This window comes from Eleutherodactylus coqui, chromosome 5 (genome assembly GCF_035609145.1).
Source record: "Eleutherodactylus coqui strain aEleCoq1 chromosome 5, aEleCoq1.hap1, whole genome shotgun sequence".
NCBI lineage: Eukaryota > Metazoa > Chordata > Amphibia > Anura > Eleutherodactylidae > Eleutherodactylus > Eleutherodactylus coqui.
Window position 1 is genome coordinate 38,583,191 of NC_089841.1, and position 121,505 is coordinate 38,704,695.

A 121,505-nucleotide genomic window follows, 5' to 3' on the forward strand; every position below is an offset into this window, starting at 1 on the left:
ACTTCTACTTTGTTCCTTCTTGTCGCCTGACTGCATGAGAGATGTGAAGAAGTATGTAATCTCTTGTGAGATATGTGCTCAGAACAAGATGACACAAGATCGCCCTCTGGGGTTGCTATAGCCCCTTCCAGTACTATTCAGACACTGGGGATCTATATCGATGGATTTTATAGTGGATCTGCCCCCTTCAAAAGGCATTAATACTGTCCTGGTCGTCGTGGATCGACTTACGAAGATGGCCCATTTCATCCCCATTGAGAAGATTCCCACCACCAAGCACACTGTGGAATTGACGATCTGGAAAGTTTTCAGATTACACGGAATTCCAGATGATGTGGTCTCTGACAGAGGCATCCAGTTCAACTTAAAGTTCTGGAGACATTTCTGCATGGCTCTGGGTATTACTGTAAATCTCTCCTCTGCCTTCTTAACCTCAGTTTGGGCCAGACAGAACAAATCAGAATCTGGAGCAATATCTCTGCTGCTTTATCTCTCATCTACAGGATGACTGGGTGGATTTTTTTGTCAACAGCAGAGTTCACCTATAACAATGCTCAACACAGTTCAACTGCCCAGAGCCTGTTTTATTCCAAATACGGTACACATCCTGTCTTTATTCCTGGCCTTCCCTATTAACACCCCAGTCCAACCGGTTAACCACAGACTGACAGCGTTGGCATAAATGCAGAAGCACCTAAAAGAAACCTTACAGGAAGCCCAGAATACCTATAAGAAGACATCTGACTGTCATGGCCAAGCAGCTTCTACCTTCCAGGTTGGAGAAAAGGTGTGGTTAGCTTCTAAGAACCTGAAGGTGCATGTGCCCTCTCCCAAGCTTGGGCAAAGATTCTTAGGACCTCTCCCAATTGCAGCAAGGGTAAGCCAGGTGGCATTCTGACTGAAGCTCCCGAGCAGCCTGAGGATTCACCCCGTCTTTCACGTTTCCTTACTAAAGCCATTTTATGAGAATACCTTTATGGGAAGACATCAGCTGCCTCCCCCTCCTGTGAAAGTTCAGAGCCCGGACGAGTTCGTGGTAGAGAAGATTCTTGACTCCAGACTGGTAAAATACGGTACCTGGTGCAATGGAAGGAGTATGGGCCAGAGGATGATTCATGGGAGCCAGACCAGAATGTGCATGCACCAATACTCTCTAGGGAATTCCACAAGAGGTGCCCCCATAAGCCAGCCCCTGGTACTTCTGGGGGGGGGGGGGGGGGGGCTACTGTTAGGACTTGAACGAGGAACCTCTTGCACTGACCCTTCTTTTTGAGCTATACAGTTTATGAACACTTTCTCTGCATATGTCTCAGCCTTGTTCTCTGATCCCAGTTATCTAGCGCCTGCCTCTTGTTCCTGATCCCGCCTCTTACCTTGATTGCATCTCCTATAAAAGCCTAGCTTTGCCACTGCCTCAGTGTGGGACTATTGTGTTCCACCACCTTGATGAAGCTCCTGGTTCTCCTGCTCCCTTACTGCATGCTAAATCTGCTGATGACTTTTGGCTTCCATTGACTACGCTTTCGTCTCATCCTATTTGCACTGCATACCGTGACTTCCTTAAAACTACTCCCGGCTATTCTAACTGTTCTCCAGCAAACGACTCAGCTACAACACATTCGGCTCCAATCTAACTAATCTAATTGGTAAGACGTGACCGGTACATTCTATTATGGTGCAGCTGTACATACTATTATGGTGCAGGGTGGAGCGGTACATACTATGATGGGGCAGGCTGGAGCGGTACATACTATTATGGCGCAGGGTGGAGCGGTACATACTATTATGGGGCAGGGTGGAGGGGTACATACTATTATGGGGCAGGGTGGAGGGGTACATACTATTATGGGGCAGGGTGGAGGGGTACATACTATTATGGGGCAGGGTGGAGCCGTACATACTATTATGGGGCAGGGTGGAGCGGTACATACTATTATGGGGCAGGGTGGAGCGGTACATACTATTATGGGGCAGGGTGGAGCGGTACATACTATTATGGGGCAGGGTGGAGCGGTACATACTATTATGGGGCAGGGTGGAGCGGTACATACTATTATGGGGCAGGGTGGAGCGGTACATACTATTATGGGGGCAGGGTGGAGCGGTACATACTATTATGGGGCAGGGTGGAGCGGTACATACTATTATGGGGCAGGGTGGAGCGGTACATACTATTATGGGGCAGGGTGGAGCGGTACATACTATTATGGGGCAGGGTGGAGCGGTACATACTATTATGGGGCAGGGTGGAGCGGTACATACTATTATGGGGCAGGGTGAAGCGGTACATACTATTATGGGGCAGGGTGAAGCGGTACATACTATTATGGGGCAGGGTGGAGCGGTACATACTATTATGGGGCAGGGTGGAGCGGTACATACTATTATGGGGCAGGGTGGAGCGGTACATACTATTATGGGGCAGGGTGGAGCGGTACATACTATTATGGGGCAGGGTGGAGCGGTACATACTATTATGGGGCAGGGTGGAGCGGTACATACTATTATGGGGCAGGGTGGAGCGGTACATACTATTATGGGGCAGGGTGGAGCGGTACATACTATTATGGGGCAGGGTGGAGCGGTACATACTATTATGGGGCAGGGTGGAGCGGTACATACTATTATGGGGCAGGGTGGAGCGGTACATACTATTATGGGGCAGGGTGGAGCCGTACATACTAGTATGGGGCAGGGTGGAGGGGTACATACTATTATGGGGCAGGCAGGAGCGGTACATACTATTATGGAGCAGGGTGGAGCGGTACATACTATTATGGGGCAGGGGGGAGCGGGACATACTATTATGGGGCAGGGGGGAGCGGGACATACTATTATGGGGCAGGGTGGAGGGGTACATACTATTATGGGGCAGGGTGGAGCGGTACATACTATTATGGCGCAGGGTGGAGGGGTACATACTATTATGGTGCAGGGTGGAGCGGTACATACTATGATGGGGCAGGGGGGAGCGGGACATACTATGATGGGGCAGGGGGGAGCGGGGCATACTATTATGGGGCAGGGGGGAGCGGGACATACTATTATGGGGCAGGGTGGAGGGGTACATACTATTATGGTGCAGGCTGGAGCGGTACATACTATTATAGCGCATGGTGGAGTGTTAAAGGGGTTGTCCCACGGCCAAAATGAAAAAATTTTCACACCCCAGTCCCCCATGTTAAGCAAGCATCACAAACTACCCATGTAAATCATTTTTTTAGAGCGTTTCTACTCACCATGAAGTTATAAATATCTTCTTCCAAGATGGCCGCCGTCATTTCCCAAGGTGCACCGCTGGTCTTCTCCCATGGTGCACAGCGGGTCTTCTCCCATGGTGCACCGTGGATGTTCTTCTCCAGTCTGAGCTCCACTGCCGATTACAGCCACCTCATTGGCTGATCGGCACCAAGTGATGGGGGCGGAGCTACGCGATGACGCGGTGAAGAGGGAGGAGCCAGGACGCAGCTCGTAACCCCGGACCATCCAGAAGAGCAATCTTCAGTGCGCAAGCGCGACTGTTCGTGCGACCAGAGAAGAAGTTTGGTCGTCGCCATGGAGACGGGGACGCCAGCACCGGAGGGGGTAAGTGTATAACTTCTGTATGGCCAATATTTAATGCACGATGTATATTACAAAGTGCATTAATATGGCCCTACAGAAGTGTGTAACCCCACTTGCTGTTGCAGGACAACCCCTTTAAATACTATGACAGCATTGGGTGGACTGGTACAAAATGTTTTGGTACATATTATTATGGCGCTGGGTGGAGTAGTACACACTATTACGGCGCAGGGCGGAGTGGCACACACTATTACGGTTCAAACGCGCTTCATCCGGCGGTGCTCTAGATGTGCTGGATGGTTGTGGAGAAAGTGGTAAATTTCTGCAGGCTTTCTCCACTTTAAATTCATGCTTGGAACTTACAACCTTGAACTCCACCACGCCAAACAAGTCTACTTCACCTCTGGTCTCCTCACTGTCTCACAACCCTAAACAACTCTGACACATTTCACTCTTCTCTACCCTAAACTGCAGCCCTCCATGACGGATCTTGGTACTGAAGAGCTGGCTTCTTACTTAAAGGGGTTGTCTCGCGCCGAAACGGTTTTTTTTTTTTTTTCAATAGGCCCCCCCGTTCGGCGCGAGACAAACACAAGGGATGGGTTAAAAAAAAAAAAACAGTTTAGTACTTACCCGAATCCCCGCTCTGCGGCGACTTCTTTCTTACCTTAGCAAGATGGCCGCCGGGATCTTCACCCACGATGCACCGTGGGTCTTCTCCCATGGTGCACCGTGGGCTCTGTGCGGTCCATTGCCGATTCCAGCCTCCTGATTGGCTGGAATCGGCACATGTGACGGGGCGGAGCTACGAGGACCAGCTCTCCGGCACGAGCGGGCCCATTCACCAGGGAGAAGACCGGACTGCGCAAGCGCGTCTAATCGGGCGATTAGACGCTGAAATTAGACGGCACCATGGCGACGGGGACGCTAGCAACGGAGCAGGTAAGTGAATAACTTCTGTATGGCTCATAATTAATGCACAATGTACTTTACAAAGTGCATTAATATGGCCATACAGAAGTGTATACCCCCACTTTCTTTCGCGGGACAACCCCTTTAAAAGAAGAAAATCGATGACATCTGGCAAGAAATAACCTCCCAATCCCAGACTAGCCCCCTCAGTACTGAATCTAGCTTCTGCTCACTGTCTGTACTCAGACCAACCACAGAGGAAGAAGTCTCCAGACTGCTTTCCTCTGCTCGCCCCACCACCTGTCCTAGCAACCCTCTCCCCTAACACGTTTTCTGATCCGTCTCCCTGGTGGTTATCTCCCATCTCACCACTATATTTAATCTCTCTGACTGCTGGCTTTTTTACTTCCTCTTTCAAACGCGGTCATATCCTAACTGCTAAATAAACCGACTCCTGACTCGACCGATTCCTGCAACTACAGAACCATCTCAAATCTCCACTTCCTCTCCAAACTATGAGAATGTCTGGTTTACTCACGCCTTATAAGCTATCTATCAGAAAACTCTCTACTTACATGCTTCGCTCCATCTGCCTAAAAGATACTGCTCTCTCCTGGTTCTCCTTCTACCTATCTGGCCACTCATTCAGCGTATCCTTTGCTGGCTCTACCTCCCCTCCTCTTCCCCTTGCTTTTGGAGTCCCCAAGGGCTTGGTCCTCGGCCCCCTCCTTTTCTCCATCTACACAGCCTTTAGGCCTCCTTCCCACGAACGGATTTACGCCGCGTAAATTCGCGGCAAAAATCCGCTGCGTTGCCCCCTGCTATTAGGTTCTTTTGAACCTAACAGCTCAATGCTCACGATGCGGAATTCCACCGGAATTACGCACCGTGAAATCTCCCGTCCTCACCCGCGGCATGCTCTATTTGCCGCTGGTGTACGCACTGACGGCTTCCATTGCAGTCAATGGAAGCCGTCTGTTCACGCTATCTCCCGCTGTAACACAGCGGAAGATAGCGTGAAAACGCTTCCCCGCCTACCGCCGCCGCGTCATATGACGCGGCCAGTGCGTCACGTGACACGGCCGGCCGCGTCATGTGACGCGGTGGGCATGTCACATGACGCGACAGTGGTGGGCGGGGAAGCGTCTTCACGCTATCTTCCGCTGGTAAGTATGGGGTCTCTGGGGGGCGCCGTGACGGGCTTCACTGCGGAATATTCCGCAGCGGAGCCCGTCACGCTCGTGTGAAGCCGGCCTTATTGGACAACCCATTAGGAGATTTGGCTATCGGTACTATCTCTATGCTGATAACACCCAGTTATACACCTTTTCCCATGACCTCGCTGCAACATTCCTTCAGAATGCCACCGACTGTCCGCTGTCTCTAACACTATATCCTTTCTCCACCAAAAACTTTACCTCTCAAAAACTGACCTACTGGTGTTTCCGTCCTCTGCTAACCGACTTCATCCTGGTGGCTCCAGCATAACTTCCAGACAGCATGCTGCGTGTCTGGCAGCTATATTCGACTCTGATCTGTCCTTTACCCCCCCCCCCCCCCCCCCAATCTCGAATCTTCCTCCAGAATGTGTCACCTGAACCTCAGGAACACCAGAAGAACACACCCTTTTCTCACCATGGCCGTTCTAAAAATGTTCACTGTTGCCCTTATCAACTCTCGGCTCAATTATTGCAACTCGCTGCTGATTGGCCTTCCCTGCGCCAGACTCTCCCCTCTCCAATCTATCTTCAATGCATCAGCCAGGCTCATCTTCCTGTCCGGACGCTACTCGGACACCTCTGCCCTGTGCCGGTCACTGCACTGGCTGCCTGTAAAATACAGAATTCAATTCACACTCACTACCTTCATTGATAAACCTCTTCATAGCACCGCTCCACCCTACATTGCTTCCCTCAACTCAATCCACCACCCAGTCCATTCCCCCCACTCAGCTAATGAAATCAGCATAGTTGCCCCTTTAACTTGAACCTCTAATTCCCGCTTCTAAGACTTCTCCAGAGCAGCACCAATCCTCTGGAACACACTAACCAAAACTATCCGGGCAATCCCTGACACACACAACTTCAGGCAAACTCTACAAACGCACCTCTTCAGGGAGGCATACCACATGTCCTAAACCAAACCCCTCTGTACTCCGTCTGATAACATTCTCCCTGTCCTACTGTTTGCAATCCCTGCTAGCCGCAATCAACCGCCACCTGCAGTCACACCGATTCAGCCACCAGATACCTTATTTCTGAGCATTGTTTATGTGTATAGCATCCCTCACTCTCCACCTCGCCATACCGGGCACATCTCCAGCCCCTTTACCTTCTGTATCACCCCATTATTTGAAGCTTGCTGGAGCAGGACCCTCACCCCTACTGTTTCCATCAACTGTTTACTAGATGTAATTGTGGATTTTGTTTTTTGTATCTGTTCTCCCACTGTTTGGAAGCACTGCTGAATATGTTGGTGCTAGATTAATAAAGATTATTATTATTATTATTATTATTGCAGTGCAGGGTGGAGCGGTACATACTATTATGGGGCAGGGTGGAGCGGTACATACGATTATGGTGCAGGGTGGAGCGGTACATACGATTATGGTGCAGGGTGGAGCGGTACATACGATTATGGCGCAGGGTGGAGCGGTACATACTATTATGGGGCAGGGTGCAGTGGTACATACTATTATGGTGCAGGGTGGAGGGTACATACTATTATGGGGCAGGGTGGAGCGGTACATACTATTATGGTGCAGGGTGGAGTGGTACATACTATTATGGTGCAGGGTGGAGCGGTACATACTATTATGGCGCAGGGTGGAGCGGTACATACTATTATGGGGCAGGGTGGAGCGGTACATACTATTATGGGGCAGGGTGGAGCGGTACATACTATTATGGGGCAGGGTGGAGAGGTACATACTATTATGGGGCAGGGTGGAGCGGTACATACTATTATGGGGCAGAGTGGAGCGGTACATACTATTATGGGGCAGGGTGGAGGGGTACATAGTATTATGGGGCAGGGTGGAGCGGTACATGCTATTATGTTGCAGGGTGGAGTGGTACATACTATTATGGGGCAGGGTGGAGGGGTACATACTATTATGGGCCAGTGTGGAGCGGTACATACTATTATGGTGCAGGGTGGAGTGGTACATACTATTATGGGGCAGGGGTACATACTATTATGGGGCAGGGTGGAGCGGTACATACTATTATGGGGCAGGGTGGAGGGGTACATACTATTATGGGCCAGGGTGGAGCGTTACATACTATTATGGTGCAGGGTGGAGCAGTACATACTATTATGGGGCAGGGGGGAGGGGTACATACTATTATGGTGCAGGGTGGAGGGGTACATACTATTATGGGGCAGGGTGGAGGGGTACATACTATTATGGGGCAGGGTGGAACGGTACATACTATTATGGGGCAGGGTGGAACGGTACATACTATTATGGGGCAGGGTGGAGCGGTACATACTATTATGGGGCAGGGTGAAGCGGTACATACTATTATGGGGCAGAGTGGAGCGGTACATACTATTATGGGGCAGAGTGGAGCCGTACATACTATTATGGGGCAGAGTGGAGCCGTACATACTATTATGGGGCAGAGTGGAGCCGTACATACTATTATGGGGCAGAGTGGAGCCGTACATACTATTATGGGGCAGGGTGGAGGGGTACATACTATTATGGGGCAGGGTAGAGCGGTACATACTATTATGAGGCAGAGTGGAGCCGTACATACTATTATGGGGCAGAGTGGAGCCGTACATACTATTATGGGGCAGAGTGGAGCGGTACATACTATTATAGCACATGGTGGAGTGTTAAATACTATTACAGCATTGGGTGGACTAGTACATACTATTTTGGTAGATATTATGGCGCTGGGTGGAGTAGTACACCCTATTACGGCGCAGGGCAGAGTGGTACATAGTAATATGGTGCAGGGGGGAGTGGTACCCTATCACAGAGGTGACTTTTAAAAGAAAGATAAATTTATTAGGAATTTCTTTAAAAATAAAACGTATAAGGGCACAACAAATGACGAAAACGTTTAAAAATGTACTGTATGTCAGGACAAATATAACGCAGTTGCTCAGAAGTAGAAGGTCCACCGGCGCAAATGTTGTGGTCCTAAGACATTCTTGTGGAACCACAAGTCATAAAGCGTCGTGGCCTAGTATGAGAGCTTATTTGAATCCACTTTTGTCCTATCCTGGAAAAGTGATATCAGGATGGACCCAAAAATATATTATGGATCAAGCTTTTAAAAGAGAGAATCAATTCTTCAACTATAGATCAATCCTCAGGCTAATTACTGTTATGTAATAGCTCCGAGATTAACGAATACATGCAACTGTGTTTATTTATTGAGTTATAGGATTTTCTTGTGCTTAACCTCAATGCTAAGTCTCTGACCTGTAACCGAGCACCCCCAAAATTTATACGGGACTCGACAGGTTCTCCAAATTCATGAGAGTCGGCAGGATATAAGCACTAATTTCGTGGGTCTTAAGTGCTCAATATGATGCAGAGACCCAGAAAGCTCCAATCATATAGATTCAATATTTGCTTGTTTTTGCTCGAGACCCAAAAAAACTCCAATCGTTTTTACAATATCTGCTCGTTTTTGCTCAACGCGTTTCCGCACAACGTTGTGTGGATCATCAGGAGCATTGGAGAATAGGGGAAGTCCCAATCGACTCAAATGACAAGAAATTCAATGTCCTGGCGGTATATCAATAAGGAGGAAGTAACTGTTTCAGCAGACTTTTGCGAAAAGAGCGTAGCATAGTCAAAATCTCTACCGATGAATCTTTACTGCTGTCATAACCCAGAGCATACGGCTAGAGTGTCCCCTAAAGATAATGGTGGACTATTAAGCCGATGTCTTGGAAATATTGCTTTAGACAGAGCCTGGGATACAGAGAGATCTTGAGATAAGTGGGGATAATAACCCTACCTAAAGTATACAAAACTGCTCGCCCATTCCCAAGCTGCTTCTTAGAAATTTCCCAAAGGAAACATGCGTATAAGGTTATTCCATATCCAAGATGAGTGGATAGGACTTGGAGAAAATGCTCCAATATAACACTTATTAGCTACAAAAGGAGCTATGCTGTTTCTAAGATCCCTCTTTAGATAGTATCTGAGGATTCCCACTCAATCTACCCTTTTTCCCCCTTAGAGTGTCAAAAATGACAGAAGTGGATAGAAGATACAAGATAAAATAAAAAAGGTTTGGTGTCCGTAGCCCAGATGGTAGGCTAGGGAATGAGCACTGTGTGGATAGTGCTTGCCTTATAAAGGCAAAAAGCCCTCCCCATGAGGTGTGGTTAACTCCCTCAATCAATAGGAATAAAGTACGCCCATTTGTGTATTAGGCCATGTGTAATGAACTTACTCAATTTATGTCAAAGTCGGTTCAACCAGGGAGACTTTAATAGTGACTGCAAGTGTAGTCCTACGTCTCTCAACAGGATTCCCCAATGTCATCCCGATTATCCATTTGACATGTTACAGCGGGCCCGTATCCTCAGCCCAGCTGATGCGTGGGAGGAGTCCGACTTGGCTCCTCACGTCACAAGATCATGTGGACGACTGAGGGCCAATCCTGGTTGCGGGGTGTGGTGTATCGGAGCGTGCCTCCGTCCTGACGTCATCATGCTCCACCCTTTGCAATCAGCGTTCGCGCCCGCCCATAATGGCGGCCGTGGAACGCAGCTCAGGTCCCGGATCGTAATGTGAGCCGCATCACGTGAGCCGCGTCACTCGCCGTCGTGACGTCATGACGCATGGCTTCGGGATTACACGTCTGCTTGTAATCAAGGGCAGCGTACCTGTCAAGCGGCTTGTTGTTATGGTAACGCCGTGCGTGGCTTCAGGATCCTATGTGCAATATTAAACATAGAACACATCGTGCATGAAGCGGTATGTAGCGTCGTCACGTCACCGCTACCGGTGATGATGGGATTAAATATGTCCACACCATTGCTTCAATAAAGCAGAACCACACATAATAGATGAAAAAAGGGGGGGGAAGGGTGGTTTATATTTAGGGTTATGGGAGAAGGTGTAGAGAGGTGGGAGGGGGTTATCTTTATGTAAATTTTTAAACAGTTAGTCCTCATTATCAGATTGATAACATTATTATACTTTTGCCAATAGTATAGCCCCAATATTACGGGTAATTATTGATTATATGGATTACAATTGTAATCTGAGATAAACAGGTACGGATGACCTATCATTGTCGCAGGGCATTGGATATGGATCGTCACTTGTGATCCTAATGTTTTATTTTGATTGTGGTATACAGAGGCCATAAATCCAGGATTTACAGAGGGTAGCCTTCTTTATTCGCATAACTATGAAGAGGTCTGATTATAACAACCATTTACGGTTTAAATGAAACAATTGAATGACAATACTTCATTCAAGCCAGATGGTTGTGTGGTTTCACAGCGATATATCCAGCTCGCCTCTTTTCTAAGGAGTAGATTATCAAGATCGCCCCTTCTCCCATCTGGTCCTATTAGTTCTATCCCTTGGAACACAAGGCAGTCAGCATTTCCACCGTGTTGTTCCCACACATGAGTTGACACAGATGTGGCTTCTTTTCTCCCTATATTACTGACATGGCCCAATATTCTTCTCCGTAGTTGTTGTCGTGTCTTCCCAATATATTGTTTTTTACAATTGCACGTAATGAGATAAACTACATTCATAGTCAGGCAGTTTATGAAGTCGCGTATTTCGTACTTTCTGCCTGTTGATGTTGATTCAAAGCAATTACCCTTTTTAATGTACTTGCATGCCAGACACTTAGAGCACTTGAAAGTCCCGTTTGGTATCGAGCGAGAGAGCCAGTCATTACACCTATTTGTTGGTTTAAGGTAGCTTTTGACCACATGGTCCCGGATGTTGCGTCCTCGCCGGTATGTGATTTTAGGGAAGTCCGGAATATAAGATTTTATATCCTCATCTTTTTGGAGGACTTCCCAGTATGACCTCAAAATCTGGAGGATTTCCTTATAACCGGTGTCATACGTGCCAATGATCCTTATTTCTTTTTCATTTTCGTTCCGTTGTTTGGGGATTAGTAATGTGTTCCTATCACGTGTGCGGGCATATTCTTCTGCATGGTCCAATATTTCAGTCGGGTAATTGCGTTGTTGGAATCTCTTTTTGAGTTTACCACACTCGATGTTGAAATTAGTGTCTTCAGAGCAATTGCGGTACATACTATTATGGTGCAGGATGGAGCGGTACATACTATTATAGCGCATGGTGGAGCAGTACATACTATTATGGTGCAGGGTGGAGTGGTACATACTATTATGGTGCAGGAGGGAGTGGTATATTCTATTATGGTGCAGGGTGGAATGGTACATAGTATTATAGCGCAGGGTGGAGCAGTACATACTATTATGGTGCAGGATGGAGCGGTACATACTATTATTGCGCATGGTGGAGTGTTAAATACTATGACAGCATTGGGTGGACTGGTACATACTGTTTTGGTAAATATTATTGTGGCGCTGGGTGGAGTAGTACACACTATTACGGCGCAGGACGGAGTGGCACACACTATTACGGTTCAAACGCGCTTCATCCGGCGGTGCTCTAGATGTGCTTGATGGTTGTGGAGAAAGTGGTAAATTCCTGCAGGCTTTCTCCACTTTAAATTCATGCTTGGAACTTACAACCTTGAACTCCACCACGCCAAACAAGTCTACTTCACCTCTGGTCTCCTCACTGTCTCACAACCCTAAACAACTCTGACACATTTCACTCTTCTCTGCCCTAAACTGCAGCCCTCCATGACGGATCTTAGTACTGAAGAGCTGGCTTCTTACTTAAAAGAAGAAAATCGATGACATCTGGCAAGAAATAACCTCCCAATCCCAGACTAGCCCCCTCAGTACTGAATCTAGCTTCTGCTCACTGTCTGTACTCAGACCAACCACAGAGGAAGAAGTCTCCAGACTGCTTTCCTCTGCTCGCCCTACCACCTGTCCTAGCAACCCTCTCCCCTAACACGTTTTCTGATCCGTCTCCCTGGTGGTCCTCTCCCATCTCACCACTATATTTAATCTCTCTGACTGCTGGCTTTTTTACTTCCTCTTTCAGGCAGAAAAGAAGAACCAGGCAGCATTCATTAAAATCCTCTTCTTTATAAAGAGGATTTTAATGAATGCTGCCTGGTTCTTCTTTTCTGCATTGATGACCAACGGTGGACCCGGGGATTCGGGACCCTAACTAGGCTATTGCATAGTGCCTTGCACCAGCGGTGTGGCTGAACCCTTGGAGTGCTGCTGTGACTCTTTTTTTCTTCTTACTTCCTCTTTCAAACGCAGTCATATCGTAACTGCTAAATAAACCGACTCCTGACTCGACCGATTCTGCCAACTACAGAACCATCTCAAATCTCCACTTCCTCTCCAAACTATGAGAATGTCTGGTTTACTCACGCCTTATAAGCTATCTATCAGAAAACTCTACTTACATGCTTCGCTCCATCTGCCTAAAAGATACTGCTCTCTCCTGGTTCTCCTTCTACCTATCTGGCCACTCATTCAGCGTATCCTTTGCTGGCTCTACCTCCCCTCCTCTTCCCCTTGCTTTTGGAGTCCCCAAGGGCTTGGGCCTCGGCCCCCTCCTCTTCTCTATCTACACAGCCTTTATTGGACAAACCATCAGGAGATTTGGCTATCAGTACTATCTCTATGCTGATAACACCCAGTTATACACCTTTTCCCATGACCTCGCTGCAACATTCCTTCAGAATGCCACCGACTGTCCGCTGTCTCTAACACTATATTCTTTCTCTACCAAAAACTTTACCTCTCAAAAACTGACCTACTGGTGTTTCCGTCCTCTGCTAACCGACTTCATCCTGGTGGCTCCAGCATAACTTCCAGACAGCATGCTGCGTGTTTGGCAGCTATATTCGACTCTGATCTGTCCTTTACCCCCCCCCCCCCCCCCCAATATCAAATCTCCCGCCAGAATGTGTAACCTGCACTTCAAGAACACCGGAAGAACACACCCTTTTCTCACCATGGCCGTTCTAAAAATGTTCACTGTTGCCCTTATCAACTCTCGTCTCAATTATTGCAACTCGCTGCTGATTGGCCTTCCCTGCGCCAGACTCTCCCTTCTCCAATCTATCTTCAATGCATCAACCAGGCTCATCTTCCTGTCCGGACGCTACTCGGACGTCTCTGCCCTGTGCCAGTCACTGCACTGGCTGCCTGTAAAATACAGAATTCAATTCAAACTCACTACCTTCAGCCATAAACCTCTTCATAGCACCGCTCCACCCTACATTGCTTCCCTCATCTCAATCCACCACCCAGTCCATTCCCCCCACTCAGCTAATGAAATCAGCATAGTTGCCCCTTTAACTTGAACCTCTAATTCCCGCTTCTAAGACTTCTCCAGAGCAGCACCAATCCTCTGTAACACGCTACCCAAAACTATCCGGGCAATCCCTGACACACACAACTTCAGGCATGCTCTAAAAACGCACCTCTTCAGGGAGGCATACCACATGTCCTAAACCAAACTCTTCTGTACTCCGCCTGATAACATTCTCCCTGTCCTACTGTTTGCAATCCCTGCTAGCCGCAATCAACCGCCACCTGCAGTCATACCGATTCAGCCAGCACATAGCTTATTTCTGAGCATTGCCTATGCATATAGCATCCCTCACTCTCTACCTCATCATACCGGGCACATCTCCAGCCCTTTACCTTCTGTTTCACCCCATTATTTGTAGTATGTAAGCTCATTGGAGCAGGACCCGCACCCCTACTGTCTGCATCAACTGTTTACTAGATGTTATAGTGGATTTTGTTTTTTGTATCTGTTCTCCCACTGTTTTATAAGCACTGCTGAATATGTTGGTGCTAGATTAATAAAGATTATTATTATTATTATTGCAGTGCAGGGTGGAGTGGTATATACTATTATGGGGCAGGCTGGTGGGGTATATACTATTACTAGCTGATATACCCGGCTTCGCCTGAGTTAATTTGGTACTGGTGTTTAACTGGTGTTCACACGGAAAATCTTATGAAGTCGTGGTTACTTTAGAGATACCGGGAAAAAAATATGTTCACCATTTTGCATAGTTCTCTGCGTTACCCAGGAAATACCACGGGGAGGTAACCATGCGACGTTCCCTTTATATAAAATGACATTGGGAAGTAAGAAAATTAGATTACGTACGTAAAATTTGGACGCTAATTCTTTTGCACTTAGAATTGAATAATCGAGTTGGGACCCATTAGCTTTTCATATTTATGACACAATCAATGCCGTGCCAAATTTCAAGTTTCTATGACATCGAGAAGTGAGAGAATTAAATTTCGTACATAAAATGTGGATGCTAATTCTTTTGCGCTTAGAATTGAACAATCGAGGTGGGAAAATTAACTTTTCCTATTTATGACATATTCAATGCCCGTGCCAAATTTCACATTTCTATGACACCGGGATGTGAGAGAATTAGATTCCGTACGTAAAATTTGGACGCTAATTCTTTTGTGCTTAGAATTGAATAATCGAGTTGGGACCCATTAGCTTTTCCTATTTATGACATAATCAATGCCCGTGTCAAATTTCATGTTTCTCTGACACCGGGAAGTGAGAGAATTAGATTTCGTATGTAAAATGTGGACGCTAATTCTTTTGGCGCTTAGAATTGAACAATCGAGGTGGGACCCATTAACTGTTCCTAATTATGACATAATCAATGCTCCTGCCAAATTTCATGTTTCTATGACACCAAGAAGTGAGAGAATTAGATTCCGTACGTAAAATTTCGACGCTAATTCTTTTGCGCTAGAATTAAATAATCGAGTTGGGAACCAATTACTTTTCCTATTTTGGAGATAATCTATGCTTGTGCCAAAATTCATGTTTCTGCGACATCGGGAAGTTGGAGAACTTTTGGCCAGTCACTCAGTCAGTCAGTGAGTCAGTGAGGGCTATCGTCTTTATAGATAGATAGATAGATAGATAGATAGATAGATAGATAGATAGATAGATAGATAGATAGATAGATAGATAGATAGATAGATAGATAGATAGATAGATAGATAGATATAGATGGGGCAGACTGGAGGGGCGCATACTATTATGGGGCAGGCTGGAGGGGCACATACTATTATGGGGCAGGCTGGAGGGGCACATACTATTATGGGGCAGGCTGGAGGGGCACATACTACTATGGGGCAGGCTGGAGGGGCACATACTATTATGGGGCACGCTGGAGGGGTACATACTTTTATGGTGCCGGGTGGAGCGGTACATACTATTATTGCGCAGGGTGGAGCGGTACATACTATTATGGGGCGGGGTGGAGCGGTACATACTATTATGGGGCAGGGTGGAGGGGTACATACTATTATGGGGCAGGGTGGAGGGGTACATTCTATTATGGTGCAGGGTAGAGCGGTACATACTATTATGGGGCAGGGTGGAGCCGTACATACTATTATGGGGCAGGGTAGAGGGGTACATACTATTATGGCGCAGGCTGGAGGGGTACATACTATTATGGCGCAGGCTGGAGGGGTACATACTATTATGGCGCAGGCTGGAGTGGTACATACTATTATGAGGCAGGGTGGAGGGGTACCTACTATTATAGCGCAGGGAGGAGCGGTACATACTATTATGGGGCAGGGTGGAGCGGTACATACTATTATGGGGCAGGCTGGAGGGGTACATACTATTATGGCGCAGGGTGGAGCCGTACATACTATTATGGGGCAGGGTAGAGCGGTACATACTATTATGGCGCAGGGTGGAGCGGTACATACTATTATGGCGCAGGGTGGAGCGGTACATACTATTATGGGGCAGGGTGGAGCGGTACATACTATTATGGGGCAGGGTGGAGCGGTACATACTATTATGGGGCAGGGTGGAGTCGTACATACTATTATGGGGCAGGGTAGAGCGGTACATACTATTATGGCGCAGGGTGGAGCGGTACATACTATTATGGGGCAGGGTGGAGCGGTACATACTATTATGGGGCAGGGTGGGACGGTACATACTATTATGGGGCATGGGGGGTAAACATCTCAAAGTTTTTACGTTATCTTGAGTTTTATTGAAGTTTTTTACTTTTCTGTAGCTCTCACATTGGCTCATCTTTTTTTTTCTTCAGATCTCTTCACTGTACGAGCATCTTTTGATATCTTCTATGCAACAGAATTTTCCTGATTGCTCCATTAAGGATGGAGGAGGATGCAAACAAGATGGCAAAGAGTGTATTAAATCTCACCCTAGAGATACTCTTCCAGCTTTCTGGAGAGGTGAGAGATTCTGGTTCTTTTCTATGGTAATAACAGATGATGTCACTGAAGAGGGTGGAGATTCTGATGATGTCACATTACATCATCCTCATCTATGGTAATAGCAGATGAAGTCACTGGAGAGGTGATTGAATCTGGAAATGTCTGCAGTGATATTTATTGCTGTCTCCCCATATACAGGATTACACAGTAGTGAAGAAGACCTCTAGTGATGGCTGTCGGGCCCCTGTGTGTGATGGATGGGGAAGACCCCTGAGCCCAATCACAGGGCCCCCACCTCACCACCTGATACATGAGGATATCAATGTACAGAAGGATCTAGAACTCACCAACAAGATGATTGAGCTGCTGACTGGAGAGGTGATGCTGCAGGGAATGCTGGGACATTATACAGTAACAGCACTGGAGGCTTCTGGGTGATGACTGTATATTGTGTTGTCAGGTTTCTATAAGGTGTCAGGATATCGCTGTCTATTTCTCCATGGAAGAGTGGGAGTATTTAGAAGGACACAAGGATCTGTACAAGGACGCCATGATGGAGACCCGCCAGCCGCTCCCATCACCAGGTAATAGACAGGACTAAATACACGGGGACTTTATTATCTGTATGTAAAGAATGACTTCAGTGTCTGTCTGTGTTTCCTCCAGTTCCATCCAGTAAGAGAAGCCCACCAGAGAGATGTCCCCGTCCTCTTCTCCCACAGGACCATCAGGTAGATGGAGATGTCCCTCTGATCTGTAGAAGGCTGTGAAGCTCTTGTCTTCAGTCTTATTAGATGTCTTCTACTAGTGTGATGAGGCCGGTGGAGATGGCAGGATTACCGCTGACCAGAGACATTACATGTTGTCTGGATCTTCTCCCAGTTTTCTGGCGGTGGAGACTGCTGGTGGGAATAAGGAGCCAACAGGTTGGATTAATATCTATCTGCTCCTTTATGTCCCCCGAGACAAACAGCGGATGTGTCTGGTAGACGCTGATCTCCTCCACTGAGACTACGTGCAGCGTGTCTAGCCATGCCGGATATACATGTGTATGAGGTTCCTGAGGGGTCATTGAGCAGCCATCTAATATATGTGTACAGCCTGTAGATCTGCAGCCATGTGGCTCAGATAACTACTCCTGTCAGGTCATATTTGGTCATCATGATGATTACTGATCATTCCTGGTCAGGTAAAACCTTCCACACGACTTCTCCAACCGTCTGCTGACTTTTACAATATTTGTCTCACAGCTTCTGTATCAGGATGAAGATCTGACCGATATTAATACTACAGAGACAAATGTGAGGGGCGATCAGCGGGGTAAAGAGGAGATTCCTACAGGTAACCGTCCAGGTGAGTAGTAACCACTAAATACAGCAGAGAGGAGTCACAGATTCCCCTCAGTCAGCGGCTGCAGATATGTTATTCTGTGGTCTGTGGGATTATTGGGGATGACAGATCCTACAGTCCGGGCCCCGTCCTCCCAGCTGGTTCATCCTGTAAGCCTATTAGTGATAGTAGATATCTGACACTGGCAATGGTCGGCTGTGCTGCAGCTAGAAACGCCATAACAAGAGCAAAAACCACCCAAATGGCTGTTCATGTCGGTTATTTTCAGTATCTATAGACTGTATATTAATATCTGGTGTTTGGAAGCTGATAGTCTTGTAGTCACTTATCCTGCCTGTTATGGAAGTATGATATTACTGCAGTCACACATTCTCTCCCGGGTTCGTAAATATTTATTGGTTTTTTATGTCTAATCTAGAATGAGACGTTTATCCAATTATCCCCCTTTGCTGACCAGGTGCCCCCATTAGCATACTTTCCCTGTCACTACCCTGACTCCATGTCTGCAGATTACCCCAGGAGAGAAGAACTGTGGTAGAACAATGGGAGATTATTAACTCAGTGTGCTTTTACATGGGCCGATAAATCGTTCAGATTCCCGCGCTCATACTGCAGTGTAAGTGCACGCCCCGCTGAACAACATCCAAATGCATTCTCTTATCATTTGTCCTTTAGTTTGTGTGCATAAAAACTGAATGACAGTCACCCATGTGAACAGACAGTCATTTATCTATGAAGGACTGCCTGTTTACTGTAAGACTGTGTACTGGGTCACTACAGTTTCCCCCTACTTAAAAACAGGCTGACCCTCGCGCCTCCAAAGCAGAGTGCAAAATCTGGAGTCAGACCATTTTCAGTGTGTTACTTCCATTTTACTTGTGAGGCCTCTGCGCATTCATGCAGTGTGCAAGGCAAAACCTATAAACACAGCTCCCCCATCCACCTCCCGGTTACCTTTATGAAGGATTAACCCAATCTCAATGTACTCAGACTAATGAGTAGCGTCACTTTCTGAGTCTAGCTTTCTTAATTATGACAGCATGTAAAGAATATCACTTGCAAGTACATTTAGAATTTTCTACTAGGCTGAACGGAATTCAGGAACACTAGTATAGCTATGGAGTACATGCATAACTCTTCTCTCCACAGACAAAAGGAATGAGACAAGTTGAATGACCATCACTTTCTTTGTAAAGGACGGAAATACTCTTTGAATCATCTATAGTGATGACGGACGATGGTCTGCTACTGCCTGGCACCTCCACAACTGAGTCTTCCGAGGACCTGCTCCGCAGGATCTGACTGACTTCCTCGTCGATGGAGCAGAACTGGTGATGGAAGAAGCCTGCCCAAAGTCTCTCTCCTAAGAGGAAGTGTCCTGGACAGTAATCAGAGATGTGTCAGGTCTCCTCTGAGGTGGCTGCAAAGCCAGGTTGGGGACAACTTGCCTCCTCCAAGCGAAGTGGAAAGCAAAATGGGAGTTGACAAATTCAATGACGAAAGATCTTAAAAGTTCCGGGATATAGTCTCTCACCACAGAGTACCACCGATTTATGAGTATCAACGGAGGATATTCCGCTTGGGTGGTAACATTCTCTCCGGAAAATGTATAGAGGATGTGAAGATTCCACCATCTCTCCGGTAGCCACATCAGGTAGTGGAGAAGTAGAACAGCTAATAGATAAGCGTAAAAGTTCTGGATTCTCTTTCCAGTAGAAGGGTTGTTTTCTGGCAGACGGTCCGGCTGCAGCATCTGAAGTAGGACGTAGCCATAGGTGTCTGAGCACTGGATCCATCTCCCAGGTTAAGGTTATGGAAAGATTGCTGTAAGGCGTCTGCAGCCACAGGTAACTCCTCCTCTTAAGGGTTGACCTATAATGGATTCCTTTTGGCGCCAAACATCTGTCGGGAAAATTGTGGCGGAAGCAATTGAGAGAGATGAGAGTAATGGTGGTTGGGCGCCATTTTGAGCAAGTTTTGGCATGAAAAAGTGGTGCAGCCATTTTCAGATTACAGAGTTTTTCTACGATTTTCCAGATTTTTCTTCTTTCTTGTGTCTCTGCGGTTTCGCAGGCAGGATAATGGGGCATTAAGGATCCTATCCTGTTTGTGACGCCCAGAAGAAGTGGGGTACTGCAGTATCCTGTAGGGTGACCCTGGACATAGGGCGCACGTTGAGGAGTTGGAAGGGTAAGGTGCTGGTTTGTCACAGTGGCACTTACCACGCTCCCAGAGGGACGTAAATAGCCTCAGCAAGGGCGGCGCTCGGCCTCTTCCATACACCCCTCGGAAAGCGATGACCAATAAACATGGAAACAGGAATAGGGTTTGTCACGGGTGACGCCACTGTACAGATACCCATCGGAATGACCCTCGGTGGTAAATAAAGGAGCCGCAGACAAAAGTAATGTACCTCAGGACCCTGGGAATGATCAGAGCCTTGCAAAACTTTACTAGAAACAAGTTCTGGATGTAATGTACAATTTAAATAAAACGTAAGTGCAGGCAAAGAACAGACTTGAGAGTACCTCCACCCAGTGATCCCAGACTACAAGACAACTGGGCGTGCAAAATGAATTAGCGTACCTCTACGTGGTGATCCCTTAGACTAGCATCGCCGCGTAGGAAGAAACAAAGAGTACCTCTGCACTAGGCCTAAACATCTGCACCTTTCAAATTGCTCATGCTCTCACTCCTTAACAGGGACTCACTCTCTCTTCATCTGTGGGGTACGTGCCGATAAGGAACCTCTCTTCTTCCATCGTTCATCACATGGGAGTTGATGGTATCCCCCATGTGGCTGGCACTACCAGAAGAATCCTGAAGGGTGGACTACTCAGAACGGACTCCCACTTTCCTGCTCTCTCACACACACTTTTATAACCTCACTCATACCACATGGCGAGAAAGAAATTGTTACATTTTCCAAACAGTTATATCCCAGTCTCATGTTAACCCATCATTTGCTGCAGCTGTGCAATATATATAACAGAATGACTAGACAAATTGCACAGCGCACCAAGATAAGACATTATATGTAAGATATATATAGAGGGGGCCAGGAAAGTATGTACTTGGCCACTACAATAACACCTGAACAATCTTCGCAAGGATGACTAGTCAGGCATCTGGCCCAAACAGGTCGTCCCATATAAAAGCACCCTAAGGGCCAGCAGAGACCACGTATGGGTTGTGAGTGCGCAGTGTGACACTTTTTTTTTTTTTCAAATTCCCCGCTCTATTCATAGCAGGGGTGCATATGGAAACGCTGCCCATACACAATGCATACTAAGCATGTTTCAGCCCCACCAAGAAAACGGAATCTGGTAATTGAACCCAGATATGCAAATTGTCTATGATGGAGAGAAAACAGTGAAAAGACGTCTGAGGCAGCTCTATAGAGGACACTGTTATATGAGCGCCTCTAGTCAATTCTGAAGGGGAGTAGCTCAAAAACAGCAAACAAACAAAAAGAAAAGGTGTATAAAGTGCTGGTGAAGGATAAAGGCTAATGCCTACGGCCGGATTTCCACTGTGTTACACTGCATCTATTAGATTCTATTGAACCTAATAGCTGAATGTTCACGCTGCGGAATTCCACCGCTGTATTCTGCGAAATAACCCGCGGCATGTCCTATTTGTCGCAGGAATACGTGCGGCCGGTGGCTGACTGTAGTCAGTGGAAGCCAGCCGTCACGCTATACTTCCACTGTAGCACAACGGAAGTATAGCATGAATACGCGCCCTGCCCACCACCGGCCGCGTCATATGACACCACCGGCGTGTCATGCGGGACTCGGGCAAGCGGATCTGGAGGTCAGACACTGTGGTATGCCACTTGCGGAGCCCATCATGGCCGTGGGCATGAGCCCTAACAGTGTCACCTCTGCAGTAATATAGGGGCCAATGCCCACGGACAGATCATCACAGCGGAATCCGTGGCCAGACCTGCCGCGGACTCCGTTGCAATAGCCGTCCATAAACATGCTGTACTAAATGATTCTCCCATGTCCACGAGCGGAGATCAGCTGCGATTTTTTTTTTTATTTTTTTTATTTTTTTTTCCATTCGCGGGTGGAGAATCACAGCATGTTCTTTTTTCCGCAGAAAAATGCACAAACGGCTTCTATTGCAGTCAATGGAAGCTTTCTGTCTTGCGATACTTCCGATGTGAGCACGGCAGAAGTATCTTGGGAATACGCATGTGCGCCAGAAAAGCTGAGTATGGGGTCTCTGGGGTGCGCCATGCCAGACTCCGCTGCGATACTCCGCTGGCGGAATCCGACACAGCCGTGAGCATTTGGCCTAAAACCGAGAGACCGAACCAAAATGATCACTAGACAAATAATCCTCATGAAAAACTCTCCTGAAGACAATAAGAGAGGGTTCTTATCTTCTGTGATCATTAGTCTTGTGGTTTTACATTTCATGTCTCCACGCGGTTCCCATCTACTGGTTCATCAGGAGAAAACCCAAGATGCTGCTGACAGGTGTAAGACGAGCTCATATATATCCCTGCCAGACGGGGGCTGAACAATTGCAGAGGCTAGAAAAGACTGGAGTAGTATTGACTCATATAGCAAACTCCCTACTGCTAGGAAATGATGGATAAGTCCACAGCTGATGCCGGCAGCCATGGCTTAGGTGATGCTAGCCGCACTGACCCCACTCTAATGTATAAGATAACTAGTAGCCTCTGCTATACTGCTGCCCAGCTCCCCATACACCATAATGGTCTTGCAAGATAAGCCCTACAGACATGGGTGTAGCACAAGAGGGAAAGATGAAAATTCAGGAGAAGAATGGTAATGACAGCTGTAAGACGAGCTCATATCAAAGTGCTAAAGACCACTTGTCCGTCACTTTGTATGTGTGTGTGATGTGTGAGTTACATGTAGAGTCTGACAACACCTGTGATGTCCGTTACCGTCTTTTAGCTCTGCCCCCTGACCACATGATGGTGACATCATCACAGGTTATTTATCCTCCCTCTGCACTGAATGAGGAATTATGGGAAGACAACAACATCCACAAACCCCTGTGGCCTCAGTTGGTATGGATACAACAGTACTCAGTCTGGCAGTTTGTAGCTGGTTGTGAGACAGCTGGACCCCTGTGTGAAGACTCCAATAAATGATACCTCACAAATGTCCACATACATAGCTGGCAGTGCATACTGACCAATAACATTGAAGCATAGTCCTTCACCGCTATCTTCACATATCCTGAATGTGATATCATGTCATCTCAAGTGCTAGTGCAGCCAACACAAGTCCAGCCTTCATCTAATCGTCAACCGTTGTCCAGTGTTGATCCAAACTGTTGCTGTTGTGCAAACATGTCACCACAGAGGGTTCAATGCTGCAGTGAAGCTAATGCAGCTTACATGACCTAGCGACAAGCCGTGATATCACCTCAGCCACCAGCTGAAGTTTGTAAATTTCGTGCAGCAGATATGCAAAAGGTACGAGTGAATATTTCTCCTCAGTGAGATCCTGGAGTTTAGAAATTACATGGCGCTCTTATACAAAAGCAATGTAGCAGAGCTGTGCGTATGTGACGTCCATGTTGCACAGGTGTGTGTGTGTAACTCGTGCATGTAGCACAGCTGTATGTGTGACGTGCATGTAGCACAGTTGTATGTGTGACATGTATATGTAGCAGAGCTGTTTGTGTGTGACATGGACATGTAGCAGAGCTGTTTGTGTGTGACATGGACATGTAGCAGAGCTGTTTGTGTGATATGTACATGTAGCAGATCTGTTTGTGTGTGACATGTGGATGTAGCAGCTGTTTTTTGTGTGATGTGCATGTAGCGGAGCTGTTTGTGTGTGACGTACATGTAGCAGAGCTGTGTGTGAGACGTGCATGTAGCAGAGCTGTGGGTGTGAGACGTGCATGAAGCAGAGCTGTGGGTGTGAGACGTGCATGTAGCAGAGCTGTATGGTGCATTGCACCACCAGAAATACTGGTACTATAATTTCCTAATAAATACTAGTATATCAATGTCAGAAGCTCTAACAACATACTGCCAGTCCACCATCAGGGCTACTAGTGAATTTTTATTTTCTTCTTTCCCTCTTTTGCTGCATTTCTCTCTGTAGGCACTGTGACAGATCTACTAATGGGTCCACCTGAGCACATGGAGTGACATCACAAGAGCACATGGGCAATCAGTATGCCCCACAATGTGAACAAGACCTTGCTGCTGCTCCAAATCCCTGTCATCTGTCTAGTAGCCAGGCCTCATCCACTGGCAGTCCAGTCTTGTCATCATCACTGTCATCTAGTGCTTCTCCCTTCTCTGTCCTGGCAGTTATCCATACTGGCATCTATTGCCAACAAACAAACACTATGTGCCTAGTTATCTAGTAGTCGTCGGCTGAACTCTCACCAAATTGTTGCATCCCGTAGCTCCTGGGCTGAATATCTATATATATATATAAAGACGAAAGCCCTCACTGACTCACTCACTCACTGACTGACTCGCCAAAAGTTCTCCAACTTCCCGATGTCGTAGAAACATGACATTTGGCACAAGCATAGATTATCTCCAAAATAGGAAAAGTAATTGGGTCCCAACTCGATTATTCAATTCTAGCGCAAAAGAATTGGCGTCGAAATTTTACGTACATAATCTAAATCTGTCACTTCCCAATGTCATAGAAACTTAAAACTTGGCACGAGCATTGATTATGTCATAAATAGGAAAAGTTAATGGGTCCCAACTCGATTATTCAATAATATGTGCAAAAGAATTAGCGTGCAAATTTTACGTACGGAATCTAATTCTCTCACTTCCCGGTGTCATAGAAACTCGAAATTTGGCAGGAGCATTAATTATGTCAGAAATAGGAAAAGTTAATGGGTCCCAACTCAATTATTCAATAATATGTGCAAAAGAATTAGCGTGCAAATTTTACGTACGGAATCTAATTCTCTCACTTCCCGGTGTCATAGAAACTCGAAATTTGGCAGGAGCATTAATTATGTCAGAAATAGGAAAAGCTAATGGGTACCAACTTGATTATTCAATTCTATGCGCAAAAGAATTAGCGTCCAAATTTTACGTACGGAATCTAATTTTCTCACTTTCCGGTGTCATAGAAAAGTGAAATTTGGCACGAGCATTGATTATGTCATAAATAGGAAAAGCTAATGGGTCCCAACTCGAATATTCAATTCTAGCACAAAAGAATTGGCGTCCTAATTTTACGTGCGGAATGTTATTTTTTCACTTTCCGGTGTCATAGAAACGGGAAACTTGGCACGAGCATTGATTATGTCCTAAATAGGAAAAGCTAATGGGTCCCAACTAGAGATGAGCGAGCACCAAAATGCTCGGGTGCTCGTTACTCGGGACGAAATTATCGCGATGCTCGAGGGTTCGTTTCAAGTAACGAACCCCATTGAAGTCAATGGGCGACCCGAGCATTTTTGTATTTCGCCGATGCTCGCTAAGGTTTTCATGTGTGAAAATCTGGGCAATTCAAGAAAGTGATGGGAACGACACAGCAACAGATAGGGCAGGCGAGGGGCTACATGTTGGGCTGCATCTCAAGTTCACAGGTCCCACTATTAAGCCACAATAGCGGCAAGAGTGCCCCCCCCCTCCCAACAACTTTTACTTCTGAAAAGCCCTAATTAGCAATGGATACCTTAGCTAAGCACCACACTACCTCCAACAAAGCACAATCACTGCCTGCATGACACTCCGCTGCCACTTCTCCTGGGTTACATGCTGCCCAACCCCCCCTGCACGACCCAGTGTCCACAGCGCACACAAAAGTTTCCCTGCGCAGCCTTCAGCTGCCCTCATGCCACTCCACCCTCATGTCTATTTATAAGTGCGTCTGCCATGACGAGGAACGGCAGGCACACACTGCAGAGGGTTGGCATGGCTAGGCAGCGACCCTCTTTAAAAGGGGCGGGGCGATAGCCCACAATGCTGTACAGAAGCAATGAGAAATATAATCCTGTGCCACCGCCATCAGGAGCTGCACACGTGGGCATAGCAATGGGGAACCTACAGTTAGGGCCAGAAATATTTGCACAGTAACACAATTTTCGCGAGTTGGGCTCTGCATGCCACCGCATTGGATTTGAAATGAAGCCTCTACAACAGAATTCAAGTGCAGATTGTAACGTTTAATTTAAAGGGTTGAACAAAAATATCTGATATAAAATGTAGGAATTGTACACATTTCTTTACAAACACTCAACATTTTAGGAGCTCAAAAGTAATTGGACAAATAAACATAACCCAAACAAAATATTTTTTTTTCAATATTTTGTTGCGAATCCTTTGGAGGCAATCACTGCCTTAAGTCTGGAACCCATGGACATCACCAAACGCTGGGTTTCCTCCTTCTTAATGCTTTGCCAGGCCTTTACAGCCGCAGCCTTCAGGTCTTGCTTGTTTGTGGGTCTTTCCGTCTGAAGTCTGGATTTGAGCAAGTGAAATGCATGCTCAATTGGGTTAAGATCTGGTGATTGACTTGGCCATTGCAGAATGTTCCACTTTTTTGCACTCATGAACTCCTGGGTAGCTTAGCTGTATGCTTGGGGTCATTGTCCATCTGTACTGTGAAGCGCCGTCCGATCAACTTTGCAGCATTTGGCTGAATCTGGGCTGAAAGTATATCCCGGTACACTTCAGAATTCATCCGGCTACTCTTGTCTGCTGTTATGTCATCAATAAACACAAGTGACCCAGTGCCATTGAAAGCCATGCATGCCCATGCCATCACGTTGCCTCCACCATGTTTTACAGAGGATGTGGTGTGCCTTGGATCATGTGCCGTTCCCTTTCTTCTCCAAACTTTTTTCTTCCCATCATTCTGGTACAGGTTGATCTTTGTCTCATCTGTCCATAGAATACTTTTCCAGAACTGGGCTGGCTTCTTGAGGTGTTTTTCGGCAAATTTAACTCTGGCCTGTCTATTTTTGGAATTGATGAATGGTTTGCATCTAGATGTGAACCCTTTGTATTTACTTTCATGGAGTCTTCTCTTTACTGTTGACTTAGAGACAGATACACCTACTTCCCTGAGAGTGTTCTGGACTTCAGTTGATGTTGTGAACGGGTTCTTCTTCACCAAAGAAAGTATGCGGCGATCATCCACCACCGTTGTCTTCCGTGGACGCCCAGGCCTTTTTGAGTTCCCAAGCTCACCAGTGAATTCCTTTTTTCTCAGAATGTACCCGACTGTTGATTTTGCTACTCCAAGCATGTCTGCTATCTCTCTGATGGATTTTTTCTTTTTTTTCAGCCTCAGGATGTTCTGCTTCACCTCAATTGAGAGTTCCTTTGACCGCATGTTGTCTGGTCACAGCAACAGCTTCCAAATCCAAAACCACACACCTGGAATCAACCCCAGACCTTTTAACTACTTAATTGATTACAGGTTAACGAGGGAGACGCCTTCTGAGTTAATTGCAGCCCTTAGAGTCCATTGTCCAATTACTTTTGGTCCCTTGAAAAAGAGGAGGCTATGCATTACAGAGCTATGATTCCTAAACCCTTTCTCCGATTTGGATGTGGAAACTCTCATATTGCAGCTGGGAGTGTGCACTTTCACCCCATATTATATATATAATTGTATTTCTGAACATGTTTTTGTAAACAGCTAAAATAACAAAACTTGTGTCACTGTCTAAATATTTCTGGCCCTAACTGTATGTGCCACACACTATTCATTCTGTCAAGGTGTCTGCATGCCCCAGTCAGACCGCGGTTTTTAATTCATAGACACAGGGCAGGTACAACTCCCTATTGTGAAGTCCCTGTGGACCGACAGCATGGGTGGCTCCCTGGAACCCACCGGCGGTACATAAAAATATCCCATTGCATTTCCCAACACAGCTGAGGTAGTAATGTCGTGCTTAATGCAGGTGGGCTTCGGCCCACACTGCATGCCCCAGTCAGACTGGGGTTCTTTAGAAGTGGAAACAGATGCATTTATAATTCCCTGTGGACCCACAGCATGGGTGGCTCCCTGGAACCCACCGGCGGTACATAAAAATATCCCATTGCATTTCCCAACACAGCTGAGGTAGTAATGTCGTGCTTAATGCAGGTGGGCTTCGGCCCACACTGCATGCCCCAGTCTGACTGGGGTTCTTTAGATGTGGTTTCAGATGCATTTATAATTCTCTGTGGACCCACAGCATGGGTGGGTGCCAGGAAGCCACCGGCGGTACATAAATATATCCCATTGCATTGCCCAACACAGCGGATGTAACGTCAGCTGTAATGCAGGTGGGCTAAAAATTCATTTGATTACACTGTAGGCGAGGGCCCACAAAAATTGCTGTATCAACAGTACTAATGTACATCCAAAAAATTGGCCATGGCCAACCAAGAGGGCAGGTGAAACCTATTAATCGCTTTGGTTAATGTGGCTTAAGTGGTAACTAGGCCTGGAGGCAGCCCAGTTGAACGAAAAATTGGTTCAAGTTAAAGTTTCAACGCTTTTAAGAGCATTGAAACGTATAAAAATTGTTTAGAAAAATTATATGACTGAGCCTTGTGGCCCTAAGAAAAATTGCCCGTTCGGCGTGATTACGTGAGGTTTCAGGAGGAGGAGCAGGAGGAGGAGGAGGAATATTATACACAGATTGATGAAGCAGAAATGTCCCCGTTTTGGATGGTGAGAGAGAACGATGCTTCCATCCGCGGGTGCAGCCTACGTATTGCTTAGGTATCGCTGCTGTCCGCTGGTGGAGAAGAGAAGTCTGGGGAAATCCAGGCTTTGTTCATCTTGATGAGTGTAAGCCTGTCGGCACTGTCGGTTGACAGGTGGGTACGCTTAGCCTTGACTGGGGACCGGTGACACAGTCTTGCTGGGGAGCCATAAAGCTGGCAAAGGCCTTGGAGAATGTTCCCCTGCCTGCGCTGCACATGCTGCCTGATCTCTGCGCCTCCCCTGCTACCTGGCCCTCGGAACTGCGCCTTCTGCCACTAGCGCTGTCGGATGGGAAGTTTACCATCAGTTTGTCCACCAGCGCCCTGTGGTATAGCATCATTCTCGAACCCCTTTCCTCTTCGGGAATGAGAGTGCAAAGGCTCTCCTTATACCGTGGATCGAGCAGTGTGTACACCCAGTAATCCGTAGTGGCCAGAATGCGTGTAACGCAAGGGTCACGAGAAAGGCATCCTAACATGAAGTCAGCCATGTGTGCCAGGGTACCTGTACGCAACACATGGCTGTCTTCACTAGGAAGATCACTTTCAGGATCCTCCTACTCCTCCTCAGGCCATACACGCTGAAAGGATGACAGGCAAGCAGCATGGGTACCGTCAGCAGTGGGCCAAGTTGTCTCTTCCCCCTCCTCCTCAACCTCCTCATGCTCCTCCTCCTCCTCCTGAACGCGCTGAGATATAGACAGGAGGGTGCTCTGACTATCCAGCGACATACTGTCTTCCCCGGCCTCCGTTTCCGAGCGCAAAGCGTCTGCCTTTATGCTTTGCAGGGAACTTCTCAAGATGCATAGCAGAGGAATGGTGAAGCTAATGATTGCAACATCGCCGCTCACCATCTGGGTAGACTCCTCAAATTTTCCAAGGACCTGGCAGATGGCTGCCAACCAGGCCCACTCTTCTGTAAATAATTGAGGAGGCTGACTCCCACTGCGCCGCGCAAGTTGGAGTTGGTATTCCACTATAGCTCTACGCTGCTCATAGAGTCTGGCCAACATGTGGAGCGTAGAGTTCCACTGTGTGGGCACGTCGCACAGTAGTCGGTGCACTGGCAGATTAAACCGATGTTGCAGGGTCCTCAGGGTGGCAGCGTGCGTGTGTGATTTGCGGAAATGTGCGCAAAGCTGGCGCACCTTTCCGAGCAGGTATGACAAGTGGGGGTAGCTTTTCAGAAAGCGCTGAACCACCAAATTAAACACATGGGCCAGGCATGGCATGTGCGTGAGGCTGCCGAGCTGCAGAGCCGCCACCAGCTTACGGCCGTTGTCACACATGACCATGCCCGGTTGGAGGCTCAGCGGCGCAAGCCAGCGGTCGGTCTGCTCTGTCAGACCCTGCAGCAGTTCGTGGGCCGTGTGCCTCTTATCTCCTAAGCTGAGTAGTTTCAGCACGGCCTGCTGACGCTTGCCCACCGCTGTGCTGCCACACCGCGTGACACCGACTGCTGGCGACGTGCTGCTGCTGACACATCTTGATTGCGAGACAGAGGTTGTGTAGGAGGAGGAGGAGGAGGGTGGTTTATTGGAGGAAGCATACACCCCCGCAGATACCACCACCGAGCTGGGGCACGCAATTCGGGGGGTGGGTAGGATGTGAGCGGTCCCAGGCTCTGACTCTGTCCCAGCCTCCACTAAATTCACCCAATGTGCCGTCAGGGAGATATAGTGGCCCTGCCCGCCTGTGCTTGCCCACGTGTCTGTTGTTAAGTGGACCTTGGCAGTAACCGCGTTGGTGAGGGCGCGTACAATGTTGCGGGAGACGTGGTCGTGCAGGCCTGGGACGGCACATCGGGAAAAGTAGTGGCGACTGGGAACCGAGTAGCGCGGGGCCGCCGCCGCCATCATGCTTTTGAAAGCCTCCGTTTCCACAAGCCTATACGGCAGCATCTCTAGGCTGATCAATTTTGCAATGTGCACGTTTAACGCTTGAGCGTGCGGGTACGTGGCGTCGTACTTGCGCTTGCGCTCAAACTGTGGCGCTAGCGACGTCTGGACGCTACGCTGAGAGACATTGCTGGATGGGGCCGAGGACAGCGGAGGTGAGGGTGTGGGTGCAGGCCTGGAGACGGTAGTGCCTGTGTCCTCAGAGGGGGGTTGGATCTCAGTGGCAGGTTGGGGCACAGGGGGAGAGGCAGTGGTGCAAACCGGAGGCGGTGAACGGGCATCGTCCCAACTTGTGGGGTGCTTGGCCATCATATGCCTGCGCATGCTGTTGGTGGTGCCTCCCCAGCTGATCTTGGCGCGACAAAGGTTGCACACCACTGTTCGTCGGTCGTCAGGCGTCTCTGTGAAAAACTGCCACACCGTAGAGCACCTTGACCTGTGCAGGGTGGCATGGCGCGAGGGGGCGCTTTGGGAAACAGTTGGTGGATTATTCGGTCTGGCCCTGCCTCTACCCCTGGCCACCGCACTGGCTCGGCCTGTGCCCACACCCTGACTTGGGCCTCCGCGTCCTCGCCCGCGTCCACGTCCTATAGGCCTACCCCTACCCCTCAGCATGGTGTATTACCAGTGATTTGATTTCCCAGGCAGGAAATAAATTGGCGCAAGCCTGCTGTTAAACGTAGCTGGCTGCGTATGAATTTTTTACTATCTCCACCCACCACACACGTACACAGAACGCTGAGGACTGACAGAGACAGGGCACATAGAATTTTTCCCTTATTTTAAAAAGAAAAGGCCCACTGACTATATTCAATCAGATAAGAAATCTGTTCCACAGAAATGCAGTTATATGAAGTGCTGCAGAGCGGTGATTTTTCCCAGGAAGGCAGGAAATAAATTGGCGCAAGCCTGCTGTTAAACGTAGCTGGCTGCGTATGAATTTTTTTACTATCTCCACCCACCACACAGGTACACAGAACGCTGAGGACTGACAGAGGCAGGGCACATAGAATTTTTCCCTTTTTTTAAAAAGAAAAGGCCCACTGACTATATTCAATCAATAATATATGTCTTCTGGCCCTGCCTACACAATTCTGTCCCTGTAGTATTACTGCAGGGCGCAATGCTCTGCACAGCCGATTTTGAAAAAAAAAAAATGCAACACTGCTAGCAGCAGCCTGCACAGTACTGCACACGGTTAAATGTGGCCCTAAGAAGGACCGTTGGGGTTCTTGAAGCCTACACTCACTCCTAACACTCTCCCTGCCTAACCACCACTTCTGTCCCCGGACTATTACTGCAGGGCGCAATGCTCTGCAGACAGCCGATTTTGAAAAAAAAAAATTGTGCAACACTGCTAACAGCACCCTCCACAGTACTGCACACGGATAGATGTGGCCCTGAGAAGGACCGTTGGGGTTCTTGAAGCCTACACTAACTCCTAACACTCTCCCTACAGCAGCACCAGCAGCAGCACTTTCCCTCAGCTAACTCAGTCACAAGGCATCTGAGGCGAGCCGCGGGAGGGGCCGACTTTTATACTCGGGTGACATCTGATCTCCCCAGCCACTCACAGCAGGGGGGTGGTATAGGGCTTGAACGTCACAGGGGGAAGTTGTAATGCCTTCCCTGTCTTTCAATTGGCCAGAAAAGCGCTCTAACGTCTCAGAGAGGAAACTGAAAGTAACCCGAACATCGCGTGGTGCTCGTTAAGAGTAACGAGCATCCCGAACACCCTAATATTCGCCCGAGCATCAAGCTCGGACGAGTACGTTCGCTCATCTGTAGTCCCAACTCCATTATTCAATTCTATGCGCAAAAGAATTAGCGTCCAAATTTTACGTACGGAATCTAATTTTCTCACTTTCCGGTGTCATAGAAACGTGAAATTTGGCACGAGCATTGATTATGTCAAAAAAAGGAAAAGCTAACGGGTCCCAACTCGATTATTCAATTCTAGCGCAAAAGAATTGGCATCGAAATTTTACGTGCGGAATGTAATTTTTTCACTTTCCGGTGTCATAGAAACGGGAAATTTGGCACGAGCATTGATTATGTCATAAATAGGAAAAGCTAATGGGTCCGAAATCCATTTTTCAATTCTATGAGCAAAAGAATTAGCGTCCAAATTTTACGTGCGGAATGTAATTTCTTCACTTTCCGGTGTCATAGAAACAGGAAATTTGGCACGAGCATTGATTATGTCATAAATAGGAAAACCTAATGGGTCCCAACTCCATTATTCAATTCTATGAGCAAAAGAATTAGCGTCCAAATTTTACGTACATAATCTAATTCTCTCACTTCCCAATGTGATAGAAAAATGAAATTTGGCACGCGCATTGATTGTCATAAATTTGAAAAGTTAATGGGTCCCAACTCGAATATTCAATTCTATGCGCAAAAGAATTAGCGTCCAAATTTTACGTACGGAATCTAATTTTCTCACTTTCCGGTATCATAGAAACGTGAAATCTGGCACGAGCATTGATTATGTCATAAATAGGAAAAGTTCATAGGTCCCAACTCGATTATTCAATTCTAGCGCAAAAGAATTGGCGTCGAAATTTTACGTACGGAATGTAATTTTCTCACTTTCCGGTGTCATAGAAACAGGAAATTTGGCACGAGCATTGATTATGTCATAAATAGGAAAAGCTACTGTGTCCCAACTCCATTATTCAGTTCTATGCGCAAAAGAATTAGTGTCCAAATTTTACGTACATAATCTACATGTCTCACTTCCCAATGTCATAGAAACATGAAATTTGGCACGAGCATTGATTGTGTCCTAAGTATGAAAAGTTAATGGGTCCCAACTCGATTATTCATTTCTAAGCGCAAAAGAATTAGTGTCCAAATTTTATGTACGTAATCTAATTCTCTCACTTCCTGATGTCATTTTATATAAAGGAAACGTCGCATGGTTGCCTCCACGTGGGGTTTCCTTGGTAACGCAGAGAACTATGCAAAATGGGGAACATATGTTTTTCCTCAGTATCTCTAAAGTAACCACAACTTCATAAGATTTTCCGTGTGAACACCAGATAAATACCAGTACCAAATTAACTCGGGCGAAGCCGGGTATATCAGCTAGTATATATATATGGCAGCGTTAATACCGGTGTGTCCTGTATTGTATTGATTGTCTACAATGGTCACATGTTGTACATACTGACATCACCATTGTGGCCAGTGATTGGATCTAGTGATCGTGGAAAGATCTGACATCCTAAAACATGGAGGAAACTGCCCTGACAGGATATTCCAGTCCATACAAGTGAGGTTACCTACTAATGGGCGAGCGCGATATTGCGCTCTCTAACATGCGTTTTCATGTTGATGTGAGGCGTTTTTCAGGCTAGAATGCCTCCCATCAGTTTTGTGAAGTAGCGAACCCAAGCGCCTCTTTCAGGTGCGTTAGAGGATTGGCAAGTGTTTCACATTGTTTTTAATGGTAAACAATGCACTCAGGTGTAGATCACAATGTTTGCTTATTGTTTTCAATAAGACAGTCAATGTGTTCTGAGGAACATGAGAAGATAGGACATGTCACGATTTTTCCATTGCTACATCGTTGCACTAGAAAAAAATCACTTGTGTATGATTCCATTCAAAAGAATGGAGGTCATATTCGTGCAAAATTAGTGCGTCTTGCAACACACAAATCTTGTGCAATTTTTCACGCTTGTGTAAAAGCAGACTAAAGAGAAGAGAAAATCTACACTTCATTATCTCCCCAACTGTTTCTCCTCCATACCTCCTGTAATTGTATGTTATTCTGTGGGGTTTTAGTGGTTTTACTATTGGTTCTTTTTTCTCTTCAGGTTCCTACACTATAGACTCGCAGATGGAAAACAACAGGAGCAAGATGGCAGAGAGAATATTAAATCTCACCCTAGAGATAATCTTCCAGCTTACTGGAGAGGTGAGAGATTCTGATGTAGCATTACATCACTCTTATCAATGGTAATAACTGATGATGTCATTGGAGAGGTGAGAGATTCTGATGATGTCACATTACATCATTCTCATCTATGGTAATAACAGATGATGTCACTGGGGAGGTGATGGACTCTGGAAATGTCTGTAGTGATATTTATTACTGTTTCCCCATATACAGGATTACACAGTAGTGAAGAAGACCTCTAGTGATGTCTGTCGGGCCCCTGTGTGTGATGGATGGGGAAGACCCCTGAGCCCAATCATGGGGCCCCCACCTCACCCCCTGATACATGAAGACATCAATGTACAGAAGATTCTAGAATACACCAACAAGATGATTGAGCTGCTGACTGGAGAGGTCAGGGAATGCTGGGACATTATACAGTAATTATACAGTAACAGCACTGGAGGCTTCTGGGTAATGACTGTATATTATGTTGTCAGGTTCCTATAAGGTGTCAGGATGTCGCTGTCTATTTCTCCATGGAGGAGTGGGAGTATTTAGAAGGACACAAGGATTTGTACAAGGAGGCCATAATGGAGACCCGCCAGCCGCTCCCATCACCAGGTAATAGACAGGACTAAATACACGGGGACTCTATTATCTGTATGTAAAGAATGACTTCAGTGTCTGTCTGTGTTTCCTCCAGTTCCATCCAGTAAGAGAAGCCCACCAGAGAGATGTCCCCGTCCTCTTCTTTCACAGGACCACCAGGTAGATGGAGATGTCCCTCTGATCTGTAGAAGGCTGTGAAGCTCTTGTCTTCAGTCTTATTAGATGTCTTCTACTTGTGTGATGAGGCCGGTGGAGATGGCAGGATTACCGCTGACCAGAGACATTACATGTTGTCTGGATCTTCTCCCAGTTTTCTGGCGGTGGAGACTGCTGGTGGGAATAAGGGGCCGACAGGTTGGATTTATATCTATCTGCTCCTTTATGTCCCCCGAGACAAACAGCGGATGTGTCTGGTAGACGCTGATCTCCTCCACTGAAACAACGTGCAGCGTGTCTAGCCATGCCGGATATACATATATATGAGGTTCCTGAGGGGTCATTAAACTGCCATCTAATATATAACAATACATTTACTGAGGCAGAGGGAAGACAAATTTAAATATAGCCCAATTACAGACAAGTGCCCTAAAATTTTACCTTTATTGATATCAATTTAAAACTAAGGGTTAAAGACTAACTAACAAGTAAAACCAACAAAACATAACATATAAGTATCAAGGTTAGAGAACCCGTCCTCCACAACCTTCCCTTTTAGGAGTATATATATATATATATATATATATATATATATATAATATATATCTCCAGCTGCTAGACCTGGAGCTATGTGGCTCAGATAACTACTCCTGTCAGGTCATGGCTTCTCCAACCGTCTGCTGACTTTTACAATATTTGTCTCACAGCTTTTGGATCAGGATGAAGATCTGACCAATATTAATACTACAGAGACAAATGTGAGGGCCGATCAGCAGTGTAAAGAGGAGATTCCTACAGGTAACCGCCCAGGTGAGTAGTAACCACTAAATACAGCAGAGAGGAGTCACAGATTCTCCTCAGTCAGCGGCTGCAGATATGTTATTCTGTGGTCTGTGGGATTATTGGGGATGACAGATCCTGCAGTCCGGGCCCCGTCCTCCCAGCTGGATTTTTTTTCAGCTGTTGTTAGCCTGATCTGTTAGTTTAATCTGACATGCTGATAGTTGGAGCGTTCATATCTCATGTGTATGACCAATAGTAACATGGTATGCTAGGCTGAAAAAAGACAATCGTCCATCCAGTTCAGCCTGATTTAACCCCCCCCCCCCCCTTGTTGATCCAGACAAAGGCAAAAAAAACCCAAATGAGGCAGAAGCCAATTTAACTCATTTTGCGGTAAAGGTTCCTTCCTCACTCCATAGTGGCAGTCAGAATAATCCCTGGATTAACATTTACAAAGTTCCTACCTGATTTCACAACCGGCGTTGGAAGATTCCCAGATAAACAACCCTTCTGATTATTTAGTGTCTATAACTTATAATATCATAGCACTCTGAGATGTCTAGTCCCCTCTTAAACTTCTCCATCGATTTTTGCCATCACCACGTTCTCAGGCAGAGTTCCACAGTCTCACTGCTCTTACAGTAAAGAACTCCCTTCTGTGTTGGTGATGAAACCTGCTTTCTTCTAGACGTAGAGGATGCCCTCTTGTTACCATCACAGTTCTGGGTATAAACAGATCATGGGAGAGATCCTTGAGTTGTCCCCTAATGTATTTATACACTGCTTTAATGTGTGTATGTATATATGTGTGTGTGTGTGTGTGTATATATATATATATATATATATATATATATATATATGTGTGTATGTGTATGTGTATGTGTATGTGTATGTGTATATATATATATATATATATATATATATCTTCCCCATAAGGTTTTCTCTTCTTCCAATCTTGTCCTTCCTCCAGTCTGGCCTGGATGCGGAATTAGCCCCCATTTCTCTGAAATAAGTTTTATGCCTTATCTATTTTTTCCAATGGCCTTTAGTCTCTGAGTCCTATGTCAAAACTTTTCTTCCGCCTTTAAGCTTATGAGAACTATCTTCCTGAAACTCCTTTCTTGGAAGATGGCCTTCTAGGTTCCGATAACCTCAATCAAGAGGATCTCTTTTTCGGCGTCTCCCTCTTGCCATTCTTTCTTCCTGATTCTTCATCAGGGCTTGGTGATTCTGCGACCAATGTCTTCATATCTTACTAAAGTTGTTTCAGGCTTCCACCTTTATGAAGAACTTCTATTGTTATTGTTTAGTCGCTCTCCTTCCCATCCCATAAAGGTGTCACTACATAAACTGTACGTCATGAGGACCATTTGTCTGCCTTTAGCAGCCACATCTTCCTTCAGGCACTCGGACTCCCTTTTTGTCATTCTGGACGGTTGATGTAGAGGGTTTCCAGATTCAAATGTGACCATATGCAGGTGCATTCGTAGAGCTTACCAACTGAAGGGTGAAGATCCCCCCCCCCCTCCCCCTGGTCAGGATTTCCGCACCCTTTAACTTATGAGCAGTGCAGCACCAGACCTCGCAGGCTCAGCTTTGCAGATCTGCCACCTGTTTCTCTGTCTACATATTTGCATCCCCAGATGTGCGTCTTGGTCTTTAGGTTTTGCAGGCAGCGGTGGCTCACCATTCTGCCTGAAAATTCTCATTGGGTTTCCCACTCCAAGGACTGCTTTAGGACATTCCATAGTCCTGTGTCCCCAATGAAACAACTGAGAAAGGAGGATATTTGTCTCACTGTAAAATCCTGACTTTATGGAGGGACGCCGCATCCACCCATTTTTTCTCATGTTACTGGGCCCTTCTCAGCTGTATCATGTTCTTGGGTTTGTTCTTTTTTTGTCTTCTAACATTGGTTTCTTTGAAGCTTCTACTGCTGACCTATGGACGATGTAACCAAGTGCCTGTAGTCTGGGTATGACCTGCAAATGATAAGCAAACTTTTTTCTACTTAGTGACATGCCTACACCCATGGTCCTGTGTCTCCAATGGATGCTTGTAGATCTACCAGGGACAGGAACCTGAGGCTTGTGGAGGGCGGTGCTGTAAAATCTTTTGGATGCCCTTTTTTCAAATAGCTTAGAGGCCGCATATGTTTGATGACAGACATAATTAGTTACTTACAAGGCCAGCTTTACATATTAGGTTTTTAGGCATGGGATTTATGCAGAATTTTTTGACCAAGTCCAAAAAAAACTGATTGTAATAAGTTATTTAACCCCTTAGTGACCAGGCCTGTTTTCACCTAAATTACCAGGCCAAAATTTGGAAATCTGATATGTCAATTTAGCATCGAATAACTCTGCAAAGGTTTTGCATAGCCAAGTAATTATGACAGGTTTTTTTTGCCACATATTGTACTTTATTTAGGCGGTACAAACCGATAGAATTTGTATATTTTATTAAAAACACCAAAATTGGGAACATTTAAAAAAAATGTATTTTCAATTGCAATATGTCAAATATGGGCAAACATACTGTGCAATTTTTTGGTAACATAATAATTTCCATCTGTTTACTTTATTCTGGAATCACATTTGAAAAACTTTTGTGTTTTTTTATTTTTTTTTTAAAGAAATTTAGGAGACCTACAAATTTTACAATAATTATTGAAATGTTAAGCAACATTTTGTTTTCCCACCCCAAGCCAAGATTTCAATAGCACATAGGTGTCAGAATGATAGATACCCCCACAAATGACCTCATTTTAAAAAATACACCCTTAATGCTTTCACTAGGGGGTGTCATGAGTATTTTGACCAGTTTTTTCTAGGAGTCAATGAAATTCAGAGGAGAAAAAATAGCATTTCATGTATTTGCAAATATGTCATTTTAAAGAGGTTTATTTTCTATAGTGAACATGAAAATGAAGATGTGCATCCCAACATGGATACCCCTGTTTATCCTGTCTTCAGAAACATACCCACTGTGGCCCTAATATTATGTGTAGATGCACAACGGGGCCCAAAATGAAAGGAGCAGCCGATAGCTTTCATAACAGAAATTTTGCTGGACTGTATTTTAGGCCCCATTGCTCCATGTAGAACCCTTGAACTGCCAAAACGATTAAACATAACCCACAAATAACCCCATTTGGAAAGCTAGACCCCTTAACAAATTTATCTAGGGGTGTACTGCCTATTTTGACCCCACAGTTTTTGAATGAATTTAACCCCTTAACGACCAATGACGTACCTGGTACGTCATGGAGCGTCGGGGTATGTATGAAGAGAGGTTGCGATGCAACCTCTCTTCATACAGTGCGGGCATCAGCTGTTTATAACAGCTCACATCCGCGGGCAATAGCCGCGAGCGGCCGATAGCCGCGAGCGGCCGATCGCGGCTATTAACCATTTAAATGCCGCTGTCAATTCTGACAGCGGCATTTAAATCCCCCGAACGATGTTCGGGGGTCCCGACGGCCCCCCCGCGGTGAGATCAGGAGAGCCGTGCATGTGTCATGGCAGCCGGGGGCCTAATGAAAGGCCCCAGGGCTGCCTTAGCAGACTGCCTATCAAGCCGTCCCCGTGGGGTGGCTTCATAGGCTGCCTGTCAAAAAGCAATATGACGTAATGATACTGCAGGAGCGATCAAAGCATCGCATCTTAAAGTCCCCCAGGGGGACTTCAAAGTAAAGTAAAAAAAAAAATCAATAAAGTTTTTTTTTAAATGAAAAAAAAAAAAAGTTGTAAAAGTTGAAATCACCCCCCTTTTGCCATATCTATTATTAAAAAATCTAAATAATAAATTAAAAATATGTATTTGGTATCACCGCGTCCGTAAAAGTCCGAACTATCAAAGTACCACATAATTTTTCCCGCACGGTGAACGTCGTTCGAAAAAAGAAATGAAGAACGCCAGAAATGCATTTTTTTAGTTACCCTGTCTCCCAGAAAAAACGCAATAAAAAGCGATCAAAAAGTCGTATGTATTCCAAAATGGTACTATCAGAAACTACAGGACATCCCGCAAAAAATGAAACCTTGCTCAACTACGTCGACGGAAAAATAAAAAAGTTATTGCGCGCACAAAATGACCGCAGAAAATAATTGAAAAAAATTTTATGTCTTTAAAAAAAAAAAAAAGGAGTATAGTAAAAAAAAAACTATACAGTTTGGCATCGTAGTAATCGTACCGACCCATAGAATAAAGTTATCATGTCGTTTTTGTTGCCATATGTGCGCCGTAGAAGCAAGACGCACTAAAAGATGGCAAAATGTCGTTTTTTTTTCATTTTACTCCACTTAGAATTTTTTAAAAGTTTTTCAGTACATTATATGGTACTTTAAATAGCACCATTGAAAAATACAACTAATCTCGCAAAAAACAAGCCCTCATACAGCGACGACGATGGATAAATAAAGGAGTTATGATTTTTTTAAAGGGGGGAGGAAAAAACGAAAATGGAAAAAGAAAAATGCCCGCGTCATTAAGGGGTTAAGCAAAACAGAAGGAAGAAAAGAGCATTTTTCTTTTTTGCCAATTGTGTCATTTTTAAAAAAAGCTTTTTTTGCACAGTACACATATGAATGAAGACTTGCACCCCAAAATAGATACCCCATTTGTCTTATGTTCAGACATGTACCCATTGTGGCCCTAATCTTATGTCTGGATGCACAACGGGGCCTAAACCGAAAGGAGCAGCCGGTGGCTTTCAGAACAGAAATTTTGCATGACGGTATTTCAGACCCTATTGCACGGTTGTAGAGCCCTTGAGCAGCTAATAAGATAAAGAACCCCCAAAAATGACCCCATTTTGAAAACTAGAACCTTTAATGAATTTATCTAGGGGTATTTTGCCTATTTTGACCACACCATTTTTTGGATGAATTTAAGTGAAACAGAAGGAAAAAAATAACAATTTTCCTTTCTTGCCAATTGTGTCATTTAAAAAAAAAGGTTTTTTTCACAGCACACCTATGAATGAAGACTTGTACCCTAAAGTCGATACCCCTGTTTGTTCCGTGTTCAGCAATACCCCCATTGTAGCCCCAATCTGCTTACTGGGCACATGGCTAGTCCTGCAATAGAGGGAACACCCATTGGATTTCAGGGCACAATTGAATAATTTCCAGGCCAAAAAAAAAAGAATAAATTTACTCTCTACAAGGAATCCCCCTCCCCTTCCTTCCTTCTTTGGCATTCCCGAAACCCAAGATACAATTAATAATGCAAAACTGTGTGATATATCTCAAAACAGGGGTGATTACGGAGGTCTGGTTGGGATGGGCTCATGAGGCAGTAAAAGCTGGTATCCCTCCTCCCATGCTTTCTGCAAACCCAAAACTTTTATGGGGGGAATCTATTGACTCCTGTGACAAGGACGAGGTGTAAAAAATGGCGCTATGTGAGCCTTCACACCTCCTCAGACTGTACTGCTTCCTGAGGTGCGGTGGTCTCAAATATAAGATGCTCAACAACCTGCATCTGAAATTGCAGGAAAGTCAGCATTCCCTGCAATTTTTTTTCATATAACCTGGGCTTTATAGGTAGTGATCTAAATAAGATAGATCGCTGCCTTTTTGTACCAGGCCCTGGTTGTATGCTTGACCAGTTATGGCTGAAGCACCTGGTCAGAGAGCTTTACACCCCCCATAAACTTGTTGTACTCTGTGACGCTGACAAGCTTTTTGTAGTAGCTCCTCTCTTCCTTACCCTGACTGAGATGTCTGCATCCACGGTGGAGAGCATGTAGACCTCCTTTTCATTGTGCCATTTCACTGCGAACGGCCGCCCACTCACAAGTGCATATGACGGCCCCCCTTTCCACTCGCCTGCACACCAGCGGTTGTGGGAATCCCATTATTCTTCCTTATTGTCCCACAGGCCCCTGTGTCTGCATCATATAGGGCTTTATATAATGGGATACCCGTATACTGATTGTCTGTGTACACATGGCATCCTTTGTGCAGAGATGGGGACAATAATTCCCATACAATTTTCCCATTGGTGCCTATGTTCTCTGGGTAATATGGGGGATTAAGTTGGTGGTCCCTGCCTTCCTAAATGAAGAAATCTCAGGTGTAGCCAGTAGAGCTCTCACATACCTTGTGTGATTTTATGTCATACCTGGCGAGCTTAGATGCGATAAGCTGCCAGTAGGAAAGACGGCCTTGAAGCTCATTAGGCACCCGTCAACGGACAGGTTTATATCGGGGGTATGTACATTTTTAAAGGACTCCTTGAGCAGGGAGATTAGGGGCCTCAGTTTATGGAGGCGGTCATGGGCAGGGTCAACTATTGGGGGGGCTTGGGAATTATCTGTGAAATGCAAAAAACGCTGCAGACTTTCAAAGCGGGGGGCATAACTGACTCATACACAGGGGTGGCATGTACTGCACTGGTGGACCAGTACGAGCGGATGCAGAATTTTTTAACTCAACCCATTAATAAAATTATTCCCTAATTTTTTTTCTTTCTGGGACACTTGTGGGGATCCATTGTCTGGAATACACAGAGGTGGGATGATCTGCAATAAACTGACCAGCATAGATGTTTGCCTGCTGGACAATTAATTCCAAGACCGGGCCATTCATGATCAAATAAAACAAATCAATGGGGACAAAATTTATGTCATCTACATTTACACCAGGAGGCGCTAAAAATTGCGGTATTTGGGGGGAAAAAAGAACCCTGGAACCCCACGTTGCGGGAGGCATCGCAGTACTCGGGCCTGATGACTCTACAGCTGCTGCAACCTCCATGGAGCTAGAGGCAAGAGCAGAGTCGTCACTGCACAAACTTATTTCCGCCTCCGAGGCAGTTTCAGTTTTGCTAGACCAAGGCAGTCTATAGGCTGGTAGGTACTGGACCTCCTGCGGGCCAGCGGTTACGGTAATAGTGGATCGCTGTCTGCATAGCATTACAATCCACCACACAGGAAAAAATCAATTACAGGTGTGTTCTTTACCCACACTCAGATCCTAACACGGCCTTGGATGCGAGACGCTGAGGAACCTCAAGAAAAACCTTTCACTCTCTAATTCTGCACAGCACAGGAAGAACATGACAGTGGTCCCTGGTAGTTTCTATGTACAAAGCTGCATTTGGCAGCTTTGCACATAAGTTCAGTGCGCCTGCACCCGCCATTTTGCCTGGGAGGGCAAAATGTCAGGGGGGGACATCAGGGAACGTTCCATCTCTCATTACTGTTCCGTTTGGTGAGATGAGATTGAGCTTTACACTTTTTAAACTTTTTTTAACCCCTTAACGACCGCCCCATCGGGAAACTACGTCCTGCTGTTGCAAGACGTGTATGGAGGGAGGTAGCGCCGCTATCTCCCTCCATACAGCGCGGGCATCAGCTGTTTATTACAGCTGACACCCGCGGGCAATAGCTGTGCTCGGCCGTTCGGCCGACGCGGCTATTAACCCTTTAAATGCTGCTGTCAATTCTGACAGCGGCATTTAAATCCCCCGAACGCTGTTCGGGGGTCCCGCACGGCCCCCCCCCCGCGGTGAGATCGGGGGAGCCGTGCAGGTGTCATGGCAGCCGGGGGCCTAATGAATGGCCCCAGGGCTGCCTTAGCAGACTGCCTATCAAGCCATCCACACAGGGTGGCTTGATAGACTGCCTGTAAAAAAGCAGTATGACGTAATGCTGTAGCATTACGTCATACTGCAGGAGCGATCAAAGCATCGCATGTTAAAGTCCCCCAGGGGGACTTCAAAGTAAAGTTAAAAAAAAGATCAATAAAGTTTTTTTAATTGTTAAAAAAAAAAAAAAAGTTATAAAAGTTTTGCCATATCCATTATTAAAAAATCAAAATCATAAAATAAAAATCTGTATTTGGTATCGCTGCATCCGTAAAAGTCCGATCTATCAAAGTAGTGCATTATTTTTCCCGCACGGTGAACGTCGTGTGAAAAAAAAAAATAAAGAACGCCAGAAATACACTTTTTTAGTTACCCTGTCTCCCAGAAAAAATGCAATAAAAAGTGATCAAAAAGTCGTATGTATTCCAAATTGATACTATCGGAAACTTCAGGACATCCCGCAAAAAATGAGCCCTTGCTTAACTACGTTGACGAAAAAATAAAAAAGGTATTGCGCGCACAAAATGACCGCAGAAAATAATTGAAAAAAATTTAATATCTTAAAAAAAAAATACAAGTACTACAGCAAAAAAAATACTATACAAGTTTGGTATCGTAGCAATCGTACTGACCCATAGAATAAAAATATCAGGTCGTTTTTGTTGCAATTTGTGTGCTGCAGAAACAGGACGCACTGAAAGATGGTGGAATGTCGTTTTTTTTCCATTTCTCTCCGCTAAGAATTTTTTAAAAGTTTTTCAGTAAATTATATGGTACAATAAATATTGCCATTGAAAAATACAACTCATCCCGCAAAAAACAAGTCCACCTACAGCGATGTCGATGGATAAATTAAGGAGCTACGATTTTTTAAAAGGGAGTAGGAAAAAACAAAAATGGAAAAAAGCAAAAAAGCTCCGTCACTAAGGGGTTAAACTTTCTTTTCTATTTTGCATGAAATTGCTACTCTCGCTGATAATAGGGACCTTGTGCCTGCGGTCTTCAAACCGTAGCCCCCCCAGTGTCTTCTCTCTGCTGCCTTTGGTAGCGGAGAGCAGAGAAATTTTAAATTTCCTGGGTTTCTCCCTACTATTACGCTTGGGCACAACATTTTGCCAGGGGGTGCAAAGCACATAGAGGGGACTCTGGGAATAAAGATGGCGGCGGCGACTGCAGCAGGCTCTAGGTAAGCCATTTCAGCCCCCCAAAGCGTTCCAATCTCTGCGGGGAATTGAAATCTCACCCTCCTTGCTCTGCCATGTGCTTTCAATAGGTTGCCAATATCTAACAGATGAATGGGGGCTGCAAACAGCAGTCCTCAGTGGGTGCTCCAGACTCCCCCTACCTCTGGCCGTGTGGAATAAAGTAAGTCCCACTTCTCCTAAGAAGGAGCTTCTTTATCTTTATTATTACTTATAATATTATTCCTAAGGTGCTGCCCTGCTCATTATCTAAATGATTAAGGGGCAGGTAGGTGTCAGGGAGTATGGGAGATGGACACCACCTAACAGCACTGACTCACAAGAACCTTTATGATTCTCCACTCAGCATTTAGTAGAATAGTGGTGACAGGTTCACTGATACATGAACTTATGAAGATGGAGGCTTCACCACAGAAGGGGAAAACTGCAAAAGAACATCCTGTGGTCAAACCTCATAATTTACTGGTCCTCACTGTGAGGTCTACAGTTAGATTATGATTTGCTCTGTCTTAGTTAATAAATGTTATGTGACTTGTAATTTTCAACGAAATGTTTATATAGAAATGTTAAAAACATCTATATCAGTTTTAAGGTTATTTAAAAAAAATTAGTAAGATCAGCTTTATTCTTGGCAGATGACGGTACCGGGAGCTCAGAGGGACGCCTGATATCTGCCATTTGTAATGCAGAGGATTGTGGTATCACACAAGATGCATGTGAAGAACCTGCCATTATCCCAGATATTTCTACAGCTCTTCACGGTAAAGATCCATCATCTGATCCTCTTATACAGGTCCCATCATCTGATTCATCACAGACTGATAAGCAGAAGAAAAGCCACAAGAGGGGAGAACAACAAAGAGCTCACAGAGGGAGGAAGACATTTCCATGTTCAGAATGTGGGAGATGTTTTAGACTTAAAACCGAATTTATCCGACATTGGAGAGTTCACATAGCGGAGAAGCCATTTTCATGTTCAGAATGTGGGAAATGTTTTAGAGTAAAATCACACCTTGTCCAACATGAGAGAAATCACACAGGGAAAAGGCCATTTTCATGTTCAGAATGTGGGAAATGTTTGAGCAGTAAATCAAGCCTTGTCGAACATCAGAGAACTCACACAGGGGAGAAGCCATTTTCATGTTCAGAATGTTGGAAATGCTTTTCTTTTAAATCAAGTTTTGTCCGACATCAGAAAATTCACACAGGAGAGAAGCCATTCTCATGTTCAGAATGCGTGAAATGTTTTAGAGAGCAATCGGAACTTGTCAGACATCAGAGAGATCACACAGGAGAGAAGCCATTTCCATGTTCAGAATGTGGAAAATGTTTTAGAGACAAACTTGAACTTGTCAAACATTGCAGTACTCACACAGGAAGAGAGAAGACATTTTCATGTTCAGAATGTGGGAAATGCTTTTCTGAGAAAGCAAGTCTTGTCAAACATCATAGAACTCATACAGGAGAGAAGCCATTTTTATGTTCAGAATGTGGGAAATGTTTTGGAGATAAATCAACACTTAGCAGGCATCAGAGAAGTCACACAGGTGAGAAGCCATTTTCATGTTCAGAATGTGGGAAATGTTTTAGAGATAAATCAACACTTAACAGACATCAGAGAAGTCACACTGGTGAGAGGCCAGTTTCATGTTCACAATGTGGGAAATGTTTTACAGATAAATCAAAACTTAGCAGACATCAGAAAATTCACACAGGAGAGAAGCCATTTTCATGTTCACAATGTGGGAAATGTTTTACCCACAAATCGGATTTTCTCAGACATCAAAGAACTCACACAAGGAAATAGCCATTTTGTTGTAAACTCATTTTCATGTAAAGGGCACAAGAAAAAAAAAACTGTTACAGTCAAAGTATTGCTATATGTAATACAAGAGAAGGGGAAAGTACTATAGAGTCTTGGGGTGAAATTTATCAAAGCTCTCGAGTCAGTCTTTTTGAATAATAAGTCGCTAATCTTGTCACAATTTGTACCAAAAATTTGCAAACATTGCAACATAAATGTACACCATCAGGTGCAATTTTGATTTTCCTGAACATGGACTGCTAAAAGATGTGCCTTTTTTATTTTATTTCTATTTTGAGATATAGAAACAAACTTTTTTCCTCTCGTTTTTTATCCTTTCATTGACGTGCTTGCAGATGGGCTTGTCAGGTGTACATGTATTTATAATGGCACCACTTTAAAGATAATTTGCTATTTAACTATTATATACTTTTTTCTTTTTTGAAGGGGGTGGGCTGAAAATAGAATAGAAGCTCTGTTTTTTTTTTACTTTATGACCTTCACTGCAGAGTATATGTGACATGTTACATTTATTCAGTGGATCAATACGATTATAATGATACCAAATGTAAACATCTTTTTGTGTGTTGCTACCTTTGCACAATACTTTAATAAAATAAAACTTCACAATCAGTAAGGTAGCACTTCAAGGGTCAGGTGGAGTAGGAATAGCTTTTAATAGTACTTTAGATGAAAAAAAACTGTGTCAACTCACCCTGACATACCGAGGACACCCTTGGGATAGGGAGCTCCGGTATGTCCACCATCCGGGTCATCAGAAAGGAAATTAGGCTTAAACTGGTCCTCAGGACATCCGCTCAGGAGAGCCTTAGGGGGTGGTCCAAGTTGTATTATGTCGCCACCGGATGTTAGGGGAGGAAACATAATACAGCAGTGTTCACATGTGGTGACGCCCACAGCTTCTGATTGGCTGTGGGCACTTTCCGGCAACTCTGTTCCGGCTCCCTGCTCCCCTTCTCCTGCTGCTATGCGCTGGCCGAGTGGGAAATGGGGAGTTGCCGCTCTTGAATTCCCCATGCCATTACTCACCACCGGCCCTATTGTTGGTCCTGTCAGCACTCCTACCATCACTCAGCTCCCGGCCCATTCAGTCGGAGCTCCTGCCATCACTCAGCCCTGGACCTCTGGCTGGTTCCATCGCTGCTCCTGCCATCACTCACCCCCGGCCCTCTGCCTGCTCACTCCCTTCCACCTCCACTGACAGTCTGATACTGCCGCCGCACTAGCAATTCCCCTGCTCTTAGGCTCTGCCCTCCCATCTCCCCTGCCTAAGCCCTGACACATTGACTTACCAAGGCACCGAGCATCTCCCCTGACGATCCTCTCCCTCACACCTCCGCTGCTGCCTCACAGATCCATCTCCCGCCATGTGTCTGCTGCTGTGTCGCCTCACTGCTCTGTCCTGGCCGCCAGATCTCTATTCCGCTGTGGTCGCTGACAGCTCCGCCCCCCTGCTCAGTCTCTGTTGGAGTCAGCTCTGCAGGGCCGCTGTCCGCTGTGTACCGGGTATCCGCAGGTGCCGCAGCCATTAAGAAGTCAGCAGCCTGGCCCGATAGCCCCTGTGTGTGGCCCGGTGAACCGTAAGGGTGGCAGTAGTGACAGCAAGGCCACGCTCCCGGTGGCTGCCTGCAGCTGAGATCCCAGCCAATCAGCTCCTGGGGGCATCACCAGCCTGTCAAGCAGCCTAAATCTTGTCTCCACCCATACTTCCGATGGTATTAAGATACAATAGTATCAGTCCAAGCATATGTGGAATATATATCGGAAAAGACAATAGAGCAGTATAGGTAAAATCTTAATATACCCAGCTCTCCAGTAGGTATGTTATAAGTTGGTATTAAGTACTTCCCTCATGGGGGTGCCTCTGATGAGTGCACCCCTAGTCCCCGACAGCAATAGTTATTACATTAAGATGGATGCAGGATTTTTCAGTCCCGATATGGTACCAAGTCGTTTATGAAATATATTCAATATGACGCGTTTCGGCTCACAGCGGAGCCCTTCTCAAGGATGCTTAAGATTTTTGTGGGTAAGTTGTCGTTTCCATCGGTGCCATGTGGTAGATTTGACTTTTTAAATCACTTTTTATAATTTTTTCAGATGAAGATAACCGAAAAAAAGGAATTCAGTTTCTTTTTTCCCATTTTTATTTTTCGTGTTCTCCGCGTGGTATAAGTAAGGGCTTATGGGCTGTGGACATCTGTAAAATCACATTCCTGGACATACACAGCGCATGCTCCGCCGATACATGGTGTCTGCCAGCAGAGTGTATGAGTCGTGTACGTGTAAAATGCCGTGGCAGTCCCGTGGTGTTTCACGCATACGCCCGTGGACAGGAGCCCTTATCTGATCATTTAGTTGTTTGGGTCAATAAGTTTACAGCAGAAGCAAATTATTATTTCCATCACATTTCCACAATAAAACACTTTACAAAAAATTGTGTTTGCATCAACAGATTCCACAATCTGCAGGATGTATATTTGTCTTGGCGCGACAGGATCGTGGTATAACGGCCAAGATGTGGAGACGGACTGGTGGCACAATGTCAGTCATTCATTGGGGTTCTTCCACAGTTACGAAAGGTTCATTGGGCGCCATACGCGGAGATTCCCTAAGGCCCCTGCACACTAGCGGTTTTCATGCGATATCGCTGCGTTTTTTGAATGCGAATGTCAGTAGGAATTTCTAATGTTAAAAGCGCATCGCTCAAAAACCGCGAAGCACAAACTTGCAATTTTTGTGCGATGTGTTTTTAGCATTAGAAAGTTTTACTGACATTCGCGTTCAAAAAACGTAGCAATATCGCATGAAAAAAACCGTGCATGAAATACACTAGTCTGCAGCGGCCCTTAGGTGTTTGAGTTTTCCCCGGTTGGCCAATCTACTATAGTGGGGTTTATATATTCCAGCCCGGCTCCTACATGGGGACGATTATTCATCTGAAGTTGGTCTGGTCCACATCCTTCAGGTTGCAGCCACCGTGCCTGAGATGAGTAGTTGATGTATTTGTATGTAAGTGTATATATAAGTGTGTGTGTGTGTATATATATATATAAGTGTGTGTGTGTATATATATATATGTGTGTGTGTGTATATATATATATATATAAGTGTGTGTGTATATATATATATATATATATATATCTCTTCCATATATTTGTCAGTGTCTGCTTATTGGAGCATCACGTACAAACGGTACGACCAACTGCCATGATATTTTGCACACAGTATGATCTCGACCCGGAGAAGGTTATGGCTAAAAAACTTTGTTGTTTCGGCAACCTTATTTGCATTTTTTGCCTTTGCTTGAATTTTAATGCCGCAGCCCCCACGTTTTCTTTCACATGGATTCTACGGACTGGATTTAGTATTCCTGGTTATTTCCCACTAGAAGAGTCAGACTGAGCGCTGCCTATGTGTGCTTCAGGAAATGATATGTGTCCAGACAGGAATACATGGAGCAACCGAGGACTGAAAACTGTTGCCCATAGCAACCAATCACAGCGCAGCTTTCATATTACCTCTAGCGGTATAATATATAGCAACCAATCACAGCACAGCTTTCATGTTACCCCAGCAGTATAATATATAACAACCAATCACAGCGCTGCTTTCATGTTACCTCAGCAGTATAATATATTACAACCAATCACAGCGCAGCTTTCATGTTACCTCAGAGGTATAATATATAACAACCAATCGCAGCACAGCTTTCATGTCACCCCAGCAGTATAATATATAGCTAATACAGTCACACAGCATTAATCAGCATCGGTGCCTCCACGTATTTATGCCTTTGTTCTGATATCATCTTTTCTTACATAAAATGTCCCGTTTTGTATTGCAGCGTTCTGTATCGGGGACCCGGGATATATATATATCTCGCACAATCTGTCTGCCTGTTTGTGCCGTATACACATCCACAGTTTTGGTCCGATTTGAGTGATATTTCACATGATTGTTCTTCAGCACACGGCGACAAATAATGGCAGAATTAAAAATCGAAAACTCACCGACTTCCCCTGTAATTTGTATTGCCAACAGCAACCAATCAGAGCGCAGCTTTAGTTTCTTAGACATCTAAGGTAAAATAAAAGCTGCGCTGTGATTGGTTGCTATGGGCAACAGCTTTTTAGTTTGGACAGCTTTCATAAGAGTGCGGCTCATTGTTGTGGCTCACTTTGTATATTCCAGGACTGCTGTTCATAAAACCACAGTGCAATGCAGGGTATATCACCTAGTGTGTGTATATATATTGCTTTTGCCATAGCACTGCCATGTCTATTGTTATTTCCACCCAGGGACAGGTGGCCCATGTACGGACGCTCTTATCATGTCGATCGCCCCGCTTTAGGCAGTTAAATTAAAATTTACACCCCTGTTGTTCTCTTAGACTCGTTTTTGCTTAAACAGATATATTGCGAGCTTTCGCTTCGGCAGAACCCTTTATTATCCCTGATATCTGACATTATAACCACTAACCAAACAGTTATTTGTGAAAAAACTTGCATATTTTTGGACTTCATATGTGGAATCAGCGCCATTTTATTTGGGTAAAATCAGCAAAAGGTCAGTAGAATTTAAAAAATATATATATAAACGTGGCGATATGCATTAAGAGTTTTTTTTCCTTTTCATAAAAAAAAACATGGTTTTTTTTGTAGATTTTTTTTCAGATTAATTTTTTTGGCTTTTTTTTTTTTTTTTGCCCCTGAAGTGGACGTAACACCTTAGTGACCAGCTTTCATGGTGCAGCTTGCGTTGACGAGGTTTGATTGCATGTGCTGGTCTGGTGTGACGTCTTCCCTCTGTAGTAGCAATGATAGGCAGGCTAAGCTGTCTATTGTCTTAGTCAGCCTATCAGTCAGGCCCTTTTACATGCAACAATTACACAGGTCTGCGATGAAAAAATTGTAGCATATTTAATTAGTGGGTTTAACAGTATTTTTTGTGCTGATTACGGTAAAAATAGTGAAAAAATTCCATCACCCCTAGATAAGTCACAAATTTCACCTGAAATGTTCTTATTTTCAGGGTTTTTCAGGTTCGGTACGCGTACGACAACGAATCTAAACTGTCTGCTAGGCGGGACCTTGACTGCAGTCAGTGACTCAGTGTGGAGCCAGCCACTGTGGTGGACGCATCAAACAGTTTTGGGATACGGTATTTAGAAGAAATGGCTACTAGAAGATGTGTCAACTCTCCTAACTGTTTCTGTTATATTTGTGGGTCTTATACCGTCAAGAAGCAACAAAGGAACATTTCTAATTTTGTTCAGAAGGTGTATTTTGCATACTTTGGTATGAAATTGGGGGACCAAGATAAATCTTGGGCTCCCCATATAGTGTGTTCTGTGTGTGTTGAAGAACTGAGACAATGGTTTCAAGGTAAGAAGAAATCATTTCGTTTTGGAGTACCCATGGTTTGGAGAGAGCCTAAAATCACAGTGATGACTGTTATTTGTGTTCTTGTTCAGTGCAAGGTTTCAATTTAAAAAACAGGAAGGACATTTCATACCCAACCAACATACGTTCGGCTATTTGCCCTGTTCCTCATGGACCTGACTTGCCTATTCCTTCACCTCCGGATACCCTGGACTATATTTTAGACGATTTAGACCAAATGTCACATAGTAGCAGCGATAATGATGACAGCTATGATCCAGGTACCAATGACCCTGAACTTTTCTCTCAATCAGACTTGAACGATTTAGTACGAGATCTGGGCCGACCAAAGGATTCAGCGGAAGGGTTAGGGTCTAGACTTAGAAAGACATATGTTAGCCTCCGGTGTTTCATTTTCATGGTACCGACTTAGAGAAAAGGAATTTGTCCCTTTTTTTACACAAGAGGGTGAACTAGTTTTCTGCAACAATGTACCTGGAATCATGGAAATGTTCAACATAACGTATGACCCAGAGGAATGGAGACTTTTCATAGATTCGTCAGAAAGGAGTTTGAAAGCCGTACTTCTTCACAATGGTAACCAATATGCTTCTGTGCCTGTTGGACACTCAGTCCATGTGAAAGAATGCTAATGTGAGGGGTTAATTCACGTTTATGCCTTATTGACTACAGCGACTCCATTTTGTATTCTTTGCCTTTGCTAAAATACATGTGTAAGGGGTTAATTCTAGACTTTCTTCCCCTTTTAATGAAAATAAGAAAATACATTTAATTTCTTCTTCTTAACAAGCTCACTCCTTATCTGTTCTGTTCCCGCTATATGACCCTGAACTTTTACTAACCATCCTCCCATATATGTTATCCTGTTTTCTTGTTCATGTTCCGAGAAGCGTGTCCAAGGACGTTATGTTTGATACAGTTGTCTCCGGACATTGATGTAAGAAATGTCTCTAAAAGATGTGTAATGCTAATTAAAATCTGCAGATGCTATGTAACCTTGGGGATGCGCAGTAATCAAATCATACGTCAGCAAACTTTTCCCTATAACTTCTGTAATACTCTGAATAAACTTACTTCACTCTGACAACTCATCCAGCATGTGGTTGTCCATTTGTGTCGTCTATGGGTACCCATATCTCAAGACTAATCTGGAGGCAGACAGCATCCGCTCTACGGTCAAGACTTGATTGACCCCCTACATTACTTGGCGCAACCAACGAGGGCCAGAATTTAACTCCTTACCTGCAGCCAATATCTGACAACCCTGCCTGCCGACCATCCGGACTAGGGGACACGGGACCTCAGATCTACAAAACACCGGTGTAAGGTAAGCCATTGACTTATCACTCAAAGATCTGAGCCCCCCTGTCTCCAAGAGCCACGTGTCGACAGAAAGGTTTGTTGCTGCATGTTTATAGGATACTTCTGCCTGTGTAACTTACGGTGTTCTTAGTAACCGTGTTAGACGGAAAGAACCCACATGTGTATATTGCCATGCTGTCTGCTGGAACCATTGAATTGATAACTTTCTGTTGTACTCTGACTGCCGCACTCATTTTCCTAGCTGTCATTTGTTATAAGATCACAGAGGCCGCGTATAAAGGTGAGAGGTGGTTTCCTCTCTCTCCATAAAAAGTCTACTAGTAAACATCCGTACCCTGCCAGCCGTAGGCTTGGCAGAAGGGACTGTGTCCTGATCTACCCGAAGGACTGAGGTAGAGACAGCGGACACCAAGTCCATAATACTAATAAGTGAATATTAAAACATTCATACCCTGCCAGCCGCGACCTGGCAGAAGGGACTGTCCTGATCTACCCGAAGGACTGAGGTAGAGACAGCGGACACCAAAGTCCATAATACACATTTGTGTCCTGCCCATAGTACACATTTGTGTCCTGCCAGCCGCGACCTGGCAGAAGGGACTTAAAAGGTCATCGCGACCGCCAGATTTACCGGTGAATCAAAAATGGCAAGTCCAATTATTAGTATGGGGTCTCAGTTCTTGACCCCTATTGAGATAATTAGGGAGAGAGAGGGGGAGGACAGTTATAAACAAGCCCGTAAAGTTTACAAGCTGATAGGGCTTAAAAAGGCAGGAACTTTCAACTATGAGTTCTGGCGGCAGTACAGAACAAAACACAAGAAAGCTATCAAAGACGCCAATCTAGATAAAGGAGTAGAGGCCATAATCAAATATAGTAGAAAGGCAAACGTAGAACGGTGGGATTGTGAGCCGGTGTTTGAGGGCATACTTGTGTATGCACCCCCGGTGCGTGATCCGACCAGAATGCACCCGATTTTACCAACCGCAAGCAGCTCTGAGATTCTTCCTGAGTATCAGAGTTGTACCGCTGCAACTCCACCACAAGAGCCCCAAAGAAAAAAAAAACCTTATTGGCATTGTCCCAGGTGCGGACAACAAAACCCTTTACAAAAACAGACAGCTTTAACTATGTGTAAACAGGAAAAGAATGAAACCGTTGAATGCTATTTTGGCAGACTAGAAACAAAGGCTAGAGACATGGGTCTCACCCTCCGTACAGATGAAGTGTACTACTCAATGATATGTGAAGCGTTCATGCAAGGCATTGGCCCATCATTGGCAAGTAAAATAAAAGCATGCACCCCTGATTGGCGACAAGCCAAGCCCGGAGACTTGTATAAAAAGGCAGTAGGGTTTGCTATGGATAAGAAGCGCCCTGCAGTGGCGGTCAAATACTATAGCAACCAGGGGGGGAAGGTGCAGCCCCAAGACAAATCCAAAAACAAAACACGCAAGTGTTACAACTGCGGCAAGGTAGGCCACCTGGCCAAGCATTGCCGCTGTCCCAAGAAACCTTGTAACCAGGAGACGGATCAGGGCGCCACTCCCAGCGACAACGCCGCGTCGCCCGAATCCGTCCCAATGAAGTCCCGGCGATCCAGCCCCAGTATCCCTACCGTGGAAACAGAGGATAGAGGCACACAGACTCTCGAGCCTGTTTCCATATGAAGTGAGGAAGTGCCCTTCCTTATAGACACTGGGGCTACAAATCCTGTCTCAAAAATTCATGTGAAATAGTAGAAATGTTTAAGGCAAAGAGTATGCCTATATGGAAAAGCAAGTTAGAGAAATAAAGGACAGACAAAGCAAGTTAGAATTTTGGGGATCTGAGACCCATAAAGTCTCACAGATTCAGAGATAAGCAAAAGTTGGTGAAAGTATGTTGATAGAAGGAGTAAGATACGTGTAGATACGGTAGTTATCAGAGAAAGAGAATTCTTTTATAGTTTGTGTCCCTAGGGACATAAAGCAAGTTCATGTAGAATCTGTGAATAATTATGTGTCAAATAACCGATATTGTGTGTCTTCATGTTATGTAATCTAATTTTTTGTCATACGTTTGGTCTTTTGTCCTTTTTTTTTGTTGTGTGAGCGTTTAACTATTCCTCTGCCGTCCAGGTTTGATTGGTGTGGTTTGGAGCCTGGATATTCTGGCTGTTTTCCAAAAATCTTAGTTCTGTTCCAGAGAGATAGAGGAATGCGTGCCTCTCAAGGCCAAAAAGATTAGAGTGGAGAACACTGAACGAGTAACCCTGCTTGCTTGAATAGAATGAAACCCGTAATGAATCCAATGAATCTTGCTGTTTTTGCTGTTCTTTGTGTAAATGTCAGTTTTGTAACTGGTCGGACGTGTGCATAATTGCTAAATGTGTGTTCATTAGTTTTACAAAGTGGTTGATGTGGAATCTGGTATACTTCTCTGGTATTACAGACAGTTAAAGTTTGACTGATCCCAGGGAGGGGTGAGAATGATTGAATGTATTTGTCTGCAAGATGAGGACAGTTGCATCCTGCGTGTTACGTCCTGTGTGAACTCTTACTAATATTTGAATGAGACTTGACCGCATGAACGGATGAGAATTAATGACCCGTGTTCAGACTGTAATGTATGCATAATGTGTGTGATGTAGGCGCTGTGTGCTGATAATTTGGCAGCCTGCCAACAAGTCATAATTATACTGTTTCTGAGAATGCTCTATAGAAGAAACGTACGGACGGCCATACCTGTACTTACACCTGCTGCCAAATTCCGCACCTTTCTGGGCCTTGTTTTCATACTGCCCCCATTGGTCCACTTTGTTTTCGCTCTTATACAACTACTTATTCTTTTCTCTCACCCTTTTATACTTCATCCGTTGTTCTTTTCTGTACTGAATTTTCTGACCAGGTGACAGTATCGACACAAAAGCACAGGGGACGACCACGGCGACCTGGATGCTACTCAGAATCCAGTGGCTCGAGGAGCTCCCTCATGTGTTTGTGCGGTGGCAGCAGTACAGGCAATGGTTAACAAATCTTTGGAGTTGGTCTTGAACCAACTCCCCTAGTGGTCCTCACCCCCCCCCATGACACCCGGAGCATATACACGCAAGTGCAACCCAAGCACTTATTTCTGGCCCGTCAAATCCAGCTACAATGTGCTCTTGTCATTCTTCTACTACTTTGAACTCGGTTACCCTTCCAATTAAGTACCCTAGTTCAAAAGGGGGGGAGAGAAGATATAGGTGATCTAGGTATTGCAGGTCAGCTATTTTTAAAGCTATTTTTAAATTTTTAATTTTTTCTTTTCCCTTTTTACAACAAGGTTATGATCTATTTGAAATAGAATACCAGCCTGATTGTCTAGCGATAATCGGTACAAGGGGCTTCAGAAGTGCCAATTCAGCTGGCAGAAACTGAACCGCTTGAGGTAATGTTTAAAGGGTCACGATACCTCACGCGCTTCCTTGTGCTGGAAGGTCCTGAAAGCATATTGAGAATTGCGTGATGGGACCCTTGGGAGGTTGTATCAAACTTCACCTGTCCGGTGAGGCTTGTATACACCCCGGGTCTGAAAGTCACCCGACCTTATGTCGGATGGCAGCAGACCAAGCGACACCTCTACCCGTCCTCACTCTTACGTACACAGAGGACCAAGCTCTTAGCCCCCTTGGTCCGTCAGTACCCCCTGGCACATGTCCAGGAAGATGCAATTGTAGACACCGTCTCTTCTTTATGTCAACTGAAAGTTTTTGTTAATAATGTATATTCTGAGTTGTTTTTGTAGATGGTACCAGGGTAATTGATGACTCCACGCTGGATAAGCAGTGATCACGCAACAAGATGTCCTAAAAGCAGAATGCCTCCGCATGTCCCAGGACAGGAAGCGGAAGTACAGGCCCTCGCTGAGGCGTGTGGAGTGGTAAAAGGTAAGACGGCAAACATTTACACTGACTCCCAGTATGCATTTGGCATAAGCTCATGACTACGGCCTAACATGGAAGGCCAGACAGCTTGTTAAGAATGGTGCAGCGGTGACCAAGTGGAAAGCTCACACCAATTCCTACAGCAGAGAAACAAGAGGCAACGCCATCACAGATCACACAGCAAAGGCAGCGGCCCTTAAGCCGTGGAAGAAAAGAAGAAAAGAAGAATTTAACAATAATTTTGGACTTTGAATTACTTTGATACAAACATTGGACTTTGATATGCTAAAAGACTTTACAGTTACAAGCAGCAGAAATGGGACGGTGAATGGCGAACAGTCAACAGAACTTGCCCACCAAGGTCCCTGTGCCCCATGATGGCCCAGCGAATGCACGGAAAGACACACCTACCGGGGGTCCAGATGTCCGCCTTGAGGTCGTGTCCTCTGGCCTGCTCCGTCGCCTCCGGTGCCGTCCGGCATGACGTGCCCACAAGGGTCTTTCTGACTTTATTCCTGACAATGTTGTCTCCTGTGGCTAGAAACGCACTGACGCCGAAATCTGCGATCTGCACGGAGCCGTCTTCACCCAGAAGGATGTTTCCAGCCTTAACATCCCTGAGGATCTAGCTGTTCTTATGCAGGTACTCCAGGCCTTCTAGCATCTCCTTCAGCATGGTGGCGATGCTTGCCTCATCCAGCACCCCGTTCCAAGCAGCAATGAGATCGACGCTTGAACATGGACGGGTGGCTCCTGGGTTTCCTGTAGTTGCTGCATCATCACTTGTCCAATTTTGCATGACCTTTGCCGTAAGCAACAGGGCAGAAGTAAATTTGCCACATAACACTTGCCTAGACCACTCTACCCATTTCAGGGATTGCAATTTGACTACACTCAGCTCCCACTTATTGGGAAGTATGACCACGTGCTTGTTGTTGTTGATGTCTTTCCAGGTCGGAGACCTACCCTATTATCAAGGTAAATAAGCAGGTAATCGTACAGGAGCTGATGAATGAGGTAATCCGCAGATACGAGGTACCGGAAGTGATTGACTCAAACAAAGGTACACACTTCACACCTGCAGAGTTTTAGACAAAGATAAAAGACTAAATGGTACGCTTAAGTTAAAGAAAGTGTTGTTTGGCTTTATGCCAAGATTGGGGTTGTATCATCCACAAGCCCTACAGCAGGGCTATGACATAGTAGCCGGATATGTAAAACACCTGTGTGACCAACTAATGGTAACCCAGAATCTAGTCTTTTTCTCCCATTCCAGGCCCAGACAACTTAGAGGGATCTCATTCCCTACTACCTGGAGATTGGGTGGTCGTAAAGAGACGTGTCCGGAAATCCCTAGGGCCCAGAGTCAAAGGGCCCTGTCAAGTCCTGCTGACCACACCTACTTTAGTAAAGTTGAAAGAACTGTTGTTTGTTTTAGGACTAATGGACTTTTCAGGCCCTACCTTTGCCCCCCCCATGAGAAGGAAAATGAAGGACATTTTGTTTATTGATGGACTTTGGACTCTTCACTCCATGCTTCGCCCTTGTGAGAGGGTGCAAAGGGACAATGCCCAAAACCACCTTGTTAGGCACCACCAAGTACTGTTGGACTTGTACACACACCTGGTGCCACTGGTTTTCCTTTCCTGGCTGTTCCTGTTCCGTCAAAAGAACTGTTTGCATGGACAAATGAAAACTCAGAAACCAGAGATAGCTGGTGGGGTAACACATTTAGTGCTTTGAACCCTGCCAATTGGTTTTCTAGTTTAGGAGGTTGGTTTATGGGGATTCTACAAAGTATATTACAAGTTGTGATGATTTTATTATGCATTTATAGAGCAATTAAGGTTATAATTTCATGTATTTCTAAATGTACTGAAAAAGCTTTATCTTCGCCGATATGAATCACGTGTTTATGGACTAGGAGTCATACTTGTCTTGACCCCATGTCCAAAACGGGGGAATGTGAGGGGTTAATTCACGTTTATGCCTTATTGACTACAGCGACTCCATTTTGTATTCTTTGCCTTTGCTAAAATACATGTGTAAGGGGTTAATTCTAGACTTTCTTCCCCTTTTAATGAAAATAAGAAAATACATTTAATTTCTTCTTCTTAACAAGCTCACTCCTTATCTGTTCTGTTCCCGCTATATGACCCTGAACTTTTACTAACCATCCTCCCATATATGTTATCCTGTTTTCTTGTTCATGTTCCGAGAAGCGTGTCCAAGGACGTTATGTTTGATACAGTTGTCTCCGGACATTGATGTAAGAAATGTCTCTAAAAGATGTGTAATGCTAATTAAAATCTGCAGATGCTATGTAACCTTGGGGATGCGCAGTAATCAAATCATACGTCAGCAAACTTTTCCCTATAACTTCTGTAATACTCTGAATAAACTTACTTCACTCTGACAACTCATCCAGCATGTGGTTGTCCATTTGTGTCGTCTATGGGTACCCATATCTCAAGACTAATCTGGAGGCAGACAGCATCCGCTCTACGGTCAAGACTTGATTGACCCCCTACACTACGAAAATCTTGGGTTTGTTCTTAATAAGCTCAGCTACTCTGACCATAAATGGACCATTTGTGGGGATTTGAAAGTTATTTCCATGTTACTAGGTCAGCAAAGTGGTTACACAAAGTTTCCATGTTTCCTTTGTGAATGTGATAGCCATGACAGGAAACAACACTATGTCAAGCAGACCTGGCCAATCAGAAAGGCTCTTATTCCTGGAGTTGAAAATGTGGAAAGACAAAGTTTAGTGGATCCTAAAAAGATCTTACTTCCACCACTTCATATCAAATTGGGACTAATGAAACAGTTTGTGAAAGCATTACACAAAGAAGGAGAGTGTTTCAAGTATCTTTGTGAACAGTTTCCTGGTCTATCAGATGCTAAGCTGAAGGAGGGAGTCTTTGTTGGGCCTGACATAAGAAAACTTTTAAAAGATGAAATCTTTGTCACTAAAATGGAAATGGAAGAAAAAAATGCCTGGAATTCATTTAAACTTGTTGTAACAGGCTTTCTTGGAAATAAAAAAGACCCAAACTACAAAACTTTGGATGCTGAATTGTTACAGAACTACAAAATCTTGGGCTGAAACATGAGTGTCAAAGTCCATTTCCTTCACTCACATCTGGACTACTTTCCAGAAAATCTTGGGGCTGTAGGTGAGGAACAAGGAGAACGTTTCCATCAAGATCTAAAAGAAATGGAGCGCAGATACCAAGGTCGATGGAATGTCAACATGATGGCAGACTACTGTTGGATGTTAAAAAGGGAAAATTCACAAGAACACAGCCGAAAAAGTACCAAAAGAAGCTTTGATGGAAAAAGAAAACGTTTTTACAAAGACTTATAATAACTTTGCAACACATGTGTATCACTATTATGCTTATTTTAGCTAGGTATTTTTGTGTTTTCTTTGCTTTTACTTCATGTTAAAATAATAAAAACAAATAAAAAAATTTCCGTTTTCCGTGATAGAAAAAAACCCATGTCATTTTTTAAATCTGTGCAAAAAACTACATAAAGATGATTTAACAAAATCAAAACAATTTTTAAAAAAGTTTTTTTGCAGACCTGTGTTATCACTGAAAATTCATCCAAACAGCCAAAAATGAGCAATAATCATTACATGTAAACGCGGGCATCATGTTCTTTTCATTTAGAATGATGTATTTAAGTTCACTTAGGCTGGGTTCACACAGGGCGGAGTCCCGCCGGAAAGCTTGCTCTTTTGCCACAGCAAAAAAGCACAAGATTTCTGCTGGGAAAGCGCACCTTCAAAACCCACAGCACATAGCCACTGGTTTTAAAGCGGTTTGGCCACATGCATCTCCACTGCGGCTAGCGCTCCCATAGAGAGGACTGCGGCTACAACGGAAAAGAAAAAAAATAGACATGCTGTGGCTGCGGAATCCGTCTTCTGCCGGCTTTGCCACGACGGATTGGCCGTCCCTTGTGGACGAGATTTTTGCCAAATCTCATCCACATGGCTGGCTATTGCTGGGAATAGTGGCCACAGGCGGATTTGCTGCAGTAAAATTCCGCACAGGGGGTTGAGATCGCCGCAGTTACCAGCACTATCCACTGGCTTTAGAGTCTTCTTCCTCTCTATACAGCCTCTCTTATCTACAAGTCTCTGCGAGCGGTAAATTACCCCAAGTATCAGCGCAAGACAGCTGGTTAATTTTTTCAAGCCACAGCATAGAGCCTCCGCTATACAAGTCTCTGTGTGCGCTGAATTAAGGCCCAGTTGTCAGTGCTGTACAGTGGGGTAATTTATTTGGGCCCTCCTCTATTCTTAATCCGCCAGTTTGAAGAGTAGGGGTAAGGGTCGAAGACCCAGGCGTCCAAGTGAGGGTATGGGCACAGGCCGAGTTACTGGGCATGGTGAATCACAGCCGGCTGCTGAGGGACTAGGAGAGAGGCAAGTTTCTGGGCTCCCAAGCTTCATATCACAATTTACGGGTCCGCGTGGTAGACCTTTGTCATGAACAGAGCAGTGCGAGCAGGTCTTGTCGTGGATGGCAGAAAATGCGTGCAGCAATGTATCGACCACCCAGTCTTCTACCCAGTCCAGTACTCCCGGCCTAGGGACTGCAACTCTGAATCCTCTGGCTGCTGCTCCTCCTTCCTCCCAGCCTCCTCACTCCATGAAAATGACATATTCTGAGTAAGCAGACTCCCAGGAACTGTTCTCGGGTCCCTGCCAGGAGTGGGAAAAAATGGTTCTTCTCTCACCTGAGGAGTTTGCCGTGACCGATGCCCAACCTTTGGAAAGTTCCCGGAGTCCGGGTGATGAGGCTGGGGACTTCCAGCAACTGTCTCAAGAGCTTTTTGTGGATGAGGATGATGAGACACAGTTGTCTGTCAGTGAGGTAGTAGTAAGGGCACTAAGTCTGAGGGAGGAGCGCACAGAGGATTCGGAGGAAGAGCAGCTGGACGATGAGGTGACTGATCCCACTTGGTTTTCTAAGCCTACTGAGGACAAGGCTTCAGAGGGGGAGGCAAGGGCAGCAGCAGGACAGGTTGGAAGAGGCAGTGGAGTGGCCAGGGGTAGAGGCAGGGCCAGAGCAAAGAATCCCCCAACTGTTTCCCAAAGCACCCCCCCCCTCCCCGTCCCCACGGCTAGCCTCCATGCAGAGGGCTAGGTGTTCAAAGGAGTGGATGTTTTTAGTGAGAGCGCAGACGACCGACGAACAGTGGTGTGCAACCTGTGTTGCACCCAGATCAGCCGGGGAGCCACCACAACTAGCCTCACCACCACCAGCATGCGCAGGCATATGATGGCCAAGCACCCCACAAGGTGGGAAAAAGGCCATTCACTGCCTCCGGGTCACACCACTGCCTCTTCCCCTGTGCCCCAACCTGCCACACAGATCCAATCCCCCTCTGAGGACACAGGCACAAGCGCCTCCCGGCCTGCACCCACACCCTCACCTCCACGGTCCTCCACTTCATCCAGCAATGTCTATCGTGCAGCATTCAGCTGTCGCTAACACAAGCCTTGGAGCAAAAGTGCAAATACGCCACCACCCACTCACACGCACAAGCTTTAAACGCGCAGATTGCCAAATTAATCAGCCTGGAGATGCTGCCGTACAGGCTTGTGGAAACGGAGGCTTTCAAAAATATGATGGCGGCGGCGGCCCCAGCTACTCAGTCCCCAGTCGCCACTATTTTTTCCGATGTGCCATCCCAGCCCTACACCAGCACTTCTCCCACAACATAAATTGTGCCCTCACCAACGCGGTTACTGGGAAGGTCCACTTAACCACGGACACGTGGACAAGTACTGGCGGCCACTATATCTCCCTGACGGCACATTGAGTGAATTTGGTGGAGGCTGGGACAGAATCAGAGCCTGGGACCGCACACGTCCTACCCACCCCCAGAATAGCGGGTCCTACCTCGGCGCTGGTATCTGCGGCGTTTTATGTCACCTCCTCCAAACCCTCCCTTTCCTCCTCCTCTGCCACCTCTACCTCTCAATTAAGAAGTGTCAGCAGCACATCACCAGCAGTCAGTAGCGCGCGGCGCAGCAGAACAGCGGTGGGCAAGCGTCAGCAAGCCGTGCTGAAACTAATCAGCTTAGGCACACGGCCCCCGAACTGTTGCAGGGTCTGAAAGAACAGACCGACCTCTGGCTTTCGCCGCTGAGCCTCCAACTGGGCATGGTCGTGTGTGAGAACGTCCGTAACCTGGTGGCGGCTCTGCAGCCTCACACACGTGCCATGACTGGCTCACATCTTCAATCTGGTGGTTCAGCGGTTTCTGAAAAACTACCCCCACTTGTCTGACCTGCTCGGCAAGGTGCGCCGCGTCTGCGCACATTTCTGCAAGTCCACAACGGACGCAGCCACCCTGAGGACCCTGCGACGTCGGTTTTAGCTGCCAGAGCACCGACTGCTGTGCAACGTGCCCACACGCTGGAATTCTACGCTGCGCATGTTGGCCAGGCTATACGAGCAGCGTAGAACAATAGTGGAATACCAGCTGCAACATGGGCGGCGGAGTGGTAGTCAGCCTCCGCAATTCTTTAATGAGGAGTGGGCATGGATGGCAGACATCTGCCAGGTCCTTGGTGTTGCAGCTGTTCTGAGGCCTGCACTGGGCTTGCAGGCCAGACCAGGTTTTGGGTGTGTCCTTGCTTCTCCTGGAGCTGAGGGGCGTGATAGTTGCAGGAGTAACGTCAGTCAGTACCTGATGCTGAGTAGCTTGGCTCCTATTTAAACTGTGCTAGTATTGACCCCTGTTCTGGTCAATGCTTCAGTTGCGGCTGGACAGCGACGGAGGAACACATCCTGGCTGGAGCTCCTCTACTCCAGCTAAGTCCTTTTCTGCTTTATTTGGTTATTTGTTTTCCTTTCTTTGGTGCTAGGGCTCCCTCACAGGGACTTGTCAGTGGCCTAGGCACTCGGCTAGGGGGCCGAGGACTGAGCCCTGGGGGACCACAACAGCAAGGGGAAGAGGAGGGGAGGTAGAGCCAGCAAAGGAGACACTGAAAGAGTGGTCAGATAGGTAGGAAGAGAACCAGGAGAGGGCAGTATCCTTTAGGCCAATGGAGCGTAGCATACTGAGGAGGAGTTTGTTGTCAACAGTGTCAAATGCTGCGGAAAGGTAGAGGAGGATCAGTATGGAGTAATTGCCCCTCGATTTGGCTGTCAGGAGGTCATTAGATACCTTTGTATGGGCAGTTTCTGTAGAGTGTTGAGGTCGGAAGCCAGACTGTAGGGGGTCTAGGAGAGAGTGCTCAGATAGGTAGCTTACAAGGCGGGAGTAAACCAGGTGTTCTAGTAGTTTGGAAATGAAGGGGAGGTTTGAGATGGGTCGGTTGGCAGCATCAGTCGCGTCCAGAGTCGGCTTCTTTAGCAGTGGGGATATGATGGCGTGTTTGAAAGAAGAGGGAAAGATGCCAGAGGTCAGAGAGAGGTTGAATATAGTGGTGAGATAGGAGATGACCAGCGGGGAGATGGAACCGAGGAGGTGTGAGGGGAGGGGGTCGCTAGCGCAGGTGGTGGGGCGAGCAGAGAAGAGCAATTTGGAGACTTCTTCCTCTGTCGCTGGTCTGAGTACAGACAGTGAGCAGCAGCTAGATGCAGTGCTGACAAGACTAAGGTCAGGGCTAGTCTGGGATTGGGAAGTTATTTCCTGACGGATGTCATCAATTTTCTTTTTGAAGTAGGCAGCCAGCTCTTTGACACTGAGATCCGTCACCGGGGGCTGCGGTTTAGGGCTGAGAAGGGAGTGAAAAGTATCAAAGAGCTGTTTAGGGTTGTGCGATAGTGAGGAGACTAGAGAGGTGAAATAGACTTGTTTGGCATGGTGAAGGGCGAGGTTGTAGGTTCTGAGCATGAATTTGTAGTGGAGGAAGTCTGCGGACGTTTGCGGTTTCCTCCACAGCCGTTCAGCACTTCTAGAGCACCGCCGGATGAAGCGCGTTTGAGGCGTGAGCCAGGGTTGCCGTGGTCTACATCGGATGGCTTGGGTCCTGGGGGGCGCCGCTTCATCCAGGGTATGTTTGAGAGCGGTGTTGTAGTGAGCGTCAGCCAGGTTGGGGCAGGCGAGGAGAGAGATGGGGGACAGAGAGGACTGTAGGGATTCAGCAAAGTCCTGGATGTGAATGGCCTTAAGGTTCCTGTAGGTACTGTAGGTAGGTGGGTCTGGAGAGATGTTAGGGAGCGTGACCGAGAAAGAGAGGAGGTTATGATCTGAGAGCGGGAGAGGGGAGTTAGTGAAGTTGGAAGCACAGCAGAGTGTAGTAGAGCTGTGTATATAATGTGTACGGTGTAGCAGAGCTGTGTATGTAATGTGTACGGTGTAGTAGAGCTTTGTATGTAATTTATACAGTGTAGAGATGAGCAAACGTACTCGGTAAGGGCGATTTCGCAATCGAGCACCGCGATTTTCGAGTACTTCACTACTCGGGTGAAAAGTACTCGGGTGCGCTGTGGGTGAGCAGGGGGTTGCAGAGGGGAGTGGGGGGGAGAGGGAGAGAGAGTGCTCCCCCCTGTCCCCGCTGCTACCCCCCGCTCCGCAGCGCCTCCCCCTGCCCTCCGGCGACCGCGAGTACTTTTCACCCGAGTAGTGAAGTACTCGAAAATCGCGGTGCTCGATTGCGAAATCGCCCTTACCGAGTACGTTCGCTCATCTCTAATACAGTGTAGTAGAGCTGTATATATAATGTTTACAGTGTAGTGGAGTTGTGTATATAATGTGTACGGTGTAGCAGAGCTGTGTATATAATGTGTACGGTGTAGCAGAGCTGTGTATATAATGTGTACGGTGTAGTAGAGCTGTGTATATAATGTATACGGTGTAGTAGAGCTGTGTATGTAATGTGTACGGTGTAGAAGAGCTGTATATATAATGTTTACAGTGTAGTGGAGTTGTGTATATAATGTGTACGGTGTAGCAGAGCTGTGTATATAATGTATACAGTGTAGTAGAGCTGTGTATATAATGTGCACGGTGTAGCGGAGCTGTGTATATAATGTGTACGGTGTAGCAGAGCTGTGTATATATTGTGTACGGTGTAGCAGAGCTGTGTATATAATGTGTACGGTGTAGCAGAGCTGTGTATATAATGTGTACGGTGTAGCAGAGCTGTGTATATAATGTGTACGGTGTAGCATAGCTGTGTATATAATGTGTACGGTGTAGCAGAGCTGTGTATATAATGTGTACGGTGTAGTAGAGCTCTGTATATAATGTGTACGGTGTAGCGGAGCTGTGTATATAATGCGTACGGTGTAGTAGAGCTGTGTATATAATGTGTACGGTGTAGTAGATTTGTGTATATAATGCGTACGGTGTAGTAGAGCTGTGTATATAATGTGTACGGTGTAGTACAGCTGTGTATATAATGTGTACAGTGTAGCAGAGCGGTGTATATAATGTGTACAGTGTAGTAGAGCTGTGTATATAATGTGTACGGTGTAGTAGAGCTGTGTATATAATGTGTACGGTGTAGTACAGCTGTGTATATAATGTGTACGGTGTAGCAGAGCTGTGTATATAATGTGTACGGTGTAGCAGAGCTGTGTATATAATGTGTACGGTGTAGTAGAGCTGTGTATATAATGTGTACGGTGTAGCAGAGCTGTGTATATAATGTGTACGGTGTAGCAGAGCTGTGTATATGTGTACGGTGTGTAGTAGAGCTGTGTATATAATGTGTACGGTGTAGCAGAGCTGTGTATATAATGTGTACGGTGTAGCAAAGCTGTGTATATAATGTGTACGGTGTAGCAGAGCTGTGTATGTAATGTGTACAGTGTAGCAGAGCTGTGTATGTAATGTGTATGGTGTAGCAGAGCTGTGTATGTAATGTGTACGGTGTAGTAGATCTGTGTATATAATGTATGCTGTGTATATAATGTGTACGGTGTAGCAGAGCTGTGTATGTAATGTGTACGGTGTAGCAGAGCTGTGTATATAATGTGTATGGTGTAGCAGAGCTGTGTATGTAATGTGTACGGTGTAGTAGATCTGTGTATATAATGTGTACGGTGTAGTAGAGCTGTGTATATAATGTGTACGGTGTAGTAGAGCTGTGTATATAATGTGTACGGTGTAGTAGAGCTGTGTATGTAATGTGTAGTCCGGTAAGTTGTATACAGCAGGCAGCAGAGGGTTTTCCTCTCATGAAGGGTCACATCTCTATTAGTGGCTCAGCAGAGTCCTGTGTACACTGATCACCCCCTGGTCATGTGACCCCTGACTCCTCCCACACATGTGACTGATCACATGACGGTGACATCATCACAGGTCCTGGAAGCTGCTGTGGGCTCTGCAGGTGGCATATTTTGTATTTCAGCCGCACTTCAGTAGCGGTGAACAATTCCAGCCACCTGATTGGTTGGTGGGTACACAGACCCCTTTGGAGATGAGCACGAGTAGGCGGCCCGTTAAATAAGCAGCAGCAGGGCCGTAGAAGGGTCAGCATCTAACCCAAACCGTAAACCCAACCCTAACCCTAAGGCCTCACGCTAAAGACACTCGTGGTTGCGCTCATCCACTCCCGGCTTGACTACTGCAACTCGCTACTCATCGGCCTCCCCCGCAGTAGACTCGCTCCACTCCAATCCATACTAAATGCAGCAGCTAGGCTCATTTTTCTATCCAGTCGTTATTCAGACGCCTCTGCATTATGCCAGTCGCTGCATTGGCTGCCCATCCACTGCAGAACTAAATTTAAACTCCTCTACCTCACTCACAAAGCTCTGCATGGCGCTGCGCCACCATACATCGCCTCCCTACTGTCAGTACACCACCCAGCCCGCTCACTCCGATCAGATAACACCCTCAGACTAAACACACCTCTAATATGAACCTCACATGCTCGCCTACAGGACTTCACTAGAGCAGCACCCATCCTCTGGAACGCTCTACCCCAAGGCATCCGGACAATTCCTGATGCACGAAATTTCAGACGTGCCTTAAAAACGCACCTCTTCAGGGAAGCATACCAAATCTCCTGACCTAGTCCCTCGCCCCTCCCTATGGTGCTCCACCCTGTCTGCCTTCTGATAAATGATCTGTACATGAAATTCCCTATTGCCTGTGTTCCCCACCCCCTGCACCTCCTGTACCACCCCCAACCCATTTGTGTCTAACCCAATGTACCTCACATTGTAATTGCTGCGTAGTCACGTGGTGCCGAAGAGTCAATTAGGTGGCTCTAATCAGCAGCGCTGCTTAACCTAAGCAGAAAGTGCTAATATGCCGACGGAGAGAAGATGAAGCCGGAGGGAAGCGAAGGGAAGATCCGGAGCGGGTGAGTAAATTCCGATTTTGGTCTCCCGCGGATACGGACGGCTTCCATAGGCTTCAATAGAAGCCTGCGGGAGCCGTCCCCGTGGGAGACCCGCATGAAAATGGGGCATGGTCCAGATTTTTTCATGCTCCATTTTTTTTAAAATCACGTCTATTGACCATCCGCGGGTATTTATCTACCCGCGGGTGGTCAATGCATCCCTATGGGGTGCGGATCTGCGGGCAGGAGAAGAGTTAAAATCCGCAGCGGATTTTAATTCTTATTTTCCCCGTGGACATGAGGCCTAAATCCTAAACTTAGCCCCTCTCGGGTCTCGTGAACTCGTACTCGTGCACATATCCAAAGGGGGGGTGTACCCAACAACCAATGAGGTCGCTGGAATCGCTCACCGCTACTGAAGTGCAGCTGAAATACCAAATATGCCTGCAGGTGGAGGTCTGTGTGTTCCTCATGGCAGGTTATTATTAACCCTTCACTCCCTGTGTGAGATAAGCTCCCATAGGCACCACATGATTGCAGGGCGGCCAATGGAATGACTGATAGAGCCTCTCCCTCTTTTATCTGCCACGGTCCATATAGCGCAGCATCCAAAGTGTTAAATGACTGGGATCTGAGTTCTTGCTGATCTCAGCCATTTGTATGGGGGGCATAGGCGGAGCGTCAGGGGGTGCTGGGGGCGCAATGGCGACCCAGCCCTTGAGCTTAAGGGGGCCCAGAGGACGCCCTCCACCATTAAGGCTGGGTTCACACAGGGCGGATTTGCCGCGGTTTTGCAGCGGCAAATCCGACAGCGGCCGCTAATCTCGGGATTAGCCAGCCATGTGGACGAGATTTCTCAGAAACCTCGTCCACACGGGACGGCTAATCCACTGCGGTAAATCCGGCTGAAACCGCGGCTGCGGTCGCCGCAGCCGCGGTTTCAAAAGATGCAGCATGTCTATTTACCTTTTTTTTTTTGTTTATTTACATCGCGGCTGCGCTCTCCTCTATGGAGCGCCGGCCGCAACGGAAAAGCAAGCGGCCAGGCCGCTTCAAAGCCGCTGCGGCTTAAACCGCGGCGGTTCTCGCGGCGGAAATCTCGCGGTTTTTGCTGCGGCCAAACTGCGAGATTTCCAACGGGAATACGCCCTGTGTGAACCCAGCCTAAAAATGTGCATTCATGTCACGCTGTCAGCAGTGCGGTCCAGCACACAGGATGAGCCAAAGAGGAAGTTGGGCAGGGGCGAGGAGAAGGAGGGGCCCTGGGGAGGATGCACGGCACAGCACTGTTGCTGCGTTATGTGCCCTGCTGCTAAGAACTGACAGGCGTCACCAACTGCAATTGATTGAGGTATGTGAGCCATCCTAGAGGAGCAGCCTTACTATGTGCAGAATGTGCTGCCATGAGGCCGCGGTGTAGATGTGCCTCCACCCTGCAGGGTCAGCGGGTCCCGAGAGCTTCTAATACCTGAATACTAGAACTATGTGCTGGTCAGGTGGATCATCTGCTTAGTGGGGAGGGCTCTTGGACTGAGGGACAGCAAGGGTTAAAGTTCTGCCGCTCTGCTACCTAAATGCTGCTCTTGGACAGAGTGGGCTAGTGGGGAAGGGAAGGGGGCAACTTCGTACAATTCTTTTTTTTATATTATAAAATATATATAAATTACAAAAAGTCCTACAATTTTATATAAATTTGGGATTGGAGAAGTTGGACAGAGTTTGTTAAGCGTGATTAAATGCTGCAACCATTAGGCTGCGTTCACACATTCCATCTGGAGTTTCGCTGCGGCAAATCTGCCTGCGGCCGCTAATCCTGGGTTAGCCAGCCATGTGGACGAGATCTTCAGAAATCTCGTCCACACGGGACGGCGAATCCTCTGCGGCGTGGATTCGCCGGCCGCAGCATGTTTGTTTTTTTTCTTCTTCCGCTGTGGCCATGCTCTCCTCTATGGGAGCGCCGGTCACTGCAGAAGAGCGAGAGGCCAGGCCGCTTCAAAACCTGCAGCTAAGTGCTGCGAGTTTTGAAGCAGCGCTTCTCCCAGGTGGAAATCCCGCAGTTTTTCGCTGCAGCCAAACCGCGAGATTTCTGCTGGGATTCCACAGTGTGTGAACCCAGGCTTACCCGCCCAGGGAAAGAATCCATGTTTCCTGTGTTGGTTTCAGTGGGGGTGTTGTGCCGGAAGGAAGAGGATAGGTTGGGGGTGGGGGCTTTTCGTTTTAATTGATGGGCATGTGTTCGTTTTCTCATCAGCCTAAGGGTGCATTCCCAAGAACGTATATCGGCTCAGTTTTCACACCGAGCCGATATACGTCGCCCTCGTGTGCAGGGGGGGGGGGGGAGGATGGAAGAGCCAGGAGCAGGAACTGAGCTCCCGGCCCCTCTCTACCTCCTCTCCGCTCCTCTGCACTATTTGCAATGGGGAGAGGTGGGGCGGGGCTAATTCTCAGAACTTGGCCCTGCACCACCCCCTTTCATTGCAAATAGTGCAGAGAAGCAGAGAGAAGGCAGAGTGGGGGCGAGAGCTCAGTTCCTGCTCCTGGCTCTTCCATCCTCCCCCCCTGCACATGAGGACAACGTATATCGGCTCGGTGTGAAAACCGAGCCGATATACGTTCGTGGGAATGCAGCCTAACCTCCAGTAACCTAAAATTTTCCACTTGGTCCACTGAATGCTTCTAGAGAATTTTGAACCAAATCATCGGCCCATGTGCTTGTCTGGGATATCCATGTAGGTTCATATCAAGTCCATGCATTCAATAAACGGGACGTCTAGTTTAGAAAACCAATTTCAAGTATCCCATTTGTCCTGAACCCCCCCATCAGCATTTCATAATAATGTATCAAACTGGGGAAAATTCACATTGCAAACATAGTTAGGACTAGAGATGAGCGAGTATACTCGCTAAGGGCAATTGCTCTTCGGGTTCGGGTGCCGGCGGCTGGCAGGGAGCTGCGGGGGGGGAACGGAGGGGAGATCTCTCTCTCCCTCTCTCCCCCCTGCTGACTGCCACTACTCACCGCTCCCCCGCGCCGTCACCCGAACCTTTTGTCTCGAGCGGGCTCGAGCAATTGCCCTTAGCGAGTATACTCGCTCATCTCTAGTGAGGACCCATTACTGGCATTCTTTGGCTATCTGATTTTTTCTCCACGTTTCCGTTTGACTTATCCAAAATCTAAACTAAACTAAAGAAAAGGAAAACACAGCGAAATCCAATAACAAGGAGGGAAAACAAACAATGGGGGGCGGAGGGAAGACGTGGGGGGGGAATAAGGGTAGGGGGGTGTAGGTGATACGACCATGCTCACGTGATGCAGTGAACTCACTAGGATTCCATTCGACCAGTTTCAAGCCATACTTTAAAGGGGTCCAAAGCCCTCATAGCTATCCAGGCACTCCATAGCTCGCAGACATCGATCCGTTACCGTCCATCCCCAGAGCTCTCCTCCTCATATCTCATGAGCAAGTCTAGTTTCTCTGTCCAGATGATCCTTGATGGAGAGAAGGTAGATCGCCACAGACCGGGAACCGACATCCTCACCGCCAATATAGTCAAACGCAATAAATCCGCCTTAACTTTGGCAGTCGACCCTGGGAGCATTAGGAGAAGGGCCATCTGAACTGTTATGGACACAGACGACCTGGTTATAGCATTATATAGCAATTCCACACTGCTCCATAAGTTGTTGATGGCAGGATACTCCCACCAGATGTGCGTCATTGTACCCGGACTATCCTGACATCTCCAACACACCGGGGAGACCCAGGCATCCATTTGATGCAGCCTCGTCGGTATCCTGTACCAGCGAGAGAGTATTTTGAAATTCTGCTCCTGGATTGTCCCAATTTTGGTGCTCTTATGACAGAGAAGGAGGGCTCTCTGCCACTCCGATCTGGAGTACTGCTTCACCAACTCCCTCTCCCACTGGCCCGAGTAGCTAGGGAGGGAATCTCCCATCTCGCCGGCAAGCAGCATTTTATAAATTACTGAGATCCCATGCTCGACAGGGGACGACCTCATACAAAGATTTTCAAATGGCGTTAGCTGTCGTCCGCCGCAACGGTTGGGCGTCAGGGATTCCACGTAACCCCTCACCTGCATATAGCTTAGCCATGCTCCCGGAGGAGGTCTGGAGTCTATGTAAAACTCCTTCAGGAGCTTCACTCCCTCCTGTGAAATCACATCTCGATCCCGTTGGATCGGGGAGCCAGGAAGGGACAAGATAGTGTCTTTGTTCCATGTGGCCGTGAATTGCGGGTTAGCTACCAGTGGGGTAAGGGGGCCTGGGAGGGATATCAAACCTAGCCTCGGCGAAAATGGCCCCCATATCCTAAGAACATCCAGTAGGAATCGTGATAGTGACTTAAGGTCCCTCATCAGCCGTCTCGGGATCCATGGGGCCCCCTGTGTCATTCTGCAATCCGGTGTGTGCTCTATTTCGACCCACAGCTTAGATGTTTTCCCTGCATCAGAGTAAGGACGAAGTTTGCCATGCATGCTTTATAATAGAGTGAAAAGTCCGGGAGCCCTAAGCCCCCCCCCTTTTTTTAGTTCTTGAGAGCAATCTGAAGCTAAGCCTGGATTTTTGTCCCAACCATACAAAGTTGATTATCAGGGAACGTATATTGAGAAGAAATTGTCTGTCGAGGTGAACTGGAAGAGTCTGACATAGGTACAAAAACTTCAACAGGGAGTCCATTTTTACGGCGTTGACCCGACCTATCCAGGATACGTAGAGGGGGCTCCATTTATTCAAATCTGCTCTGAGGTTATTAAGGAAGGGTATGAAGTCTAATTCTAATATCCGGGCAGGGTCTGCCGGGAGCTGCACTTCTAGATATTTAATAGCCGAAGGTCGCCATCTGAAGGGGAAAGATTCTGAGAGCTCCTCAGCCTCCTTTTGAGGGATGGTTACATTTAATATCTCTGATTTTTGAAGATTCACCTTAAAATTGCTCACCTGCCCGAATCTTTCAAATTCCTTCATTACCACTGGTAGTCCCACCCTGGGGTTAGATAGAAACATGAGGAGGTCATCCGCAAACAAAGCCATCTTATGTTCAGATGGCTAATGACTCCATGGATAGTACATAGAGCAGAGGCGAGAGAGGGCAACCCTGCTGTGTGCCGTTGTGGATCGAGATGGAATCCGACAGGGCATCGTTCACCCTGATTCGAGCCGATGGGCCGTTATATAGAGCCATAATCCATTCTCTCATCCTCTGCCCCAGCCCCACTCCACGGAGGGTCCCCTCCAAGAATCTCCACCTGACCCTGTCGAACGCCTTTTCTGCGTCCACCGCTAGCAAGCAGAGTGGTCTGTTATATACTTTGGCTCGAGAGATCAGGGAGATAGATTTAATAGTGTGGTCACTGGCCTCCCTACCTGGGACAAACCCCACCTGCTCTCTGTTTATCAGGTGTGTTTGCTAATCCTGTTTGCGATTAGCTTGGCGAACATTTTAACGTCGATATTGATCAAGGAAATTGGCCTATAGTTTGCACAAGAGGAGGGATCCTTCCCCGGCTTCGGAATTACCAGAATATGCGCCTGAAGAGCCTGCAGCGGGAGGGGGCACCCACGGGAGACCTCGTTAAAAAATTTAACTAGAAGCGGGGATAATTCTTCTCTGAAGAGCTTATAAAATCTTGCCGAAAACCCATCAGGTCCCGGGCTTTTGACAGTCTTTAAGTCTTTAACCCATAACTGGTACGTCATGGAGCTGAGCGGCGGGGTATGTATGAAGAGAGGTTGCGTAGCAACCTCTCTTCATACAGTGCGGGCGTCAGCTGTTTATTACAGCTGACACCCGCGGGTAATGGCCGCAATCGGCCATTCGGCCGATCGCGGCTATTAACCATTTAAATGCCGCTGTCAATTTTGACAGCGGCATTTAAATCCCCTGGGGTCCTGCACAGCCCCCCCCCCCCCCCGCAGTGAGATCGGGGAAGCCATGCAGGTGTCATGGCAACCGGGGGCCTAATGAAAGGCCCCAGGGCTGCCTTACCAGACTGCCTATCAAGCCATCCCCGTGGGGTGGCTTGATAGACTGCCTGTTAAATTGCAGTATGTCGTAATGCTATAGCATTACGTCATACTGCAGGAGCGATCAAAGCATCGCATGTTGTAGTCCCCTAGGGGATGTCAATAAAGTTTTTTTTAATTGTAAAAAAAAAAAAAAAGTTATAAAAGTTTAAATCACCCCCCTTTTGCCATATCTATTATTAAAAATCTAAATCATAAAAAAAATATGTATTTGGTATCACCGCGTCCGTAAAAGTCCGATCTATAATAGTAATGCATTATTTTTCCCGCACGGTGAACGTCGTCCGAAAAAAGAAATTAAGATCGCCAGAAATGCACTTTTTTAGTTACCCTGTCTCCCAGAAAAAATACAATAAAAAGTGATCAAAAAGTTGTATGTATTCCAAATTGATACCATCGGAAACTACAGGACATTCCGCAAAAAATGAGCCCTTGCTCAACTACGTCGACGGAAAAATGAAAAAGTTATTGTGCGCACAAAATGACCACAGAAAATAATTGAAAAAAATTAAATGTCTTTGAAAAAAAAAGTTGTATAATAAGAAAAAACCTATACAAGTTTGGTATCGTAGTAATCGTACCGACCCAGAGAATAAAGTTATCATGTCGCTTTTGTTGCCATTTGTGCGCCGTAGGAACAAGACGCACTAAAAGATGGCGAAATGTCTTTTTTTTTTTTTCATTTTACTCCACTTAGAATTTTTTAAAAGTTTTTCAGTACATTATATGGTACTTTATATAGCACCATTGAAAAATACAACTCGTCCCGCAGAAAACAAGCCCTCATACAGCGACGTCGATGGATAAATAAAGGAGTTACGATTTTTTTGAAGGGGGGGAGGAAAAAACGAAAATGGAAAAAGAAAAAGGGGCCCTGTCATTAAGGGGTTAATAATCTCCAGGATCTCCTCGTGAGCAAAATCCTCCTCAATGGCCCCAGACTCCGTGGCACCCAGGGGACCCGGGCCGAACTCTTACAAGTAATGTGCCTCCTCTTCCCTCACAGCATTTCCCCGGGTGGTCGCTGTCTCTAGATTATATAATTTCTCATAGAACGTGCGAAATTCCTTTAAGATGTCTTGTGTAAAAAACACCCGTTCTCCTCCCGCTTTGTGAAGTTTAGGGACAAATGTTTGTGGGGCTCTAAGATGAAGAGTTCGGGCCAACCGACGTCCGCACTTGTCTCGTAGCTCGAATGTTTCCCTGCGTATCTTGTCCCTGAAGGCCAACGTCTTCTGGTCCAAAATGGACAATATCCGTTGTCGCAGAGAAGAGATCTCCGGCCCTGTGGGATATCAGGGTGCCTCTCAGGACATATTTCAAAGCCTCCCATTTAATAGGGGTCCGTGAATCATCATTTTGGTGATCTTGTATAAAGTTTTTTTATATGTGTTTTAATGTCCTGTATGCACTGGGGATCTCTTAATAAATTGTCGTTCAATCTCCAAACTCTCTCTCGTGTGTCCCTCCCAAAGCCGGCCAATTCTACATAAACTGGAGCATGGTCCGACCATAAAAAAGGCCCAAATGAACTAGAGGGTTGAAAATCTAGGAGCGCATGGGTGACCCAGACATAATCTAGTCTTCCATAGCTATTATGCGCTAGCAAGTGGAACGTAAAACCCCTGACGCCCGGGTGCAGCAGACACCATAGATCCACCAAACGCATATTATCCAACTCCTTTAACAGGGAATGAGCCGCTGCCCTTGAGACTGCGGACCTGTCCGAGGAGGCATCCTGTGTCGGGTCCATTGCCATATTAAAATCACCTCCTAGAATAATGGCGGAACTGTCTGCGAACTTCACCAGTTCCCTTAAGTTGGCAAGTCCGAAGGAAGTCTGTCCCTGGTTCGGGAAATAAAGATTAGCAAATGTGATCACCCTCCCCATCATTTCAGATTTAATCAATAGGTACCTGCCCTCTGGATCACTCGAAACACCAAGGGGATTGATCTGAAGGGAACTGTGGAACGCAATGGACACACCTCCTACCTTTCTAGCTGGGTTCGGACTATAGAACCAAGTGGGGAAGAGTTTCGTGGAGCACAGAGGGATCTCCCCTGTCTTAAAATGTGTCTCCCGAAGAAAGAGTATCTTCATCCTTTTTTGTTCATATGATAGAGTACTTGGCCTCGTTTGGAAGGAATATTCAACCCCTTGGCGTTGTAGGAGCACACTGTCAGGCTAGCCATATCCGTTAGAGACTGAATCAATACTATGTAGTCTTGAGCATTGGTCGTAGTCGAGGTGAAGAAAGGGTCTGGGGAAGGGGAGAAACAAGGGCGATAGGAAAGGGGAAACAAAAACATTCCTTGCGGTAGCCCGCCTAAAATCAACTATCCTTGCAGCTAAGAGCTGCTTACCCTAGGTGGGGGAAGAGGAAACTGAGGATCGGAGTCTAACCCCGCCCTCCCCACCAAACCAACTTATTCCAACAATAGGAAAGGAAAGGGAAATGAAAATTGTTGTTTGCTTAACTGGAGATGAAAATCATGTCTGCCGCAGGACCCCAAGCAGCACCAAAGAAGAGGAAGAGAGGAAACATGAGATAAGAGATCAAGGGAGTGGGGAGACCCACTTCCAGTCAGGAAAATGAATCGGAGAGGGAAGATAACGTCCCACATCGCCATATATCAAAGAAACCGCTGTATCCCCGGGAGCGGAAAACTCAGGTGCTCAGCCGGTATCTTGTTCTCTCGGAGATTTATTCTTTGCCCCTCGGTCTCTGCTATCAACCTCCTGCCATTCCATTCGGGGTGGGGGCACCGGCATCTCTCCAATTCTGGGCCACTCCGGGATCGCGATTTGGGGTAGCTCCAGGGTCCACAGAAATTTGGGCAAGTCTCCGAGATTCCTAAAGGTTGCCGTTTCCCCCCCTTTTCTGGCCTGCAACTGGAAGGGAAATCTCCATCTGTAGGGAATGTCTCTTTCTCGCAGGGCGTTTAAGAGGGGTCTAAGGGCCTGTCTCAACTGGAGCGTGCGCTTGGACAAATCCGGGTAGATGGACACTGAGAGCTCCTGAAACTTTAGGTCTCCGGCCTCCCATGACATTTTTCAGGATCAGTTCCTTTTCTTTATAAAAGTGGACCTGACATACCACATCCCTTGGTTTTGAGGGGTCTGTGGTTTTCGGGCCGAGTGCACGATGGACTCTATCCTATTCTAGAGCCGCGTCTGGGGATCTGTCCAAAAGATGGTTAAAGAAGTTCTTGACCCAGCCCACAAGTTGACTATTGTCTACCTCTTCAGATAGACCCCTTATGCGGAGGTTATTGTGCCTATGGCGGTTTTCAAGGCCGTCGATGTGATTGGTCAACTCCGCGATTTGAATAGCTTGCGCTTCCAGGATTTGTGCGTGTTCTTCCATGACGTTCTGAAACTTATCTTGAGACTCTTCTATCTCCACCACTCTCTGCCCTTCATGCCTTATATCTCTCTGTAATACGGCAATATCTTGTTTATGTGCGGCATCTAATTTCTGGAGCAGAGAGTTCATCTCTAATTTTGTGGGCATGGCTTTTAGATTGGCCTTCCAGTACCATTCATCCTCTATTCCCTGGGTACCACTCGTCTTCTGGGGGGTCGGTTGCAACATAGGTTAAGATCTCATGTTGCGGATTACCCCCTTTGACTCCTCGGGGGGAGGGACTGTCCTCCAAACGGGGAAAGTCTGCGGAGTAGCGCTCTCTCCTGATCTGTATGTTCCGTTGGGTGTTGGGCGGCAGGGACCTCAGGGGAGCCTTTGTGGGAGAGGAGGGGAGGCCAATAGGGCCACTCTCCTTGATCATTCCCTGTGTCAGGGCTTGAGCTTTTCTTCACCCCCTCCCCCACTTGGGCTTGTTGTGGGGCGCTGTGAGCCGGAAGTCTGATCTGAGGGATCCTGGCTGGGGCTCTCCCTTGTGTCTTGCCTGGGCTCAAGGGGTTCTGAGGAAGGCTGTGCTGGAAATGTGCACTTTGACATGCAGTAGACCACGCTCTCTGTGCTGTGTCCTTAAGCTGCCTCCTTGTTGTGAGCGCTGCCACAGCCCCTTCCCCCCCATCCTCTGGCCGACCGCCATCGGTATCCACAGGGCTTGGAACCTTATCAGGAGTTGTGTCCCTTGAGGTCTCTCCCTGCTGTTGCTGCCTCGTTGCTTCCTCTGGTGAGCTCACAGCGGTTTCCTCTGCTGTCACCCGCTCGGCGCTCTTCCTCTCTGCGGTGCCTCCCTGCACTACTGGGTGCAGCGCCATCTTTGATCCTCTGCTCTGTGCCAGCGGCTCCCCTGGAGAGCGGAGGAAATGCTCTAATCCCGGCACGATTGCTCTCTTCGGCTGCCGCGGAGTGCCAGGCGTCCTCTTCTTGCCCATGACTGTGCACATGCGGGTCTGCGGCGGCCAGATCATCTCTGCTGGCAGTGGTTCGGGCAGGAGCTCAGGACACGAGCGTCCTACACCATCGGCGGTAAGCCACGCCCCCCTGAACCCCTTTTTAGATTGAAACGGACCCATTAATCAGCTGAACATTTCTGTTCCACCTTCAGAAACCCACCACTATAAATATTTATTGTCAGGGGAAGCTGCAGCCAGTCAATTTAACTGCTTAGTACCAAAGCCTCTTTGCTTCTTATTGACCAACTCATTTTTCAGTTTTTTTTCATCATCGTAATCGAAAAACCATGACTCTTACATTTTTCCGTCGACATAGCCACATGAGGGCTTGTTTTTTGCAGAACAAGTTGTATTTTTTAATGGTATAATTTTGGCGTACATACGCTTCTGATGTAGTGCTGTAAAATGGTGCATGCATCAATATAAGGTCCCTTAAGGACATGGCCTATTTTGGGCTTAGAGACGCAACGATTTTCATCTCTATTTTTCAAAAGTCATAACTTTTTTTACTTTTCTCTCGCCGCGGCCATATAAGGGCTTGTTTTTTGTAGCATAAATGACACAATCCATTTTTTCTGCAGACCTGTACGGTTACAACAATACCAAAATTCTTACATTTTTTTTTAGGTTTTTCACTTTTCTGCAATAAAACCCCCTTTTTTTTAATCTTTTTTTTTTCTAAATCGCTTCATTCAAATTCCTGTAACTTTTTTTATTTTTCCATGGACGGAGCTCTGTAAAGGCTTACTTGTTGTGAGACGAGCTGTATTTTCTATTGTTACCATTTTGGGGTACATACGGCTTTTTTGATCACTTTTATTGCGTTTTTAGGGATGCAAAATGCTAAAAATTTGTATTTTGCCTCAGTTTTTTAGCGTTTTTTTTTTTACATTTTTTCCATGCAGAGTCAAAAGCCTGTGCAACTTATTGTATGTGTTATGGACGTGACACAACCAAATATGTGGTATTTCAATTCATGCTAATATGAGAAAAAGCACAAAAAAAGTTGTTGTTTTTTTACAGTTTTCTTTTTTGTTATTTTTATTATCTTTTTTTACACTATTTGTGTCCCTCTGGGGGACTTACAGCACAGCACTGATGATCGCTGTGATAAGGCATTGCAGGGCTACTGCCCTGCAATGCCTTGTCGCTTATACAGCGATCACAGGCTATGACAATACGGGACGCCAGTATCTGGCATCCTGTTGCCATGGCAACCAGCCAGGCTCTCTGCGATTATATTGCGAGAGCCTGGCAACTGCACAGAGGGAGCGCGCTCCCTCTGTGAACCCTTTCCATGCTGCGATCTACATAGATCGTGGCAGGGAAGGGGTTAACGAGGGGGTTGGGGGCGGGCACATCTCCGATGCACCCCCGTTGTTGCAGCGGGATAATCGTTGTTGTAGAATCATTACCATACTACTAATAGTGCTCCTAACTACAAACATTATTCCTGTTTCTAGGTGTGTACTACAAGTAAATGGACCTCCAGCATCATTTCACTCTTAATGAAAATAAAATAAGTTTATATCTGTAAGCTTTTCCCCTAATATTATTGTGATGGGTGTGGAGTGGGGGGGCCCAGACTGAACCCTTGCACCCGGGCCCACAAGCCTGTAGGTATGCCCCTGATGTGGGGTGCCCGGGGTCATCTGTACTATACAGCTTCCAGCCAGAAGGGATGGTGCGGGAATAGTTCCTGAGAGTGACCATTACTACACTGAACAACATGGCGGCTTACAGGAGCTATATAGCTTCCCAGGACCAACTATTACAGTGCAGGGGGGAGTGGTACATACTATTATGGGGCAGGGTGGAGCGGTACATACTATTACAGCAGAAGAGGAAGTGGTACATACTATTATAGGGCAGGGTGGAGCAATCCTCTCTGGACTTGAACTAGGAACCCTTTGTACTGCAAGCACTGACCCTTCTAATTGCGCTATCCAGCTTATGAATACTTTCTCTGCATATGTCTTAGCCTTGTTCTCTGATCCCAGTTATCTAGCCCCTGTTCCTGACCCCACCTTTTACCTTGATTGCATCTGCTATAAAAGCCTGGCTTTGCAACTCCCTCAATGCGTGATTATTGTTGCGCCACCACCTTGATCAAGCGCCTGTTTCTTCTGCTCCTCTACTGCATACTGATACCTGCTGCTGACCATTGGCTTCCATTGACTACGCTTCTGTCTCATTCCATTTTACTGCATACAGTGACTTCCTGATAACGACTCCCAGCTATTCTAAATATTCTCCAGCGACCAGCTTGGCTACTAAACCTTCGCCTCCAATCCAGCATCGCAAGACATGACAAAATAATCACGTCGCCTATAATGGAGTCCGTAGTAGCCAAGCTCAGGAAACAGGTCACAGAGCTCCAAGAGTTTTGCGCTTCCAATCAGGAAAGGGTTGCTGCTATGCAACATGAGATCAAGGGGTTACAGAGGCAACTCGTGGAGATGTGCAATTCAGGGCCAGACGTTCGCATGCCATTGCACCAAAATTTGCTGGAGATCGTCGCCAATACCGAGGTTTCCTAGATCAATGATATATTTTCAGGTGCAACCCACCTTGTTTACCAGGGACAGGAAGAAGGTGTTTTTCATCATTAACCTCCTCACTGATGAAGTGCTCATATGGGCCTCGCTATACATGGAGACTAATAGTAATCTGCTTGATAGCCTTGATGCCTTCATGACTGATATGGGTCAAATTTCTGATGATCCGAACCACTGTGCTACGGCCGAAGGGAGGTTACATAACCTACGACAGGGACGACGTTCCGTTGCAGAGTAAACAGCAGAATTTCATCACTGGGCGATTGATACTACGTGGAATCCAGCTGCACAACAAAGCCAATTTTGTCGGGGATTATCGGAGTGGGTAAAGGATGAACTTGCCAGAGTGGAGACTCCTAACAACCTGGAAGACTTCATTCAACTGTGCATCAGGATTGACCAGAGACTTTCCGAACGATGAAAAGAGAGACTGGAGGGTTGGGGTACTAACAGCCCTTATTCCTTCAGCCAATCCACATTGAATTTCCATAGTGAGGACTGAAGCCGCACCAGAACCGATGCAGGTCGATGTCATCCACAAACCCCTTTCCACCGCTGAAAAGGAAAAATGCCGTGTTGAGAACCTGTGCCTTTATTTTGGAGACTCGGGACATTGTGCTTTAAACTGTCCAAACAAGTTTCAAAGGACTCTCGCTCTAGCCAATGTCAAGGCCACAACCAATCTAGCCATCATGGAACAAGGGGATATCACCAAACACACCTTTACACCAATAATTCAAGACTGTGTGAAGACCCTTCCCCTGCTCCACCATTTTCTTCTCCCAATAGAGATCTTCATGGGAAATCAGATGATGCTGTGTTCAGCGATGCTGGACATGAGAGCAGGAGGAAACTTTATAAATTTAAAAGTTGTCCTTGACAAAGACATTGCCACCAGAGTTAAACGCATACCAATTGAAATGGAATCTGTGGATAGGAGACCTTTGTTCTCAGGATCTGTCACACAGGAGACAGTTGAACTGTAGCTCCACATGAAATCGGACCATCAAGAAACAATCAGCTTCCAGCTAATCTCGTCCCCTAAATTTCCGGTGATTTTAGGGATCCCTTGGTGCTCTGCGAACAATCCCTTCATCAACTGGGAAGCAAGGACCATTGCTTTCACTTCAGAATTTTGTAAAGAGAATGGCCAGATAGCACCATACACACCTAGAGCAGTGCAAGATCCCGCAGATGATCAACAGGGCTTTGGGAAGTTACTGGTTCATTACTATATGTTCAAGTATGTCTGCAGCAAGAGGAAAGCTGACCAGCTGCCCCCTCATTGGCCATATGATTGTCCTATTGAGCTGCTCCCTGGATCTTCTTTTCTATTTGGGCGTATCTACAACTTCGCAGAACCAGAGAGATGAATGGAAGATGGCTTTATAACTAGATATGGACGCTTCAAATCTCTAGTGATGTCATTCGGTCTCTGTCATTCGGTCTCTGTAATGCTCCCACTACCTTCCAGCACTTCATTAATGATGTATTTCGAGACCCGTTGGATCAATTCGTAGGGTCATATCTCAATGATGTCCTCATTTTCTCTTATAACTTGGAGGAACATCACAAGCATGTTCAGGGGACTTGGAGCGACTCCCAAGGAATAACCTCTACATCAAGTTAGTGAAATGTGAGTTTGAACATACCCAGATACAATTTCTGGGATACATTATCTCCCCAGACGGCCTAAGTATGGATGTCAGCAAGATTAAAACCATCCTGGATTGGCATATTCAAAAAATTTGAAGGAAGTACAGTGCCTGATTGGTTTTTTCAAATTTCTACAGAAAATTTATCAAGGACTTCCCAAAAGTAATCTCTCCCTCACAAAGAAAGCGAAAAACACATTTTCTTGGTCCCCAGAGGCACAAACCGCTTTTGAGAAACTAAAGACTCTATTTACTTCAGCACCAGGACTTATCCTCCCAAACCCAGAGTTGCCTTTTGTCGTGGAGGTGGACACCTCTGACTCTATGGTGGGAGACATTCTGTAACAACGAATGGGAGATAAGATGCAACTACACCCTTGTGCATTTCTATCCTACACGCTATCATCCACAGAGAATAGCTATGATGTTGGGAACAAGGAGCTTCTGGCCATCAAAGTGGCTTTCACTGAGGGGAGACACCTCTTAGAAGAAGCTCATGATCATGTGACAGTTCTTACTGACCAATAAAAATTTAGAGTTCCTCCGTACTACCAATAGGTTGACTGCGAAACAAGCATGATGGACCTTGTTCTTCTCCATGTTTAATTTTTATTGTGTCCTACTGCCCTGGTTACCGAAATGGCAAGGCAAATGCATTGTCTAGGATATGTGCAGAGTCTGAAGAGAGAGCAAATACAGTTGACACAATTCTGTCCACCAAAAATTCTTTGAGCATTTTACACTCTGAAGACCTCCTAAGAAAAGCTTAAGGGAGGATACAAAAAGGACCTGTTCTTAAGTCGTCCTTCTAATGATGTGAAGCTTTCCTTTAAAGAAGGGCTTTGGGGGTGAGAACACCAACTGTATGTTCCTAAGGCTGGTTGACTCGAAGTCCTTAAATTAGTCCACGATTCCAAGCTGGCCAGTCAGCTGGGGGTCACAAAGACTTTGTAATATCTACTTTGTTCCCTCTTGATGTCTGACTGCAGGAGGGATGTGAAGAAGTATGTAATCTCTTACGAGATATGTGCTGGGAACAAGATGCCACAAGCTCACCCTCTGGGGTTGCTATAGCCCTTTCCAGTCCCATTCAGACCCTGCGGATCTATATCCATGGATATTATAATGGATCTGCCCCCTTCAAAAGGCATGACTACTGTCTTGGTGGTCGGGGATCGACTTACGAAGATAGCCCACTTCATCCCCATTGAGAAGATTCCCACCACGAAGCACACTGCAGAGTTGACAATCTGAGAAGTTTTCAGATTACACGGAATTCCAGATGATGTGGTCTCTGACAGAGGCATCCAGTTCACCTCAAAGTTCTGGAGACATTTCTACACGGCTCTGGGTATTACCGTAAATCTCTCCTCTGCCTTTCAACCTCCGTCTAGGCCAGACAGAAAGAATAAATCAGAATCTGGAGCAATATCTCTGCTGCTTTATCTCTCATCTACAGGATGACTGAGTGGATTTTTTTGTCAACAGCAGAGTTCACCTATAACAATGCTCAACACAGTTCAACTGCCCAGAGCCTGTTCTATTCCAAATATGGTACACATCCTGTCTTTATTCCTGGCCTTTCCATCAACACCCCGGTCCCAATGGTTAACCACAGAATGACGGCGTTAGCAGAAATGCAGAAGCAACTCAAAGAAACCTTACAGGAAGCCCAGAATACCTATAAAAAGGCATCTGACTGTCATTGCCAAGCAGCTCCTACCTTCCAGGTTGGAGAAAAGGTGTGGTTAGCTTCTAAGAACCTGAAGGTGCATGTACCCTCTCCCAAGCTTGGGCAAAGATTCTTAGGACCTCTCCCAATTGCAGCAAGGGTCAGCCAGGTGGCATTCCGGCTGAATCTCCCGGGCAGCCTGAGGATTCCCCCTGTCTTTCACGTTTCAGTACTAAAGCCATTTTATGAGAATACCTTTAAGGGAAGACATCAACTGCCTCCCTCTCCTGTGAAAGTTCAGGGCCCGGACGAGTTTGTCATAGAGAAGATTCTTGACTCCAGACTGGTAAAATACAGTACCTGGTGCAATAGAAGGGGTATGGGCTAGAAGAAAATTCATGGGCGCCAGACCAGAATGTGCATGCAACAAGACTCACTAGGGAGTTCCAGAGGAGGTTCCCCCATGAGCCAGCCCCTGGGACTTCTGGAGGACATCCTGGGAGGGGGGAGGGGATTCTGTCAGGACTTGAACCAGGAACCTCTTGCCACTGCAAGCACTGACCCTTCTTATTGAGCTATCGAGCTTATGAATGCTTTCTCTGCATATGTCTCAGCCTTGTTCTCTGATCCCAGTTATCTAGCCCCTACTTCCTGTTCCTGATCCCGCCTATTACCTTGATTGCATCTCCTATAAAAGCCTGGCTTTGCCACTCCCTCAATGCATGATTATTGTGTTCCACCACCTCAAGCGCCTGTTTCTTCTGCTCCTTTACGGCATACTGATACCTGCTGCTGACTTTTGGCTTCCATTGACTACGCATCCATCTCATCCCATTTGCCCTGCATACCGTGACTTACTTATAACGACTCCCGGCTAATCTAACTACTCTCCAGCGAACGGCTCGGCTACTACACATTCGACTCCAATCTAGCATTGGTAAGACGCGACACGTACATACTATTATGGTGCAGGGTGGAGTGGTACATACTATTATAGCGGAGGGTAGAGTTTTAAATACTATTACAGCGTTGGGTGGAGTGGTACATAATATGTGTGAGAGTAGAGTGATACATATTATTATGGTGCAGTGTAAGAGAGGGGTACATACTATTATGGTACATATTATGGCGCTTGCTGGAGCAGTACGTACTACTATGGTGCAGGGTAGAGTGGTACATTCTATTATGGTGTGGGGTAGAGTGGTACATACTATTGTGGTGCACGGTGGAGTGCTACTTAATATTTTGTCAGAGTAGAGTGGTACATGCTATAATGGTGCAGTGGTGCATGCTATAATGGCGCAGGGTGCAGTGGTGCATGCTATAATGGCGCAGGGTGCAGTGGTGCATGCTATAATGGCGCAGGGTGCAGTGGTGCATGCTATAATGGCGCAGGGTGCAGTGGTGCATGCTATAATGGCGCGGGGTGCAGTGGTGCATGCTATAATGGCGCGGGGTGCAGTGGTGCATGCTATAATGGCGTGGGGTGCAGTGGTGCATGCTATAATGGCGGGGGGTGCAGTGGTGCATGCTATAATGGCGCGGGGTGCAGTGGTGCATGCTATAATGGCGCGGGGGTGCAGTGGTGCATGCTATAATGGCGCGGGGTGCAGTGGTGCATGCTATAATGGCGCGGGGTGCAGTGGTGCATGCTATAATGGCGCGGGGTGCAGTGGTGCATGCTATAGTGGCGCTGGGTGCAGTGGTGCATGCTATAGTGGCGCGGGGTGCAGTGGTGCATGCTATAGTGGCGCGGGGTGCAGTGGTGCATGCTAAAGTGGCGCGGGGTGCAGTGGTGCATGCTATAGTTGCGCGGGGTGCAGTGGTGCATGCTATAGTGGCGCGGGGTGCAGTGGTGCATGCTATAGTGGCGCGGGGTGCAGTGGTGCATGCTATAGTGGCGCGGGGTGCAGTGGTGCATGCTATAGTGGCGCGGTGGTGCATGCTATAGTGGCGCGGGGTGCAGTGGTGCATGCTATAGTGGCGCGTGGTGCATGCTATAGTGGCGCGGGGTGGAGTGTGTAGACATGCAAAGGGTGAAGTTGTGGATGGAGTATACCTCCCTCCCAGTCTTTTAGTCTGGACAGGGTGGCGCTCCAGTCCACAGGTTCACCCTCGTTCTCTGGAAGTGCAGCTGTAGGCCCTGACCTCATTACTGGAGCATAAAGGACTGAAGCTCCAGGAAGTCAGGGCCTGACAGCCTGAGGTGAGTATCCTCTGTACACTGGGTATGGTGACTGCCTTTATGCTTGTGTGGACTGTAGCACCCTGCGCAGTGTTTATGCTACGGTGATGGACATGGTTTGTTGCTTGCTGTGCTGAAAAATAAAAGTTTGCCGTGATTTCATCGTTTGGTTTGGAGTCCAGTATGTCGCTGCCGCCCCTTCCCTGTAGGACTGTTACAATTGGTGTTTCGGATGCAGGCACTAACCCCGGCTGCTGGGGCAACGGCGCAGCACCTGGATGTCCTGGATAAAGCCGGCAACCATGATGCAACCGCCAACCCCAGCTATGGAGGAACTGTTGGCACGAATGGACCGGGTAACGGACACCCTGATCAAACACCGGGCCTTAAAGAGGGATGGTGCCCCAGCTACAGCCAGGCCAAGGAAGACGGTGCAGAAATTTCTGCAGAAGATGACTCCCGATGATGACATTGAAGCCTATCTAACCATTTTTGAAAGAACCGCTGAACGAGAGAACCTCCCCAAGGAAAGTGGGTCGAGGTTCTGGCATTGTTCCTCACGGCAGAACCACAGAAGGAGTACCATGACCTTGGTGCCCACGAGGTAAGCGACTACTCCCGATTAAAGGCAGAGATCCTGGCTCGTCTGCAGGGGCGGTCTTAAGGGTGCATAATTGGAGCTACGTGGCCGATCAGTCAGCCAGGTCACAGATGTTTGACCTTTATCACCTGGTAAAAAAATGGCTGGAGATGGATATTTGCACATCCGCTCAGATGATTGACAAGGTCACGGTGGACTGGTATACCGGTGCTCTGGCGGCAGATCTGCAGCACTGGGTCAGCCATGGGGGGCCTAAGGATGCAAACCAGCTGGTAGAACTGGTCGGATCGCTACACCACGACGGAAAACTACCTATGGGACGTCCATTCCGTTTTGACCCCTGTTACAAGTACGAGACCTGCAAGGGGTAGGAGACCACCGATTGCCAGAGGGAAGCAGTGTCCTGGCGGGAAGGAGGTCGGGCCACCAGAGAGGGCTTCATTGAAGTTGAAAGGCTTGGATAGCCCTGACCAGTCTCCTAGGCAGTGGAAGCTGGGGCCTTTGAGGTGCTGGAAGTGCCAGAGGCTCGGACATGTGTTGGCTCAGTGCCCCATAACCAATGAGCCTATGGAGTGTGACAGTACTTGGCACCGGTCGTGGTTTGCAAGGCCTAGTTGCGGTGCCTCTAAAAAGAGACTGAGCCGCAACTGTGTTAGTTAAGTGTAAACCGCCATTCTGTGGAGATGCTATTGGACTCGGGGAGCCTGGTCACCCTAGTGCATGCTAGTCTGGTTGCAGAGGGCTTCCTACCAGGTAAGCACATCAGTGTGGTGTGTATACACGGTGACACCAGGACATATCCTATGGCACTCTGTAACTTTGAAACCCGTGTCAGAGCTGTGACCTATGATGTGGTTTTTGGGATGTGATTTTCCTGTTTTCTGGGACTTGTGGCGGGAAATGAAAAACCCTTCTAAAGACGCTGGTGCAAACCCAGCTGACCTTCCACCTCCGCAGGAGGTGAGCGTGGTAAATGTGGACATTGAACCTAGAAATATAACATTTCCTTTACAGGTCTTGGCTGGAGATGATGCTGAAGAGGAAGTCTACCCCTCGGATCAGGATGTGTCCAATCTGGAGGATGCGCCTGAGAACTTTGGGACAGCCCAATTAAAGGACCCCACTCTTGTTAATGCAAAAGAGAGTGTCGCAATAATAAATGGTGTGTTACAGGAACCAGGTTCTGACCAATGGTTCCCCCATTTTGCCATGAATAATAACTTGCTGTATAGAGTAACAAAAATAGGCGAGAAAGAGGTGGAACAGTTGGTCGTGCCGAAGCCATACAGGCGTAAGGTGTTAGACTTGGCATGTAATCATGTATTAGGGGGACATTTAGGAACTGATAAAACACAGGATAGAATTCTTCAATGGTTCTTCTGGCCAGGGGTGTAAAAGGACATGAAAGAGTACTGTGAGTTGTGCCCCACCTGTCAGAACACCGATCCTGTGTCGCACTTCCGCAGTCCCTTAGTGCCTCTCCCAATTATAGAGGTTCCTTTTGAGAGAATTACAACTCTCTAACACTATATCCTCTCTCTACCTAAAACTGAATGTCTCAAAAACTGACCACCTGGTGTTTCCGCCCTTTACTAACCGACCTCATCTTGACATCTCTCTCTCAGTGTGTGGCTCCACCATAACTCCTGGACAGCATGCCCGCTGTCTTGCGGTTATATTCGACTCTGATCTGTCCTTTACCCCCAATATCCAATCTCTCGCCAGAATGTGTTACCTGCACCTCAAGAACATCAGAAGAATACGCCCTTTTCTCACAGTGGACATGCTAAAAATTCTCACGGTTGCTCTCATTAACTCTCGGCTCCATTATAGCAACTCACTGCTGATTGGCCTCCCCCACGCCAGACTCTTCCCTCTCCAATCCATCCTGAATGTGGCAGCCAGGCTCCTCTTTCTGTCCAGCCGCAGCTCAGACGCCTCTGCCCTTTGCCAGTCACTGCACTGGCTGCCCGTAAAATACAGAATTCAATTCAAACTCACTACCTTCATTGATAAACCTCTTCATAGCACTGCTCAACCCTACATTGCTTCCCTCATCTCAATCCACCACACAGTCCATGCCCCCCACTCAGCTAATGAAATCAGAATAGTTGCCCCTTTAACTTGAACCTCTCATTCCCGCTTTTAAGACTTTTCTCCAGAGTAGTACCAATCCTCTGGAACACGCTACCCAAAACTATCCGGGCAATCCCTGACACACACAACTTCAGGCAAGCTCTACAAACGCACCTCTTCAGGGAGGCATATCATATCTCCTAAACCAAACCCCTCTGTACTCCGTCTGATAACACGCTCCCTGTCCTACTTATTGCAATCCCTTCTAGCCGCAATCAACCACCCTCTGCAGTCACACCGATTCAGCCACCAGATACCTTATTTCTGAGCACTGTCTGAGTATAGCATCCCTCACTCTCCACCTCGCTGTACTGTGTACATCTCCAGCCCCTTTACCTTCTGTATCACCCCATTATCTGTAGTATGTAAGCTCGCTGGAGCAGGACCCTCACCCCTACTGTTTCCATCAATTACTTACTACATGTAACAGTGGTTTTTTTTGTTTTTTGTATCTCTTCTCCCACTGTTTTGTAAGCGCTGCGGAATATGATGGTGCTATATAAAAAAAAAAATATAATTACAGTGCAGGGTGGAGTGGTACATACTATTATGGCACAGGGTAGTTCACATTTCAAAGTTTTTACCTTCTTTTGAGTTATTGATGTTTTTTACTTTTCTGTAGCTCTCACATTGGCTCATCTTCTTTTTCTTCAGCTCTCTTCAGTATACGAACATCTTTTGATATCTTCTATACAAAAGAATTTTTCAAGGATGAAGGAGGATAGAAACAAGATGGCAAAGAGTGTATTAAATCTCACCCTAGAGATACTCTTCCAGCTCACTGGAGAGGTAAGAGATTCTGATGATGTCACATTACATCATTCTTATCTATGGTAATAGATGGTGTCACGGGAAAGGTGATGGACTCAGCAAATGTTTCTAGTGTTTTGTTTTTTTTTTGTTTGTTTTTTTCTTTCCCCATACACAGGATTACACCGTAGTGAAGAAGACCTCTAGTGATGGCTGTCGGGCCCCTGTGTGTGATGGATGGGGAAGACCCCTGAGCCCAATCACAGGGCCCCCACCTCACCCCCTGATACATGAGGACATCAATGTACAGAAGATTCTAGAACTCACCAACAAGATGATTGAGCTGCTGACTGGAGAGGTGACGCTGCAGGGAATGCTGGGACATTATACAGTAACAGCACTGGAGGCTTCTGGGTAATGACTGTATATTGTGTTGTCAGGTTCCTATAAGGTGTCAGGATGTCGCTGTCTATTTCTCCATGGAGGAGTGGGAGTATTTAGAAGGACACAAGGATCTGTACAAGGAGGCCATGATGGAGACCCGCCAGCCGCTCCCATCACCAGGTAATAGACAGGACTAAATACACGGGGACTTTATTATCTGTATGTAAAGAATGACTTCAGTGTCTGTGTTTCCTCCAGTTCCATCCAGTAAGAGAAGCCCACCAGAGAGATGTCCTCGTCCTCTTCTTCCACAGGACCATCAGGTAGCTGGACATGTCCCTCTGATCTGTAGAAGGCTGTGAAGCTCTTGTCTTCAGTCTTATTAGATGTCTTCTACTTGTGTGATGAGGCCGGTGGAGATGGCAGGTTTACCGCTGACCAGAGACATTACATGTTGTCTGGATCTTCTCCCAGTTTTCTGGCGGTGGTGACTGCTGGTGGGAATAAGGAGCCAACAGGTTGGATTTATATCTATCTGCTCCTTTATGTCCCCCGAGACAAACAGTGGATGTGTCTGGTAGACGCTGATCTCCTCCACTGAGACAACATGCAGCGTGTCTAGCCATGCCGTATATACATGTTTATGAGGCTCCTGAGGGGTCATTAATCCGCCATCTAATATATATGTCCATCTTCTACACCTGCAGCTATGAGACTCAGATAACTACTCCTGTCAGGTCATTTTTGGTCATCATGATGATTAATGATCTTTTCTGGTTATGTAAAACCTACCACACAACCATCTGCAAAGTTTTACAATATTTGTCACAGCTTTTGTATCAGGATGAAGATCTGACCGATATTAATACTACAGAGACAAATGTGAGGGGCGATCAGCGGTGTAAAGAGGAGATTCCTACAGGTAACCGCCCAGGTGAGTAGTAACCACTAAATACAGCAGAGAGGAGACACAGATTCTCCTCAGTCAGCGGCTGCAGATATGTTATTCTGTGGTCTGTGGGATTATTGGGGATGACAGATCCTGCAGTCCGGGCCCCGTCCTCCCAGCTGGTTCATCCTGTATGCCTGTTAGTGGCAGTAGATATCTGACACTGGCAATGGTCGGCTCTGCTGCAGCTAGAAACGCCATAAAAAGTGCAAAAACCACCCAAACGGCTGTTCATGTCGGTTATTTTCAGTATCTATAGACTTTATATTAATATCTGGTGTTTGGAAGCTGATAGTCTTGTAGTCACTTATCCTGCCTGTTATGGAAGTATGATATTACTGCAGTCACACATTCTCTCCCGGGTTCGGTAATATTCATAGGTTTTTTTTTGGTCTAATCCAGAATGAGACGTTTATTCAATTATCCCCCTTTGCTGACAGGTGCGCCATTAGCATCTGCATACTTTCCATGTCACTACCCCGACTCCGTGTCTCCAGATTACCCCAGGAGAGGAGAACTGTGATAAAACAATGGGTGATTATTAATTTAGTGTGCTTTTACATGGCCCATAAATCATTCAGATTCCCGCGCTCATACTGCAGTGTAACTGCACGCCCCGCTGAACAACGTACAAATGCGTTCTCTTATCATTTGTCCTTCAGTTTGTGTGCATACAAACTGAATGACAATCGCCCATGTGAACAGGCAGTCATTCATCTATGAAGGACTGCCTGTTTACTGTAAGACATTACATATATGGAGGGGGCCAGGAAAGTGTGTACTGGGCCACTACAGTTCCCCCCCCCCCCCCCTACTTTAAAATAAGCCGACCCCCGACACCTCTAAGGCAGAGTGTAAAATCCGAAGTCAGACCATTTTCATTGTGTTACTTCGATTTCACCTGTGAGGCCTCTACGCAGTCATGCAGTGTGCAAGGCAAAAACCTATAAACACAACTCCTCCCCCGCCCCCACCGGTTACCTATATGAAGGATTAACGCACTCCGGATGTACTGAGACTAACGAGTAGTGTCACTTTCTTAGTCTAGCTTTCTTAATTAGGACTTGCAAGTACATTTAGAATTTTCTACTAGACTGAACGGAATTCAGGAACACTAGTATAGCTATGGAGCACATACATGACTCGTCTCATTCCTTTTGTCTGTGGAGACAAAGTGGAATGCCCATCACTTTCTCGGTAAAGGACAGAAGCACACTGTAATTAAACTTCAAAATAGAGAAGGGCGACTGGCAGGTAAAACAAGAGACGAGTGGAATGACCATCATTCTCCCTGAAAAAGAAGTAGTCTATGGTACAGTCAGCAGCTTACGTCAATACGGCTGTCCGTGACCAAAGGAAAATGTGAAAGGAAGGAGCTGCCTACTGGGACAGACTAGATGGAAGGCTAAACCTGGGGACACAAAACCTGCTGTCATACATATAAACCATACATACAGTTTCACTCATACAGGATCATATTTAAATTAGACATATTACATTTTTAAAGTAAATAAATGAGTGTATATTCAGCAAGGCGAGCGGAAATATTTTTTAACTGCACTGAAATAAACTCCCTCCTGCACATTACTTAAATGTTATTAACAATATCATTAACTTTTCAATATGAAAAATGTTTAGTATAAGACTACGCAAATGGGGGATAACTTTGGAGGCTTTGTATCAGAAGGGGCAGTATGTAAAACAGACAATCAATACAATACATGACACACACACACACAAATTATTTCTATTTTCTTCAGCCCAGGAGCTATGGAATGCAACAACTTGGCTAGGTGTGAGTTCAGCCGATGGCAACTAGATAACTAGGCACATAGTGTTGTTGGTTGGCAATAGATTCCAGTATGGATAACTGATGAGACAGAGGAGGAGAAGCGCTAGAGGACAGTGATGACAACAAGGCTGAATTGCCTGTGGATAAGGCCCGGCTACTAGACAGATGACAGGGATTCGGAGCAGCAGCAAGGGCTTGTTCACATTGTGGGGCATACTGATTGCCCTATGTGCTCTTGTGATGCCGCTCCATGTGCTTAGGTATACCCATTAGTAGATCCGTCACAGTGCCTACAGAGAGATATGCAGCATAAGAGGAAAAGAAGAAAATAAAAATTCACTAGTAGCCCTGATGGACTGGCAGTATGTTGTTAGAGCTTCTGACAGGGATATACTAGTAATTATTAGGAAATTATAGTACCTGTATTTCTGGTGGTGCACGACACGCACACAGCTCTGCTACGTGCACGACACGCACACAGCTCTGCTACGTGCACGACACGCACACAGCTCTGCTACGTGCACGACACGCACACAGCTCTGCTACGTGCACGACACGCACACAGCTCTGCTACGTGCACGACACGTACACAGCTCTGCTACGTGCACGACACGCACACAGCTCTGCTACGTGCACGACACGCGCGCACACAGCTCTGCTACGTGCACGACACGCGCGCACACAGCTCTGCTACGTGCACGACACGCGCGCACAGAGCTCTGCTACGTGCACGACACGCGCGCACAGAGCTCTGCTACGTGCACGACACGCGCGCACAGAGCTCTGCTACGTGCACGACACGCGCGCACAGAGCTCTGCTACGTGCACGACACGCGCGCACAGAGCTCTGCTACGTGCACGACACGCGCGCACAGAGCTCTGCTACGTGCACGACACGCGCGCACAGAGCTCTGCTACGTGCACGACACGCGCGCACAGAGCTCTGCTACGTGCACGACACGCGCGCACAGAGCTCTGCTACGTGCACGACACGCGCGCACAGAGCTCTGCTACGTGCACGACACGCGCGCACACACACACACACAGGTCTCCTACGTGCACGACACACACACACACACACACAGGTCTCCTACGTGCACAACACACACACACACAGGTCTCCTACGTGCACAACACACACAGGTCTCCTACGTGCACGACACACACACACACAGGTCTCCTACGTGCACGACACACACACACACACACAGGTGTCCTACGTGCACGACACACACACAGACACAGGTGTCCTACGTGCACGACACACAGACACACACACACACACACAGGTCTGCTACGTGCACGACACACACATACACAGGTCTCCTACGTGCACGACACACACACACACAGGTCTCCTACGTGCACGACACACACACACACACACACAGGTCTCCTACGTGCACGACACACACACACACACATGTCTCCTACGTGCACGACACACACACACACACACACACAGGTCTCCTACGTGCACGACACACACACACACACACACACACAGGTCTCCTACGTGCACGACACACACACACACACACACACACACACACAGGTCTCCTACGTGCACGACACACACACACAGGTCTCCTACGTGCACGACACACACACACAGGTCTCCTACGTGCACGACACACACACACAGGTCTCCTACGTGCACGACACACACACACAGGTCTCCTACGTGCACGACACACACACACAGGTCTCCTACGTGCACGACACACACACACAGGTCTCCTACGTGCACGACACACACACACACACAGGTCTCCTACGTGCACGACACACACACACAGGTCTCCTACGTGCACGACACATACACACAGGTCTCCTACGTGCACGACACACACACACACACACAGGTCTCCTACGTGCACGACACACACACACACACACACACACACACACAGGTCTCCTACGTGCACGACACACACACACAGGTCTCCTACGTGCACGACACACACACACACAGGTCTCCTACGTGCACGACACACACACACACAGGTCTCCTACGTGCACGACACACACACACACAGGTCTCCTACGTGCACGACACACACACACACACAGGTCTCCTACGTGCACGACACACACACACACAGGTCTCCTACGTGCACGACACACACACACACAGCTCTCCTACGTGCACGACACACACACACACAGCTCTCCTACGTGCACGACACACACACACACAGGTCTCCTACGTGCACGACACACACACACAGGTCTCCTATGCGCACGACACACACACACACAGCTCTCCTACGTGCACGACACACACACACACACACACACAGGTCTCCTACGTGCACGACACACACACACACACACACAGGTCTCCTACGTGCACGACACACACACACACAGGTCTCCTACGTGCACGACACACACACACACAGGTCTCCTACGTGCACGACACACACACAGGTCTCCTACGTGCACGACACACACACACACACAGGTCTCCTACGTGCACGACACACACACACACACAGGTCTCCTACGTGCACGACACACACACACACACACACAGGTCTCCTACGTGCACGACACACACACACACACACACACACAGGTCTCCTACGTGCACGACACACACACACACACACAGGTCTCCTACGTGCACGACACACACACACAGGTCTCCTACGTGCACGACACACACACACAGGTCTCCTACGTGCACGACACACACACACACACAGGTGTCCTACGTGCACGACACACACACACACACACACACAGGTGTCCTACGTGCACGACACACACACACACACACAGGTCTCCTACGTGCACGACACACACACACACACACACACACAGGTCTCCTACGTGCACGACACACACACAGGTCTCCTACGTGCACGACACACACACACACACACACACACAGGTCTCCTACGTGCACGACACACACACAGGTCTCCTACGTGCACGACACACACACACACACACACACACAGGTCTCCCACGTGCACGACACACACACACACACACACAGGTCTCCTACGTGCACGACACACACACACAGGTCTCCTACGTGCACGACACACACACACAGGTCTCCTACGTGCACGACACACACACACAGGTCTCCTACGTGCACGACACACACACACAGGTCTCCTACGTGCATGACACACACACACAGGTCTCCTACGTGCACGACACACACACACAGGTCTCCTACGTGCACGACACACACACACAGGTCTCCTACGTGCACGACACACACACACACACACAGGTCTCCTACGTGCACGACACACACACACACACAGGTCTCCTACGTGCACGACACACACACACACAGGTCTCCTACGTGCACGACACACACACACACACACAGGTCTCCTACGTGCACGACACACACACACACACACACAGGTCTCCTACGTGCACGACACACACACACACACACAGGTCTCCTACGTGCACGACACACACACATACAGGTCTCCTACGTGCACGACACACACACACACACACACACACAGGTCTCCTACGTGCAGGACACACACACACACACACAGGTCTCCTACGTGCAGGACACACACACACACACACACACAGGTCTCCTACGTGCACGACACACACACACACACACACAGGTCTCCTGCGTGCACGACACACACACACACACACAGGTCTCCTACGTGCACGACACACACACACACACACACACAGGTCTCCTACGTGCACGACACACACACACACACACACACAGGTCTCCTACGTGCACGACACACACACACACACAGGTCTCCTACGTGCACGACACACACACACACACACAGGTCTCCTACGTGCACGACACACACACACACACACAGGTCTCCTACGTGCACGACACACACACACACACACACACACACAGGTCTCCTACGTGCACGACACACACACACACAGGTCTCCGACGTGCACGACACACACACAGGTCTCCGACGTGCACGACACACACACAGGTCTCCTACGTGCACGACACACACAGGTCTCCTACGTGCACCACACACACACACACAGGTCTCCTACGTGCACGACACACACACACACACAGATCTCCTACGCGCACGACACACACACACACACACAGGTCTCCTACGCGCACGACACACACGCACACACACACAGGTCTCCTACGCGCACGACACACACACACACACACACACAGGTCTCCTACGTGCACGACACACACACACACACAGGTCTCCTACGTGCACGACACACACACACACAGGTCTCCTACGTGCACGACACACACACACACACAGGTCTCTTACGTGCACGACACACACACACAGGTCTCCTACGTGCACGACACACACACACAGGTCCCCTAAGTGCACGACACACACACACACACAGGTCTCCTACGTGCACGACACACACACACACACACACAGGTCTCCGACGTGCACGACACACACACACAGGTCTCCTACGTGCACGACACACACACACACACAGGTCTCCTACGTGCACGACACACACACACACACAGGTCTCCTACGTGCACGACACACACACACACACAGGTCTCCTACGTGCACGACACACACACAGGTCTCCTACGTGCACGACACACACACACACACAGGTCTCCTACGTGCACGACACACACACACACACACAGGTCTCCTACGTGCACGACACACACACACACACACACACACACACAGGTCTCCTACGTGCACGACACACACACACACAGGTCTCCTACGTGCACAACACACACACAGGTCTCCTACGTGCACAACACACACACTGGTCTCCTACGTGCACGACACACACACTGGTCTCCTACGTGCACGACACACACATAGAGCTCTGCTACGTGCACGACACACACACACACAGGTCTCCTACGTGCACGACACACACACACACAGGTCTCCTACGCGCACGACACACACGCACACACACACAGGTCTCCTACGCGCACGACACACACGCACACACACACAGGTCTCCTACGTGCACGACACACACGCACACACACACAGGTCTCCTACGTGCATGACACACACGCACACACACACAGCTCTCCTACGTGCACTGACAACGGTTCATGATTAGATGAAGGCTGGACTGGTGTTGGCGGCATCAGCACTTGAGGTGACATGATATCACGTTCAGCAGATGCGAAGATAGCGGTGAAGGACTATGCTTCAATGTTATTGGTCAGTATGCACTGTTGTATCCATACCAACTGAGGCCACAGGCGTTTGTAGGGGATGCAGTCTTCCCATAATTCCTCATTCAGTGAAGAAGCAGGATAAAGGTCCTGTGATGATGTCACTGTCATGTGGTCAGGGGGCGGAGTTAAAAGCCGGTAACTGACATCACAGGTGCTGTCAAGAGACTCTTGTTGTTTTCTGCAGTTAAGCCCCTTCTGGTACAAAGCCTCCAAAGTTATCCCCCTTTTGCGTAGTCTTATACTAAACATTTTTCACATTGAAAAGTTAATGATATTGTTAATAACATTTAAGTAATGTGCAGGAGGGAGTTTATTTCAGTGCAGTTAAAAAATATTTCCGCTCGCCTTGCTGAATATACACTCATTTATTTACTTTAAAAATGTAATATGTCTAATTTAAATATCCTGTATGAGTGAAACTATGTATGGTTTATATGTATGACAGCAGGTTTTGTGTCCCCAGGTTTAGCCTTCCATCTAGTCTGTCCCAGTAGGCGGGTCCTTCCTTTCACATTTTCCTTTGGTCACGGACAGCCGTATTGACGTAAGCTGCTGACTGTACCATAGACTACTTCTTTTTCAGGGAGAATGATGGTCATTCCACTCGTCTCTTGTTTTACCTGCCAGTTGCCCTTCTCTATTTTGAAGTTTAGTTACAATGTGCTTCTGTCCTTTACCGAGAAAGTGATGGGCATTTCACTTTTGTCTCCACAGACAAAAGGAATGAGACGAGTCATGTATGTGCTCCATAGCTATACTAGTGTCCCTGAATTCCGTTCAGCCTAGTAGAAAATTCTAAATGTACTTGCAAGTCATAATTAAGAAAGCTAGACTCAGAAAGTGACACTACTCGTTAGTCTCAGTACATCCGGAGTGCGTTAATCCTTCATATAGGTAACCGGTGGGGGCGGGGGAGGAGTTGTGTTTATAGGTTTTCGCCTTGCACACTGCATGACTGTGCAGAGGCCTCACAGGTGAAATAGAAGTAACACACTGGAAATGGTCTGACTCCGGATTTTACACTCTGCTTTGGAGGTGGCGGGGTCGGCTTATTTTAAATTAGGGGGGGGGGGGTTGTAGTGGCCCAGTACACACTTTCCTGGCCCCCTCCATATATGTCATGTCTTACAGTAAACAGGCAGTCCTTCGTAGATAAATGGCTGCCTGTTCACATGGGCGATTGTCATTCAGTTTGTATGCACACAAACTGAAGGACAAATGATAAGAGAACGCATTTGTACGTTGTTCAGCGGGGCGTGCACTTACACTGCAGTATGATCGCAGGAATCGGAATGATTTATGGGCCATGTAAAAGCACAGTAAATTAATAATCACCCATTGTTTTATCACAGTTCTCCTCTCCTGGGGTAATCTGGAGACACGGAGTCGGGGTAGTGACATGGAAAGTATGCAGATGCTAATGGCGCACCTGTCAGCAAAGGGGGATAATTGGATAAATGTCTCATTCACTGAATGAGGAATTATATAGAGATAGAGATAGAGATAGAGATAGAGATAGAGATAGAGATGAAAGCCCTCACTGACTCACTCCCTCACTGACTCACTCCCTCACTGACTCACTCCCTCACTGACTCACTCCCTCACTGACTCACTCCCTCACTGACTCACTCCCTCACTGACTCACTCCCTCACTGACTCACTCCCTCACTGACTCGCCAAAAGTTTTCCAACTTCCCGATGTCGTAGAAACATGAATTTTGGCACAAGCATAGATTATCTCCAAAATAGGAAAAGTAATTGGGTCCCGACTCGATTATTTAATTCTAGCGCAAAATAATTAGCGTCGAAATTTTACATACATAATCTAAATCTCTCATTTCCCAATGTCATAGAAACATGAAATTTGCCATAAGCATTGAATATATCATAAATAGGAAAAGTTAATAGGTCCCAACTTGTTTATTGAATTCTATGCGCAAAAGAATTAGCGTCCAAATTTTACGTACGGAATCTAATTCTCTCACTTCCCGGTGTCATAGAAACGTGAAATTTGGCACGAGCATTGATTATGTCATAAATAGGAAAAGCTAATGGGTCCCAACTCCATTATTCAATTCTAGCGCAAAAGAACTAGCGTCCAAATTTTACCTACGGAATCTAATTCTCTCACTTCTTGGTGTCATAGAAACATGAAATTTGGCACAGGCATTGATTATGTCATAAATAGGAAAACTTAATGGGTCCCACCTCGATTGTTCAATTCTATGCGCAAAGGAATTAGCGTCCACATTTTACATACGAAATCTAATTCTCTCACTTCCTGATTTCATTTTATATAACGGAAACGTTGCATGGTTACCTCCCTGTGGTGTTTCCTGGGTAATGCAGAGAACTATGCAAAATGGGGAACATGTTTTTCCGGTATCTCTAAAGTAACCACGACTTCATAAGATTTTCCGTGTGAACACCAGATAAACACCAGTACCAAATTAACTTGGGCGAAGCCGGGTATATCAGCTAGTGTATGTATGTATGTATGTATGTATGTGTGTATGTGTATATATATATGTGTATATATATATATATATATATATATCATGTATTGTATTGATTGTCTACAGTGGTCATGTTGTATATACTGACATCACCATTGTGGCCAGTGATTGGATGTAGTGCTCGTGGGTAGATCTGACTGCCTAAAACATGGAGGAACTGCCCTGACAAGATATTCCAGTCCATACAAGTGAGGTTACCTACTAATGAGGGAGCGTGATATTGTTCTCTCCAACATGCGTTTTCATGTTGATGTGAGGCGTTTTTCAGGCTAGAATGCCTCCCATCACTTCTGTGAAGTAGCGATCCCAAGCATGTCTTTCAGACACATTAGAGGATTGGCAAGTGTTTTGCATTGTTTTTAATGGGAAACATCGCAATGCACTCACATGCAGATCACGCGGTGTGATGTGTTTGCCCATTGTTTTCAATAGGACAGAAAAAATCACTTGTGTATGATCACTTGTGCAATTTTTCACGCTCGTGTAAAACCCGACTAAAGAAAAGAGAAAGTCTATACTTTATCTCCCCAACCGTTTCTCCTCCATACCTCCTGTAATTGTATGTTATTTAGTGGGATTTGAGTGGTTTTACTATTGGTTCTTTTTTTTTTCTTTTCAGGTTCCTACACTATAGGCTCAAGGATGGAGAACAACAGGAGCAAGATGGTGGAGAGAATATTACATCTCACCCTAGAGATACTCTTCCAGCTTACTGGAGAGGTGAGAGATTCTGATGTCACATTACATCATTCTTATCTATGCTAATAACAGATGATGTCACTGGAGATGTGATGTATTTTGGAAATGTCTGCAGTGATATTTATTATTGTCTCCCCATATACAGGATTACACAGTAGTGAAGAAGACCTCTAGTGATGGCTGTCAGGCCCCTGTGTGTGATGGATGGGGAAGACCCCTAAGCCCAATCACGGGGCCACCACCTCACCCCCTGATACATGAGGACATCAATGTACAGAAGATTCTAGAACTCACCAACAAGATGATTAAGCTGCTGACTGGAGAGGTGATGCTGCAGGGAATGCTGGGACATTATACAGTAACAGCACTGGAGGCTTCTGGGTAATGACTGTATATTGTGTTGTCAGGTTCCTATAAGGTGTCAGGATGTCGCTGTCTATTTCTCCATGGAGGAGTGGGAGTATTTAGAAGGACACAAGGATCTGTATAAGGAGGCCATGATGGAGACCCGCCAGCCGCTCCCATCACCAGGTAATAGACAGGACTAAATACACAGGGACTTTATTATCTGTATGTAACGAATGACTTCAGTGTCTGTCTGTGTTTCCTCCAGTTCCATCCAGTAAGAGAAGCCCACCAGAGAGATGTCCCCGTCCTCTTCTTCCACAGGACCACCAGGTAGATGGAGATGTCCCTCTGATCTGTAGAAGGCTGTGAAGCTCTTGTCTTCAGTCTTATTAGATGTCTTCTCCTTGTGTGATGAGGCCGGTGGAGATGGTGGGATTACCACTGACCAGAGACATTACATGTTGTCTGGATCTTCTCACAGTTTTCTGGCGGTGGAGACTGCTGGTGGGAATAAGGAGCCAACAGGTTGGATTTATATCCATCTGCTCCTTTATGTCCCCCGAGACAAACAGCGGATGTGTCTGGTAGACACTGATGTCCACTGAGACAACGTGCAGCGTGTCTAGCCATGCCGGATATACATGTGTAATTCTGAATGCAAAGGTGCCAGTATCTAGAGTGTATGTAGGATTAAATCAGGTGTTTCTAATTTCCTATTAATGCCTGCTTAGTGGATTAATTCATCTTGAATAACGAGTCGCCCCAATCCGAGCAGAGATAGTTACTATGATACAAGATGGCTAACACAGTTGATACACTATATAGAGAGAGATTGAAGTTCAGGAATTAATCACTGACTCAAAATAGTTGAGCCAAAGTCAAAATTAATGAGGAGGTTCAAGTGGGTTTGACACATTTCTGTTGGACCTACAACTCATCAGGAACCTAATTGTCTTGATAAAGATGGATTCAAGTGCTACAAGATCATATAGTTCATATCAAGAGACTTCCCTATGGACTGGTGATTAAGGTTCAGAACCACCCACCCCAAACAAGGAGTGCGATCCCAGGAGGCACAATCTCCTCCTCCTTAGGAGACAGACTAATGCTCAGATGGATAATGTCCTAAAAAGATCCTACACTACCTTAAGCTCCCTAACAGAATCCCCAGAGGACCCAATAATCCCTGGGCTCTGTTAAAATCCCCTATCAATAGAACAATCCCCTAATCAAATAAATAACAAAAGGAGAAAAGTAAAATGGTAGCAAGACCGCCAGCCCTGATTATGGCGTGGTGGACATCTAGTGTGTGTGTGTGTGTGTGTGTGTGTGTATGTATATATGTGTGTGTGTGTGTATGTATATATATATATGTGTGTGTGTGTGTGTGTGTGTGTGTGTGTGTGTATGTATATATATATATGTGTGTGTGTGTGTGTGTGTGTGTGTGTGTGTATATATATATATATATATATATATATATATATATATATATATATAAAATCTCCAGCTGCTAGATCTGGAGCTATGTGGCTCAGATAACTACTCCTGTCAGGTCACGACTTCTCCAACCGTCTGCTGACTTTTACAAAATTTGTCTCACAGCTTTTGTATCCGGTTGAAGATCTGACCGATATTAATCCTACAGAGACAAATGTGAAAGGCGATCAGCGGTGTAAAGAGGAGATTCCTACAGGTAACCGCCCAGGTGAGTAGTAACCACTAAATACAGCAGAGAGGAGTCACAGATTCTCCTCAGTCAGCGGCTGCAGATATGTTATTCTGTGTTCTGTGGGATTATTGGGGATGACAGATCCTGCAGTCCATGAGAATACAATAATTCCCACCAGCAGTACAAAATATTCCCATTCCAGGATCAGGCCAGTAAAGGCAAGAGCCAGATCGGAACCTAAACCAGAAAGGTTCCCAATGAACATCCACAAGAGCAATGACTGGCAGCATAAACGGATGTAGAAAAGTACCAAGACTTTTTATTGTCCCATTACGCCGTGTTGGCCTTCCTCAAGCTGATCCTGCAGTCCAAACTTCGTCCTCCCAGCTGGATTTTTTTTATCTTTTGTTAGCAAAATCTACATGTGTGGCATGCTCAGACACATGCAGTGTATCAATTGTCACTTTGACCAAGACCTCTGCCTGATCTGTTAGTTTAATCTGACATGCTGATAGTTGGAGCGATCATATCTCATGTGTATGACCAATAGTAACATGGTATGCTAGGCTGAAAAAAGACAATCGTCTATCCAGTTCAGCCTGTTTTTACCCTCCCTTGTTGATCCAGACGAAGGCAAAAAACCCCAATGAGGCAGAAGCCAATTTAACCCATTTTGGGGGAAAGATTCTTTCCTTACTCCATAGTGGCAGTCAGAATAATCCCTGGATTAACATTTACAAAGTTCCTACCTGATTTCACGACCGGCAGTTGGAAGATTCCCAGATCAACAACCCTTCTGATTATTTAATGTCTAACTTGTAATATCATAGCACTTTAAGACATCTAGTCCCCTCTTAAACTCCTCTGGGGATTTTGTCATCACCATGTTCTCAGGCAGATAGTTCCACAGTCTCACTGCTCTTACAGTAAAGAACTCCCTTCTGTGTTGGTGATGAAACCTGCTTTCTTCTAGACGTAGAGGATGCCCTCTTGTTACCATCACAGTTCTGAGTATAAACAGATCATGGTAGAGATCCTTGAGTTGTCCCCTAATGTATTTATACACTGCTTTAATGTGTGTACGTAATATATATACTCTTCCCTATAATGTTTTCTCTCCTTCTGATCTTGTCCTTCCTCCAGTCTGGCCTGGATGCGGAATTAGCCCTCATTTCTCTGAAATATGTTTTCTACCTTATCTATTTTTTTCCAATGGCCTTCAAGGGGATGCAGTTGCACCCAGGCCCAAAAGCCTTAGGCGGCCCATAAGGTCTCTCTTCTGTATATAGGGAGCCCAGTACTATGAATAAAGCATTATAGTTGGGGGCCCTGCTACAGTTTTGAATTGGGGCCCGGGAGCTTCAAGTTACGCCTCTGCTATAACTTGTTATATCATAGCACTCTAAGATGTCTAGTCCCCTCTTAAACTCCTCCATCGATTTTTGCCATCACCACGTTCTCAGGCAGAGAGTTCCACAGTCTCCCTGCTCTTACAGTGAAGAACCCCCTTCTGTGTTGGTGATGAAACCTACTTTATGCTAGATGTAACGAATGCCCTCTTGTTACCATCATAGTTCTGGGTATAAACAGATCATGGCAGAGATCCTTGTATTGTCCCCTCATGTATTTATACACTACACTTCTGCAATGTGTATATATATATATATATATATATATATATATATACATATACTTCCACTCTTCCCCATAGTGTTTTCTCTCCTTCCGATCTTGTCCTTCCTCCAGTCTGGCCTGGATGCGGAATTAGCCCCCATTTCTCTGAAATATGTTTTCTACCTTATCTATTTTTTTCCAATGGCCTTCAGCCTCTGAGTCCTATGTCAAAACTTTTCTCCAAGACGATGCATATGGTTCCTTCATACACACTTCCTATGTCTTTTTATCTCAATTTCGTATTTGATGCTCTCAAGTCTTCTGCCTTTAAGCTTATGCGGACTATCTCCCTGCAACTCCTCTCTTGGAAGATGGCCTTCTAGGTTCCAATAACTTTAATCAAGAGGATCTCTTATTCGGCGTCTCCCTCTTGCCATTCTTTCTTCCTGATTATTCATCAGGGCTTGGTGATTCCGCGACCAATGGCTTCATATCTTACTAAAGTTGTTTCAGGCTTCCACCTTTATGAAGAACTTCTATTGTTATTGTTTAGTCGCTTTCCTTCCCATCCCAGAAAGGTGTGACTACATGAACTATATGCCATGAGGACCATTTGTCTGCATTTAGCAGCCACATCTTCCTTCAGGCACTCGGACTCCCTTTTTGTCATTCTGGACGGTTGATGTAGAGGGTTTCCAGATTCAAATGTGACCATATGCAGGTGCATTCGTAGAGCTTACCAACTGAAAGGTCAAGATCTCCCTTCAGAATTTCCGCACCCTTTACCCATTCATTGGGTAACTTATGAGCAGTGCAGCACCAGACCTCGGACGCTCAGCTTTGCAGAGCTGCCACTTGTTCCTCTGCCCACACCTTTGCATCCCCAGATGTAGGTCTTGGTCTCAAGGTTTTGCAGGCAGCGGTGGCTCACCATTCTGGCTGAAAATTCTCATTGGGTTTCCCACTCCAAGGACTGCTTTAGGACATTCCATAGTCCTGTGTCCCCAATGAAACAACTGAGAAAGGAGGATATTTGTCTTACTGTAAAATCCTGACTTTATTGAGGGACACAGCGTCCACCCATTTTTTTTCTCATGTTGCTGGGCCCTTCTCAGCTGTAGCATGTTCTTGGTTTGTTCTGTTCCTTTGTCTTCTAACATTGGTTTCTTTGAAGCTTCTGCTTCTACTGCTGACCAATGGACGATGTAACCAAGTGCCTGTAGTCTGGGTATGACCTGCAAATAATGAGCGAATTTTTTTCTACTTAGTGACATGCCTACACCCATGGTCCTGTGTCCCCAATGAATACTTGTAGATCTACCAGGGACAGGAACCTGAGGCTTGTGGAGGGCGGTGCTGTAAAATCTTTTGGATGCCCTTTTTTCAAATAGCTCAGAGGCCGCATATGTTTGATGACAGACATAATTAGTTACTTACAAGGCCAGCTTTACATATTAGGTTTTTAGGCATGTGATTTATGCAGATTTTTTGACAAAGTCCTAAAAAACCCAGACTGTAATAAGTTGTTTAACCCCTTAGTGACCAGGCCTGTTTTCACCTAAATTACCAGGCCAAATTTTGGAAATCTGACATGTCAATTTAACATCGAATAACTCTGCAAAGGTTTTGCATAGCCAAGTAATTATGACAGGTTTTTTGTTTTTGCCACATATTGTACTTTATTTAGGTGGTACAAACCGATAGAATTTGTATATTTTATTAAAAACACCAAAATTGGGAACATTTTTAAAAATTGTAATTTTTTTCATATTTTCAACTGCAATATGTCAAATATGAGCAAACAAATTTTTTTAATGACATATTTCCATCTGTTAACTTTATTCTGGAAGCACATTTGAAAAACTTTAGTGTTTTTTTTTTTTAAAGAAATTTAGGAGACCTACAAATTTTACAATACTGAAATTTTAGCATTTTGTTTTGCCACACCAAGCCAAGATTGCAAAGGCACATAGGTGTCAGAATGATAGATACAGAAATGACCTCATTTTAAAAAATACACCCCTTAATGCTTTCACTAAGGGTGTCATGAGTATTTTGATTAGTTTTTTTTTCCAGGAGTCAATGAGATTTAGAGGAGAAAAAATAATATTTCATATATTTGCAAATATGTCATTTTAAAGACAGGTTTATTTTCTATAGTGAACATGAAAATGAAGATGTGCATCCCAAAATGGATACCCCTGTTTGTCCTGTCTTCAGAAACATACCCACTGTGGCCCTAATATTATGTGTAGATGCACAACGGGGCCAAAAATGAAAGGAGCAGCTGATGGCTTTCATAACAGGAATTTTGCTGGACTGTATTTTAGGCCCATTGCTCCATGTAGAGCCCTTGAACTGCCAAGACGATTAAACATAACCCACAAATGACCCCATTTGGAAAGCTAGACCCCTTAACAAATTTATCTAGGGGTGTACTGCCTATTTTGACCCCACCGTTTTTGAATAAATTTAAGCAAAACCAAAGGAAGAAAAGAGCATTTTTAATTTTTTTGGCCAATTGTGTCATTTTAAAAAAAGCTTTTTTGCACAGCACACATATGAATGAAGACTTGCACCCCAAAATGGACACCCCTTTTGTGCTGTGTTCAGACATGTACCCATTGTGGCCCTAATTTTATGTCTGGATGCACAACGGGGCCTAAACCAAAAGGAGCAGCCGATGGCTTTTAGAACAGAAATTTTGCATGAAGGTATTTCAGACCCCACTGCATAGATGTAGAGCCCTTGAGCGGCCAAAATAATAAAGAACCCCCATAAATGACCCCATTTTGAAAACTAGAACCCTTAATGAATTTATCTAGGGGTGTACTGGATATTTTGACCGCACAGTTTTTTAATAAATTTAAGTAATGCAGAAGGAAAAAATAACAATTTTCCTTTCTTGCCAATTGTGTCAATTTTTTTTTTTTGTTCAGCACACATATGAATGAAGACTTGCACCCCAAAGTCGATACCCCTGTTTGTTCCGTGTTCAGCAATACCCCCATTGTAACCCCAATCTGCTTACTAGACACATAGCTAGTCCTGCAATAGAGGGAACACCCATTGGATTTCAGGGCACAATTGAATAATTTCCAGGCCGAAAAAGAATGAATAAATTTACTCTCTACAAGGAATCCCCCACCTCCCCTTTGTAGGCATCCCCGAAACACAAGATAAAATTAATAATGCAAAACTAGCACACAAAGAAATACAAAAAGCCCCGCGCTCATAGGAATCCAAGGATTAGAATCGGACGCAGCGGTCTATAAGTTATATATTTATTCTGAATGTAACGCGTTTCGGTGATGCTAAATCACCCTTTTCAAGCCTAAAAAAAAAAAAGCACACAATAAAATTACATTTATATAATGTCTAAAGACTCACATATCCTCTTACAGACGCCGTTGTCCGGGGCCATCTTTGCATCACGTGTGAGGTACCTAGACACGTGTGCTCACACGTCATTATTTCAAATATAGGTAGCTAGGTACCTCACACGTGATGCAAAGATGGCCCCGGACAACGGCGTCTGTAAGAGGATATGTGAGTCTTTAGACATTATATAAATGTAATTTTATTGCGTGTTTTTTTTTTTATGCTTGAAAAGGGTGATTATTTAGCATCACCGAAACGCGTTGCATTCAGAATAAATATATAACTTATGGACCGCTGCGTCCGATTCTAATCCCTGGATTCCTACGAGCGCTGGGCTTTTTGTATTTCTTTGTGTGCTGCTTTGTGCTACAGCCACATTAGGGCTGTTACCCCCAGACGACTCTCCGGTGATCCGGATCAAGGACCCAGGGTGGATATTACAAGCAGACGTGGATAATAGGTGTCGGTGGACTCTCAAGCCAGAGAGTTCCACCGAACACCGGGTGAGTTAACTCTTTATTCACCAGCATATAGATCTAACCGAACTATGAGGCGCTGATATTGTGTTTTTAATAATGCAAAACTGTGTGATATGTCACAAAACAGGGGTGATTACGGAGGTCTGGTTGGGATGGGCTCATGGGGCAGTAAAAGCTGGTATCCCTACTTCCATGCTTTCTGCAAACCCTAAACTTCTATGGGGGGTATCTATTGACCCCTATGACAAGGACGAGGTGTAAAAAATGGCGCTATGTGAGCCTTCACACCTCCTCACACTGTAATGCTTCCTGAGGTGCGGTGGTCTCAAATATAACATGCTCAACAACCTGCTCCTGGAATTGCAGGAAAGTCGGCCTTCTCTGCAATTTTTTTGCATATAATGTGGGCTTTATCGGTGTACCAGGCCCTGGTTTTATGCTTGAGCAGTTATGGCTGAAGCAACTGGTCAGAGAGCTTTACACCCCCTATAAACTTGTTGTACTCTGTGACGCTGACAGGCTTTTTGTAGTAGCTCCTCTCTTCCTTACCCTGACTGAGATGTCTGCATCCACGGTGGAGAGCATGTAGACCTTCTTTTCATCGTGCCATTTCACTGCGAACGGCGGCCCACTCACAAGTGCATATGACGGCCCCCCTTTCCACTCGCCTGCACACCAGCGGTTGTGGGAATCCCACTCTATTCTTCCTTATTGTCCCACCGGCCCCTGTGTTTGCATCATATAGGGCTTTATATAATGGGATCCCCGTATACTGATTGTCTGTGTAGACATGGCATCCTTTGGGCAGGAAAGGTGTCAATAATTCCCATACAATTTTCCCATTTGTGCCTATGTTCTCTGGGCAATTTATGGGATTAAGTTGGTGGTCCCTGCCTTCGTAAATGAAGAAATCGTAGGTGTAGATAGTAGCGCTTTCACATACCTTGTATAATTTTAGGTCATACCTGGCGAGTTTAGGTATAAACTGCCAGTAGGAAAGACGGCCCTTGCAGCTCATTATGGACTCATCAACAGACAGGTTTATAGCGAGGGTATACAAATTTTTAAAGAACTCCTTGAGCAGGGAGATTAGGGGCCTCAGTTTATGGAGGCGGTCATGGGCAGGGTCAACTATTGGGGGGGCTTGGAAATTATCTGTGAAATGCAAAAAACGCTGCAGACTTTCAAAGCGGGGGGCATAACTGACTCATACACAGGGGTGGCATGTACTGCACTGGTGGACCAGTACGAGCGGATGCAGAATTTGTTAACTCAACCCATTAATAAAATTATTCCCCCAATTTTTTTTTTATTTCTGGGACACTTGTGGGGATCCATCGTCTGGAATACACAGAGGTGGGATGATCTGCAATAAACTGACCAGCATAGATGTTTGTCTGCTGGACAATTAATTCCAAGACCGGGCCATTTATGATCAAATAAAACAAATCAATGGGGACAAAATTTGCAACATTCACATTTACACCAGGAGGCGCTACAAATTGCGGTATTTGGGGAGGGGGGGTTGAAAAAACCCTGGAACCCCACATTGTGGGAGGCATCGCAGTACTCGGGCCTGATGACTCTACAGCTACTGCAACCTCCATGGAGCTAGAGGCAAGAGCAGAGTTGTCAATGCACAAACGCGTCGCATGTCCCTGTTTATTTACTATTATTCCAGTGGACGTCAGGGGCGCGGAGGTTTGTTATACTTTTCTCTGACACAGACTTTTATTGCCATCACCCATTATATTTAAGTGGTCTGGGTCTTCCCTCACGTTGCTCTCCATATCCCTGGACACTTGTTGAGTGGGAAACAATGTACCAATTTTAAAGCCAGCCAGGACTTCAGGTGCCCGTGGACTGGTTTCCTCTACTAGGGACCCCCACTTGGCACCAGGTTGGCGCCAGGTTAAGTCCCACTTCTTCTAAGAAGGAGCTTCTTTATCTTTATTATTACTTATAATAGTATTGTTAAGGTGCTGTCCCGATCACTATCTAAATGATTAAGGGGCAGGTAGGTGTCAGGGGGTATGGGAGATGGACACCACCTAACAGCACTGACTCACAAGAACCTTTATGATTCTCCACTAAGCATTTAGTAGAATAGTGGTGACAGGTTCACTGATACACGGACCTATGAAGATGGAGGCTTCACCACAGAAGGAGAAAACTGCAAGAGAACATCCTGTGGCCAAACATCATGATTTACTGGTCCTCACTGTGAGGTCTACTGTTAGATTGTGATCTGTTTTTCCACCACTGTCTTAGTTAATAAATACTATGTGACTTGTAATTTTCAACTAAATGTTTATATATAAATGTTAAAAATTTCTATATCAATTTTAGGCCCCCTGCACACTGACGGATTTCCGCCGCGTAATTCGTGGCGGAAATCCGCTGCGTTGCCCGCAGCTATTAGGTTCTATTGAAACTAATAGCTCAGGGCTCACGGTGTGGAATTCCGCACCGTGAAATCTCCCGTCCTCACCCGCGGCATGCTCTATTTGCCGCGGGTGTACGCTCAGATGGCTTCCATTGCAGTCAATGGAAGCCGTCCGTTCATGCTATCTTCCGCTGTAGCACAGCGGAAGATAGCGGGAAACTGCTCTCCCGCCCACCACCGGCGCGTCATATGACAGGGCCGGCGCGTCATGTGACGTGGCCGGCGTGTCACATGACGCGCGGCGGTGGGCGGGGAAGCGTCATGCGGGAGCGAGAACGCCGAATCTGCAGGTAAGTTTGGGATCTCCTGGGGGGCGCCGTGACAGGCTCCGCCGCGGAATTCCACGGCGGAGCCCGTCACAGCCGTGTGCAGCCGGCCTTAAGGTTATTAAAAATAATTAGTAAGCTCAGCTTTATTCTTGGCAGATGACGGTACCGGGAGCTCAGAGAGATGCCTCATATCTGCCATTTGTAATGCAGATGATTGTGGTATCACACAAGATGCATGTGAAGAACCTGCCATTATCCGAGATATTCCCTCAGCCCTTCACAGCAAAGATCCATCATCTGATCCTCTTATACAGGCCCTATCATCCGATTCATCACAGCCTAATAAACAGAAGAAAAGTCACAAAAGGGGAGAACAACAAAGAACTCATACGGGGAGAAAGACATTTCCATGTTCAGAATGTGGGAGATGTTTTAGACTTAAAACCGAATTTATCCGACATTGGAGAGCTCACATAGCGGAGAAGCCGTTTTCATGTTCAGAATGTGGGAAATGTTTTAGAGTGAAATCACAACTTGTCCCACATCAGAGAACTCACACAGGAGAGAAGCCTTTTTCATGTTCAGAATGTGGGAAATGTTTTAGAGTGAAATCACAACTTGTTGAACATGAACGAAATCACACAGGAGAGAAGCCTTTTTCATGTTCAGAATGTGGGAAATGTTTTAGTCGGAAATCACAACTTGTTGAACATGAACGAAATCACACAGGGGAATGGCCATTTTCATGTTCAGAATGTGGGAAATGCTTTTCTTTTAAATCAAGTTTTGTCCGACATCAGAGAATTCACACAGGGGAGAAGCCATTCTCATGTTCAGAATGTGGGAAATGTTTTAGAGAGAAATTGGAACTTGTCATACATCAGAGATATCACACAGGAGAGAAGCCATTTTCATGTTCAGAATGTGGGAAATGCTTTTCTGAGAAAGCAAGTCTTGTCAAACATCAGAGAACTCACACAGGAGAGAAGCCATTTTTTTGTTCAGAATGTGGGAAATATTTTAGTGATAAATCAACACTTAGCAGACATCAGAGACTTCACACAGGTGAAAAGCGAGTTTCATGTTCAGAATGTGGGAAATGTTTTAGAGATAAATCAAGACTTAGCATTCATCAGAAAATTCACACAGGAGAGAAGCCATTTTCCTGTTCAGAATGTGGGAAAGGTTTTAGAGATAAATCAACACTTAGCATTCATCAGAAAATTCACACAGGAGAGAAGCCATTTTCCTGTTCGGAATGTGGGAAATGTTTTAGGGATAAATTAGCACTTAGCATTCATCAGAAAATTCACACAGGAGAGAAGCCATTTTCCTGTTCAGAATGTGGGAAATGTTTTAGAGATAAATCAACACTTAGCAAACATCAGAAAACTCACATAGGAGAGAAGCCATTTTCCTGTTCAGAATGTGGGAAGTGTTTTAGGGAGAAATCAACACTTAGCATTCATCAGAAAACTCACACGGGAGAGACGCCATTTTCCTGTTCAGAATGTGGGAAATGTTTTAGATATAAATCAACACTTAGCAAACATCAGAAAACTCACACAGGAGAGAAGCCATTTTCCTGTTCAGAATGTGGGAATTGTTTTAGGGATAAATCAGCACTTAGCATTCATCAGAAAATTCACACAGGAGAGAAGCCATTTTCCTGTTCAGAATGTGGGAAATGTTTTAGAGATAAATCAACACTTAGCAAACATCAGAAAACTCACACAGGAGAGAAGCCATTTTCATGTTCAGAATGTGGGAAATGTTTTAGGGATAAATCAAGACTTAGCATTCATCAGAAAATTCACACAGGAGAGAAGCCATTTTCCTGTTCAGAATGTGGGAATTGTTTTAGGGATAAATCAGCACTTAGCATTCATCAGAAAATTCACACAGGAGAGAAGCCATTTTCCTGTTCAGAATGTGGGAAATGTTTTAGAGATAAATCAACACTTAGCAAACATCAGAAAACTCACAGAGGAGAGAAGCCATGTTCCTGTTCAGAATGTGGGAAATGTTTTAGGGATAAATCAACACTTAGCATTCATCAGAAAACTCACACAGGAGAGACGCCATTTTCCTGTTCAGAATGTGGGAAATGTTTTAGATATAAATCAACACTTAGCAGACATCAGAAAACTCACACAGGAGAGAAGCCATTTTCATGTTCAGAATGTGGGAAATGTTTTACCTGCAAATCTGAGTTTCTTACACATCAGAGAACTCACACATGGAAGTAGCCATTTGTTTTAAACTCATTTTAATGTAAAAGGTAAAAGAAAAAAACTGTTACAGTCAAAGTATTGTTATATGTGAAACAAGAGAAAGGGAAAGTACTATAGAGCCTAGAGGTGAAATTTATTAAAGCTCTTGAGTCCGTTTTTTGGAATAATAAGTCGCAAATCTTATCACAATTTGCACCAAAAATTTACAAATATTACAACATAAATGTACACCATCAGCTGCAAATTTGATTTTCCTGAACATGGACTGATAAAAGATGTGCCTTTTTTATTTTATTTCTATTTTGAGATATAAAAACATTTTTTCCTCTCGTTTTTTATATCATTTTGTTCCAAGAGCCATGATGTTTTTTATTCTTTCATTGACATGCTTGCAGATGGGCTTGTCAGATCGCCTGCAGTGGAGATCCCAACCACTGGCATATTCATAGGGGTGGCAGGGGTCACGGATGGGAGCCGGCCGCTAAGCTGTGTGGGCCCACAGGTCCCTCTCACCACACTGAATAGGCTGCGTAGCAGGTCAATGCGCGAGTCGGTTTCTGCAAGTGTCGGCGCGCATTGGTGGCTAAGGGGAGCGGGTCTAATGAGGCAGCAGCGGCAGCAAGAAAACCTGTGCTGCTTAGCAGGTAGCAGTGCTTCATTAGTGAAAGCGACAAACCGTTACCAGGAGAAGAGGGGGCGGGGTTGTGGGCGGGGCCAGCAGTGGGTTTCAGTTTGAACATATGAAGACTTACCACCAGCACAGATCATCCCTCCCCCTCCTCCTTGGTAAAGGCAGTGGATGGATGAAGCACCAGGAAGGTACATGTATGGGACAGTATTCCTGTGTGTGCATGTATAAGCCTGCCTATGTGTATATACTCTGTGTTACACTGTGTTCTTTGTATACACTATATATGTGCATATATATATTGTATGTGTACAGTGTTCTGTGTATACACTGTATATGTGTGTATATATACTGGATATGTACAGTGCAAGTACACACTGTATATATGTGTGTGTATATACTGTATGTGTACAGTATTCTGTGTATACAGTATATATGTGCCTGTATATGTGTGTGCGTGTGTGTATATATATACTGTATGTGTACAGTGCGTGTACACACTGTATGTGTGTATATACTGTATTTGTAGAGTGCTCTGTGTATACACTGTATATGTGTGTGTATATATAGTGTATGTGTACAGTATTCTGTGTATATGGTATACATGTGTGTAGGTCTATAGGGCTAACAACACTGTCTTCTGCACCAATCATGCTTATGATGCTCTTAGTTCAGCACTGGAGACCCGCGGTCAGCCTGGGTACATTTCCAAACTCTGTACATAAAACAGATGGCGCCAAAGACAGTGTGGTTATTCTCTGACAGAGTTCATTCTGGTGTGTACCGGAACGATGGCATCACCCATGACAAACTCTTTCCCTGTTCTACCATCTATTGGGCATCCCTTTCCTAGGGGTGTCTGGAAGAGGCCCAGCGCTGGCTTGACCTTGGCTGCGTGCATCCCTCCAGGAGGGAGCATGGTAAGTGCCGCAGCGACAAGTCAGCATGTTGCCCTCTCAGCTCCTCAGCGTATACCATGTGTCCAGGGTCACCCTACGGGACGCTGCACTCTAGTACTCTGTTACACCCCCTCTAGTTCAGATACAAGATCTGATATGGGCAGGCATGGAAGCTCGCAGGCATGGAAGTACCCTTTTGTATTGCCTTCAGCTTGTATACAAGACATGAAACAGGTGGGCACTGTGGCTCTAGTACCCTGTTGTACCGCTTCTGGCTTGGATACAAGATGTGATACATGCGGGCATGGAGGCTCTAGTACCCTGTTGGACTGGGGGGACTACCTCTTACCTTATAACTTGCTCCAACGTAATAATAAGATACTAAATAGTAACGGCGCAACATAATAATAAACACACAATATACCTTGCTGGCGTAAACTTTTGTGGGAAGGCCACAGCTTTATTAACTTTTTTATTAACCGAAAAACGTTATTAATTTTCTCTCCTAACTCTTCCCATGCCTAAAAGTCTCGTAACAAGTCCAAGTCCAAGAAACATCACCAGGCGTGAGAAAGCCCCTAAACGGCCTGTAAACGCCTTCCTTTTCCGCTGGCATGGAAAGTCCAACTAACGCCAAACAGCTGTGACGACTTGAAACGCAGTGAAAAAGTCCTTCCGCGCAAATTGCGAACACTTCCTCCCCCTCTGACCAGAGGGCGGGCGGGCGGGCGTCTTCTCTCTGGCTCTTCTCCTCGTGGACTGCCGACTCCTCCCCTTCCCCTCTACACTTCCTTCTCCCAACCCCTCCCTTTGTCGCTTCTTCTGTTAACCCTTTCTAGAACCTTCTCGCCCCCCAGTCCCTAGCCCCTTTCCCTATGCGGTCTGTTGCTTCCTAGACTGGGGGGACTACCTCTTACCTTATAACTTGCTCCAACGTAATAATAAGATACTAAATAGTAACGGCGCAACATAATAATAAACACACAATATACCTTGCTGGCGTAAACTTTTGTGGGAAGGCCACAGCTTTATTAACTTTTTTATTAACCGAAAAACGTTATTAATTTTCTCTCCTAACTCTTCCCATGCCTAAAAGTCTCGTAACAAGTCAAAGTCCAAGAAACATCACCAGGCGTGAGAAAGCCCCTAAACGGCCTGTAAACGCCTTCCTTTTCCGCTGGCATGGAAAGTCCAACTAACGCCACGAAGGATGCAGCGTGTACGCTGCATTCCGCCCCCCACATGCCAGCGACAAAGCCGCCTCCACCCCGTCCTGCAATCCTGACAGGAAAGTATCCATCCCGATGTCGCTGAGGTGCACTCCATCGCACCTCAACATACCCGGCTCCCTCCTCTCCAGCTCCCAATGTCTTACCGCCACTCCGCCTAAAGATTTAACGAATTTTGACATCTTGAAATTAATACTTCTTCTCACCTTCTCGATAGCCTCCGCGTCTCTTGCTTCCCGCCAGAATCTCCTCGCCACGATGTCCGACCACACCAATATAACATCCTTAAAAAACTCTTTGAAACGCACCATATCTTCTTTTATTAGTGCCGCTAGCTCTGCTACTTTCATTTTCCCTAAATCATTGCCTCCGGCATGAATCACCAGAATCACCCTTTCCGGAGACCACCTGCTGATATACAGGACTTCACGTAGCAGCCTGGCCCAGTGCAAACCCCTGATACCGTGCCATCGCACTTGCGTTTCTTGTAGACCCAAGTTCGCCCCCATGGGCCGTGCCCTCGCTCTCCTCTCGGCCCAATAGATATATGAATGGCCGACCAACCAAACCGTCCATCCTGCTACTGTAAAGAAAAACAAAAGAAAAACCAACCAAACTAACTTATTAACCTAAGTTTTACAAAACTCTTAGATCCGGTCGAACATAAGACCTGTAGGCCTCCGACCTCCACCGGCCCACCCTCTTCACCTCTTCTCCCTTAAGTCCGCACGCAAAAGCTGACGTCGCCGCGCCAATCCGAAACGAGTGTGTTCCGAACTCACTTGGCTCAAAACCTAGCTTAGCCAAGCAAGCGCGCATGACTGCCCTGAACTGAAACTTCGTCAGCGGGGAGCCTGACGCGTGCGCTAACAGAGGACCCGCTCCTCTATGCGTTTTTATGAAATCCCTCAGCAGAGCCACAGGGCAGCATGCTGACCCTATAGCTGCTATGCGCAGCCATTCGCCTGCGCCATAGACGTCCGTCTTGGACTTCCTGATGCATAGCTTCACATCCTGCTCGCCGACGAGGGCGTCCGCAAAAAGCAGGCCGCCCTGTCTAGTCCTGCTAGGGGATACTAGCTCCCCCAGCCGCAGCGCCGCAAAAAAGGCCAACGAAAAAGCTGCCCGGAACAACCTTACCTCCTGCTCGTTACTGCAGACCAAATCCAATCCTTCCAACATCGCACCCGATAATTCAAAAGTTATAGGTCGTCTACCGTCTCTAGACGACTTCTCTTTCTTCCAACCTTTGATTATCTGTCCAAAAACGAAATCTTTTGTGACATCGCGAGCGCCATGAAGCTTAAGCAAAAATGCGATCGCCGTAAGGTGCTTACGCGCCGCGTCCGCCGACGCGCCCCGTTTTCGCAAGTCCGTTAGCGTATCTAGCGTCACCGATCTCGCCTTCTCTTCGTCGGGAAATACCCCCCCCGCTGTCGCTATCCATGCTGTCCAGATATTGCTGTACCGCCTCCATGTCGATTCCGCAACTGAGCTGCGAATCAGCATTAGGAGCTCTCTTCTACTATCCCCCACAAGAAAGCCGGGCAACGTACCCCCTCGACGTCCGCCGTCGGGTGCAGCTCCCTGAAACTCTCCATCTGGAAACGAGAAAGAGCGTCAGCAGTTTTATTAAATATACCTGGCACGTGTCTTGCCTTTAATTTTACGTTGCATCGCAAACACCTCAACACCAATTGACGAAGGACCGCCAAAACCAAACCAGACGAAGAAGACTGCTTGTTCACAGCTCTCACCACCTTCTGATTATCCGACCAAAAACATATGTTTTTATCCTTCAATCTCGCTCCCCAAATTTCCATGGCCACCAACAGGGGAAAAATTTCCAGTAACGCAATGTTTTTTACCCAACGTCTGGACACCCACTCCCCCGGCCAAGGAGCGTTACACCAACTGTTTTCCAGTATTATTCCGAAACCGCATGCACCCGACGCGTCCGAGAAAAGGGACAGGCTCTCGTTCGCCAGTTCCGCCGATTGGCAGATCACCTGACCATTGAAAGCCTGGAGAAAAATCCGCCACACGTGCAGGTCTGCTCGGATTCCTTTTGTAACTCTTATGAAATGATGCTTTTCTTTAACCCCCGCCGTGGCCAGCGACAGGCGCCTGGCAAACGGGCGGCCCATAGGAATGACCCTACAAGCAAAATTCAACAAGCCCGTCAAAACCTGAAACTGATGCAGTGTAGCTTTTCGCGAACCGCCAACCGTCTCCACCACTTGTCGCAATCTAAGAACTTTATCCTCTGGCAACCGAAAAACCATCTCGCAGGAGTCTATCTCTATACCCAAAAAGGTGAGGCACGACAAAGGACCGACCGTCTTTTCCCGCGACAACGGAACCCCCGCCTTTTCCATCAGAGCCTGAAATGACGCAAGTAGCAAACCGCATATCTCTGACCCTGCTGGACCAACGAACAGGAAATCATCTAAATAGTGCAGTGCCGATGAGATGCCCGTCTCGAATCTCAACATCCATTCCAAAAAGGAACTGAAAACCTCGAAGTAGTAGCACGAGATGGAGCAACCCATGGGCAGGCACAGATCCACAAAAAACAACCCGTCAATCCGGCAACCCAAAAGATGAAAACAGTCCGGGTGAACCGGGAGCAGCCGGAAGGCCGATTCAATATCCGCCTTAGCCAGCAATGCTCCGGGACCCGCCTGCCTTACCAGTTCTACCGCCCTGTCGAAAGACGTGTATGACACCGCAGTTTGCTCTTTTGAGATCCCATCATTGACCGAGTCACCTGTTGGGAAAGACAGATGATGGATAAGCCGGAACTTGCCAGGTTCCCTTTTTGGGACCAAGCCCAATGGAGAAACCCGCAAATTCTCGAACGGCGGCTCCCTGAAAGGACCCGCCATGCGACCCAGTTCCACTTCCTTAAGCAGCTTATCCATCACCAAGCTCTTGTTGTCGCGAGCCGATTTTAAATTGGGGCTAAGTGTAAGAGCCGAACCCGAGATGTGGGGAATCGGGAAGCCAGAGGTAAACCCCGCTTTAAGCAGTCTTGCCTCCTGCTTCCTGTGATACCTGGCGAACCACCAATCCAGGTACTGTACGCTCACTGGGGTTGTTCCCAGTCGCGGGCACGCTTGCAACCGACGATGTCTTCTGGCGTCTGAAGCAACGCACTGCTGCGTGTGCTCCTCCGCAGAAGGAACACTCGTGCCGAAATTTACATGACGCGAGGAACCGACAATGACCTTCATTGAAAGCCCAGCAGGAACCCGATGGCTTGTGCACCACAGGTGCCTGCTGTCCCGAGCTGGCTCCTGTGGTGGTTCCTGGAAAAAACGATTTGGTAGGTTTTTGCGCCAAGATTAATTGAATCCAGGCGTCAGTCGCCTTAGTGGCCCAACTGACATTCTTCACCCCGGAAATGCGTCGACGAAAGTCTTCGTCATAACGCCACCAAGCCGCACCTCCGTGCAGCTTGTAGGCGCTATGTATCGTGTTGATGTATACCAGCAATTCCGGACCTTTTTGCGGATACTGCTGACAAACCACATGTGCTAAAATCAGAATCGCTTGCAACCAATTACTGAAGGTTTTAGCGATTCTCGGTTTTTTGTCGACGCCACGCTCCGAAAAACGCTCTTTATCCACAGCGACATGTTCCACAGACAACAATGACCAGATGTCCACATACACACCATTCCTTATTTTTTCCAAAACCTCCTCCGCGAGGCCAACGCCCAGCGGAGCCACACCACAGAATAATGAATCTGCAAACCGCAAACCACCTTTTCCAAGCTCTTCGCTTGTCCCGCTCGCCTCTACGGACGAAGCCCCGGGTGCGTGAGCCAACAAACCAACCTCAGGCGAGCCTTGACTCCCTGGATGCACATAGGACACTGGTAGTCCTTTTTTATCAAATTGCTTAACCAGCGCCTTTAGCGCTACCATAAAATCGTTATCACCGGGCGATGCAGTGCCCCATACTTTTGCACATGTTGACTCACCCGCTCTGCTGTCCTCCGGTCTTGCCAAGGGATACACGGGGGCGGGTGGTCCCATTCTGTGGACCATTGGGCTTTGGGCCGC

The 121,505-nt window shown here is 46.4% G+C and overlaps 1 protein-coding gene across 1 annotated transcript; it reads left to right on the forward strand.

The window, feature by feature from the left end:
• The first annotated feature begins 17,123 nt into the window (after positions 1–17,123).
• LOC136629106 (zinc finger protein 585A-like) lies at positions 17,124–114,997 on the forward strand. The gene is made up of 10 exons (XM_066605241.1): positions 17,124–17,193; positions 17,276–17,399; positions 17,482–17,546; positions 18,066–18,168; positions 102,156–102,256; positions 102,381–102,560; positions 102,643–102,766; positions 102,849–102,913; positions 104,189–104,291; positions 112,601–114,997. The coding sequence occupies exons 1-10, from the start codon at positions 17,170–17,172 to the stop codon at positions 114,691–114,693; spliced, it is 2,982 nt and encodes a 993-aa protein (XP_066461338.1). The 5' UTR covers positions 17,124–17,169; the 3' UTR covers positions 114,694–114,997.
• Positions 114,998–121,505: the final 6,508 nt, after the last annotated feature.

Excerpts from the sequence above, each read along its gene's own strand:
- LOC136629106 (XM_066605241.1), top strand. The coding sequence starts at position 17,170 with ATGATTGAGCTGCTGACTGGAGAG. Across the intron at positions 17,547-18,065 it reads TTCTCCCACAGGACCATCAG|CTTCTGTATCAGGATGAAGA; the intron begins GTAGATGGAGAT and ends TTTGTCTCACAG. Across the intron at positions 102,257-102,380 it reads TCTTCCAGCTTACTGGAGAG|GATTACACAGTAGTGAAGAA; the intron begins GTGAGAGATTCT and ends CCCCATATACAG.